General features: G+C 45.4%; 1 protein-coding gene and 1 non-coding gene across 4 annotated transcripts; both read right to left on the reverse strand.

The window, feature by feature from the left end:
* Positions 1–41,763: 41,763 nt before the first annotated feature.
* On the reverse strand, positions 41,764–100,802 carry Fam81a (family with sequence similarity 81, member A). 3 transcript variants are annotated; one of them, XM_006243379.5, is made up of 9 exons: positions 100,340–100,796; positions 82,782–82,878; positions 81,538–81,811; positions 65,965–66,083; positions 57,909–58,038; positions 54,221–54,327; positions 50,936–51,071; positions 48,538–48,730; positions 41,764–44,080 (listed from the first exon to the last, which is right to left on the reverse strand). In XM_006243379.5, exons 2-9 carry the CDS (start codon positions 82,790–82,792, stop codon positions 43,956–43,958), a joined length of 1,095 nt encoding a protein of 364 aa, XP_006243441.1. In that variant the 5' UTR covers positions 82,793–82,878; positions 100,340–100,796; the 3' UTR covers positions 41,764–43,955.
* A 7,993-nt stretch (positions 100,803–108,795) lies between these two features.
* On the reverse strand, positions 108,796–108,927 carry LOC120094501 (small nucleolar RNA SNORA17). Its single transcript, XR_005488806.1, has one exon. It is a non-coding gene; the product is annotated as a small nucleolar RNA SNORA17 (small nucleolar RNA).
* Between the last annotated feature and the right edge of the window lie 35,252 nt (positions 108,928–144,179).

A 144,179-nucleotide genomic window follows, 5' to 3' on the forward strand; every position in this document is an offset into this window, starting at 1 on the left:
GGCCTTTGATGGACTAGGCCTTTGTTTTAGATTTGGCAGGTGGTGCTGTCCACGTGCTGAGTCTTACAGCCTGAATGGCACTTTCGTCATGGAGTCAGTTGTGCTAAGGTCTTGAGGGTCTACTAAAGTCTGTTATGATCTTGGATACTGATCTCAAATGATTTTCCCTAAATCCTCTCAAATTTTGAGATTATAAGTCCATCCTACCATGCTTGACGCACTAAATTATTATTTTTTTAATCATTAAGACGCATTTGCCAGATGTGGCGGCCCATACCTTTAATCCTAGCACTCTGGAGACAGAGGCAGATGGGCTCTAAGCTCCAGACCAGCCAAGGCTATACATATTGAGAACTTGTCTCAAATTAACAACCAAAAAGATACTTTAGAACTGTTTTTAAATGTGTGTGTGTGTGTGTGTGTGTGTGTGTGTGTGTGTGTGTGTGTGTGTGTGTGTTTTGTCATAAATATGTGTTTGCAGGTGCCTTCATAGTCCAGAAAAGGACATCAGATCCTGTGGACCCAAAATTACAGTTGTGAGCTGTCCTTGTGAATGCTGGGAACCGAACCTGGGTAGGCCCTCTTCAAGACCAGCAGCATGTATTGTCAACTGCTGAGTCCCCAGTCCTAGACAGTTTTTTTGTTCTTTTCATTTTAGTGTGCAGGGGAGGGAGGGAGAGAGAGGAGGAAGGGAGAGGGAGAGAGAAGAGGAAGAGAGAAAGACTTTTTGTTTGTTTGCAAACCTGCAGCCTTGCTAAACTAGCACTGTAGTCCTGAGCTACACCCTAGGCTAGATTTTTTTTTTTTTTTTGGTTTGAATTCAATCTGTTTACACTTAAAGAAATTACTGATAGAAAACAGTTCCGTCTTCCCTTGCTGTTTGCTTTTGATAGGCCTTAAACTTTGTCTTTTGTTCTTTATTTCCAGCACCACTAACTCTCTTTTTATTTAGTTAATTTTTCTTGTAGTGAAACACTTCCTTTCTCACTTGCTTTTACGTTTCTTATGAATATTTTCTTGGTGCTGACATTAGGAATTACGTTAAGTCCGCTTAACTTATAGCCCTGAACTTGAATTTCTATCAAGTTATCTTTAGAGCATGCAGCTGCTCTACTCCCCTAACAGCTATTCACAGCCTCTCCATACTCGTTAGCCTAAAATTAGATTTTGTACTCAAAACATAAGCTACTGATTATCAGAAATGCATCGTCACCCTGCGTTATATAGAAAATAAGATGTAGAATGATACAACAAAGATAGAACAATAGCAATACTTTTATTTATTCATGAGTATGTGGGGGGGTTCCCTCTGGGTTTGTCATGTGACCAAAGGATTCAACTGAGGTCACTGTGCTTAGTGGCAAATGCCTTTACCCTCTTGGGCCATCTTGGTAGGCCATGTTATCAAGGATTTTGATTTTGGTGGTGGTGCTGCTGCTGGTGGTAATGGTTGTGTGTGTGTGTGTGTGTGTGTGTGTGTGTGTGTGTGTGTGTGTGTCCTTGTTTGGGGAGTTGTTGGTTTGTTCTGGTTGGCCTAGAACCCATAGAGATCTGCCTACCTCTGCCTCTGAGTGTTGAGGATGGTGATGTGCCCTACCACCATGTTATCAACTTTAAAGGCAAGAGTAGAGAGACGCCTTTGGAGTTCTAGCTGCTTAGGAGGCTGAAAGGGGAGAAACTCTTGAGCCTAATGGGGTTGGGGGAGAAGCTAGGTATAGTGGAGCACACCATTGACCCCACCTTCTGGAAAGCAGCCCTAGGTGGATCTCTGTGAGTTCAAGGTCATCCTAGTCTACATAGTAAGTTCCAGGTAATCAAGAGACCTTGTCTCAAACAAGGTAGGGGGAAAACTTTTCAACCACTTTTAAAAATCCGCCATCAATGGGCTCCTCATAAGAAAAGCTATGTAACTGCGGGTGGTTATTCAATAAATTAGGAGGGGAAGGGAAATGGTATTTGTTTTAGCCATTTAGGGAGAGTGCAGTCCACATCAGCATGGTTCAAGGTCATGTTTCCCAAATATTTGAATAATAAAACAATCAAATTTGGGATTTGAAGGAGCTCTATTAAATAATCAGGCAGACAGTGTTTCAGTGGTACACAATTTATGAGCAGCATTTGAACGTGGTGAGGAAGCCAAAGTACATTTTTTTATTTTTTTATTTATTAAGCATTCCATTTGTTTACATCTCAAGTGATACCACCCTTCCCAGTTACCACCACCCCCATCTTAAGTTCGCTGAAATCACTTTCTTAACAAATTTTGTTGGTTTTTGAAATAGATCCACAGATAATGTAAACATTATTTCAGGCCCATTGATGATGAATGAGCGCTTCATGATTAAAATGCTCACTTTCCCATGTTAGGTTATGGTAGATGGGTACACATATACAAAACAGAAGCTGGGCCAAGGGTTGACTTGTGTGGTTTTAGTCTTGCCTTTCTTCACAACTCTCTATTTTTATTTTATTTTGATTTATTTTTATCTCAATGGTTCTAAAAAACATTTGATTGAATGATTTAAACTTCTTTTTTTAAATTTTTTATTAGATATATTTCTTTGCTTACATTTCAAACATTATTCCCCTTCCTGGTTTCCTGTTCATAAGCCTCCATTCTCTCCCCTCCCCCTCCCCCATACAGGTATTCCCCCCATACATCCCCCTTATTGCCCCCCGCCCATATTCCCCTGCACTGGTGGTCCAACCTTGGCCAGACCAAGGGCTTCCCCTTCCCCTGGTGCCCCAACAAGGCTATTCTCTGCTACATATGCAGTTGGAGCCCTCGGTCAGTCCATGTATAGTCTTTCGGTAGTGGTTTAGTCCCTGGAAGCTCTGGTTGGTTGGCATTGTTGTTTTTATGGGGTTGCGCTCAACTCTTTCAATCCTTCCTCTAATTCCCCCCAAGGGGGTCCTTTCTCAGTTCAGTGCTTTGTTGCTAGCATTGACCTCTGTATTGGACATGCTCTGTGATGTGTCTCTCAGGAGAGATCTATATCCGGTCCCTTTCCGCATGCATTTTTTAGCTTCATCAATCTTATCTAGTTTTGGTGGCTGTATATATATGGGCCACATGTGGGACAGGCTCTAAATGGCCATTCCTTGAGTTGCTGCTCTAAACTTTGCTTCCATATCCCCTCCTATGGATATTTTTTCCCCTTTTAAGAAGGAGTGGGAGCATCCGCATTTTGGTTATCCTTCTTCTTGAGCTTCCTGTGGTCTGTGGATTGCATCTTGGGTAATTCGAGCTTTTTGGCTAATATCCACTTATCCATGAGTACATACCAAGTGTGTTTTTCTGTGACTGAGTAACCTCACTCAAGATGATATTTTCTAGTTCATTCCATTTGCCTATGAATTTCATGAAGTCATTGTTTTCGATAGCTGAGTAGTACTCCATTGTGTAAATGTACCACATTTTTTAACCCATTCCTCTATTGAAGGCATCTGGGTTCTTTCCAGCTTCTGGCTATTATAAATAAGGCTTCTATGAGATAGTGGAGCATGTGTCTTTGTTGTATGTAGGAGTATCTTTTGGGTATATGCCCAGGAGAGGTATAGCTGGGTCTTCATGTAGTGGAATGTCCAATTTTTTGAGGAACCTCCAGACTGATTTCCAGAATGGTTGTACCAGTCTGCAGTCCCACCAACAATGAAGGAGTGTTTCTCTTTCTCCACATCCTCGTCAGCATCTGCTGTCACCTGAGTTTTTGATCTTAGCCATTCTGACTGGTGTGAGGTGGAATCTCAGGGTTGTTTTGATTTGCATTTCCTTTATGACTAAAGATGTTGATCATTTCTTTAGGTGCTTTTTAGCCGTTCGATAATCCTCAACTGAGAATGTTTTGTTTAGCTTTGTACCCCATTTTTAATAGGGTTATTTGGCTCTCTGGAGTCTTACTTCTTGAGTGCTTTGTATATTTTGGATATTAGCCCTCTATCAGATGTAGGATTGGTAAAGATCTTTTCCCAATCTGTTGGTTGCCGTTTTGTCCTAATGACAGTGTCCTTTCTTGACATGGCCACACTGTTCACATATCTTTACTTTCTGCACATCTTCTTTCAACTGACGCTGTCTCATCACCATGATTATCATGGGGCGTTCACTGGGAACAGCTGGCACCATGTCTTTCTCAGATACAACATCAGCTGTCCATCCCCCCTTTCACTGGGCCATGCTGTCCCCTTTCTCTTTCTACTTATCATTCTTATTGGAAACTGAATACGTAAATGTAATTCTGGATATCAGATTCCCCCCTTCCCAGGGTGTACGATTTATTCTGTTGTTGATTTTAGTTTACAGCTTTTAGGCTTTTATTGTTATAAGTGTTTCTGTGCCAAGAGCCAGTATATGCACTTAGTATTTTTCTTTTCTGGTCTTGTTGTTGTTGTTGTTAGCAACATGCATGTGTGTGAATGTGTGTGGGTGTCTGCACATGAGTACAGTGCTCATGGAGACCGCAAGAAGGTAGCAGGTCCCCAGAAGCTGTATGTAGGGGAAGTTCTAAGCTGCCTAACATGGGAACAGAACTTGGTTAAGTACCTGCTCTTAACTGCTGAGTCATCTATTCAGCCCCTTCTCTGGTCTTATCTTAAGCGCAAGTTGTTCGTGTCGTCGTATGGTGTTACTGGCTGATTTTCCTCCTATGTGTAGGTGTTTTTAAGGCCCTACACTTTAGCTCATGGCTCTCAAATGGAAAGAAAAAAAGGTGAGAGGGTAAAGAGTTTCAGCTTTTTTAAGTCACCTGTAAGCCTCCGCGGCTGGAGGGAAAGGCTCTGTAACCATGGCGACCGTAACCCTACAGAGTGCAACAATTGCTACTATTATCTTTGTGCATCTACTGTTAAAAGTGATACGGAGCAAGTGAGCACACATTCTCAACAGTTGAGGAGCAAGGTCCTTTTTGCTTACCCTGGCTCCTACTGGCTGAAGGCTAACTGCCATGGGAACTTGTTTTTAACTGCTTGCCAGTAGCTAGGTTGGTGCTACGGTTTCAAGCGTTGAATTTAACCAAGCTTAAACTCGGACTGCCTTCCCAAGCCTTCTCTTAGAACATGCAAGCACTCAATAGACTCTAGAATTGCAGAATAGTTACAGCAAGTAGATTCCACTAACTCCATAGTCTCTGGGGAGACAGCAGGCACTTTCTGATCCGCCATCTTTCCAGAATCCTCCCTGGTTCAGTGACTTTGGTTCTAGTCTATATTTTTCCATTCTGCTACTTACTGTGGGATCTTGTTGTAAAGTTTCTTAGAAGGAAAGTATGCTGGCTAGATTTGTCAATTTGACACAAACTATGGCTTGAGAAAATGCCTCCAATAGATCAGGCTGTAGGCAAGTGTGCGAGACGTTTTCATAATTAGTGATTGATGGGGAGGGCTCAGCCTATGGTGGGTGGTGCCATACTTGGGCAGGTGATTCTAAATTCTGTAAGAAAGCAAGCTGAACAAACCATGGAGAGCAAGGCAGTAAGCAGTACACCTCCAAGGTCCCTGCATCAGCTCCTGCCTCCAAGTTCCTGTCCTGTTTGGGTTCCTGTCCTGACTTCGCTCAGTGATTATGGGTGATATGGAAGTGTAAGCCAAACAAAACTTTTCCTCCCCAACTTGCTTTTTGACCATGGTGTTTCATCACAGCAAGAGAAACTCCAAAACAAACGGTGACATAATTTAGAGAGCTTTCTCCTTTCTGAGCTAGATGTGTGATGTTATAAATGTTCCTCTAAATGCTAAAGTTATAGTCACCAGTACTGATGTGTTGGGTTTTCATTTTTCTTCACCTTCTAACTTCTATTTTTCACTCTTGATTTCTTCATTAATTTTTTCACACTTTTTATTTCTTGGGGGTGGTGGAGACATGGTTATGATGGAGTACGGGTGGATGGGGTTAGTGGACAACTTGCAGGAGTTGGTTTACCTCTTCCACTATGTGGCTTCCTCAGTCACCTGACTTGAAAGCAAGTGCTTTGCCCACTGAGACATCTCAGTTGCCCTTGATTTTTTTTTTGTTGTCGTTAAAGTCATTTTGAACAATGTTTGTCTCTAAGTCCTTGGGAGATTTCCCTATCTTCTTTCTGGTTGTTGGTTGTATGTGTTGTTTGGTTTTGCCTCGTTTGGTTTGTGGCTCAGTCTCTCCAGCTCAGATGGGTCTTGAGATCACTCTAGCTCATGACAGCCACTAACCATCAGGCAGATGGACTTTGAGCTAATTGAAGTTACCGTCAATGAAAGGAGAATGCACACTTTTTTTTTTTTTTTTTTGGAGCTGGGGACCGAACCCAGGGCCTTGCACTTGCTAGGCAAGCGCTCTACCACTGAGCTAAATCCCCAACCCCCTAATAATGAATTTTTTTTTTGGTTCTTTTTTTTCGGATCTGGGGACCTAACCCAGGGCCTTGCGCTTGCTAGGCAAGCACTCTACCACTGAGCTAAATCCCCAACCCTGAATGCACACATTATTACTACTTGCTGAATTACATTAGATATGAGGGTGTGCTGTTTTAGATAAGTGTTTATGACTCTTTCTGGTAAGTCCTTCACATTGCATCTATTGAAGGGACTTTAAACTAATCAAAAGCACCATCAGCAAAGGGTGAGCACACATTATTACTACTTGTTGAATTACATTAGATATGAGGGTGTGCTGTTTTAGGTGTTTATGACTCTTTCTGGTAAGTCCTTCAACACATTGCATCTATTGAAGGGACTTTGAACTAATCGAAACCACCGTCAGCAAAGGGTGAGCACATTATTACTACTTTCTGATATATATTAGATATGAGAATGTGCTGTTTTAGATAAGTGTTTATGATCCTTTCTGGTATTGAAGTTGGTCAGAAGCCAGCTACCTTCTGCTAGGACACAGATCAGCATCCTTTCCTCGGTGGCTTACAATTTCAGTGTCCCTGTTGATCAAGACAAAAAGCAGGCAGCTAGGGAGGGAATGGGTTCCATGTCAGCACCACCCTATTTGGGCTCTTTAAATCACCTGGGAGTCACTGCAGCTGGAAGGAAGGGATTATAACCCCAGAGGCTGTATCCCTTAGAGGCAATCCAGGTTCACATCCTCAACAGTCAGGAAGCAATGTCCTCTGTGGTCAGCCTGGCTCCTGCTGACTACAGGCAAATTGCCATGACTACACCTGTTACCTGAAGCGCTAAGGAAGCAGAGGAGGGAGGATTGCAAGTACAAGGTTCCTTCAGAGCTGCCTAGGAAGTCTAGGGCTAGCTTGGGCTGTAAGAGACTGTACCTCCAAAACAGATAAAAAATAAATAAAACAGAAAAGCAGAGGAGATGCCAATTCTCTACTGGACAGTAAGCTCCATTCTCTGATTGGTTGCCTTCAACACTTCTGAAAGGTATTCTTACCCTCCCCCACAGAGCCCAGGATGGCGGTGAGGACCCGACTGGCCCACGGGACTTCCATCTCTAGAACGCAATCCCTGAAACTCACCTAACATGAAGATATTCCTATTCAGCAGGCATGACGATTGTTCTTTGTTTCCTGACAAACTCATGTTCTTGGGTTGGGTAAGAGATGGCATTTTATTTTTATGTGTGTGGGGGTCTGTGGTGATTAGGGTTAGCATTGCTGTGGTGAAACACCGTGACCAAAATCAAGTTAGGGAAGAAAGAGTTTTGTTTAGCTTCCACTTCCACATGACAGCCCATTAGTGACGAAAGCAAGGGTTGGCTCGAACCGGATGAACCTGGAGGCAGGACCTGATGCAGAGGCTGTAGGAGGAGTACTCCTGACTGGTTTACTAATCCTGGTTCACTCATCTTGCTTTCTTAAAGAACCCAGGACCACTAGCCCATGAGTAGCACCATGAGTAGAGGCTAGGCTCTCCCCATCAATCACTAATTAGGAAAATGCCCTACAGTTGGATCTTAGGAAGGTTAAGGTTCCCTCCTTTCAGATGACTCCAGTTTGTATCAAGCTGAAATAAAACTAGCTGGAGGTGGCTGACCCCTTGTTAACCTGACACACAAATATGTCACTGTTAAGTCATAACCTTTCCTTTCTTATTCATCTGCAAGAAACCAATGCATATGGACTTTGCATTACCTCGACACCAATATTATAAAATAAAATATTTTACAAATTTAAAAAGTCCCACAGTCTTTACAAGTTCAGACACTTCAAAATCCAGGCTTTGTGCAAGCTTTGTCTGCTCTCCATGACTCCTTCAAGCCTTCAAAACCAGCACCACCCGGGTGACTCTTACATTACCAAGTTTAGCTGCCAGCATGAGGTACAACGTAAGCTGACTCTAGAACACAGCTTCTGTGTGCTCTCAGGAAACACTTCCAGAAACACTTTACCTCAGTGACACTGAGTGATTGTTTTTCTTTTAATTTGTTTACATAGTGGATTACATTGGTGGATTTTCATATATTGAACCATCCCTGCACCCCTGGGATGAAGCCTTACTTCATCATGGTGAATGATGGTTTTGATGTGTTCTTGGATTCAGTTTGCAAGAATTTTATTAAGTATTTTTGCACTGATAAGCAAAACTGGTCTGAAGTTCTCTTTCTTTGTTGGGCCTTTGTGTAGTTTAGGTATCAGAGTAACTGTGGCTTCATAGAATGAATTGGGTAGTGTTCCTTCTGTTTCTATTTTGTACAATAGTTTGAAGAGTGTTGGTATTAATTCCTCTTTGAAAATTTGGTAGAATTCTGTACTAAAACCAATGGCACTGGGCTTTTTTTCGTTGAGAGGTTTTTAATGATGGCTTCTACTTCCTTAGAGGTTAAACTGTTAGATAGTTTACCTGATCTTGATTTAACTTTGGTACATAGCATCTGTCTGGAAATTCATCCATTTCGTCTAGCATCCTCGGTTTTGATGGAATTTTTGAATTTCCTCAGCTTCTACTGTTATGTCTCCCTTTTCATTTCTGATTGTGTTAATTTGGATGTTGTCTCTGTGCCCTTTAGTTAGTTTGGCTAAGAGTTTATCTATCTTACTGATTTTTCTCAAAGAACCAGCTTTTGGGTTTATTAATTCTGTGTATCATTCTCTTTGTTTCTATTTGGTTGGTTTCAGCCCTGAGTTTGACTGTTTCCTGCAGTCTACTCCTCTTGAGTGTGTTTGCTTCTTTTTGTTCTAAAGCCTTCAGGCGTGCTGTTAAGTTGCTAGTGTAGGATCTCTCCAGTTTCTTTATGAAGGCACTCAGTGTTCTTAGCATTGCTTTCCTTGTGTCCCATAAGTTTGGCTATGCTGTGCCTTCATTTTCATTGAATTCTAGAAAGTCTTTAATTTATTTCTTTATAAATCAATCTGGCGGTTCCTCAGGAAATTGGAAATCGTTTTATCTGAAGACCCAGCTATACTGTTCCTGGACATATACTCAAAAGATGCTCTACTGGACCACAAAGACCTGTGCTCCACTACACTCATAGCAGCCTTATTTGTAACAGCCAGAAGCTGGAAACAACCCAGAAGTCCCTTAACGGAAGAGTGGATACAGAAAATGCAGTTCATTTACACAATGGAGTGCTATTTATTCAGCTATTAAAAACAAGGACATCATGAATCTTGCAGGCAAATGGATGGAGCTAGAAAATATCATCCTGAGTGAGGTAACCCAGACCCAAAAGGACATGCATGGGATATACTCATTGATAAATGGATATTAGCCAAAAAGTACAAAACACCCATGATACAACTCACAGGCCAAATGAAGTTTAACACAAATAAAGGCCCAAGTGTGGATGCTTCAATCCCACTTAGAAGTGAGAACAAAATAATCATGGGAAGCAGATGGTGGGGGGAACCTGAGTGGGAGTGGGGAGGGGAGAGGGAAAGGGGTGCAGGATTAGGTATGGGAAGAGACAGGAGAGAAGTCCAGAGGGCCAGGAGAATGGATGGAAATATGCAGTTGTGGGGAGGGGGCACTTCTAGGAAATCCCAGAGTCCTGAAATGTGAGAGGCTCCTAAGACTCAATGGGGATGACCTTAGCCAAAAAGTCCAACAGTGAGGAGAGGGAACCTGAAAAGACCACCTCCAGTAGATAGACAGGGCCCCTAGTCAAGAGATGGAGCCACCCGCCCGTCTTCAAACATTTTGACTCAGAATTGTCCTTATCTAAAGGAAATGCAGGGACAAAATGGAGCAGAGACTGAAGGAAAAGCCATCCAGTGACTGGCCCAACTTGAGATCTATCCCATGCACAGGCACCAAACCCTGACACTATTACTGATGCTATGCTGTGCATACAGACAGGAGCCTAGCATGGCTGTCCTCTGAGAGGCTCTGCCAGCAGCTGAGACAGATGCAGATACTCACAGCCAACAATGGACTGAAGTCCCAGACCCCTATGGAAGAGTTAGGGGAAGGACTGAAGTAGCTGAAGGGGATTGAAACCCCATAGGAAGACCAATAGCATCAACTAACTCGGACCCCTCAGAGCTCCCAGAGACTGAGCCACCAACCAAAGATCATACATAGGCTGGTCTGAGGCCCCAGGCACACATATAGCAGAGGCCTGCCTTGTCTGGTCTCACTGGGAGAGGATGTACCTAGCCCTATAGATACGTGCTACCCCAGGGAAAGGGGATCCTGGGGGAATGAGGTGGAGGTGGAAGGGTGTGTGAGGGAGGTGGGGGGTGGGCATGTAGGGGAGCACCCTCTCAGAAGCAAAGGGGAGGAGGTGAAGAACTCTGGGAGGGGAACTGGGAAGGGAGACATTTGAAATGTAAATAAATAAAATAATTTAATTTTAAAAAATGAAACTATGAGTCTTCTCCTAGTGGCCTTCAGACGAAGATGTAGAGCTCTTAGCTCCTCCTATACCATGCCTGCCTGGATGCTGCCATGCCTTGATGATAACAGACTAAACCTCAGAACCTGTAAGCCTGCCCCAATTAGATATTCTTATAAGAGTTCTTATAAGATCGTAGTATCTTTTCACAATAGTGAAACCTTAACCAAGACAGAAGTTGGTACCAGGGACAGGGGTATTGCTGTGATAGGTCTGACCATGCTTTTGTTAGAAGAATGTGGATTGGGGGACTTTGGATTTGGAGAGTAATGGAATGCTTTACGTGGAGCTTAATGCGCTATCCAAATAGGATATGGAAGACACTGGAGCTGGGGGTAATGTGAACTGTGTAGACCAGGCCAAGGTGTTCCTGTGTGCGGCCTAGAGACTGTTTTGTTGTATTTTGGTGAAGAATGTGTCTGCTTTTTTTCCTTGTCTAAAAGTCTAACTGAGGATATATATATATATATATATATATATATATATATATATATATATATATATATATATATATATATATATATATTGCATTGACAAAGGAAGTCTCAAAAAAGCCCAACAGAGACTTCATCCTCTGGTTTAGTCTCATGAAGAGCCTTTTGAACAAGCATAGTAAGCTGAGAAAGGAAAAAATATAAAAATGTATGGTTCAGGCAATAAAAGGGCACCAGGAAGTGAAATGGAGATGAATCTTGTGTTCAGGGAGATAAAGATTAAGGGAGTGGTGACTTTGTGACAAGATCCCACCCAGCTGAGCGTATTGTTTATGCATTTGCCATTGAACAAGGAATTATCATATTAGGCGTAATTGTTATTGTTTTCACTTGTACTCTTAATCTGGCATGAGATACAGTCCAAAAACGGAGGGCACAGGCTTTTGATCTTGAGGCAAAGTGACAATGAAATGGTTAGGCCCAGGCGAGGTGGTACATGCCTTCAATTCCAGGAGACAGAGGCAAGCAGATCACTGAGTTCAGGTCAGCCTGGTACAGAGCAAGTTCAGAAATGCGCATCAGACCCCCTGAAACAGGAATTATTGAACTACCAGATAAGTCCTAGGAACTCAACCTGAGTCCCCTGCAAAATCAGCAAGTGCTTTTAACTGCCAAGCCATCTCTCCAGCCCCTCGGAGTGCTTTTTACTCACTGAGTAAACCAAGTCATTCCCAAGCATGTCCAACCTTTGGCCTATGGCCACGTAAGGCCAGGGATAGCTATGAATGAAGCCTATCACAAAATTATAAACTTGCTTAAGTGGTGAAGTTTTCGCCATTTCTTTTTAATTTTTACTATATTTATTTGTTTTTATTTATTTATGGGGCATGTGTGTCAGGGAACACATGTGAAGGTCAGAAGACAACAGGCAGGAGTAGATTATCTCCTTCCATCATGTGTGTGGGTCCTGGGTATCAAATTTGTCATCAGACTTCATCAGCTGAGCCATCTCATTGGCTGCTGCTGCTGCTTCCTCCTCCACTTCCTCCTCCTCCTCCTCTTTATCTTGCTCTTCCTTTTCTTCACTTTCTAACTCTGTTTCACAGTTTTTGAGTGTGTAAACCTTGAATATGACAGTATCCTATCGCAGTGTCGAAGGCTGGGCCCTGGATACCTTACCTGTAACAGGTAACCCTATTTCCACTGTATTCACAACCAGTTAAGGATTAAATTAGTTACAAGGCACAAAGTTTTCAAAATTACCAGTTAGGGTGGAATAAACCCATGGCTCTAGTCCAGCATATTCATTTTACTAGACAGAAAATGCCAGTCTGGGCAGCTCTGGGGTGTTAGCCAGGTGGAGTTAGATTAGAACCCTGACTTCTCCATGCCAAGCTCAGGGCTTTCACCATGCTGTCCTGGCACTGGCTGTGTCGGGGTTGATAGTTCAGCTAGAACAATTTTTCATGCAATCACCAGTGTGGTGGGGGCCAGGCTACAGATGGGTTCAGTCCTGGTCCCCAGTCATTGGTGGTCTGTCCTGATCTCCTTATTGATCCAAGATTGATCCCGATGGGTTCCATCTAAGCTTTGCTTCTTTTACCATCCCAAGAGAGTTGTTCTAAATGAAGCCCACCCAATTCTGTACTAAGACGTTATCTGTTTATTTGAGTGTGTGTTGGGGGGTGGGTGTTGGGTGTACATTGCAGTGCACACAAGTTGAAGTCAGAAGGTAACCATGTGGAGGCAATTTTCACACAAGTCCAGGGATTGAACTCAGGTAGCTCAACTTACAAGTGTTTAGCTGCTAACTCATCTCTCCAATCCCTAACATGTGATCTGAAGGCAGATTCTTAAACACAGACCTCTTACTAAAGGCCACAGAACAGGCAGATTATATAAACGCCCAATCCCATTCTCATTTTCCATAATTTCTCAATGGCTTTCGATTGAATCCAAGTTTGTTTTTTATTCTTTTTTTTTCCTGCTTCTAGCTTGTTTATTAATTTTTTTCTTTCTTTTTATTAACTTAAGTATTTCTTATATACATTTCAAGTGTTATTCCCTTTCCCGGTTTCCGGGCAAACATCCCCCTCCCCCCTCCCCTTCCTTATGGGTGTCCCCCTCCCAACCCTCCCCCCATTGCCGCCCTCCCCCCATAGTCTAGTTCACTGGGGGTTCAGTCTTAGCAGGACCCAGGGCTTCCCCTTCCACTGGTGCTCTTACTAGGATATTCATTGCTACCTATGAGGTCAGAGTCCAGGGTCAGTCCATGTATAGTATTTAGGTAGTGGCTTAGTCCCTGGAAGCTCTGGTTGCTTGACATTGTTGTACTTTTGGGGTCTCGAGCCCCTTCAAGCTCTTCCAGTTCTTTCTCTGATTCCTTCAACGGGGGACCTATTCTCAGTTCAGTGGTTTGCTGCTGGCATTCGTCTCTGTATTTGCTGTATTCTGGCTGTGTCTCTCAGGAGCGATCTACATCCGGCTCCTGTCGGTCTGCACTTCTTTGCTTCATCCATCTTGTCCAATTGGGTGGCTGTATATGTATGGGCCACCTGTGGGGCAGGCTTTGAATGGGTGTTCCTTCAGTCTCTGTTTTAATCTTTGCCTCTCCCTTCCCTGCCAAGGGTATTCTTTTTCCTCATTTAAAGAAGGAGTGAAGCATTCACATTTTGATCATCCGTCTTGAGTTTCGTTTGTTCTAGGGATCTAGGGTAATTCAAGCATTTGGGCTAATAGCCACTTATCAATGAGTGCATACCATGTATGTCTTTCTGTGATTGGGTTAGCTCACTCAGGATGATATTTTCCAGTTCCAACCATTTGCCTACGAATTTCATAAACTCGTTGTTTTTGATAGCTGAGTAATATTCCATTGTGTAGATGTACCACATTTTCTGTATCCATTCCTCTGTTGAAGGGCATCTGGGTTCTTTCCATTTTCTGGCTATTATAAATAAGGCTGCGATGAACATAGTGGAGCACGTGTCTCTTTTATATGTTGAGGCATCTTTTGGGTATATGCCCAAGAGAGGTATAGCTGGATCCTCAGGCAGTTCAATGTCCAATTTTCTGAGGAACCTCCAGACTGATTTCCAGAATGGTTTTACCAGTCTGCAATCCCACCAACAATGGAGGAGTGTTCCTCTTTCTCCACATCCTCGCCAGCATCTGCTGTCACCTGAGTTTTTGATCTTAGCCATTCTCACTGGTGTGAGGTGAAATCTCAGGGTTGTTTTGATTTGCATTTCCCTTATGACTAAAGATGTTGAACATTTCTTTAGGTGTTTCTCAGCCATTCGGCATTCCTCAGCTGTGAATTCTTTGTTTAGCTCTGAACCCCATTTTTTAATAGGGTTATTTGTTTCCCTGCGGTCTAACTTCTTGAGTTCTTTGTATATTTTGGATATAAGGCCTCTATCTGTTGTAGGATTGGTAAAGATCTTTTCCCAATCTGTTGGTTGCCGTTTTGTCCTAACCACAGTGTCCTTTGCCTTACAGAAGCTTTGCAGTTTTATGAGATCCCATTTGTCGATTCTTGATCTTAGAGCATAAGCCATTGGTGTTTTGTTCAGGAAATTTTTTCCAGTGCCCATGTGTTCCAGATGCTTCCCTAGTTTTTCTTCTAGTGTGTCTGGTTTGATGTGGAGGTCCTTGATCCACTTGGACTTAAGCTTTGTACAGGGTGATAAGCATGGATCGATCTGCATTCTTCTACATGTTGCCCTCCAGTTGAACCAGCACCATTTGCTGAAAATGCTATCTTTTTTCCATTGGATGGTTTTGGCTCCTTTGTCAAAAATCAAGTGACCATAGGTGTGTGGGTTCATTTCTGGGTCTTCAATTCTATTCCATTGGTCTATCTGTCTGTCTCTGTACCAATACCATGCAGTTTTTATCACTATTGCTCTGTAATACTGCTTGAGTTCAGGGATAGTGATTCCCCCTGAAGTCCTCTTATTGTTGAGGATAGCTTTAGCTATCCTGGGTTTTTTGTTATTCCAGATGAATTTGCAAATTGTTCTGTCTAACTCTTTGAAGAATTGGATTGGTATTTTGATGGGGATTGCATTGAATCTGTAGATCGCTTTTGGTAAAATGGCCATTTTTACTATATTAATCCTGCCAATCCATGAGCATGGGAGATCTTTCCATCTTCTGAGGTCTTCTTCAATTTCTTTCCTCAGTGTCTTGAAGTTCTTATTGTACAGATCTTTTACTTGCTTGGTTAAAGTCACACCGAGGTACTTTATATTATTTGGGTCTATTATGAAGGGTGTCGTTTCCCTAATTTCTTTCTCGGCTTGTTTCTCTTTTGTATAGAGGAAGGCAACTGATTTATTTGAGTTAATTTTATACCCAGCCACTTTGCTGAAGTTGTTTATCAGCTTTAGTAGTTCTCTGGTGGATTTTTTGGGATCACTTAAATATACTATCATGTCATCTGCAAATAGTGATATTTTGACCTCTTCTTTTCCGATCTGTATCCCCTTGACCTCCTTTTGTTGTCTGATTGCTCTGGCTAGAACTTCAAGAACTATATTGAATAAGTAGGGAGAGAGTGGGCAGCCTTGTCTAGTCCCTGATTTTAGTGGGATTGCTTCAAGTTTCTCTCCATTTAGTTTAATGTTAGCAACTGGTTTGCTGTATATGGCTTTTACTATGTTTAGGTATGGGCCTTGAATTCCTATTCTTTCCAGGACTTTTATCATGAAGGGGTGTTGAATTTTGTCAAATGCTTTCTCAGCATCTAATGAAATGATCATGTGGTTCTGTTCTTTCAGTTTGTTTATATAATGGATCACGTTGATGGTTTTCCGTATATTAAACCATCCCTGCATGCCTGGGATGAAGCCTACTTGATCATGGTGGATGATTGTTTTGATGTGCTCTTGAATTCGGTTTGCCAGAATTTTATTGAGTATTTTTGCATCGATATTCATAAGGGAAATTGGTCTGAAGTTCTCTTTCTTTGTTGTGTCTTTGTGTGGTTTAGGTATAAGAGTAATTGTGGCTTCGTAGAAGGAATTCGGTAGTGCTCCATCTGTTTCAATTTTGTGGAATAGTTTGGATAATATTGGTATGAGGTCTTCTATGAAGGTTTGATAGAATTCTGCACTAAACCCGTCTGGACCTGGGCTCTTTTTGGTTGGGAGACCTTTAATGACTGCTTCTATTTCCTTAGGAGTTATGGGGTTGTTTAACTGGTTTATCTGTTCCTGATTTAACTTCGATACCTGGTATCTGTCTAGGAAATTGTCCATTTCCTGAAGATTTTCAAGTTTTGTTGAATATAGGTTTTTATAGTAAGATCTGATGATTTTTTGAATTTCCTCTGAATCTGTAGTTATGTCTCCCTTTTCATTTCTGATTTTGTTAATTTGGACGCACTCTCTGTGTCCTCTCGTTAGTCTGGCTAAGGGTTTATCTATCTTGTTGATTTTCTCAAAGAACCAACTTTTGGTTCTGTTGATTCTTTCTATGGTCCTTTTTGTTTCTACTTGGTTGATTTCAGCTCTGAGTTTGATTATTTCCTGCCTTCTACTCCTCCTGGGTGTATTTGCTTCTTTTTGTTCTAGAGCTTTTAGGTGTGCTGTCAAGCTGCTGACATATGCTCTTTCCTGTTTCTTTCTGCAGGCACTCAGCGCTATGAGTTTTCCTCTTAGCACAGCTTTCATTGTGTCCCATAAGTTTGGGTATGTTGTATCTTCATTTTCATTAAATTCTAAAAAGTTTTTAATTTCTTTCTTTATTTCTTCCTTGACCAGGTTATCATTGAGTAGAGCATTGTTCAATTTCCACGTATATGTGGGCATTCTTCCCTTATTGTTATTGAAGACCAGTTTTAGGCCGTGGTGGTCCGATAGCACGCATGGGATTATTTCTATCTTTCTGTACCTGTTGAGGCCCGTTTTTTGACCAATTATATGGTCAATTTTGGAGAAAGTACCATGAGGAGCTGAGAAGAAGGTATATCCTTTTGCTTTAGGATAGAATGTTCTATAAATATCCGTTAAGTCCATTTGGCTCATGACTTCTCTTAGTCTGTCGACATCACTGTTTAATTTCTGTTTCCATGATCTGTCCATTGATGAGAGTGGTGTGTTGAAATCTCCCACTATTATTATTGTGTGAGGTGCAATGTGTGCTTTGAGCTTTAGTAAGGTTTCTTTTACATATGTAGGTGCCCTTGTATTTGGGGCATAGATATTTAGGATTGAGAGTTCATCTTGGTGGATTTTTCCTTTGATGAATATGAAGTGTCCTTCCTTATCTTTTTTGATGACTTTTAGTTGGAAATTGATTTTATTTGATATTAGAATGGCTACTCCAGCTTGCTTCTTCTGACCATTTGCTTGGAAAGTTGTTTTCCAGCCTTTCACTCTGAGGTAGTGTCTGTCTTTGTCTCTGAGGTGTGTTTCCTGTAGGCAGCAGAATGCAGGGTCCTCGTTGTGTATCCAGTTTGTTAATCTATGTCTTTTTATTGGGGAGTTGAGGCCATTGATATTGAGAGATATTAAGGAATAGTGATTATTGCTTCCCGTTATATTCATATTTGGATGTGAGGTTATGTTTGTGTGCTTTCATTCTCTTTGTTTTGTTGCCAAGACGATTAGTTTCTTGCTTCTTCTAGGGTATAGCTTGCCTCCTTATGTTGGGCTTTACCATTTATTATCCTTTGTAGTGCTGGATTTGTGGAAAGATATTGTGTAAATTTGGTTTTGTCATGGAATATCTTGGTTTCTCCATCAATGTTAATTGAGAGTTTTGCTGGATACAATAACCTGGGCTGGCATTTGTGTTCTCTTAGGGTCTGTATAACATCAGTCCAGGATCTTCTGGCCTTCATAGTTTCTGGCGAGAAGTCTGGTGTGATTCTGATAGGTCTCCCTTTATATGTTACTTGACCTTTTTCCCTTACTGCTTTTAATATTCTTTCTTTATTTTGTGCGTTTGGTGTTTTGACAATTATGTGACGGGAGGTGTTTCTTTTCTGGTCCAATCTATTTGGAGTTCTGTAGGCTTCTTGTATGTCTATGGGTATCTCTTTTTTTAGGTTAGGGAAGTTTTCTTCTATGATTTTGTTGAAGATATTTACTGGTCCTTTGAGCTGGGAGTCTTCACTCTCTTCTATACCTATTATCCTTAGGTTTGATCTTCTCATTGAGTCCTGGATTTCCTGTATGTTTTGGACCAGTAGCTTTTTCCGCTTTACATTATCTTTGACAGTTGAGTCAGTGATTTCTATGGAATCTTCTGCTCCCGAGATTCTCTCTTCCATCTCTTGTATTCTGTTGGTGAAGCTTGTATCTACAGCTCCTTGTCTCTTCTTTTGGTTTTCTATATCCAGGGTTGTTTCCATGTGTTCTTTCTTGATTGCTTCTATTTCCATTTTTAATTCCTTCAACTGTTTGATTGTGTTTTCCTGGAATTCTTTCAGGGATTTTTGTGTCTCCTCTCTATGGGCTTCTACTTGTTTATTTATGTTTTCCTGGAATTCTTTCAGGGATTTTTGTGTCTCCTCTCTATGGGCTTCTACTTGTTTATTTATGTTTTCCTGGAATTCTTTCAGGGATTTTTTCGATTCTTTCAGGCATTTTTGCGATTCCTCTCTGTAGGCTTCTACTTGTTCTGTAAGGGAGTTCTTCACGTCTTTCTTGAAGTCCTCCAGCATCATGATCAAAAATGATTTTGGAACTAGATCTTGCTTTTCTGGTGTGTTTGGATATTCCATGTTTGTTTTGATGGGAGAATTGGGCTCCGATGGTGCCATGTAGTCTTGGTTTCTGTTGCTTGGGTTCCTGCGCTTGCCTCTCGCCATCAGATTATCTCTAGTGTTACTTTGTTCTGCTATTTCTGACAGTGGCTAGACTGTCCTATAAGCCTGTGTGTCAGGAGTGCTGTAGACCTGTTTTCCTCTCTTTCAGTCAGTTATGGGGACAGAGTGTTCTGCTTTCCGGCGTGTGGTTTTTCCTCTCTACAGGTCTTCAGCTGTTCCTGTGGGCCTGTGTCTTGAGTTCACCAGGCAGCTTTCTTGCAGCAGAAAAGTTGGTCTTACCTGTGGTCCCGGGGCTCAAGTTCGCTCATGGGGTGCTACCCACGGGCTCTCTGCAGCGGCAGCAACCAGGAAGACCTGTGCCGCCGTTTCCGGGAGCTTCAGTGCACCAGGGTTCCAGATGGTCTTTGGCTTTTTCCTCTGGCGTCCGAGATGTGTGTGCAGAGAGCAGTCTCTTCTGGTTTCCCAGGCTTGTCTGCCTCTCTGAAGGTTCAGCTCTCCCTCCCACGGGATTTGGGTGCAGAGAACTGTTTATCCGGTCTGTTTCCTTCTGGTTCTGGTGGTGTCTCAGGCACAGGGGTCCTGCCGCTCCTGGGCCCTCCCCCACGGGAGCCCAGAGGCCTTATACAGTTTCCTCTTGGGCCAGGGATGTGGGCAGGGGTGAGCAGTGTTGGTGGTCTCTTCCGCTCTGCAGCCTCAGGAGTGCCCACCTGACCAGGCGGTTGGGTCTCTCTCTCACAGGGTCTGGGGGCAGAGAGCTGCTGCGGGCCGGGATCCGCGGGCTGTTTTTTATTCTTGACACTTAAGATTCTGTAATGACCAACCACTGGCAACACTCTGAGGACATGCCACATTATTGGGTTTCCTGCCCTCAGCCTAGGCCTTGGTCATCTTCCACAAAGCATCTAGAGAGAACAATCTCTAGAAGAGATCACATCTCTCCTCTGCTGACAAGCATCCATTGGTTCTTGGCCTAGGCAAAGCCTGGTGTTTTTCAAGGCATTGCTCTGTCTGCCCTCTGCCATATCGATGACCACTACTTCTTTTCCTGCTTCTCTCCCTTCAGCTCTGGCCATCAGCATCTCCTTCCTCAAAGTCTTTGTACTCGCTTGTGTTCTATTCCCAGGATCTGTGCTGTGTGTGTGTGTGTGTGTGTGTGTGTGTGTGTGGTGTGTGTGTGTGTGTGTCTGTCTGTCTCTCTGTGTCTGACTCTTTGTGTGTGTGTGTGTCTGTGTCTGTGTCTGACTCTGTGTGTGTGTGTCTGTGTCTGACTGTGTGTGTGTGTGTCTCTCTCTCTGTCTCTGTGTGTCTGTGTGTGTCTCTCTGTGTCTGATTCTGTGTGTGTGTGTGTGTGTGTGTGTGTGTGTGTGTGTGTCAGTTTGCAGGACCCAGAGACTAAACTCAGGTTATCAAACTCTGCAGCAAGAACCCACTGAGACACCTTGCTGTCCCCTAAATGTTCTTTTCCTGTGATGGAACCTGTCAGCTTGTTTATTCCCTGCCTCCTCCCAGTACACACAAACAGGTCTGTTTTGTTTTTATTTGTTTTTGCCTTTCGCTGATGAATCCCCAGTGCCTGGACCCGAATGTATCACAGACTAGGTGTTTTATAAGCATTTCTTTACTGGATTCTGGCCATGGGACCTTATGGTTAGCAAGGGATGGAATTTGTTGAAGTAGTTTACCTAGCTTCCTGCCCAAAGGAAGGACAAAATGTAAGTGGACAATCACACTCTGGAGGGATGTTTTCAAAGCTGGAGGAACCTGGGAGACTGGGGGGGGGGGTTCATGCAATTTTATTTAATGAAATTCGGAAGAAAGTCAGCAGGTAATGTAATTAGAAACCATCCACTAAAGCAGCTAAGTGTTTCTGGGCAGGCCTGCGTTACAATGAAGCTACTCATTGTTGGGAAGGGCTCCCAGCTGTCAGGGCTCAACCCCAAATGTCAGCACCCAGGAGGAAGACAAAAGACTCCCGGAAACAGCACACACAGAATCAATAGAGTCATTAGAATAAATACAGATATACAGATGACAAGACAGGCGAGAGTAAATATTTACCCAGTGCTTGAGATAAACGTGTTGGCAGAACACCGAGGCCAGGGAGACACTGGAGAATTTGCTGTGTCAATGGGGCCAGATGGAAAGCAATGGCTGCCTCTCTGACACCATCACTGCCTCCTCATCCTTGGCATCAGAATAACTTCCTAGCTTACAGCATTGTCTGCCCAGCTCGTGGCTGAACATGTGATTGTATGTGTTCTGACTAAATATGGATCTTCTGGGAACACACTATCAGGGCCTACAGGAGTCATGGACAGGTCATTTCATTACCAGAATGACACAGTCCATGAGTCATGTTGGGTAGGGAATTATAAGAAAAAGGACCACAGACACTCCCCATCAATCAAATAAGAGAAGCTATATGGCTTCCTGCATGCTGTGTACACACCTGTGGTCTACTGGCTGACCTAGGGAAGGGTTTTTGTAGCTTGTAGTCTGGGCTTCTCTGCAAGGAATAAAGCTTTGAGGACCTGTCCCATTCTCCTCTGTCATCATGTGACCCCCACCTTCCTTTGTTTGTTTGTTTGTTTGTTTTTATTGGATTTTTTATTTACATTTCAAATGTTTCGTTTTCCAGTTTCCTGTCCATAAACCCCCTAGCCCACCCCCCTCCCCTTCTTCTATGAGGGTGTTACCCCACACATCCACCCACCCCTTCCTGCCGCCCCACACTGACATTCCCCTACACCGGGGAGGGGGGGTCCAGCCTTGGCAGGATCAAGGACTTCTCCTTCCATTGGTGCCCAACAAGGCCATCCTCTGCTACATATGCAGTTGGAACCATGGGTCTGACCATGTGTATTCTTTGGTTGGTGGTTTAGTCCCTGCGAGCTCTGGTTGGTTGGTATTGTTGTTTTTATGGGGTTGCAAACCCTTTCAGCTCCTTCAATCCTTTCTCTAATTCCTCCAATGGGGACCCTGTTCTCAGTTCAGTGGTTGGCTGCCAGCATTCACCTCTGTATTTGACATGCTCTGGCTGAGCCTCTTAGGAGACAGCTATATCAGGCTCCTGTCAGCATGCACTTCTTGGCATTCACAATAGTGTCCGGGTTTGGTGGCTGTATGTGTATGGTCTGGGTCCCAGATGGGGCAGGCTCTGAATGGCCATTCCTTCAGTCTCTGCTCCAAACTTTGTCTCCGTATCTCTTCCTATGAATATGTTTGTTCCCCTTCTAAGGATCGAAGTATCCACTCTCTGATTATTCTTCTTCTTGAGCTTCATGTGGTCTGTGGATTGTGTCTTGGGTAATCCAAGCTTTTGGGCTAATGTCCACTTATCAGTGAGTGTATAACATGTGTGGTTTTTTTTTGGCATTGGGTTACCTCACTCAGAAAGATATTTTCTAGTTCCATACATTTGCCTATGAATTTCATGAAGTCATTGTTTTTAATAGCTGAGTAGTACTCCATTGTGTAGATGTACCACATTTTCTGTATCCATTCCTCTGTTGAAAAATATCTGGGTTCTTTCCAGCTTCTGGCTATTATAAATAAGGCTGCTATGAACATAGTGGAGCATGTGTCCTTGTTATATGTTGGAGCATCTTTTGGGTATAGGCCCAGGAGTGTTATAGCTGGGTACTCAGGTAGTAGTCCTATGTCCAGTTTTCTGATTGATTGATTTCCAGAATGGTTGTACCAGCTTGCAATCCCATTAACAATGGAGGGGTGTTCCTCTTTCTCCACATCCTTGCCAGCATCTGTTATCACCTGAGATTTTGATCTTAGCTATTTTGACTGGTGTGAGGTGGAATCTCAGGGTTGTTTTGATTTGCATTTCCCTGATTACTAAGGATGTTAAACATTTCTTTAGGTACGACTCAGCCATTCGATATTCCTCAGTTGAGAATTTTTTGTTTAGATATGTACACCATTTTTAATAGGGTTATTTGATTCTCTGGAGTCTAACTTCTTGAGTTCTTTGTTTATATTAGATATCAACCCTCTATCGGATGTAGGATTGTTAAAGATCTCTTCCCAATCCGTTGGTTGCTGCTGTATCCTAATGACAGTGTCCGTTGCCTTATAGAAGCTTTGCAGTTTTATGAGGTCCCATTTGTCGATTCTTGATCGTAGAGCATAAATTATTGGTGTTCTGTTCAGGAAATTTTCCCCAGTGTCCATGTGTTCAAGGCTCTTCCCAATTTTTCTTCTATTAGAGTGTACCTTTTTTTCTTCTTTTTTATTGGATTTTTTTACTTACATTTCAATGTTATTTCCTTTTCCAGTTTCCTGTTCATAAACCCCCTATCCCAGCATCCCTCCCCCTTCTTCTATGAGGGTGTTCCCCCACACATCCACCCACCCCTTCCCACCTCCCACCCTGACATTCCCCTACACTGGGAGATCTAGCCTTAGCAGGACCAAGGGCTTCTCCTCCCACTGGTGCCCAAGAAGACCATCCTCTGCTACATATGCAGCTGGAGCCATGGGTCTGTCTATGTGTACTCTTTGGATAGTGGTTTAGTCCCTGGGAGCTCTGGTTGGTGGGTATTGTTGTTTTTATGGGGTTGCAAGCTCCTTCAATCCTTTTTCTAACTCCTCCAATGGGGACCTCGTTCTCAGTTCAGTGGTTGGCTGCTAGCATTCACCTCTGTATTTGTCATGCTCTGGCTGAGCCTCTTAGGAGACAGCTATATCAGGCTCCTGTCAGCATGCACTTCTTGGCTTCAGTGGAGTATATCTGGTTTTATGTGGAGTTCCTTGATCCACTTGGACTTGAGCTTTGTACAGGATGATAAGAATGGATCAATTTGCATTCTTCTACATGCTGACCACCAGTTGAACCAGAACCATTTGTTGAAAATGCTATCTTTTTTCCACTGGATGGTTTTAACTCCTTTCTCAAAGATCAAGTGACCATAGGTGTGTGAGTTCATTTCTGGGTCAAACTATTCCACAAAATAGAAACAGAAGGAACACTACCAAATTCCTTCTATGAAGCCACAATTATGCTTATACCTAAACCAAACAAAGACCCAACAAAGAAAGAGAACTTCATTCCTTTATGAATATCGATGCAAAAATACTCAATAAAATTCTTGCAAACTAAATCCAGGAACACATCAATCCATGAGCATGGGCATCTTTCCATCTCCTGAGATCTTCTTCAATCTGATCAAGTAGGCTTCATCCCAGGGATACAGGGATGGTTCAATATACAGAAATCTATCAATGTAATCTACTATATAAACAAAATCAAAGAAAAAAAAACCACATGATCATCTTATAGGTTGCTGAGAAAGCATTCAACAAAATTAAACACCCCTTCATGTTAAAAGTCTTGGAAATATCAGAAATTCAAGGCCCATACCTAAACATAGTAAAAGCAATATACAGCAAACCAGTAGCCAACATCAAACTAAATGGAGAAGAAACTTGAAGCAATTCCACTAAAATCAGGGACTAGACAAGGCTGCCCACTCTCTCCCTACTTATTCAATATAGTACTTGAAGTCCTAGCCAGAGCAATCAGACAACAAAAAGAGGTCAAAGGGATACAAATTGGAAAGGAGGAAGTCAAAATATCACAATTTGCAGATGATATGATAGTATACTTAAGTGACCCCAAAAGTTTCACCAGAGAACTACTAAGCCTGATAAACGACTTCAGCAAAATTGGCTGGGTATAAAATTAACCCAAACAAATCAGTACCCTTCCTCTACTCAAAGGATAAACAGGCTGAGAAAGAAATTAGGGAAACGATACCCTTCACAATAATCACAGATAACATAAAATACCTCGGTGTGACTCTAACCAAGCAAGTGAAAGATCTGTATGACAAGAACTTCAAATCTTCAAATCTCTGAAGAAAGAAATTGAAGAAGATCTCAGGAGATGGAAAGATGCCCATGCTCATTGATTGGCAGGATTAATATAGTAAAACAGGCCATTTTACCAAAAGCGGTCTATAGATTCAATGCAATTCCCATCAAAATTCCAACTCAATTCTTCATAGAGTTAGAACAATTTGAAAATTCATTTGGAATAACAAAAAACCCAGGATAGCAAAAATTATCCTCAACAACAAAAGGACTTCTGGAGGAATCACCATCCCTGACCTCAACAGAATTACAGAGCAACAGTGATAAAACCTGTATGGTGCTGGTACAGAGATAGGCAGGAAGATCAATGGAATAGAATTGAAGACCCCCACCTTCCTTACTGACTTTCACAGCCTCTCCCCACCTCCCTTTCTTAGATCTCAATGGTGTCTTAATCCATTCCTATTTCTGTCTATTCTGTTTCCAGAGGCAGTCACAAGGAACACCTTTGAATTGAAGGGTATTTATTTGAAAAACTTTTTTCTTTCTTCTGGAGCCTCAGCAACTCAGTCTTCATCCAGTTCATTACTTACCCTTATAGTTGTTAAGGCTGAGGTAAAATATTAAGGCCCAAATGGAATGTTAAGGCCTAGGTAATTGTTACCTGGGTATTGTCTATTACTAATATTGTAAAGAAACTTTCTCATGTGTGTTGCTGCTGTTACTAGGAAACTTTCACATGCCCAAGTTAATTACATATTCTGTTATATTCTGTACCGTTGGAAAACAATCATGATAAAAGTCAATTGAACCATTTTGTATAGTTACCCACAATAAACTTGGACCTGAACCAATCACCTAGCAGCACTTCCTGCACCTCAGTATAAGCTTTTATGATTTTTGCCTTCCTGGGCTGCCACTGGGGTGGACCCTGACACCAGAGACACAAACAGCTACTTATAATAAGACTTCCATTTTAACTAGGGATCGAGTAAAGTTTAAATTCTCAAGACCTCCCTAGGAGTTAACATCCTACTTGGCAGAAAGACACATGTCAAGTTATAATAAAAACATTAGACAAGGCAAATCCCCTGCCGCAGTTAAATACCCCAACCAATGGGAACAGGGTAAATTTACAACAAAACCGTTACTGAGGAAGTCCCCGATCCCTAAATCCTGATTGGTGAAATAACTTGGCATAAATGTTTGTGGATTTTAGGCTTTAAAATCCTGTAGGATCTTAACTCAGTGTTATGGTTCAGTTCCAGAATCTGGACCATAGGCTTGATCGATCAGTCCTGGGGTGTATGATCAATAAACTATTCCTGTCTGACTGAGATCACTGTTCATGTGGTTTGTGAGGTGACTCCTGGACCCTGTTCAAGCCTATTTTCTGAGATCAGACAAGATCAGGTCTACAGGTGGTATGGCCATAGACCAAGCCTATTTTCAAATGGGGATTCTATTAAAATACCCTTCAAACACACCATAACAACAAAAATCAGGAAGAAGAAAGATGACAGGGCTGTAGAGATGACTCCGAGTATAAAACGCTTGCTACACAAGCATAAAGACCTGAGTTTGAATCCCCAGGGACCATCCAAAATCCAACCACATACCCATTGAGGGGAGAGGAAAAGGGAGAGGGAGAGGGAGAGGGAGAGATAGAAAGAGACACATGAAGAGAATGTGGCCATCAATCTCTTTTTGGAATAAAGAGAACAATGAATTACTATTAAAGAGTTTTCCCAGGGCTGGAGAGATGGCTCAGTGGTTAAGAGCACTAACTGCTCTTCCAGAGGTCCTGAGTTCAATTCCCAGCAACTGCATGGTGGCTCACAACCATCTGTAATGGGGTTCAATGCCCTCTTCTGGTGTGTCTGACAGTGTACTCACATACATAAAATAATTTTTTTTAAAAAGGGAAAAACCCTAAAGAATGTTAAAGAAAAAGTTTTCCCACAACAGTGCTTTCCTGCAGTCTTGATAGTAGTGCCTTAGCAAACCCCTGGCATGACATTTCCAGCAAAGCTACGGGATTTAGCTGGTGTACCCGAGATCCCAAGGACCTAAGCCAAGGAGCAACCAAGGCTTCCTGTCTATCTCAGCCAAATGCGCAGAGGCACAAGCCTTTGAGGCCAAGGGTGGAGAACATTCTCTGCGCTGGCTGCAAGTACCTGTCGCCAAAAGGCAGGCATCCAAGGAGCCAGTGTAACAAAGGTTTATCTCGGCTCTCTGTGGGGACAGGACTCTGAATGATTACTTCCTCCTGAGCCCTCCAAGACAAACCATCAGCAAAACCAACTGGAAAGTAACTGAAATCAATAACCAGCTTCCTGGGATTACAATAATCAGCTACTGGGAAAACATACTCAATGCCAAGGAGCCTTGACTATGCTAAAGGTTAGGAGAACAATGCCCTCCTTTTTGGTCCAAAGGTAAGCATCTCCCTGTATCCTGGTAGCTAGAAAATGCTCACCAGGATGGTCCAAATCTATGGAAAAGTACTGATGTGTAGGAAAGAGGCTGTTGGTCCCTGTGCTGTGCTCCCTCCCACCTGTGTGGGTCCCTGTGCTGTGCTCCCTCCCACCTGTGTGGGTCCCTGTGCTGTGCTCCCTCCCACCTGTGTGGGTCCCTGTGTCACGTTCCCTCCCACCAGACCCCTAGTCACTCACTGGATGGCAAACAGGGAAGTTACTCTTCTATGAACCATACTCAATTGTAGTGTGGGGTCTTATAAAGATCCCATGAGATTATAAAGGTAAGACACGTAGCTAAGGTCACTCAGTTCCTATCTGTTAGAGGCTGACCAAGAAACCCAGGGGAACCCTGTCCCTCTCTTGAGCACAACTTGCTGCTTTTGTGTGTGTGAGTGAGTGTGTGTGTGTGTGTGTGTGTGACTCACTTCTTCCAGGGACAGAAGCCAGAGGCCCCCTGCCTGTGAGCAAGGCCTAGGAAATCTACTCTGATGTAAGGATGCCTGGCCCATTTCTCTGCACACACTGCTCTCTTCCCTGTTGTCTCCGGGTATGAGCCCTAGATCACCACAGAAAACACTCCTCAGACTTCAATTCAGCTAAGTTCTCCTGAAACCCAGAGATACAGGGAAAGTTGAGAAAATGATTCCTTACATTTTCTATCGTGTGTGTGTGTGTGTGTGTGTGTGTGTGTGTGTGTGTGTGTGTGTGTGCGCGCGTGCGCACAAACGCACATGCATGCATGTTTATGTAAATACATGTATATTTATGTGTGGAGACCAGAGGTTGGCTTTGGATGTCTTCCTTGTTCATTCTCCATTTTTTTGTTTTGTTTTGTTTGTTTTTTGTTGTTGTTGTTGGTAGTGGGTTTTGTTGTTATTGTTGTTGTTTTATTGTTGTTGTTGTTGTTTTGAGACTGGGTCTCACTATGTAGCCCTGGCTGGCCTGGAACTCTCTATATAAACAAAGCTGACCTTGAACACGGAGAGCCAACTGCCTCTGCCTCCTGAGTGCTGGGATTAAAGACATGGCCTGCCTGTACCTCCTTATTTTTTCTAGACACTCTCCCACTGGCCAGGGATCTTGACTATTTAGCTAGGCTGGTGGGTTATGTTGCTGTAAAATTATAAAAAATGCTGTCTTTTATCCTGCACTAGGTTCAGCACCGCCGCAGTGCCCCAAGATATCTGGTAGATATCTTCATCTCAGTCAGAAAAGCCTCTCAGCCTCTTTGCTCTATCCCATATCACACTGCTGATGGCTTCTCTCTGAACCCAGCAACAAGCTCTCTACCCATCTAGTTCCCAAAGCAGGTTGCCACCACGCCAGTCATATACATCCCAATTCCGTGGTGGCCTAGTGTCTCCAGCTGCCACATACTCTCTTAACCTTAAATCTGCACATGAAAGAACACACAACACAATAACCTCTGATCCAATTGATAAGATATAATTGCCCACCTAGACATACAAAACCCTGTACACATCCATCCCTTAAGAATATTCATAACAACCTGTAAAGGTGCAGAGAAGAATCTTAACATCAACTTCCATGTTCTCTCTGCTGCTTCCTCTCTCACCTCGCTCCAGTCTCCTCTCTAAAACTTTTCTCCCGCCCATTCCTTCTCGTCCAATGACAGGCCTCATTCTATCTTGTACCCGCCTACACCTGCATGATGACATCATCCTACAGAGTCAATGAGACTTATGCATCCTCCTGCCTCCTCATCTCCAGTGTTATGATTACAAGCATACACCAGCACTTCAGGATTTTTTAAATGCAGACGATGGGTAGGGATTGAACTCAGGTCCTCAAGTTTTCACGGCAAGCATTTTACGCACTGAGCCATCTTCTGACTTTTTCTCTACAGTAAATAAAGCAAGCGTAGGTTGCATTGTCTGAAAAGGACTTAACGATTCAAAATCACAAGTACAGCAGACATTTCCTCATGGATGAGAGCATTTTCCTGGGTGTTTAGTATGCGAATGAAGCATCTCTCGGTAGAGAGAACATGAGTGCCCAAGGTCGTATCTAACCTGAGGAGGAATTTGGTACTAAGTTTCCTGCAGCCAGTTGGTGGAAATAGAGACGCACAGAGAGGAATGGAGTCACAAGAAAAATGAAACTGAGAAGAAAGATCTGTAACAGTGGTTCTCCACCTCCCTAATGCTACTACCCTTTAATACAGTTCTTCATGTTGTGGTGGCCCCCACCACAAAATTATGCACTGCTATGTCATAATTTTATGTCATTTTGCTACCGTTATGAATGGTAATGTAAATATCTGATATGCAGAATATCTAAAGTGTGACACACACACACACACACACACACACACACACACACACACACCCAAGGGGTCTTGATCCATAGGTTGAAAACTACTGATCTAGAAAGTCATGCTCCTGAAGTCTGTGGAAGCATCTCCCCTCAGGCTTCCCTCACAGTGATTCTGTGTTCCTTGAAATCACTTGCTGGCATCCCTCCACCTCAAGCACAGTCTCTCCTTTCCTGTTTAACTTACCAGAGCCAGAACCTCTCTGGCTACTGCAGACAAATTCAGCCCCGAGGCTCATAGCCTCCTGACTCCTCTCTGCCATGACAGCCCACAGGTCAGCTCACACACCACTGTTACCTCAGATGTCAGCCAACCGCAGAGTGTTTGTGTGTGAGGAAGTTAGCTCTCCTCCATGTAGAAACATCCCATCACTGAACTTGATTTTCTTCAGTATCAGACTTCTTCCTAATCCCAGATCTCTGTCCAGATACAACTCACCTCAGTTCTACCGAAGCCCTGATCACGTCAGGGTTCATCTTCCACAGCCTGGTGGGACCAAGGAAACATATCTCTAGGCAAGTTACTGAGGTAGTTTCTAGATTGGATTAATGAAGGTAGATAGGTAGCACCACTCCCTAGGGTAGGGGCTAAGACTGGGCAAAATAGGGGACATGACCAACATTAACACCAGCCAGCATTCACAGCTCCATGCTTTCTGAATGGACATGCAATGTGGCCAGCTCCCTCATGCTCCTGCTACCAAAATAAACCCCTCTTCCCTTAAACTCCCCTTTTCAATATTTCGTCTCAGCCATGAGAAAAGTGACACTGCACCAGAGATAAGGAACTCCAGCCTCCTGAACTTCAGCTGCATAGTCTCAGGGCTTCAGAACATGGAGGTTGGAGGGTCCTTGCCACACTTGACCTTTTCTGAGTTGGGGAGTGAGTTGCTGGATATGGCTCCCCAGAGCCCTGGTATGCTGGTTAGTTTTTTTGTCAACTTGATTCAAACTAGAGTCAATTGAGCAACTGTCTCAATTGAGAAAAACTCCCATCAGGTTGGCTGGTAGGCAAAATGGTGGGGCATTCTCTTCATTAATACTCAATGGGGGAGGCCCAGCTCACTATGGGCGGTGTCATCTCTGAGCAGGTGGTCCTGGATTGTATAATAAAGTAGGCTGAGCAAGCCAGTACACAGCATTTCTCTGTGGCATTTGCTTCAGTTCCTGCCTCTGGAGTTCTGTTTGAGTTTCTGCCCTGACTTCACTCAGTGATGGACTTCGATGACCACCTGCACCACACACACACACACACACAAACCTCCCCAAGTTGCTTTTGGTCATGGAGTTCATCACAGCAATAAGAAGCCAAACTAAAACGGCCAGGGAGACTCAGCACCACAGGTGATGGCATTGAGAGGGTCCTCTTGAGTTTCCAGCCCTTCCCTTGTGTTAGGGATTGGTTCTTAAATGGCTTCCAAGGGCTCATGTGTTGAAGGCTTGGTACCAAGCTGACAGTACGGTGTGGAGGTGGTGGAGCCTTTTAGGAGTGGGCCTAGTGAAAAGGACAAAGTCACTCGGGCTCTGATGAGAGCAGCTTTCCTCTGCCACACTTTCCCCCAAGATGTTCAGCCTCACCAGCAAAGAGCCAGGCAACCATGGACTGGAGTCATGCACCGAAAGGATCCTCTCTCTCCCGATTTCTCTCCAGTCACAGCTATGGAAACCTGACTCATTTTGGGAGCACACACTAGTTCCCTCCCTCTCTCTTAGCACACATCCCAGGACTGGCGTGCTTACTCACCCATCTTCTCTCCTTTCTCCCTTTCCCTGGGCTGATCCATGTTCCGGTCCTTCCACCCACGTTCAGGTACTTCCCTTCTGACCCCTCACTCTCCTGTCCTCCGTTCTTCTCCCACTGATCTCGGACCAATGCTCGCCCTACCGTGCACAGAAATCACCTGGCACATTCATCTAGGGACCCTGAAGGTCTGGGCTGCAACTGGGAGTCTGAGTTCCTGAGCTTTAGGCTCTGTGAAGAGGGCCAAGTCTCCTAAAGCTACTTACAATGGACGGTAGGGGACACATGACAAGGGGGACAGTGAAGGAGGATGCGGGAAGGGACACGCAGCAGACAAGGACTTAGACGGAAGGCACCTGAGGATGGCTGCTACAGCAGGTTGATAACTAGGCATAAGGTCAGATGTGCTTTTGTGGCTGATTGTCCTCGAAGCCACATTTAGGTTATTCCTGCTGTCTCAGAAACTAAGGACCTGGTGTGTGTGTGTGTGTGTGTGTGTGTGTGTGTGTGTGTGTGTGTGTGTGTGTGTGTGTGTCTGCTCCTACAGTGGACATACCAGAGGATATTAAAATCAAAGGACAACTTGAAACAGCCTGTTCCCTCCTTCCACTGTGTGGTAGATCCAGGGAACCAAACTCAGGTGGGCAGGCTTGGCAGCAGCACATTTAGTCACACCTGAAAGACTTGCTTCCCATCTTCCTGAAGGAGAGAACGGAGTCAAAAGATATTTTCAGCTAGTGGTGGTGCACACACCTTTAATCCCAGCAGAAGCAGGTGGATCTCAGAGTTCAAGGCCTGGCTGGTCTACAGAACAAGTTCCAGAACAGCCAGGGCTACACAGAGAAAACATGTCTTGAAAAAAAGGATGTATTCAATTTAAGCAGAAATTTATTTAGCAAAGCTAAGCAAAGCAGATACTCCAAAGTAAGATTGCAGTGGGCTGTCCCCAGGCAGGAAGTTGTCCAGAGAGTTCTAGATTGTAGATGGTAAAAGAGTTTTGTGAATATTTATGAGGGTGGCTGGTCTGATCATGGTGTAAAGTGATCTCTTTTTCTTCCCAAATTGTGGTAGACCAGATCTCCCTTTTCAGGTATCTCTTCCCAAGAGCCTTTTGAAAAGACCACAAAAGGAGGGTACATCAAACCCACAATTCAAGTGATATTATACTACAGGCTTTGTGCGGATTCAGTCCCTCCCTCTGTTTAGGGAACAGAGGTGGGAGAATGTCAGGAAACACAGTTAGCAACATGCCACTTTCTGTGGCTTTCTTCTGCTACTTCATGTGTAACTCCCTGCTCAGAAGGCGTGAGTTTCACACACAAATGTTCCGCATTCTCCTGCTTGCTTTCTGAGGTTTTCAGAGTCTAAAAAATGCAGACCTGCAGGCCCTGCAACCCAGTGCAAGGTTCCAATGCAGGGCTTTCTTCCTGGAAACTTATAGAATGTCCTAAGTTGTGGAAGGAAACCACATTGCCTGATGCCCAAGGGCTGGGTGCTCAGCACCCCTTCAGCGACTGAATGCCCTGAACCAAGCTAGAAATTTCTTTTTCCTGTTGTAAAACGGAGATGGTAATTTCTTACTCACTGGTCTGTGAAATGAGGTAAGTACTTTAGAGTGTCTGACACACAGATGGCAATCAATTAAAATGAGTAAGTTTGGAGTCACCCAGATGGCTCAGACCATAAAGTCACTTGCTGTCAAATCTAAGGACTAAGTCCAATCCCATGGACCCATGTGGTGGAAGGAGGGAACAGACTCCCAAAAGTAGTCCTCTGACACCCCCCCCCACACAAAGCACTGCCTACCCCCAAACACACACAAAATTAAATGTAATAAAACTTTTTAAAAAGAAATAATCTTAGTTTCTCCATCTGAATATGAGAATAAGGATATATAATGAGTGGTGTTAGAAAGACTAACTCTCAGGCCAAAAAGGTTTGTGGAGGCGCTGGGGTACAGGACTCAGGAGGCAGAAGCAGGCAGAGCTCTGTACGTTTGAGGCCAGCCTGGTCTACAGTTGAATTCAAGGCTGGCCAGGGCTACATGGAGAAACCCTACCTTGAAAAATTAACCAACCAAACGAACAAACAAACAAAAAGACCAAAAGCAAAAACAAAAAACAAAAAAACAAAAAACAAAAAAAAACCCCATGGTTTGTGAATCACAAAGTCTTGCACCTGGATTGCCCCTCGGACATTTGGAGAAGAGCAGCACTTGGTTCTTGGGATTTTAACGTATTCTGCCATCTGGTGGTAAACAGTGCTCTGGAAACATTTTTAAGATCACCAAAGCAAGGTTCTGGGGCTTTAGGAAATCAGATCAATCTATGCTCTCAAGATTTTGAAACAGATAGAAGAAGAACCTACAAACACGTACCTTCACATTCCACAAATAATATCTGAGGCAGACAGAATACTCCCAGAGTACTTTGGAAGGGTTCAGAGTGCTTCATTCAATCGTCCCAATATTTTACCTTCCTCTAAGACTGTTACCCACAAACACAGACTCTTCAGAAAGATTATTTAACAAAATTACATTAGTGTGTTTTGTTTTTTCTATTATTTTTAAAATCACATTTTTAAGAATTTATTATTAAAACGGATTCGGGTTTTTTTTTTTTGCTTTTTGTTTGTTTTGTTTTGGTTTTTTTTTTTTTTTTTTTTTTTTTTTGGATGAGGGTCTTGTCTGCTTATGTGTCTGGGCACCATATGCATGTCTAGTGCCTTTGGGAGCATAAAGAGGCCATTGGGTCCCCTAGAACTTGAGTCACAGGAGATTGTGAGCCACCATATGAGTGCTGGGAACTGAGGCCCAGTTCTCTGCAAGAGCAGCCAGTCCACCTAACCACGGGGCCATCTCTGCAACCCTGGTTTATTTTACTTTGACTTGTGTGTACGTATCTGAGTGTATGCCATGTACAATGGCCAGGAGAAGGTAGGATCTCCTGGATCCTGCTGGATCTCCTGGAGCTGGAGACACATGAGTTACAACATGTGTGAGATGCTTAGTGTGGTTTCTGGGAACTGAACTTGGGTCCTCTGCAAGAGCAGTATGTACTCCCAACCACTAAGCCATCTCTCCAGCCTCCTGAATTACATTTAATTATATTTATCTATTTACTCTGTGTATGTGTGTGGGTTTGCACGTGTCATGATGGTTTATCTGTGGAGGGCAGAGGATGGTTTGCTGGAGCTGGCTCTCTCTTTCTAACATGTAGGTCCTGGGGATCGAACTCAGGTAAGTCAGGCTTGGCAGCAGGCACACTTACCTGCCAAGCCATCTCGCCAGATCCAGTTTGTTGTTGTTGTTGTTTGTTTATTTGTTGTTTTTTTTAAGCTTGCAAAACTCGTGGTGCTTGGAGAGATGGCTCAGCAGTTAAGAGCACTGACTGCTCCTCCAGAGGTCCTGAGTTCAATTCCCAGCAACCACATGGTGGCTCACAGCCATCTGTAATGGGTCTAGTGCCCTCTTCTGGTGGTTCTGAAAATAGCTACAGTTCTGCACATACATAAAATAAATAAATAATTCTTTTTTAAAAAATTGTGTGTGTGAGCGTGTGCCTATTTGTTTCTATGAGCACTATGTGCATGTAGGTGGCTGTGGAGGCCAGAGAGGGTATTGGATCCCCCTGGAAATTAGAGTTACAAGCAATTGTGAGTTGCTGGGAACCAAATTTGGGCCCTCTGCAGGAGAAGCAAGCACTCAAACACTGAGACGTGGGGCCTGAACGCTGTGGAACCCAGAGGAACCAGTCTGGAGCAAGAGCAGAGTTGAGATGTGTCCGAACCCCAACATCTCATCCTGAGACTGGCAGGAGTGGGACTGCTTCCTCCCTGCTCCCTCTCTGCATGTCCCTATGCATGCAGCCTTACACGCGACCTCCACCTCCACCACCCTTGAGATAGTCATGTAGCCTGGCGGCCAGATTAGAGGTTAAACTTCCTCTCTCCTCATACGAACATGTCCATTGAGCATCTGGAATTCCTTTTCATGTAAACCAACCGTTCCCAGCACCTCGGCACCAGCCAGTAATGTACACTCTCCCAGAAATTCCCTACTCACCACCCAAGGTTTATATAGTCCTGTTGCCCCCAATAAAGGCGAGACTGAAAACTGTCTCCAGAGAAAGCTGTTTCTCCGGCACTCACACCGACCTAGATCCTGCCTAACCCACCAGCGGCTAAACTTCTTTCTTCCAGGCCAGCCTGGTGTGCAGCAGTGCCTGGATATCAAGAGGGAAAAGTAGAGCCGGCTGGCACCAACACATCTCCCTCTTCATCTTCTTCCCAGGGTTTGTATGTGACTTCTCCTTTCCCTTCCTCTTTCCTTCTCTCCTTCTCCCCTTCCCTCCCTCCTTCCCTCTCCCTCTCCCTCCCTCTCTCCCCTCCTGCTTGTGATGGTTAATATTGGCAGTAAATTAGGTAAGTTTACAATCTGCTAGGCTATAAGCCTCCGGTGCTGTTTGTGAGGTGGGGAGAGACACCCTAAAGGCGGCTGGCACAGCTCCACGGGCTAGGGGCAGGGACAGAATAAAAAGGAGAAAACAAGCCAAGCACCAACGTTCATCCCTGCTTCCTCCTGACTTCAGACACAGTGTGACCAGCAACCTCGGGCATCGGCTGCCTTATACCATGAACCTGTGCTTGAACTGCGAACCCAAGTAGACCTCACTATGTTAAGTTGCTTCTGTTGGGCATTTTGTCAGAGCCACGAAGAAAGTAACTAATGCAGTTTAACTAGTGTTTTTAGTTGTCAAGCAAAGAAATGGGTTTCATTGTGACATTTTCATACATCTGTGTCAATACAATCCACTATAATCAAATTCGCTTGCCACCCCCACCAGGCTCCCTGGCTCCTCAGCTCCCTCTAGCTGGTTCTCTTGTGCAGGAAGGGCTCCCTTAGCCCAGCCTGGTTGTGCTTTCCTGCTTCTAGTTTTAACACACACACACACACATGCACAGACACACACACACCACCTCCTGCCTGGCCTGGTATTCACTTGTTTTTTTTTTTCTGTTATCACCCACCTCCTGCTCCGTGAAGAGAACTGTTAGTCTGTGTACTGTACATAACATAGCGACATCCAGTTTCCTGTACTGCATACTCCCCAACCTGCTTCTGACTTCTCCACCATTAGTTTGTTGTTCCAGAGAGAGTTGAGCCCAGTGATTCTCCCAGGCCCCTTCCTGAGGCAGGACTCAATGGATGCTTTGCTTCTGGGCTCTTTGAATGCAGACTGCTTAGCAGTTCCCATTTTTGCCATGTGGGGGCAGCAAACACCTTTACTTCTCTCTGTTCTCTAAATCCTACTGGTGTCACAGTTCATTCCCATCTTGTGGTCCAACCTAGTCTCGAGAATAACCCAACCAAAGTTATCGACTAAACAAAGAGTAGCAGTTAGGAATAAAAACAGACCAGCGACTTTACAAACCTGTCAGGTACACCCAAGACAGCCTAGCCATAATTACCGATAGCCGCATTTAGTCCCAGATTACCACAGAGCTGGGCAGGTCGGGGTTTGAATAAGGTGAGAGAGGCCCTAAACTCGATGCAAAATGCAAAGAGGGGAGAGGCAGAGGCCTCAGTCATCATGCTAAATAATACTTGGCTAAAATGTGTCTAACATTAAAACTAATCAATAAAATATCCAATATGTATAAATTGCTGCATCAGAGTGTGAAGAATGGCCTCAGGTGACATACTTTACACAGATACATATACATATGTGTCTGTATATGTGTGTGTGTAATACATACACACATACATACACACATACATACATATATAATGTGTAAGAGTGTTTTGTCTGCAGGCATATCTGTGTACTAAAAGTGTACTCAGCTGGCCATCAGAGCCATGGGAAACAGAGTTACAGTCAATTGTGAGCCACCACTGGAAGAGTTGGAATGGGTCCCTCTGGAAGAGCAGCAAGTGCTCTTAATGCCGAACCATCTCTCCAGCCCCTGGTCTTTACTTAAGGTGTGTGTGTGTGTGTGTGTGTGTGTGTGTGTGTGTGTGTGTGTGTCTGTCTGTCTGTCTGTCTGTCTGTCTGTCTGTCTGTGTCTCTCTCAGTCTCTCTCAGTCTCTCTGTGTGTGTCTGTGTTATATGTATGTGTGTGCACATACGAAGGCCAGATGTTGATCTCAGTGTAGTCTCCTCTCCTCTGTCAGTCCCCACCTTATTTTTTGTGGCAGGGTCACTGCTGAACAAGGTCTCTCAGTTTCCACCAGACTGGTTGGCCTGTGAGCCCCTGTGATCTGCCTGTCTCCCCTCTCAGAGATGGGGTTACAAGCACATGCCACCAACCCTGGCTTTGCACATGGTGACTGGTAATCCAAATTCAGGTTTTCCTGACTGTAAAGTTAGCCCTTTAACCAATGAACCACCTCTCTGGACTCTGTTTGATGAACTGAATTACTGCACACTAATTGTACAAACCAAACTGTATCACGAAGCTTTCATTGGGTATATAGAATGTTCTTGATTATATCCGTCCCTCTCTCTCCTCTCTGTCTTTCCCACCCAGCCTTCCTCTCCTCAAATTGTCCTCCTTCCACCTCCATGCTTTGACAAAACTCTACATTTATTTTATAGACGAGAGGACATAAGTGATACTGCCTTTCTTGGGAGCCTGGCTGACGGTGATTATCACGATCTCCCTGTGATGGTGTAACTCCACCCTCCATTATGGTGGAAGTCTATACCTCCTTTCCTTAACTCATTTATCCATTGATGGGCACCGAGGAGATTCTGTGACTCAAAACTGCTGTGCCCAGTGTGGCCGCAAATGTGCATGGGTGTGCAGACGTCTCTGTTTATGTGAAGTAGAATGGCCAAATCACGTGGAAGTTATTCTATGAATTTTTATGTTGATTTCCAGGTTAGGTGAGCTAGTTTACAGTCTTCCTGTATCAGTGTAAGTGTTCCTTTAAAATGCTTTTAAACATTTACTTATTTATTATTTTGATGTGTGTAGGTGTTTTGCTTGCATATATGTCTGTGCATTGCCTGTGTGCTGTGCCCACAGAGGCCAGAAGAGGGTGTTGGATCCCCTGGGACTGGAGTTACTGCCGTGTGGGCGCTGGGAACCGAACCTGGTTCCTTTGCAAGAACAGCCAGCGCTCTTAGCCATGAGCATCTCTTCAGCCACAACCGTTCCTTTCAGCCATGCTCTCAGCCATGTTCTTGTCTGCAGTGGTGGTGCTGGTTTGGCTTTTGAGACTCTTTCACCTTGTAGCATAAGCTAGACTTGAAATTTCCACTCTCCTGCCTGTGCTGCCATGCCTGGCCTGTGGTGTGTTTCCTGCTTTGAGAACTTGTTTTTATTCTTTTTAATTGTGGATGTGTACATATGAACATGTATGCACACTTGAATTCAGGGGCCCAGAGGCCAGAGGTGTTGAATCCCCTGGTTATAGGTAATAGTGAAGTGTTTTATGAGGGGGCTGGGAATTGAACTTGGGTCCTCTGGGTGAGCAGTTAAATACTCTTTACTACTGAGCCGTTATTTTCTGCCCCTTGGCTGTTTTCTTAACAATGGTTCTGACTGGAGTGATGTGGAATCTCAATGTACTTTTGATTTGTGTTTCTCTGGTGGCTAACTGGCTGTGAACGTTTTTTCATGACTTTATCGACCGCTGATTTGTACTTCTTCTGAAAATTCTACTGGGTTTGTTTGATTGGGTGGATTATTTGTTCTTTAGGCATTTAAAAACTTTAGTTCTTAATGTTCTAAATATTAACTCTGTCAAATGAATAGTTGACAGAAGAAAACTGTCTTATTCTTCAGGCTCCTGACTCTAGTAATTAATTCCTTTATGTGCGTCTAACCTGACACAGTATCATCTTTCAATTATTTGTCTCTTATTTATCTATTTACTTACTTGTTTGTTGTTTTTAGACAAGGTCTCACCATGTGCCTGGAACTTCCTTCTTAGAACAGACTCTCCTGAAACCACCTCCGCCTCCTAAGTTCTGGGATTAAAAGCACGCTGCACTGCTGCACCGGGGCTGGGGATTTAGCTCAGCGGTAGAGCGCTTACCTAGGAAGCGCAAGGCCCTGGGTTCGGTCCCCAGCTCCGAAAAAAAGAACCAAAAAAAAAAAAAAAAAAAAAGCACGCTGCACCTGGCCTTTTAAAAAATGTTCCCTCTGGTTGGGGGCCACTCCTGCAGTTGCACAAGTGCCGACATGCAAAGGACTTCCTACAGGACTCAGTTTCACTCTCTCCAGTGTGTGGGTCCCAGGCAACCAGACTTTGTAGCAAAGCACACACAGCTCTTGGCAACTTGATACAAACCAGACTCGCAGGGGAAGAAAGTCATCTGCAACACCGCCTCCCTCCCATTATCTTGTGAGCAAGTCTGTGCAGCATCTTGATGGATGATGGATGTGGGAGGGCCCAGCTTACTGTGGGTAGAGCCGTCCCTCATCCCTCCGCAGTGCTCCTAGGTTGTACAAAAGAGCAAGCTGAGCCAACTACGGGAAGCAAACCAGTAAGCAGCACCTCTCCCTTGGGGGCTCTCTGCTTCAGTTCCTGTCTTGATTTCCCTGGGCAGTGGAGCAAGAACTGAGAGTTGTAGAGCTGAAACAAACCCTTTCCTGGCCACATCGTTTATGGTCATGGTGTTTTATCTCAGCGACGCTCTTGTTGTTCAAGATTGCTTCTGCCTTTCAGGGTCATTTGTGTTTCCATGTGGATTTTGTATTTTTCTACTTCTGTGAAGAATGACAGGAATTTTGATGGAAATTACATTGAATCAATAAGCTGTTTTGTATTGCGACTTTTTCCCACAATCTTAATTCTGCCAATTCATGAACACAGGGGATCTTTACACCTTCTAGTATTTTCTTTGGTTTTTTTTGATGTTCTACCAAAAGGAGTTATATCCCTTATCTTTGGCATAAAAGATACATAGCTACTGAACTGGAGGGATGGCTCAGCGGTGCGACTGCTCTTCCAGAGGAACTAGTTTCAATTCCCAGTGCCTACATGGCAGGTCACAACTGTCTATATCTCCAAGATCTGCCACCCTAGGCAAAATACCAATGCAGATAAAAATAGATAAACCATAATAAATAAATAAGTAATAAATAAGAGATAGGGTTACCTGTGGTACCTATTAGCATAGCAAAGCTCATGCTGGTTTCCAATGTCTTTAGTATCACAAGCCCCTGTTATACATTTCAAAGTTCTCACCTCCTCCCCTCCCCTAACTCCCTCCAGCTCACAGGCTTCCCTCCCCCAGACACTCGATTCTCCCTAGAACTCTGCTACTCTTGCTGTCTTTTCTCTGCGTGTTCTGCTCCTGCCTCGCACACTGTGTTCTCTCTGTCCTCTGCTGGTCTCCCCTCTCTCACAGACAGTCCTGGCTATGTCCAGTCTACTCCTTTCTCTTTAGTCTGGATTTTTCCAGATGCCTGTGGCTGGTCTCCCTCTCATAGCTACAACAAAAAGCTTCCCCTTAACCATGCCATGGAATGGTCAAGTCATCGGTTTATATTAAACTGATAGTGGAAGGAGGGAACTGACTCCCACAGGTTTTTCTCTGACCTCTCTATGTGCACTGTGGCACAGCCCCACACACACATGCATACATACATATACTTGTGTATCTGCACACAATTCAATAAATAAAAATGTAATTTAAAACAATAACAAGGTAAATCTGAGCATGGTGGTTCGCCCCTCTAATCCCAGCCCTAGAGAAGGGCAGGAGGATCAGGAGTGTAAGGTTGTTCTCGTCTACATAGTGAGTTCAAGGTCAACGTGGGCCATGTGAAGCATGGTCAGACAGAGGCTATGGTATGGGATGGCTTGTCTGATGGAAAAGCCAGGATGTATAATTGAGTACCTACGGGAATCAGGGTTCCTACTTATGAACAGTGGGATTTGAGGTGAGTTTCTTCATCTTTATGTGGTTCTGTAAAATGGGGGACAATGGTACAGGACTAGATACTGGTAAACAAAAGAGTGAGCCCACACAAGAATCTCAGCAGGATCACGGGTCGATCTTCCAGAGAGCATGAGTTTAGATCCTAACGCACGTCAGGTGGTTCACAACCGTCTGCAACTCCAGCTCCAAAGGATCCCATGCCCTCTTCTGACCTCCGTGAGCCAATGCTCATGCGTGTATCACACTCTCTTTCGAGTGCACACTCATGCACACACACACGCACGCACGCACCCAATTGGATTAAAAAATAAATTTTTAAAACGAGTCTCAGCAGAGACTTAAAAAGGTCCTTGGCACGCAGGCAGCCAGGAACTGCTCACTGGCCTGACTCCAGGGGCAGCACTGAGAAGGCAAAGCAGTACCTTTCCTCAGGCGGTTGGCCTGCCAAGGTTTTCTTCCCACACTAAAAGATTCTTCCCATTTAAAAGTCCCAGGCCACACTTTTTGGACATTTTATTCTTTTTATTGCAAATCTCTGGTAAAGGAAAAGACAGGGCAGCTGATTCTCCTTTAAACTTTGGCGAGAAGAGTACTCCATTGTCTCCTTGGATGGCTGGGCCTCCCAGCGGCATACAGAATCACTGTGGGGGATCAGGGGGTGTGACACATACTGGTTGGTGCTGGTGACTGCCTCCCAGATGCTCCGACTTAATTGGTCAGGAGGTTGTTTGGCTTCGGTTGCTCTTGAAACTCCCCAAGTGACCCCAAGCAGCCAGGGTGAAGGGCCCCTGCCAGTCACCTGGGGAGGCAACATCTTGATTACCTGGCGATTTCACCAGCAGCTGTGTCATCTGCTTGCATCACCTGCTAGGGCGGGGTCAGCAGGCGTTCCCCATCCCCTCTTCCCAAGTGTCCTGTGTGCTTACCCTCCCCTTCCACCCTTGAGTCCCCAGGGGAGAGAGATGCTGAGGGGGCGTGGCCCTGTCCTGAGGCTTGTGCTTAATCACGTGATAAAACATGGCTAGCCTAGCACAAGGGAAAAGAGAAATCGCACAGACTGTCGTTGACTTCTCCTTGGTGGGAAGATCTTCCTATCTGGAGATGAAAAGATGTGGGGGGAAATGAAGAACTGTAGGATGGATACAAGTTCGTCACATAACCTCTCATGCGTCCAAACTAAAACCAAAGTTCCCAAGCTCCCAAGAGTAGAACATCAGTGAATTTAGCAGCATATCTTACATGGGTCAACAGTAAGAGCCAGTTAGAATCTCAGTGTAGTTTATTCTAGAAATAGAAAATGCTTTTGATTTTCCTGAGTCCCTGCATAGAGAGAGGAAAGGAAGAAGGGGGATGCTGTTCTTGGAACTTTTAAGTGCGCCGGCGCTCTCTCCCGAGGTACCCTCACTTTAACACGGAGTGTCTTCTGCGGGCATGACACACGCACACAGGTGTGCAAACGGCCCGGGCTCAAGTCTTCAATGACTCAAACATGGCGACTGAAAATAAAATGTCTGCAAAGGTGCGGGGACACCGTTCTCCTCGCGGTGTAGTCCCGCTTGGACTCTCGCCATACAAAGGTGCATTTATCTAATCGATGAATGGTGCTGAATGTGGCATCGTGATGACGACATCATTAGGAGGTTTGAAAAATACATAGGATCCCAGTTTTACATCACGACCCTGATGTGTTTACCACACTGTCTGTTTCGTTGGTAATTTCTTTTTACACAGAGGACAGTACAGCGATGATAGAAACCAAGGCACAGATATACAGTTACAACAAATGTCTATAAAGTCTAGCACTTGGTGCCTATTTAGGGAACATTTAGGTAAATCATAAAGTCTGGAAAATCCTCACATTCATTATAGGTGATGAACAGCTAACTGTGTGATAAACAGACTACTTAGCCACCATCCCGTTATTAAATATATGGCTATCACTACACAGGGTGAGTGGTTTCAAAAGTAGGTTTAAATAGTAAAAGCCGGTACCTCTAGGTGGATATAAACATTGTGCCTCGTGGGAGCTAGATAAATGTTGTAAGTTTCCACTTAATTTGTAATTAAGTATGGCAATTATCAATTTTAAAAAACTATTTTCATTATATAAATGGCAGGGTTTTTTTTTTCTCCCAGTGTTAAACCTCTTCTCTACAAAAGACAGGTGATTTACAAAAAAAAAAAATAACCCAACATTAAAAAACAAAACAAAACCGCATAGACAACAATAATACAATTCAATGTGGACTTAAAGCTGAACTCTAATCTACCAGGGAATTCTCTTAATGTAGGCTGAGGGACAATACGTACCCGTAGCAACTCATTCACTTCTTAATCAAAAAACAAAGATCACCATGGCAGTTTTTTTTTTTTTTCTCTCCCAAAATAGTAGTCTTGGCTAGAGGAGCATCAAGCATTGAAAATAAATTCTTTTCATTCATAAAAGCCTTTCAAAATCTGAGGGGATAGGGCTCGACTGCACTTAGGGAAAGAACATTGTAAAAACTGTATTTAAGATTTCAAATAGCGGGTGTTTTCAAGACTGAAGGTAGACGCTTAGACCCATGAGAGCGCATTTCTTGGCACATGCACACCCTGGACGGGATCCAGAACACAGCCACAATCTGGCTGCAGAGGTGACTGGCTCTTAGCCCCACAGTCAGTCTCCTGTCAGGTCCTCGTCCCAGCCCTCTTCACATGGAAGATTCTGGCTTCTGCATCTGCTGAATCTGCTTCTGTAGTTGGTCCCTGTCCAGCTTCATCTTGGCCTCCAGCACTTGTCTGAGGGATCCTATGCTTTCGTAGATGGCTGTAAACCCTTGAGGAAGAGGCAAATGTCACAGGAGTTAACAGCTAAGAAGCAGCGTCTTACCAAGATGACAACAACGATGGATGGTTGATTCTGACCAATGCCGAGCCCTCCGGGGGTCAACGCGGGATGGGGACCTCCGTGAAAACTGCTTTTTAATTACAAAGGGCCTACTGCAGTCAAGAGGAACAGTAGATGCAGCTTTAACCAAGTGACCAAAGCTCACACCGCTAGCACCGGGAGAAATCACCCCATGTACCTGCTGATCAGAGGCCGGAGCAGGGCATCCATCTATCCCATAGCAACTCTGTCCCAGGTTATATCTTAAGGAAACCATCAAACCTGACTGAGGAGCTTTCTGCAAGACACTGCCCTGTAGTCTAAAAATACCAGGTTTTTGCGGGTCAAGAGAGCACCAGGCGCTTAGGCCTCTGGTTTCTATCGCTGGTTCTGTCTTCCTAATGCTGTGACCCTTTAAACAGTTCCTCCTGTTGTGACCCCCAACCATCGAATTATTCTGCTGCTACTTCATGGCTGTAAGTTTGCTACTGTTTTGAACTGTAATTAAATGTCTGATAGCCAATCCCCAAAGGGGTTGTGACCCCACAGGTTGAGAACCACTGTTTTATGGGACCAATCAGAACTCTGCAGCAGAACTTCCAGTCCATCAGCTTCAAATGCAGGGCCTGAGTTTTGGCTCCAGTATTCTCAGGGTCACCTCTCAGACTAGAGTTTTGTTTCCAACCATCTCTGGGGTTCTCGTGAGTGTGGGGTTCTGATTTCTGAGGCTCCAATCCCCACTGTGAGAGCTGGAGTCTACACTGCTGTGCTTCAAAAGGTCACTTTGGGCCTGATGCTCTGAACATTCTAGACAGGAAACATACTTCACTGGGAAAATTGCTAGGCTCTGGCAGGCATAGTGTCATATGCCTGCCTTCCAGGACTTGGAAGACTAAGCCCAGAGGACTGTGAGTTCAAGGCTAGCCTGTTCTACTCCGCTAGACACCTATCTAGGAAGCAAAACAGCATCACAGAGGAATTGATCCAGATGTACAAGACTAAGTAAATTAAGGGCTATGTGAGATCCTGGATTAGAATTTGAAGAGTGTGAAGGACGGGGATATGGCTCAGTGGGTAGAGTACCCGTCCAGCACGAAGTCCCAGGTTCCATCCCAACCAGCAATATGTGAACTAGGCTTGGTAGCATACCAAGTGACACTAGCACTCAGAAGTTGGAGACAGAAGAATCAGAAGCTTAAGTTATCCTCAGCTACCTAGAGAGTTTGAAGCCAGCCTGGACTAAAGACCTTATCAAAGAAAGAGGGAGAGGGGTGGGGGCAGAGATGTATCAAGAAAAGGTAATCAACATCAATTATCAGAGAACACAGATACAAGTCACACTGAGGTGCAGGCTAACACTTGTTGGGAAGGCTATGAGAAAGACTGTGTTGAGGATGAGGAGAGGAAACTCCTACAGGCTGTTGGTGGGAGTTAAACATGGAATGGCCAAGGCCCACAGTGGTGTCTTAGGACTTTAATCCCAGAAGCTGGGAAGCAGAATTCTGGGCCAGCCTGGTCTATAAATGAGTTCTAGGCCAGCCAAGGATACATACCTCAAAACAAAATCATATCAGGGTGGAAAAGGGTAGAGAGACTCCTAAAGACATTAAAGGCAGAACCATCCTATGACCCTGCATACAGAGATCCTCACTCTGGTGTTTCTTCCCCACAATCCCCACACCACCCCCCAAGACAGAGTCTCTCCATATACAAGCCCTGACTGTTCTGGAACTCATAGAGATCCACCTGCCTCTACTTCCTGAATGCTGAGATTAAAGGTGTGTGCCGCCATGTTCGGCCTGACAGTTTTCCTTATGAGACAGTCTCATTATCTAGCTCTTACTGTCCAGGGATTAAGGTGTATACACCATGTCTGTGTCTGTCTGTCTGTCCATGTGCAGCCCATGCATGCAGTGTCCATGGAGGCCAGAAAAGTGCATCAGGTCCCCTGGAACTGGATTTACAGGTGATTGTGAGTAACCAGGTAGATGCTGAAAACTGAACCCAAGTTCTCTGGCAGAGCAGCAGTGCTTTTAACCGGATCTCTCTGGCCCTGGCCCTCTGGTGTTTACTGCAACACTACTCCCTATAGACGAGACACAGAGACAGCCTAAGTGTCTGTCAGGAGATGTGATAGACAAGGACAGTGTGGTATGTGTATGCCATTAAAATCATTCAGCCTTACAAAAGCAGATCCTGCCATTTGTCACAACACGGGTAAGACTAGAGGGCACTGCGCTAAATGAAAGACACACACAGAGGGAAAAATGTTGCCAGCTTTCATATGATGACTCAATATGGAAAGAGGTTAAATATATAAAGCCAGAATAAGAGAGCAAACACCAGGGGCATGTTGTGTATAGTTGGGAGGAAGGGTGGTAAGGGGACTCAGGTCAAAGGATAAGAAGAACAAAATAGCCCAGTGGAGTGGTGCAGGCCTCTAATCCCAGCTCTCTGGAGGTAGAGGCCGGCAGCCAGGACTGTTTCACAGATAAACCCTGTCTTGAAAAACAAAAACAATCAAAACAAAGACAAACAAACAAAAAAAAACAGCACAAAATACATAAAATAAGATCTAATACACACGGTGTGGGAAATTCTAATATATTGTCTTTGGGTCTTTGATGAAAGAATTGACTTAAGATACACATGCATACACATACACAATACATAGGCACACACACAAGCACACACATATATAATGCACACAGCACACACAAACATTCATGCACACACACACACACCCGTGTGAGATGATGGGTAGGTTAATTTGCATGAACATAGTAACCATTTTGTTACACATATCAAAATATAAACCTTAAATATACAAATAACTTTTTAATTTAAAAGAACAGTTGAGGACTGGTGAGCTGTGTCGGTGGCTGTGCTGGCTAGTTTTCTGTCAACTTGACATAAGCTAGAGCCAGCAGAGAGGAGGGAACCTCAATGGAGAAAATGCCTGCATAAATTCAGGCTGTAGGCAAGCCTGTAGGTGTTTTTCTTAACTAGTGATTGATGGGGAGGGCCCAGCCCATTCTGGGTGGTGCTATCCCTAGGCTGGTGGTCCTGGATTCTATAAGAAAGCAGGCCAAGCAAGTCAGCAAGCTACTAAGCAGCACCCCTCCATGGCCTCTGTATCAGTTCCTGTCTCTAGGTTCCTTCTTTGCTTGAGTTCCTGCTCTGACTTCCTTCTGCAATGAACAATGATATGGAAACAGAAGCCAAATAAACCCTCTCTGCCCCAGGTTGTTTTGGATAAAGGTGCTTCACCGCAGTGGTGGTGACCCTCACTAGGACTGTGGCTAAGAACACTTGACTGCAGTTCAGAGCCCCACATCGGGTGGCTCACAAATGCCTGCATGAGCGCACACACACACACACACACACACACACACACTCACACTCACACACTCACATACTCACACACACTCACACATACACACACACTCACACATACACACACTCACACACTCACACACACTCACACTCACACACACTCACACATACACACACACTCACACTCACACACACAAACACAAACACACACACTCACACACACACAAACACAAACACACACACACCTCACATGGAAAGAGGTGGTAATAAATCTTTTAAATGAAATTTTGCTTATGAAAAAAGGTAGAAGAAGAAGAGGAAGAGGGAGAGGGAGAAGGAGAAGGAGGAGGAAGAAGAGGAGGAAGAAGAGGAGGGGGAGGAGGAGAAGCCATCTCTACCAAAGAAGAATTTCAAATTATTCTTTTGTTTTTACTGATTTTTTAAATTAAGGGTTCTTATAATCTTATTTTTTATATAACAATTTATGAAAAAGTATGAAGATTATTCATTAAAAAAGTTTTGATTAGGGCTGGTGAGATGGCTCAGTGAGTAAAGGCACTTGCTGCCAAGCCCAGAACTGACTCCACACGCATGTGTCATGTGCATGTAACCAGCAGTGCGGAAGAAGCTCTCAAAAGTGCCTCACATGTACATAGATCTTGGCCAGGAACAGAAAATAATCAGCAGGCAGAACTAAGGGGAATGTCGATCGTGTGCCGGTCAGGCACTGTTTGCTGTGTGTCATGGAGGCACTTAATAGGCTTGCAACTGGACTAGTACTTTAGGGCTGGAGTATAGTTCACTGGAAGTGTGTTGGCCTAGCAACCGTGAGGTCCTGAGTTCAGTTCCCACCACTGCAATGAGTAGACATGAATGAATTTGTTAAATTCTGCACAGCTACTTAGAAAAGCAACTAAGAACATTTTGCTGGGGTTTTTTTTTTTGTTTTGTTTTGTTTGTTTGTTTTGTTTTGTTTTGTTTTTAGCCAGCTCAGACTCTGTTTCAGCGGTGCTCGCAGTGAATAGCTTTTCAGATGAACGAACCACACGAGCTGTGTGGGTGTGGCCTACCAGCGTTAACCTCCGCTTTCATCTCCTTCATGTCCTCCGTCATCTGCAGCTCCAGTTTGCTGATCCGCCCGTGCACCTTCTCCTCTTCCGGCTTCCTCTGCCCCTCCGCGTTCCTCCTCTGGCTCTCCTCGATTTTGTCCAGCCTGGCCGACATCTGGGTGAGCTTTTTCTCCATGTCCCTTTCACTGGCTCCCTGGGGTCCGGGATGAGAATTACACTCGGTTATTGCAGAAGAGTGTGCACAGACACAGTACTTAACCATCCACAGGGACCAGAACCACAATGGTTTCTCGCTGTCCACCCCATATCTATTCTCAAAGGTCACCCAGAGCAAAGGAATCTACATTTTATTCTGTCTCCTGAGTTTGATGTGGCCGTATAATCTAACCAGTGATGAAGTAAGAACAAGTGTATGTAACTGCTTTCAGAAAAAGCTAAAGTACACTTGCTATGTAGCCTTAATTCTTCCCCCTTCCCTTCTGTTTCTACCATTCAGTCAGCGGCTGGAGCTCTATCAACCATCCAGAAGTGCTACTCTCTGAGGACGGCAGAAATCTAACCTAAAGGAATTCCAAGTTACTGAAGACTGACGAGTTCTCAACTCATCTGGGTCCTGGGGAATGTCCACCTGGATGTGTTTTGGTGAGAGAGGAGGAAGTTTCCACCTTAGAGAAGCTCCTAATGCCATTACTAATGGAGTTTAGTAAGCCAATAGGAAAATCAAGTGGTCAGTCCCAGACTCAGTTCCACACACGAGTGAGTCAGGGTGTGTCAAGGCACAGCAAAGAGTACAAATGGGAGTGGGGGAGGGCAGACATTCAGAGTAGTGAATATTTTCTTCTCTGTGCAGTCCACGATGCTTACGCTCTGTGAAACTCTGCATCCTCAGGCTTCAGTGGTCAAAACCCTGAGTGTCAAGCCTTTCATCAGGTGCGAAGTTGCAGCATGACAACAATCCTGTGATGGCGTTGATGCAGAGCCCGCATCAACAAACAGCTCAGCATCAGGACCAAGCGGTCAGACAGGCAAACCACACCAGCAACTTCTCAGTCAAAACCCCACGGGAGAAAGCCGAAGCCAGACAAGAAAAGAGAACCCAACACAATTTGCCTACCTAGCTCTGGCTTCCGAGCCTGCGGGTTTAACATGTGTGATAAATGCAAGCCTTTTGGAAGATAATTTTTGGTGGTTCTGCAAAAATTAGCTCTTTGAGAGAGAGTGGGAGGAAGCAGAAGTAGACAGAAAAGGAAATGGCAGATTCTGATCTGATGCCCTGGCACAAAGGCACACTCTTGTTACAGTGCATTGGAGGGACAGGCCACTCAACAGTGGTGAAAGCAAAAACTAGATCACGACATTAAAAACAAACAGAAAGGGGGCCAGATGGCTCAGCGGTTAACTGCACTGGCTGCTCTTCCACAAGACCTGGATTCATTTCCCAACACCCACACTGCAGCTCACCACTGTCTGCAACTCCAGTTCCGCAGGAACACCACACCTAACACCCTCACACAGAAGACATACATGCAGAAAAAAAAGCAATGCACATGAAACAAAAACAAATAAATCATTTAAAAAAGGAAAGATAGGACCAAGTAAGTAATTGTAGCTTTATTTAGAAATGTGTGATAGACAGTCGGGATCATTAAGGTTGTGACTTAAAGCGTTAACTGAAACTTTTAGTTTGTCCTTTGTTAACCAATATAAAACAAAGCACTTCCTGTCTTTATGAAAATTATGAGGAACAGGAAATGGAGGGGGCGCATGGCTGGGTGGCAAAGTTGAAAATTAGCAGATATGATGGTGAGTGTTAATTGCAACAGAATTTAGAATCAACTAGAAGCCAGGCCTCTGGGCATGCATGAATTATTTTTATTTGCTTGAAGTGGACAGATCCAACCACTGTGGGTGGCACCATTCCCTGGCTGGGATCCTGAACTGTGTAAGTGGGGAAGACAGCTGAGCACTGTGGCCTATGTTCATGCCTCTGCTCATGGATACTGCATGACCAGCTGTGTTAGTTACACTCCTGCTGCCTTAACTCCCCTACTGTGATGATGCGTGCCCTTCAACAGTAAGCTACGATCAACTGTTTCTTCCTTAAGTTGCTGTTGTGAGAGTATTTTCTCACAGCAACAGAAAAGACACTAAGATAACAGGTAGGAGAACCTGGGTTTGATGCCCAGAACAAAGGAAAGAAGAGAAAGAGAAGGGGGATGCAGGAAAGGAAGAAGAAGGAAAAGAGAAGAGGGTAAAGGCGAGGAATATGGAAAGTACTCCAAGTCAGGAATACCCAGCTTCGAGAGGTACCAAATAAGGGCGTGCTAAGTCCCTAGGTTTTGGTCAGACATTGCAGGCCACCACTGAATATCTATTACTGAAAAACATCAACACCTACACTGTTTTCCTTAACAATCAAGGAAAGATGGTCGATTTTCTGTAAAAGTTCTTTCTCTATCCGTTCCTGTTCTTGTTGCAGCCAACTCCGTGCAGATAAAATCTGGTTGCTGAGCTCCTCGACAGTACCTTTAAATCTAAATCAGAGAAAGAAAAGAAGAAGTGTGCCAACAAGTCGGATGTAAAGCAGTCTTAAGTAACATTAGAAAATATCGAGTCAATGACAATGGCATGCTTACCTTCTCCTAGGATCTCGTTCAACACGAAGTTGGTACAGGATGGAAGTGTGCAACAGAAAAGCACCTAATGGTGCTCCTACCCATAGGAGCTGGCAATGCAGGGACTGCGGTGACACAGCAGATGCCAGGGGATAACCTTTGCAGTTCTAAGGGTCCATAGTACTCCCAGATCCAAGGACGTGTCATCCTTCATCTCCCTTTTAGAATTCCCTCCTCTTGTGTGCTCTTCCTCCTTGCCTCTTGTATTTCCCAAGACTAGAGCTGGCTGGCTTGCTTTTCTATTGTTCTTTCTCCATATGGACAGAGCCTAATCTAAACCAGTAGGAAATAAACCAGGCATAGTGGAGCAGACAGACCTGCAATTCCAGCACTTGGAAGGCAGAGCCAGGAGGATTCGAAGTTAAAGGCCACAGTGAATTCATAGTAGCTTGATCTACTTGAGACTTTGTCTCCAAAGAAAGTAACCTTGCAATACTCCATTCCTCTAGTCCCCTCCCCTCCAGCATCCTTAAAATAACCATCAATGAATGCTGCTTCCCCTTAATCACCTTCTTATTTGAATTAGCATGTAATGAAGCTATAGAATATATATAGCTAAGTATAGAGGTGTAATAGACATAGAACTATGATTTAAGTAATAAAAAGAACACCCATTAGAGTCACTGAAATGTCTACTTTTGTTACATAAGGAGCCTTCAAATGTCACTGGAGTACATGGCTGCCTATCTAGATACCACATACTAGCCTCCCTTGCAGCTAAGTATATACTGTGTCATCTTGACTTCATTTGGAATCACCTAGGAGACATCCCTTGGAGCATGATATGAGGGTGTTTCCAGAGGGATTGAATGAAGAGGGAAGACCCACTCTAAATGTGTAAAGCACTATCTCATTGACTGAGGTTCCATGAATTAAAAGGGGGGGGGAGAGGAAGAAGCAGACTGAGTACCAGCATCCATCTTTTCAACCTCTGACTATAGATGCAATGTGACTACCCATCCTGTGCTCCTGCTACCACGTGTTCCTCACCACGGTGGATGATATCTCCTCAAACTGCGAGCCACACTGTCATCTTCATTACTTGAGTTGCCTTTGTCAGGTCACAGCAATGAGAAACGTAACAGTTACAGTGCAGTGCACCAATAAGTCAGGTGATTGGCAAAGGAGAGAAGTACATGGTTCTGGTTACATCCTTCAAAACACAGCTGTTGCCCTGGATTTTCCCTCTGTTGCAGCTGGGAAAAAGCAAGGACTGGAGCTATGAAGGCTCCACATTGAGTCATCAGAGGTGTCCTGTCTGAGCTGGAACACTGACCACACAACATAGAACCATACTATAGCTGAACTAATGCAGCAATCCATACAGCTCGAGATACTGGCTGCCACCAGGACTTAAAAGACCCAAGTACAGCCCAGCCACACACACACATCACAAGGTAAGCATTGCCAGAATGCTATCCTGTGCCTTCCTTTCACAGGACTCTAGTGATTATATCAGGCTTACTTGAATGACCTGCCCATTTTAAAACCTTCTTTAGGGAGCTGGGGGAAAGGGCTCAGTGGGTAAAACCTCGGCTGTGCAAGCAGGAGGACCTGAGTTCAGATTCCCAGAACCCATGAAAAGCCAGAGGCGCTCTATAATTCCAGCACTCCTGTGGTAAAATGGGAAGCAAAGACAGGAAACCTTGGAAGCTCTTAGGCCATCCAGCCTGGAGTACACAGCAGTGGGCAATCAAAGATCCTCTCGCAAACAAAGTTGGAGGTGGGAACTAACACCCAAGGTTACAGACTAACCTTAATATGTCTACCATGGTGTGCACATCTGTGTGTGTGCACGCACATTTTCATGTAGAAAGAAAGATCTTTTAAAAGACTTCTGTTTTCTTGTACTAAAGATTGAACCTATGATCTTGGTCATGCTAGCTCCTGAACTACATTCCCAGTGAACTACATTCCCAGTTGAAGACCTGCCGAGGTCCTTTTATCCCTAAAAGTTAACAGACATATTCACATGGGGAATTTGGAAGAACCATTATTTAACCTAGAATAACTACAGGTATAGGTATATCCCTGAATAATCAATAATTGATAATCAATGACACAGAGCACTGAGCCTAAGCCCTTATCTAACACCTGGCTATCAGCTCCCTAAACTGTAGACTTTTCATGACTAAGAACAGGTTTGTTTTGTTTTGTTTTGTTTTGTTTTGTTTTGTTTTGTTTTGTTTCTTCATTACTAGATCTAGAGTCTCTAGGCAAGGGCTCCACAAATACATCTGAGGGGCGAGGAAGATGACTCAGTGAACAAAGTGCTTGCTGCCCAAACACAAGGACCTGAGTTTGGAAGCCTAAAGCCCATGCAAGACGAATTGCATTTACAGTCCCAGAATTGGGGAGATGGAAAGATAGATTTATTAGCCAGTTAATCTAACAGAGTCAGTGAGAGACTCTGCCTCAAAAAAAAAAAAAATAAGGTGAGGAAAGGTAGAGGAAGCTGCCCAACGCTGACCCTCGTCCATACACTCATGCATTCGTGGGCACATAAACCCACCCCTGCACATTTACACGCATGCACATACACATATACACACCAAAATAAAACAAATGAACCAAAGACATTGTATGAAAAGATGGGCCATCATCCAACCCCTAGAAGCCACCATTCTGAAGGAAAGGTGACTGTGCTACATGGGAACCGTTTCTTTTAGCTTTCATTATTATTTTCACTCTGTGTGATAAATAAAAACCGAGAGGTGGGCAGGGGAGATGGCTCAGCAGTTAAGAGCACTTGCTGCTCTTCCAGAGACATGAGCTCAGTTCCCAGCACCCAGCTGTTCACAAACACAACTCCAGCTCCAGGGGATCCAGTGCCCTCTTCTGGCCTCTGCAGGCACTGCAGTCATGGGCACATATTAACACAAACATAAATACAAATAATATTTGAAACAAAGCTTAGACATATTTTTAAATAAAAGCAAGAGGGAAAAATGTGAATTTTGTGAACCCAGAAAGAACACGACAAAACCCTTTACAAACTGGTGGCTTACTTAGTGTCCAGGAGCTGGAGCTGGTGGTTGCTGTCCCTGTGGGACATCTTCAGTTTAGTGCTCTGCTCTGAGATGGACAAGTCTACTCTGTTCAAAAGCTGAGAGATCTGGAAAAGAAGATTGAATTATAAAGGTCTCACATCATGTCTTCTTGGGCCATGCACTCAATGCTGGTCAGTAACGTTAAGAATCACTTTACTAAGTCCATTTGGGAGTTTCCTTCCTCTTTCCATGTGTGTGTGTGTGTGTGTGTGTCTATGTGTGAGTGTGTCTATGTGTGAGTGTGTCTATGTGTGAGTGTGTGTCTGCATTTATGTTTGTGCCTCTGTATGTGAGTATATGTGTATTTGTGTGTGTGTGAGTGTCTGTGTCTCTCTATGTGTGAGTGTGTCTCTGTGTTTGAATGTCTGTGTGTGTATTTGTGTGAGTGTTTGTGCCTTTGTGTGTGAGCGTGTCTGTTTGTCTTTGTGTGTGAGTATCTGTGTGTGTGTGTGTGTGTGTGTGTGTGTGTGTGTATGTATGTGTCTCTCTGTGTGAGTATCTGTACTCCTCTGTGTGTATGCAGGTACATGTGCACAGGAGTACATATGAAGGCCAGTGGTTGACAGTCAGTGTCTTCCTCACTGCTGTCCACTTTATTTTTTGAGACAGGGTCCTCTCGTTGGACGTGGAGCTCACCTATTGGCTAGAATAACTGGTTTCTCTACCACCCAGTACAGGGTGTATCACAATGTCCAACTTTAAAAAGAATTTAGATTATTTTATTTTATGTGCATGAGTGTTTACCTGAATGTCTGTATGTGCATCATGTGTGTATCTTGTACCTGCAGAGGTCAGAAGAGGGCATCAGATTTCCTAGGACTGGAGTTATGGTTGTGAGCTACTGAGTGAGTACTGGGAACTGAACTCAGGTCCTCTGAAAAAACAAGTGCTCTTAACTGCTGAGCCATCTCTCCAGCCCCCACAGTGTCTAGCTTTAATTGGGTGCTGCAGATCCAAACCCAAGCCCTTCTGCTGGTGCCCATGGGTGCTTTAACTCTTACACCATCTTTATTTTCTTTCATTTACACCCAGCAAAAATCAAGACAAGGGACAATATCCATCAGGAAGTGAGCCTAAACTTCAGAGCTCTCCAATGAGCAACCCAGTTCCTGCCCAGGGCTGGTGCCTCTGCCAGCTGTCACAGCGCACTGCCATCATTACCCTGGACTTCCACCAGCACCATGGCTGCCAGTCCTGAGGGTTGGGGGGCAGAGTTTCTATGGCTTACAGACAAATCAAGGTTCCAGATGTTTCTCCTCATCAAGCAAAGCGCCACAGAAGACCTTCTGTGGGCTACGTCCTTCCAGTCCTCCACTCCTGGCCTTTGTTTTTATTTGAATTTTGTTTTCACTGAAGTTTAATGTTAAACTAGTCCTGTATGAAATGATCACATTTTCTGAAAAGTTAAGTGTTGTTCAACATTCCTGACTTAAGATTCAAGATATTGTAAGATGTGGATCAACATCATCAGTCTGCTCCTCCCCGTCCTCCTCCTCCCTCTCCTCCCCCTCCCCCCCTCCTCCTCCTCCTCCCTCTCCTCCCCCTCCCCCCCTCCTCCCCCTCCTCCCCCTCCTCCCCCTCCTCCCCCTCCTCCCCCTCCTCCCCCTCCTCCCCTTCCTCCCCCTCCTCCCCCTCCTCTTCCTCCCCCTCCTCCCCCTCCTCCCCCTCCTCTTCCTCCCCCTCCTCCCCATCATCATCATGTCTCTCTTGGTAGATTTCTGTATTGTCCTCACCTTAGCTACCAGGAAACATTTATTTTCCTTTTGTAATGATCTCATTCTCACCCCCACAGACCCTGCTCCATTACTAGGGACTATAGTGACAATTTTGGAGTTTTGGTTTATGTTTTAGTTTTAACCGCAGGTGTGGGATACGGGGCTGCTTCATGTTTTCCACTGCAGCTGACTATGATTTGCCCCATGCTCTAGCAGGGGTGCGATTCTGCCAGCTGCAGATAGTTTCCATGACTGTGTGGCATTAGGAATTCTGGGGACTTTTCAAACGGTATGTACGTGCTAGCAGGGCCCGGAGGGCTGGGCTGTTGCTTGTTTGTTGTGATTTGTTGTGGTCACACACAGAGAAGAAACGAGATGTCCATTTTCCCCTCGTATCTAGTGTTATGGTGTTGAAAACCCGGAAGAAGGGTAGAGAGGAACCCACAAATCAGCAAAAGACACCGGGCAAGCACCCTGGTGCTAAGCTATGTCCTTAGCCTTGTCTGTAACTTTCAACATTTATTTTCTTCCTTTATGTGCATGAGTACAGATGTGTAAATGTCACAGGTCATGTGTGGGGATCAGAGGACAACTTGTGGGAGCCAGTTCTAACCTTCCATTGTGTGGGTTCCAGAGACTGAACTCAGGTGATCAGGCTTGGCCTCCACTCAACTGAGCCACCTGCCTTTACTTTTTATTTTAAGATGTGCAAATTGCTCAGGTTGGCCTAGGTCACTCTTTAGCCCGTGCAAGACTTGAGTGTGGGATGCTCCTGCCTCAGCCTCCAGACTGTCTGGGATTGTAGACCTATGCTATGAAGCCAGGCCCTTCTCATTTTGAAAGAAAAGCAACATGAAGGCCCGCTTTTCCTTTTTAAGTTTTACAATACCCATGTTTTTACGAGTAGCTTTGGATCCCTGCTGAAGAGGGTTGAGGTTAAGGGGTTTTGTTGTTTTTATCCTGAAAATTACCCAGATGCTCCTGTTTTTGTAGAACAGTCTCTAGATAGGTAGAATAGTAAATTAGGCAGATACTGTGGGAAAGACTGAGGAGGCTAGACCTGTTGTGACAAGGGGAGCTTGTAAGTAACAAAATCCAAACTATAAAAATCGGATGAAGAAGGGGCCAGAGATTATGACTTTGCAGTTAAGAACACATACTCCTCAGAGTTCAAACCCACCCACTCCATGCCCCTCCATCACCCCCCACCCCCCACCCCTGCTTCCCACCCACAGGTCAGGTTGCTTTCAATGCTTGTAATCCAGCTCCGGTGGGAATCCAAGTCTTCCGGCCTCTGAGAGCACCTACACTTACGTACGTGTACACACACACACACATACACACACACACACACACACACACACACACACACACACACACACACACAACGGTAATAAAGATCATAAAAGAAACCATTCCAAACTAAAATGCTGAGTTTCACTTTGCGAAGTAAACTATAAATTTCAAGGTAAAATACCCTAGGGTTCATTTGATGGCTGACTCTGTAGCCTCATCAGGCCCCACATTCAGACCACTCGATGACTCGGTACATGCAGGGAGTCCCGGTCAGTAAAGATCATACTTCCTGCATCACACACTGGGTAAGCAGCATACAGAGCGACAATGGGTCACTCCCCTGAGCAGGAGGTGGTCTGGGAGGTGTAATGTAGAAGTTCTGGTGTATAGCACTTGTTTTATGAATAAGGGGGAAGGATCTTTCAATTGGCACTGAACCAGAAACTCTTTGTGATCTGGCTTCATGAAGGGCCACGGAGGGAAGGAAGACAGAAAGCTGAGGATTTGCATAAACCCCGCACTGGGGACCCACACTGGGGGCCCCAACTGGCTACGCTGCAAAACCCAAGCAGCACCTTGCTATTCTGAGCTGAGAACAAACTCTGGCTTCCAAGAGGCGCCTGACCCAGCCATACCTGTCCTTCTGCGTCCTTGATTTTTGTTTCCAGGATCAGCTTGGCTGCCTGCTGTTCCTTGTTCAAGTGCTGGAGTCCCTCGTAGGTCGTCTTATGCTCTGCGGAGAGTCTGGCTATGCTGGCGTCACACCTTTCCAGGGAAAGGACACACACTCGTTAAAGTTTAAAAGCATTCGAAAGAGCTGCCTCCCATACATAAAATGCACTGGGAAATGCAAGGGCTCCTCAGAAACTGCACTCCTGGGCTGCAGAGGAGGCCCGACAGTCAAACATGTAGAACTGTGTCTGATGCTCAGAATGCCTGTAAAAAAGCCAGCTGCGGCGCTGGAGAGATGGCTCTGGAGTTAGAGCATTTACTGCTCTTGCAGAAGACTAGAATCCAGTCTCCAGAATCCATGTCAGGTGGCTCACCACAGTCTATATATAACTCAGCGGCAGAGATCCAATACTTCCGGCCTTAGCAGGCACCTATACTCACATGCACACCTACACATAATTAAAAATTATATATATAGGGGCTGGGGATTTAGCTCAGTGGTAGAACGCTTGCCTAGGAAGCGCAAGGCCCTGGGTTCGGTCCCCAGCTCCGAAAAAAAGAACCAAAAAAAATTATATATATATATATATATATATATATATATATATATATATTAAAGTCAGGTAAGAAGGTAAGCACTTGGGAGCACTGAGGAGGCAGAGACAGACAGATCTCTCGGATCACTGGCTGCCAATCTAGCCTAGTTGGTTAGCTCAAGGCCAGCAAGTGAGCCTGTTTTGTTTAAAATGGCTGGTGAGATGGCTCAGAGGACAGAGGTGCAGGCACCCAGGCCCAACGACCTGAGTTCAATCCCTGGATCCCACAAGGTGGTGGTGGGAGAGAACCAACCCTCAATAGCTGTTCTCTGACTTCCACACTGGCGTGGCGCCATGGTACGTGCAGGCTTGTGTACCTGAAAATGCATGTTTTACACACACATAAGTTTGGGGCCAGCAGATGGTTTGTTTGGTGGGGAAAGTACTTACTGTGCAAAATTGAGGATCTAAGTTCAGTCTTCAGAACCCACATAGTGGAAGAGAGAACTGATTCCACAATGTCATAACCATGTACACACACACACACACACACACACACACACACACACACACATAGTTGTTTTTTATTTTTTTGTTTTGTTTTTTTTAAAGTAGATGTTTTTTAAGCTGGAGAGATGGCTCAGAGGTTAAGAGCACCAGCTGCTCTTCCAGAGGTCCTGAGTTTAATTCCCAGCAACCACATGGTGGCTCACAACCATCTGTAATGGGATCTGATGCCCTCTTCTGATGGGTCAGCGACAGTGTGCGCATATATATTAAATAAGTAAATAAAAACCTTTTTTTAAAGTGAATGGCTCCAGAGGGTAACACCCGAGCCTAACCTCTGGTGCATACACAATAAAAGAGAGCAAGAGATAGAAAAGGAAGGGAAGGGAAGTGAGTAGAGGGAGTGAGTAGGGGAGAGGCATGGGGTGGAGGAGGGGAGTAGGCTGAGGAAGGGGAAAAGAAAAGGAGAAAGAAGAAACTTAACTGTCCCTACCCCCAAATGTTTTTCCAGTATGGTGCCAAGACAATTCAGTGAGGAATATACTAGGTATTTGACTAATGGTATTGGGAAAGAACTGAGCGTGCAAAAGAACGAACTCGGAAGCCTACCTCACACCATGTATAAAAGCTACTTCCTGGCTGGATATGAATCAGTGACCAAGAACACTCACAGAGAGATGGAGTTTGGTTCACAGCACTCAAATCAGGCTGTGCACACCTATCTATAACAGCAACTCCAGGGGGCCTGACGCCCTTCTCTGGTCTCTATGGTCATTGCATAGGCATGGTACACACACACACACACACACACACACACACACACACACACACACGTGGTACACATACATGTATGCAAGGAAAACAGTTGTACATGGAAAATAAAAATAAATATTTTTAAAAACGTAAATATTCAAGCCCTCATAAACAAGTATCCCCAGCTGTATTTATAGTTTATAATTGTATTTTATATATTCTCTATAATTATTTATAATTGTATTTTATACATTCTCTATAATTATAATATTATAATTTATAGTAGATAAAAATAGAAACAGCATATCTGCTCACAACGTGGTGTCTCTTGGCCACAGAAAGCCATAATGTGCGGACAGGCCACATGCAGATCAACCCTGAAAAGACGACACTGAGGGTAAGAAGCTCCTCTTAAAGCCGGTCCGGGATGATTCCATTTACAGGAAACATCAAGAGAGGCAAATCCATAGAGAAAGAAAGAATTTTTGTGGTTGCCATATACAGGGGTTGAGGGAAGATGGGATTTCTTTCTGAACTGTTCGAATATCCTGTGATAAACTGTGCACAGTAAACACACTAAAATGCATGGAATTGTATACTTCAAAGTTCTGTTTTTAAATAGCCTCCCCCTTCCCTCCCTCTGTGTGTGTGTATGTGTGTGTGTGTGTGTGTGTATATGTGTGTGTATGTGTGTGTGTATATGTGTGTGTATGTGTATGTGTGTGTATATGTGTGTGTATGTGTATGTGTGTGTATGTGTGTGTATATGTGTGTGTATGTGTGTGTATTTGTGTGTGTGTGTGTGTCTGTGTGTGTGTGTGTGTGTGTGTGTGCGCGTGCGCGCGCCTGCTGCAGAGTTCAGAAGAGGCTGTCAGGTCCCTAGAGCTGGAGTAACAGGCAGGCATGAACCATGAGAGTTGACACTGATCCTGGGAAGCAAACTTGGATCCTTTGGAAGAGCAACAAACACTCTTTAGTGCTAAGCTACCTCTCCAGGCCCCTCCTCCACTGCTTGCTTATGTGTGAATTACATATCACAAAATCTCTTCATAATGAACAGGAGAGAGAGAGAGTGGAAGAGAGGGAGGGAGGGGGAGAGGTAGTACTCTCCGGTGCCCTCTGTGAAGGTTCCAATATTATCATTCTCTAATTACAAATTCCCAGGTGTTGGGAGCTTATGCCTTAACATTTGGATATTTTCCCTCTAACCCTCTGCCACCAGGCACACCCACACCCTATCGGAGAAGAAAGAGGAAGGGGCCACTGAATTTTGGAAAAACGCAGACCACATGCAAAGCATGGGAGCAAACATTCCAGTAGGAACTTGGAAGCTAACGTGAGCTTTGCTTCTAGAAGAAATGAAAAAAAAAAAAAATCTCTGGCCAGGTCCTGTGTGAGGTGCACTGTGCTTAGTGGGAAGAACGTCCCTCCAAGAAGAACCTGGCTGACCTAGGTCTGCAGGCGAGGAGCGAGGGCCCACGTGCTGCTAACTGTATTACTAATAGATCCATCCAAACCACACATCCAAATGGGAGTCAGAGGCCAGCCTAGAAATTCAGTGGTATCACTTTAAAGGCTATACTTCTTCATGACGACTATGCAATCAGTGCACGAAAGTCGAACTCTTGCCAAGGAGAACTTTATCTCAGCCGAATGCATTTCAACAAAGTCTCATTAGCTTTCCAAGAGAATGACAGATATAGCCACAAAACAGACCCAAATTATCCAGCACTTAAAACAAACACTTAAAGAGGTTTTAGAATCTGGGTGTTTGTTAACAGGGGAGGAGTAAGCTGGAGAAGCTGACGGGCCATGCTGAAGCAGAATGGAAGATTCCAGAAGGCATTTCAAGAGAATTCTGCTGGGTCTAGATACGAAGTCATAAAGATGACATCAGTTTTCACTGCCGGGCTGAGGTGCCGATAGCAGCCGTTTGAGGCATACTCCCTCCCTGCCTGTTGAACACGTGTCACACCCACAGTGGTGTGACAGTCAATTTGGGTTATCATCTTGACTGGAGCTAGCCACTCGGCACACCTGTGAGGGATTTTTCTGATCGGGCAAGTAGAAGCGAGAAGCCCCACACTAAACATGGGCAGCGCCTCCCTGTGGCAGCCCAGATAAAAGAGGGTCTGAGAGGAACCTGCGCTGTGTGACTCCTCACCTTTGAGCCTCACTGACAGGGTCATCTACCCTCTTGCTGATACTGCTACTCTCCCCATTGATATCAGACTCAGGTTTCTTCAGGCTTCCAAATTGGACTAAAGATTCCTGGCTCTCACTACCTAAAGACTATACATGGACTGACCCTGGACTCTGACCCCATAGGTAGCAATGAATATCCTAGTAAGAGCACCAGTGGAAGGGGAAGCCCTGGGTCCTGCTAAGACTGAACCCCCAGTGAACTAGTCTATGGGGGGAGGGCGGCAATGGGGGGAGGGTTGGGAGGGGAACACCCATAAGGAAGGGGAGGGGGGTGGGGGATGTTTGCCCGGAAACCGGGAAAGGGAATAACACTCGAAATGTATATAAGAAATACTCAAGTTAATTAAAAAAAAAAAAAAGATTCCTGGCTCTCTGGAAATCCTCCAGGCCCTCAGCACCAGGGTTGGGCTACTGAGGCATCAGAATAAGCAGCTCCCAGTCCTCAGCCTCTTCAGCATGGAGATAAGCAATATATAACTGGCAGACTATACTGCATAGACCAATATACTCATTACACACATAGACATGCACGCACCACTGTTGATTCTGTTTTTCCAGAACAGTGATTCTCAGCCCATGTGTCAGGACCCCTTTGGGGCCAAATGACTCCTTTACAGGGGTCATCAAAGATGATCAGAAAACACAGATATTTATATTACGATTCATAACAGTAGCAAAACTACAGTTATGAAGTTGCAATGAAAATACTTTTATGATTGGGGGGTCAGCACAACATGAGGAACGGAATTAAAGGGCCACAGCTTTAGGAAGGTTGAGAACCACTGCTCTAGAGAAAGACTCCTAACAAATATAGTGGCCATGAAAATCATCAGCTGTCTCCCAAGTCCCTGCTCTACCTTGGGCCTCAAGTCCTTCCAAGCCCCCGTTGTTTTCTGAGCTTAGGGGTCTTTCAAAAGCCAAACAAGGACTCAAGGTTTTTCAGTCCTGCCCCATTGACCTTTCTAGATCGGTCATTCATCCAAAGGAGCATTTGTGAGTATCTACTGTGTCCAACAGGCTCCAGGCACTTGACCACAGAAGTAAATGAAACAGAACCCCATGCTAAGACAATACAGAAGACCACAGAGTGACTGGATGGAGCTTAAGTCAGGGGAGGGGGCACTCTGCAGAGTGGGGCCAGGAACTACTCACAGAGAAGACATTTGCACTACCCTTTAAAGGTGGACAGAGTTAGAAGAGGGAGTGGAAAGGTCCTCTGTGGGAGCTCAGCATGTGCCAAGGCCCTGTGGTAAAAGAATGGGCTTCTGTGCAGATTAACAGGGATGGGAAAAGACCAAAGGGTCAAGACAACAGTAGGGAGAGGTGAGGAGATCAGGTGATGTCCACCGCACAGGGTCAGACTACGGAGACGGGAGGGGGTTCGTTCTGCTGAGAACAGCGAATGACAGACAGGCCAGGCATGGTGGAGCACACCTGCAATCCCAGCACTCAGGAGACTGAGACGGAACTAGATGGTGCAAGGCCTGCTAGAGCTACGGAGCAAGACTCCATTCCAATTCCAAACAAATAATAAGAAAAAGAAGGGGCTGGAGAGGCGGCCCAGAGGTTACGAGTGCTCCCCTCTTGCATAGAGCTGGGTTCAGTCCCCGGCACTCAGGGCAGCTTCTAACCTCCTGTAACTCCAGTTCCAGAAGATCTGATGTCTCTCGTCCACAGACTCCTGCTTATCCATGGTGCATATACACACTCCAGCACACATGTGCACATTAAATAAATAAAAACAAAGCAAGACAAAAAAGAACAACACACCAGCAAGAACCAGAGAGGAGTGGTCACCCCAGCCAATTCAATCCCTAGAGCCCTCCTCCAGCTGTCAAGTGTTCTTTACCCTTCCGCTGCCAACACGCATGCCCAGCATCAAGGCACGAGGTGTATGTAGTGTGATATATGTTTAGTGAAGCTGTTATGTCTGGCTTTAAGGGAAATGTAGAGTAAGTCTTATGTCTGGCTTTGAGTGCAATGTTTCAGCAAAGCCTTTGCTATATTTGGGTCAATCAGTGGAAGCTGAGAAATTGTTTTGAGACTGTTTGGACCTTGAAGAAATGCTGTCTCCCTAGAGAATCTGCAGCATTTGGTGCTCCGGGAGAACTTGCAGCTGCACCGACCTTGGTCCTAGACACTCCTCACTAACCAGAAGTTCTCACTTTTGATTATGGCCATGGTCAAAAGGGACTGAGATTTGGGAAGGTTGTCTACTCTCACAGGTGGCAAGGGCAAGATAACTTTGGTAGCTGGAACCTTCCCTAGCCCCAATTAACCTTGCATAATTTTTGAATAAAGTAGCTGGAGTGAGCTAGCTGGGTGTCCGTCTTTCCCAAAAAGGCTAAACCCCTCTGGGAAGTGAAGTCTTAGCATCTTGGTGAGGCTCTTTCTCTACTGCAGCACCTACTGACATCAGTCAATAACTAGGTGTGGTCTCCTCGAAAATACACCAGAACATGGCTCCCTCTGCTGCCTTAATGGTGCCCGGTCTCTGTTGGTCTCTGTTCTTAAATCTCATCCCATGCTCACCTGAGCGCATTGTCACCCCAAGCTGACTGAACGTGTGTCTTGGCTCCAAATCCCATTATTAGCTGCAGAGTTGTACTAAGTACTTGATAGCAGCAGAGGGTAGAAGAGATCCAGACATAGTCTGGACTACTTCATTCCAGCCAGCTAAAGTAATCCAGAAGGAAGGCCTCTTGCAGCAGCTCTTAAAACACCAGTGTGCAGAACCCAGGGATCTCGTTGGAAACAGATTCTAGTTCAGTAGCTGTGGGATGTGGGGATGGTGGACATTGCTCACAACGTCCTGGGCAAGAGCCAGGAAGAAGGTTCAACCTGTAAAAAGCACTTGCCAAGCCTGATAACTTGAGTTTCCTGAGACAGATGGGGCAGAAGGGGAGAATTGACTTCTGTAATTATCCTCTGATCTACACACACACACACACACACACGCGCGCGCGCGCGCGCACACACATAAATGCATAAATGTAACTGTAAACAAAAATACATCTGAAAAAATATCCCCAGGTAATCCCGAGGCTCTGGGTTCATGGAACATACCCAAACAATACCCACACTGATAGGAAAACATATATTAAAATTTCCAGCCTATGAGAAGTCAATAATTTCAGGAAATAAAGCAAAACTTAATTATAACAAAGACGAACATTTTTACAAACAGTAAAAAACCCCCTGTGTTCTGTGATTCAATGATCATACTATTATGTGACCAAATAGCTTCTACCAGCAGAGGGCGCTCTCTGATCATTTCCTCCCAAGAACACCAGGCCAGTTTCAGAAACCAAAGAAATCATGGCAGGTTGACACCCAGGGTTGAAGTCTGCCACTAGCTTCTATGGTCAAATGGAAAGGGAGTAGTAAAAGAATTTACTGGGGCTTCTTCACTAAATTGGAGTTCATAAAAAATTTGGGTATTTATGATGATGGTGGTAGTGGTGTGTGTGTGTGTGTGTGTGTGTGTGTGTGTGTGTGTGTGTGTGTGAAGATGACAATGTTGTGGAGTTGGTGCCCTCCTTCCACCTCAAATCAGCAAACTTCCACAGTGAGCACTTTACCCCGAGCATCTCAAGCCAAGTAAAAACTGCTCTCGAAGGAGTAAAGTCTCAAACATTTGAACATCTGCTGTGCTGGATAATCTGACCAGCTTGACTGAATTCAGAATCACCTGGTGAGACCTCTGGGCTTGGCAGTGCGGGCATTCCCAGGGACTCGAAACTGAAGAGGGAAAGCCTACCCTGAATGTGGGCAGAGCCACCTCAGGGGCTGGCATCCTGGTATCCCAGACTGAATAAAAAGGAGAAAGAAATCAAGCTTAGCATAGTCCATCTGCCTCTGCTTCTTGACTGTGAGCCCATGACAACAGTCCCCTCACTCCTGACGACACATCTGCCCTACCTGATGGACTGTAGCCTCCAACTGTGAGCCGAAATAGCCTCTCCTTCCTCAAGACGCTTCCACGGGGCACTTTAAGGGCAGTCACTGGTACACCTACCTTGCAACTCTTCCTCGCAGATCTCCCAAGCCAGAGAGCTGGCGCATCTCCAGTGTCTTTAAGGCAGAATTAGTTCCATAGCTGATGTTGTCCCTGGCACGGATCTGCTCCTGGAGAACCTGGGCAACACAAAGGACACTTGGGGTCACTGGCAAGTTCACAAGTGTCCATTTCAGAATTCGGGAAAGTACATGCGTGCTCCATTCATTTTTTCCATAAGAAGTTTTTGTTTGTTTGTTTGTTTAAAACTAAAGGTCTTACTATTAGCCCTGGCTGGTCCAGAACTTGCTGTGTAGATCAGGCTGGCCTTGCACTCCTGGTTATATGCCTGCATTAGGAGCTATTTTTAGCAGTGCACTGATGAACCCAGAAGCAGAGACCCAGGACACACAGAAAGAGGTACCACTCCCAACTGAAGGTCCCCTAACCAGCAATAAAACTCTGCTCTTAGGGTTGGGGATTTAGCTCAGTGGTAGAGCACTTGCCTAGCAAGCGCAAGGCCCTGAGTTCGGTCCCCAGCTCAAAAAAAAAAAAAAAAAAAAAAAAAAAAAGAAGAAGAAGACTCTGTTCTTTTTTGCTGTCTTTCCTTAATATGAAAGTGATTTTGTTTCAGGACAATAGCTGCTATGCCCTAAGCTGAGTGTAGACTTTTTTGCTTGTCTTTTGAGACAGTAGCTCACAGTGTAATCACGGCTGACCTCCAGTTTCCCCTCCTCCTGCCTGAGCAACCTCAAGCATTGAGGATCTCAGGGATAATCCACCATGCCCAGCTCCTGGTATTTTATTTTACACAGTTTTAATTTCAGTTTGAGCTTCTCTTTGATTTAAGAATGTCTGAATATCTAGGATGTCGGAATTAATTAGAGTTGATTTAAGGATGTGTGAATATCTAAGGATGTCGGAATTTATTACAGTTGGCCGGCACAGTGACACAAATATGTAATCCCAACACTCAGGAGGATTTTGAATCTGAAGCTAGCCAAGGTTACATCACAAGACGTCTCAAAAAATAAAAACAGAATTTAAATTGTGTTTCTTTATTTCAAGCTGTTAAGATTTGTTTTTTTTAAAATATTTTTTTATTAAATTTTATTTAGTTCGGAGCAGGATGTGAGAGAACAGCTTTCAGAAGTCGATTCTCTCGATCTGGGGAAACAGATTGAAGTTTTTAGGTGTGGCAGCAGATGCCTGTTTCTGCTGGTCCGTCTCACTGGCTCTGTCTTTGTTAGTTAATCCTCACTGTACTGGCTTAGGACAAAGTCAGTAAGATACTTCATGTTTTTAACATGCTAAGTTTTGCTTCGAGGCACCAAGTTTTTGAATTTTTACTTATGTGGATTTGTGTGTGAGCCTATGCCGTGTGTGTGTGTGTGTGTGTGTGTGTGTGTGTGTGTGTGTGTGTGTGAGAGAGAGAGAGAGAGAGAGAGAGAGAGAGAGAGAGAGAGAGAGAACTGGAGTTACAGGTAATTGGGATCACACTGAAGTGGGTGTTAGGAACCGAATCAAGTTGGACCACGGAACCATCTTTCCAGCATCGACAACCCTACTCTGCTTTTAAAAACGCATTTCAACCTGGAGCTTGGTGAACTTTTCTAACTCTTTTCTTCAACTCCCCTGTGTAACTACTATTGCCTCCCCCCCCCCCCCCCCCCCGCTCCCGCTGGAGCCCCTGCCAGTCCTGCGCTGGTCTGACTTGCCCTTCCTGACAGCCCTACTCTGTCATCTCTCTGGGGTTTCTTGCACTTTTTCCTGGGCCCCACAAAACTCTAAAGTCATGGCAGCAGCTTTACCGTGTGCTCACAGGTCCTAAATATGTAAATTGCTCTTTTATTCCCGGCCCACTGGTTCCCTCTGCTGGGAGGCGTGGCTTTGCCTCCTCCTATGGCTGCTGGGTCCTCTGACTCGAGGCAGCTTTTCTTTGTCGGCTCAGTGGGTGTTTCTGACAAGGGTGGAAGTGTCAGTAGGCCGGTGAGGGAGCTGTGCCAGTCGTAGCCAAAGACTAAGAGGAAGAGTGGGCCTCCACAGCGGCCTCCACAATGTCTCCTTCAGTCACAGAGGGAGGTAGTGAGCCTGGCTCCTCCTCCTCAGATTCCTAAGGCCTCACTCTGTCTTTCCTGGCTGGAGGCAATGCTGGCACCGCCAGACCCTCACGTCTGTGCAATCCAGGTGCGCAAGGACTGGGGCTAGTGAGGAGGCAGGCACTAGTGACCAGTGTCCCTTACCTCCAGTACGGATATAGGGACCTGTTTCCCTGGTTTTGTTCAGCTTGGTGACACTTACATCTTATCACCACTGAAAATGGAGTCTGCAATTGCCAGACCTATTATTTCCTGTGGCTCCCAATTCTTCAATGAATGAACCTGCTCTCCGAAGAAGAGTGCAGACTAGCTACAATCACCTATGAATGGCAAAAATGTTACTCATCTGAGCACATTCCTGCAAGGAGACCTCAAATCTGACTAATTCATCTCTGGCACTCTCCCACTGATGAGAGGCGCTGGCAGCGCTCGCTCTCTCTCCCCCTCTCCCTCTCTCCTTCCCCCCTCTTTCTCTCTTTCTCTCTCTAGGCTCACACAATGGGAAACTACACCTAATTAATAGCAGCAGCAAATAGGAAGAACACTCAGGCTTCTTCCAATGTTGTTGATAACCGCAAGGGCACAAGGCCATGGTGCTCAAATGCCTTCGGGAAAACACACGTGTCATCCAGAAGACCTGTTCCATGTGCAGAGTCTCAGGTCCAGTTCCCAGAAACCCAAAGCTAGAGAGCCTGAACCATCCATTGCACTGGATGCCAGGAAAACCAGGCTTTGCTTTGGTTTTCAATCCCTGAGTGAAGGAACCGGAAAGGAGCTCACGAAAGAGGTGCTTGAAATAATTACCACAGTCAACCTTTTCTAGTAGCCAGAGAAACAGGAGCGGCACGGGGCGGGGTGGGGATGTGGTTCAGTTACCAGTGTGCTTGTGGAGTACCGCATAGCTTTGTGTTCTGTCTAAGTAGAGTAAGCCTGATGCGGCAGACATATCTGTAATCCCGGCATCTGGCGGCCGGGGAAGGAAGATCAAAAGTTCTGGGTCTTTTTTGGCTACAAAGTAGTTTGAAAGATCCAGAACCATTCTGAGGTAGAGTGCCAGCAGGGGATGTGGCTGAGGGCATGTGGCTTCGGGGGAGCTGTGGGATGGGGATGCTAGACATATATGAAGGCACAGGCTGAATGGGTGCTTTCTGTCCTGTTGTGCTGTGGGCCTAACATAGCTACATAAATAAATACAGTCTGTTTTATTGTTTGTTTTGCTATACTAGAGACTGAACACAGAGCCTTATATATAGTACTTATGTATACACCCAGCCCAAGGTCTACTAAAAAAATTGTATTTATTTTTATGGCTCAGTTGGTCGAGTGCTTCCCATGCAAAGAAAATATTTCAAGCTTGATCCCCAGTCCCCACGTAAAAGCCAGGACTGTCCCCGCAAGCTGGGATCCCAGCACTGGAAAGGCAGAGGGAGGAGGCTCTGAGCCTGTCTGCAAAGTGTGATAGGAATGGATTCGGAAAGACACTCCATGTCAACCTCTGACCTCTACATACACACTACATACACATGTGTGAACATATACACACATACATACATTTAAAAAACAAACTAAAATTACAGTATTTCAATTGTAATCCCCAAAGTACAACAACCACCAATCCAAGAAGCACAGTTGATGAAGTAGCCAAAACATATCCATGTTGTTCACATTTTTGGCCAAGTAATCCTACTTCTTAGAATTAATCTTAAAAGAAAAAAAAATAAGAAAAATGGTAGAAGTGTCAGCACAAAACTGTTTCCATAGGTGATACCCACGCCAACCATTTCAGTTTGTACAACTCTCACATCCTTATGAAAGCATGAGGAGGTTTGTGATGGGGTGTTCACTTAACTGCTTACTTGTCCGTTTATTGAGGGGCAACTCTCAGTATGTAGCCCTGGCTATCTTAGAACTTGCTATGTAGACCAGGCTGGCCTCAATTCACACCAGTCCACACCTGCCTTTGCCTCCCCAGTGCTGACACTAAAGATGTGCACCACCATGCCTGGCTGCCTCGGAGGACGTTAAAAACACGGCACAGTGCGTAGAGTTCAATACTGAGCAAGAGGAAAGACTATAATATAGACACACAGGTTGGTTCCTGCTGTGCGCCAAGAACCTTGAAAAAGTAAGGGAACGTCAACATCTTCCTTAGGATATCTAGCTTGAGAGGAGAGCGAATTCCCCTTTCTTGTATTTCCCACATTACATTTGTAATGAGGGGGAAAATACGGCTATTTCTCTTACAGCTTAGAAATAAGAAATGCACATTTAATGTGTAGGGTTCTTATACAGAGGAATGAGGTATTGCATTAACAATGCTTTGAAGAATACGGGGGGAAAGGGGGGTCTGAGCTTAACGCGGTATTCACATTACTAAAAAGTTACGTGAAGAAAAGGAAATCATTAGAGGGCTTATTGTTTAAAGGAATTCTAGAGCGAAACTGCGGAAACCCAGTAACGTCGGAAATGCGCCCTGACCTGCCATGTTGGAGCTTTTATTAGAACGGTGCTGGCCCTCGGCAAGGCTTGAGTTGTTTTTTGCCAGTTTGAGAAACTGTCCTTTGGTTAGCCAGTATGTGTGGAGTACTAGACATGCCCTCCAGAGACAGGGTTATAGCCAGAAAGACTACAACTGCTCAGGTATATGGTTACCTCCTTTGGTTAAAGGGGTCTCCCTCTCTCAGAGAGAGGCCAGTCATCGGAAAGAGACACGTCTATTTCTCCCTGAGACACGGTTTATTATTGAAGAAGCCCCTCCCCAAAGCCTGCATACATTATCAACTGTGTGGGAGCCATCCTGTAATGGTATTTATGCATGCAAGGTGACCATCCAGGTCCTCAGAGGTGAGAGAGAGAGAGAGAGAGAGAGAGAGAGAGAGAGAGAGAGAGAGAGAGAGAGAGAGTTCTCCATGAGTCTTTCTCCACCTCTTCTTAGATGGAAAGGGGTTCACAAAGGAACACGCAATGGAGAGAGGCCCCTCTACAAGGGGCGGTGTTTCACTGAGTGGGACCTCCCTGCCTAGCTCTACATCCAAGCTGAGGCTTAGAGCTTTCCGGGTTTTGCTCCGTGTGTGGAATTGATTTTCTGGTATTTAGTTCCACCTGGTATTTAGTTTTGTCATGGGCCCCTCAAACCTGCCAAGCCCCAAACAGAAGTCTCTCCATCCAATATGCAGAAGGCTCTGTCATCCCTACCTTCAAAAGAACCCCAAATCTACTGACTTATCCCCATGTCCGCAGCGGCTCCTCAGAGATGAACTGCTGTTACAGCTCTATGTGCTGTGGTGGGCGCCAGCCTGTCTCTCTGCTTCCATTCTTATTTCTTTATGCAGTTTGGGGAGGTCCGACCGAGGATTCTGGGCAAGGCAAGGCAAGAACTCTACCTCCGAGCTACATCCCCAGGCCTCTGCTTCTACTCTTGCCCCTGAATAACCTCTTCACGGTAGCCAAAGTCTGTCAATCTGTAAGCCATGGAAAGATTCTCTAGGTTTTATTAGTCACTAGTGCATCCTCAGCACTACAAGTATGACTGGATTATTTTAACTTAAAACCAAGTAACGAAGTCACGTATGGTGGCGCATAGCTATAGTCCTAGCTACTTGGGAGTTGGGGTAGAATTACAAGTTCGAGACCAGCCTGGACTACATGACAAGATACTCAACTCAAAAAACCAAAATGACCCAAAATAAAACAAAAGGTACCCTGCGGGGCAGTGGTGGCACATACCTTTAATCCCAGCACTCAGATAGCGAAGGCTGGCAGATCTCTGATTTTGAGGCCAGCCTGGTCTACAAAGCTAGCTCCAGGACAACCTGGGCTACACAGGGAAACGCTGTCTCAAAAAACACAAAACCCAAAAAACAAAACAAATAAATAAAAACATCTACATGATAGTTTTTAAAATTTATATATATAAATATATAATATATTATTATATAATATAAATATGTATAAATATATAATATATTATTATATAATATATTATATAAATATATTATTATATGTAATATAAATATATATAATATGTGTGTATGTGGGTGTGTGTCTATGTCATGATGACCTTGTAGAAGTCAGAGGACAATGTTCAAGAGTGGGCTCTCTCCTTCCACCCTGTGGGTTCAGGGGACCAAACTCAGGCCATCAGCCTGGACAAGTACCCTTACCCTCTCGTCAGCCCTAGATAATGGCTTCTACAGCCAAACCCCGAGCATCATGTCCTGGTGTTCGAGGGTTCTGAGTGGTCCCTCCCTTCAGCTCACGACCCTGCAGGCTGCTTGCTGGTTCTCATCTGCTCCTTTCTGCCTCTGACATAGCCTTAGCTAGACTGTCCCCTGCTGGCTTCAGTTGCCCTTCCCATGGAACCATCTTTTCTAAACAGACCTATAGTCTCTCTCCATCCCATTGTCTTATTTCACTGATAGAAACTAGTGTCACCATGGTTACTTAGTCTTCACCGCCCACATGCCCATTGGAGAGTGGTGTGGGGTTAAGCGCTGAAACTCATATCCCTGGGTAAATATGTCAGCTCCTGTCACTCCAACAGTTCCCTGCCTCACCCTAAATGTATTACTCATTAATGTAGCTCCTAGCTCTACGGTTCAGGCCTGGTCTTCCAGAAGAAGGTTCTTAATTTATCATTATCCCGTTGGTGATCAGAACCTCAAAGATAAACCAGACAAGATGAAGTGTTTAGGGGGCAGGGGCAGGGATGTTACTTAGTTGGTAGAGTACTTTCCTGGTGCAGCAAAAAGTCCTGGGTTCAATTTCAACCATAATAAAAACAAAATTTGGGACTCCTACTTGTAATACCAATAATCTGAAGTCAATAGGAAGATTAAAAGTTCAAAGTTATCGTTGGTTGTAGAGGGGGATCGAGACTAGCCTAGGCTACACAAGACACTACACACACACACACACACACACACACACACACACACACATGTATACATTTGAACATATATTTATATGTTGGGGGGAGGGAGATAGCTCGGGAGTTAAGGTGCTTGCCATCAAGCCTGACGATCTATATTAAATTCCCCAAACCCACATAGTAGGAAGAAAGAACAGACTCGTGAAAGTTGTCCTCTGACCTCCAAACTGTACACACACACACACACACACACACACACACACACACACACACACAAAGATAAACAAAATAAATGTAATAAAAATGCCAAAGTAGGCACCATATACTATTTAAAAATTAATTTGTGCGATACCTAATGGACTCAGCCAATTTTGTGCCTGTCTGTGCACACACACACACACACACACACACACACACATACACACACACACACACGTATATGTAACAGTAATAATAATTAAAGAAAAGTCATGAAGTTGAGAGGGAGTGGGATGTGACATCAGAGGAGTTGGAGAAGGGATGAGGTGGGGTAGAAATGATATTTAAATACATGAATTATGTCTAAAATTCTCAAAAACTTATAAAGTGTTAAAAAAATTATTTGCACTCAAAATGCTGTCAACAGGATGAACGGCCGCTTAGCACTCGCCTCTATCTGTCTCCTCTTAGTGAGTCAGGCCCAGGGAGTAGAGCAAGAGCAGCATGGATTTGGGGAGATGGCTCAGAGCACTGGCTACTCGTCCAGAATCCACACAGACGCTCACAACCACCTGTAACTCCAGTTACTGGGGATCTGATGCCCTCTTCTGGCCTCTGTGGGCACCAGGCACGTGATTCACAGACATGCAAGCACCTGTACACATAAAGGAAACCCCTACCCCCTAAACAACAGCATACGGTGGGAGGGCTGAGGACATAGCGCAGGGGCTGAGCAGTTGCCTAGCATGTGCAAGGTCCTAGGTTCAAACCTCAGGATCCTCCACTTCTGATGGTTTTTGTGGGGGTGTGGTAACAAACCCCCAAATCTCCCTTACAGGGATTAGACTGGAGCCAGCCCTCTCAGCTGCAGGCTGGAATTCCCTTGACAGGAAGTCTAGGAGCCAAATCTCTCACCTCACTGGAGTGCAGTTCAGATGTCAACACCAGCCTTAGCTACAGTCATGATTATAACAGAACAATATCCAGTAAAACTTTAGAGTGAACTGAAAAGTATAAAACATTAATAAAAAATAACAAAGAGCCACGCAATTTACATAGAAACTCAGTAAGAATCCAGCTCTCTGGCACAAATACGCCTACCACATCTTTGCATACAACCTGAATACATCAATGTCTCATCATCTTAAATATGCACTTATCATCTTTTCTTACTACTATTATCTTGTGTAATAATAACTTGATTCTTTCAAAAAGATTTTTTAAATTTTGATTATGTGTGTGGGGGGGGCCAGGCGTGGGCACAGGTGTGTATGTGAGCAGATGTGTGCAGGTGTGTAGGTGTGTGCAGATGTGTGTGCAGGTGTGTGCGGATGTGTGCAGATGTGTGTGCAGGTGTGTATGTGCAGGTGTGTATGTGCAGGTGTGTGCGGATGTGTGCAAGTGTGTGTGGGCAGATGTGTGCAGGTGAGTAGGTGTGTACAGGTGTGTGGGGGCAGGTGTGTGTGCAGGTGTGTATGTGCAGGTGTGGGCAGATGTGTGCAGGTGTGTGGGGGCAGGTGTGTGGGGGCAGGTGTATGTGTGCAGGTGTGTGTGTGTACAGGTATGTGTATGTGTGTGGGTGCATGCAGGTGTCCAGGAGCTGAAATTACAAGCAGTTGTAAGCCACCTCATGTGGATGTTGGGATCTGCACTCTGATCCTCATGATTGAGTAGCAAGTGCTCTTAAGTACCGATCCATCTTTCCAACCACCCTACTATCCCATTTTATGTTGCTGGGAAACAAAGAGCTCCTTTTAGGATTCCAGCATTGTGTCCTCCTATAATTCCTATATTAAAATCCTAACCTTTTTGGAATATAAGTAGGCTATAGGGATAAGAATCCTAACACATAGGATTCCTGAAAAGATCTGGGTTCCATATGGAGCACTGCACCAATGTGACAGCAGGTGGGCTGGGGACGCAGCAGCCTGGCACAAACCATACCATTTCATACATGAGTGCATCACACTGCACACACCTGACATGGCGGTGCTCACCTGTTACTCCAGCACTCAGAGGAGAAAGAAGAAGGCTTAGGAGCTCAAGTTGTTGTGTCAAGTTTGAGACCAGCGTGGATCATATGACTCCATGACCAAAAAAAAAAAAAAAAAAGTAAATAGTAAATAGAAAAGAGCTTGCTTCTGCTATCTCCTGTGATGGCGAGAAGCGGGGCCTGTGGATGTATAGGGATGTGTGTGTTCAGGTGTGTGTGTGTGTGTGTTCAGGTGTGTGTGTGTGTGCAGATGCATGAAGGTGCCCAGGAGTTTGAACCTCCAACTCTCTAGAACAGCACGTAATACATCTCTGCCAGTTGAGCCTGTGGTAATTTGTCATAGCAGCTTGAGCTGACTAATACAGTCCTGATTTTCATTTGAGGAAGTTTGGCTGTAGCACGGCATTTTGAATGTCTCATCAAGCTTCTTCATTTTAGATGTGTCTGGGCAGACGTGCTCGGGTTAAAAATATATCTGAATCCATATAACTGAATTCCACAGTGGGATCTGAAGTGTCTAAATTTCCTTGCTGTTCCTTCGATGTGATGCATAATTATTACAAGTGACAAGAAAGTAAACATTCAGAGACGCAAAGTAAATATTCTGCCCAAATTAGATTTTATTCAGTTTTCCACCTCTACAAAAGAAATCGTCTTTTCATTTGCAAAATGTGTACACTCCAAAAATTCATGGGAATGGAAAAGGAGAGTGCTGTCTGGCTGAAGCCAGAGACATAATTTCATGAAATGTGTTTTTGACCTTATAGAAAACAAACTGATTTCAAATTCACTACACTGCTGAACTGAAACTTTGGTTTTGTTTTTTGGGCTTTTTTTTTTTTTTTTGAGACAGGGTCTTATGTAACCAAGGCCTACTTTAAACTTGTTATACAGTCAAGGATGACCTTGAACTGATTTTTCTTGTCTCTATTTCTCAAGTGCTGGGATTATAGGTGTGCACCACCACATCCGGTTTCTGTTGTATTTGAGATCCAACCCTGAGCCACACACTAAGCTGGCTCTCAACTGAGCTACATCCCCAGCCCTTAGCACTCTGAATTTACAAAGCTAAGTCTGAAAAGTTACCCTCTGAGTTATGCAGCTAGTACCTGGGAGATGGAGGCCGGAGGACCACAAGTTCAAGGTCATCCTCTGCTATATACCTACTTCAAGGCCAACCTGTGTTACAAGAGATAGTGTCTTAAATACAAACAGACAAAGAAATAGAAGTTGGGGTTCAAGATGAGCTCCCAAGAGGCAAAATGGAGAAGGGAAAGGAGCACACTGGGGAGTGGGGATGTTTTTAGCCTCAGCACTCCTTCTGATGAGCTTCTGAGTGTGGGTCACGTTTATGGCTCACCGGAAAGGGAGGCACCATTGCATTTGCAGTGGCCAGACACCTGCCTTCACTCTACTCATTCCATAAGCTTTGCTCTGGGTTCAGTAATGGTGTCCCTGCCCAACCTTCACTCTACTCATTCCATAAGCCTTGCTCTGGGTTCAGTAATGGTGTCCCCTCCCAGCTCCAAGCTCAGTCTTGATCACAGCAGTGGGAAGCTGTCTGAGTTACAGCACCTTCTACAATGGATTCTGGGGGGCTAGAGAGATGGCTCAGTGGGTAAGAGGTCCTGAGTTCAATTCCCAGTAACCACATTGGAATGGGATCTGATGACCTCCTCTGGTGTGTCTGAAGACAGCAACAGTGTACACACATACATAAAATAAATAAACAATTCTTTAGAAAGAATGGATCCTGGGCCTGTTTTTAAAGGACCTGGGGAAATTGGGGGATAGCAGAGTCACTGAAGTATTTGTTTGAAACATGAAGACGTAAGGTTGGTCCCCACAATCCATTAAAAAAATCTGGTCATGGTAGTCGAGTAGTTGAAATCCCAACCCTGAGGAGATAGGGACAAAAGGAATCCTGGGGCTCACTGGCCATCCAACCTACCCTCCTTGGGGAGCTCTAGGTCAGTAAGAGACCCTCAGAAAAAAAATGAGAAGCCCAGAGCTTGAAGGATGACAAGAATGACCACCCAAGGTTGCCTTTCGGCCACACAGGCTCTCCCACCCACCTACACACAAATGCATTACCACAAGTGCACACACATATTAAATAAATTCCTGTTCTTTATAAGTCAACCACTCTCCGGTACTTTTCTACAGCAGCACGAATGACCCAGACAGCCTTCCCAATTGCCTTCCAGCACTGTGCTTCGACAATGGGAAGATGAATAGAAGCAAGCTTTTACCTGAGAAGCTCACAGTCTGTTCCACTTAGAAAATACCTCACCTCACCTCTCCCATTTACCAATGCTAACTCAGAGCGAGTCACAAAATCTAAGCGTTGGCAGAAAGCACGGCAGAAAGCCTCTGCAACCTTGAGTTAGTAATCAAACAGGTTTTAGGCCACACCACTAAAAGCTTGAACCATAGACAAGAAAAACAAGGTGAGGTGGACTTCACTAGCATTACATGCCGGCTGGGGAAGCAGCTCAAAGGGGAGAGCATTGCCTAGCATGTGCAAAGCGCTATACATGGTCTCTCTGCTACATAATGAGTTTTGGGCCAGCCTGGGACATGTGAGATGTTGTCAGAAAGAAAGAAAGAGAGAGAGAGAGAGAGAGAGAGAGAGAGAGAGAGAGAGAGAGAGAGAGAGAGAGAGAGAGAGAAAGGAAGAAAGGAAAGGAGGGAGGGAGGGAGGGGAGGGAAGGAGGGAGGGAGGGAGGGAGGGGAGGGAAGGAGGGAGGGAGGGAGGGAGGGAGGGAGGGAGGGAGGGAGGGAGGGAGGAGTGAGTACATATACAGGAAAGATTGCTTGGTGCTGGGGGGAGGACTACAGTTTCCTATGAATTCAGGGAAGGGATAGCGGCAATGTTCTAAAATTGGTGTTAATTGTACAATCTTACAAATTTACTAAAACTCATTTAATTTGTATACTGGTAGGTAGTTTTTGCAGTAAATAAATTATACTTCAATAAAGCTATTTTTAAAAAAAATCCAAATTCAGGGTCTGGAAGATGTAATTCAATTAGCTCATGCTGATCTAGCGCGCATGAAGCCCGGGCTCATTTGCTGCTATAGAAACAGAGTGTGGTGGTACACACTTGCAATGCCAGCACACAGGAGGTAGAGGCAGAAGGTCAATCCTAGGCTACTAGGAACTTCAAGGCCAGCCTAGGCCCCATGAGAGTTTGCCTCCAAACAAATAAACGAAAACACAAATCTGTCTAGAGAAGCATGGTTAAAACTCAACACCCAACAGGGAACGAAGGTTTCCCTGTCTGGCTATCCACCTTTTATTCACATTGCTGAAAGTTGCATGTCAAAGACACTGACCTTGTGTGGAGACGGAAGCCCAGGCCGTGCCTAATGTGTCACACTTAAGCTTTCGGAACTGACTTGCATTTGCCCTGTGGTTATTCAAACTTAGAAATAAATGTGCAGGTTCTAAGGATAGACAATCTTGGCCTCGTCTTAACCCCATGTCGGTCGCCTGAATAATACAACATGAGCTGTATAATCACTTCGGCCCAGAAGTATTTCCTCCGGAGCAGCAGGGGCTGAAGTGGCAACAGAGGTACTAACTGTCTTCAGAGGCTTGAAAGGGTTTACAGGAAAACTTTTTGTCTAGTTCTCCCCTGAGAGCCAAACAAAGTGATTTAATAACCAGCAAGGTAAATTTAGACTAAACACAAACAGCGTGGACAGTAATTGCCATCGAATGCTGCAGTAAGTTTAATATAACTCTGCTATTCCTGCCAACAGTCTCCTTGGCGATTATTAAGAATAGACAAGGCAGGGCTGGCGAGATGGCTCAGCAGGTAAAGGTGCTTGCTGCTATGGTCGATGACTTGAGTTCAAGCCCCAGGTCTCACATGGTGGAGAGACAGAACTGACTGTTGCAAGCGCTCTCTGACCTCCATACATGTACCATGGTACATGCACTCACACATGTGAACAGACACACACACAAGTAAAATCTGTAACTTAAAAAAAAGGTAAAAATAAGACGCAAGGCAAAGTATTCTTTTTTAGAGGTTTATTTATCTTTAGCTTGTAAGTATTTTGCCTGAATGTACACTTGCATGGTGTATGAGGAGGCCAGAAGAGGGCACCGAACCCCCTGAAATTGGAGGTACTAGAAGTTGTCAGCCACCATGTGGGTGCTATAAACCAAACTTAGGTATTCTGAGGAGCAGCAAGTGCGTTTAACTGCTGGGCCATCTCTCCAGCCCTGTGGTGCACAGTCTTAATCCCAGAACTTGGAAACAGGGAGATCAGGAGTTCAAGGATAGCCTTGGCTACATAGTGAGCTGGAACACATGAGACCCTGTCCTAAAGTAAATCTGGGGTTGGAGAGTTGATGGAGTGCTTTCCCAGCATGCACCAAAACCTAGTGTAGGTCCCCCGAACACCACAAAACTGTGCAGAGTTGCACACACCTATAATCTAGCACTTAAGAGGTAGAAACAGAAGTATGAGGAGTTTAAGGTTGTCTTTGGTTACATAGAGGTCAAGGCCAGCCTGGGCTATATAAGATCCTGTTCTAAAAATATCTAGTAGTAATAGACAAGACAGGAGCTGGAGAGATGGCTCAGTGGTTAAGAGCACTGACTACTCTTCCAGAGGTCCTGAGTTCAATACCTAGCACCCACATAGTGACTCACAACCATTTGTAATGGGATCCAATGCCATCTTCTGGTGTGTCTAAAGACAGCTACAATATATATTTTTTTAGACAGAGGCAGGAGGATTGATGCAAGTTGCAAATTCAAAGCCAGCCTATGCTATGGTGAGCTTACATCACAAAAAGGAGGATGGGCTGGAGAGATGATTCAGTTCCTTAAGTAACTGCTGTGCAAACTGCTGAGCTGAGTTTGGATCCACAGTATCCAAGTAAGAGCCAAGTATGGTTGTGAGTACCTGTAGTCCCAAAGCCGGGAGACGGAGACAGGCCGATTTCTGAGACTTGCTGGCCAGAGCCAATCTAGGCAAAAAGGTCAGTTTCAGAGTCAGGAAGAGACCCTGTCTCACAAAGTAGGGTGGTGTGAAGTGGGAATTTCCGGTTTTGTTGAAGACTCAGTTGTGCCATATGATGTTTTTCTGGAAACTGTCTTAGGAGAGGATGTTTCCCTGAAGCAGACACATGAGAGGATGTTTTGCTGAGAACAGACATGTGGTGTTTTTCTGGAATTTGCCTGGTGAAAGAGCATGTCATGTTTTTGCTGGAGCGGATGCTTGAGAGGACACGTGGTATTTGGAAAGAGCATAGGTATGACCCAGCAGACAGCAGAAGATGTTCTTGGTTCACTTTGCAACTCTTTGCTGGTTTTCGTTGGGCTTTGCTGATGATGCTCTGGCAATGGTTCGCCTTGTTCTCTTCACTGATCTTAGTTTGTTGTTACTTCGTAGAGAGAAAAGCACCAAAGAACTTGTGGTGGTATTCCGGCTGCTTCTATTCCGCCTGCTTCTTGCCTCTTCCACCTCTTGTTTCTTATGGATCAAGCTGCTGCCACTGATTCAAGTTTGGTGTTTGCTAGTGGACTGGACTGCTGACAATGAAGATTGGAATTGCACCCCCCCAAACTATTTCTAAATAAGTCTACAACCCCCATTTCTTATTAACATTTCTTTCCCCCTATCTCTGGTGGGTGGTGGGCTAGAAGGGAGGTTGAAGCCTTTAAGAACCCTGATTAAAGTAGGTTTTGAAAAACCTAAGCCTAATTGCCATAGATAGTTTAATTGTGTACTTGGCACGGCCTAGAATCACAGGAGAAGAGCCTCAGTGAGGGACTGTCTTCACTGGTTTAGCTGTGAGCATCTCTCTCTCTCTCTCTCTCTCTCTCCCTCCCTCCCTCCCCCCCCTCTCTCTCTGTGTGTGTGTGTGTGTGTGTGTGTGTGTGTGTGTGTGTGTGTGTGTGTGTGTAGGGGTGGTGTTTTAAGTTAATTGATGTGAGAAGAGCCAATCCACTGTGGGTGGTTGGTTGTGAATTAATGGAGAAATCAGGCTGACTGGACAGCAGAGCAGCATACATGAATTCATTTCTCTTTGTTCTTGACTGTGGATGTGTCAATGTGGCTAACTGCTTGAAGTTTCCGCCTTACCTTCCCCACAATGATGCACAGTAGCCTGGGATTGTAAGCTAAAATAAAACCATTTGTTTCCGAAGATCCTTTTTGTTGGGGTATTTCATCACATCGATAGAAATGAAGTTAGGACAGGTAGAGAGCCATAGCTTTGAGAAGCCCAAAGTCAACTTCTATTCATGCATGAGTGGGTGACTACACACACAAGTACACATCTGCATACACATATGAGCATGCACACACAAAAGCATGATACAAGACTGTGTGACAGCTGAGACTAAGACCTGGGCAACCTGACATGGACTGGGTCTTGGGAGACGATCCACTGGCTTGCACATCCCTTACCTCAATATCCCGATTCAGTTGCTTCACAATGGCGGTTATGTTTCTGATATGCTCTTCCAAGAACAGCCTGGCTAAGCGGTCACCTCCTCCTTTATTCTGCATCTTCTGCAAACTGCTGACGATGTCATCTTTGATGCGGAAAGCATGCTCCACCAGTGCTGCTGTGGTTTTCTCATGACAGAGGATCCTGTCTTCCAGCTGCTCCACCAGACTCACAGAAGAGTAGGGTGCCATGGTCAGGGACTGGCTGTGTCGGGGCATGGTCCTCACTCGCCTGCAGGAGGGAGTCACATTGTTCAAAGATGCTGGGGAAAAGATAATCTTCCAAGCCAGATTTAAGACCCCCCCAAAGAAGGAAATACAAATGTTCTGCTAGCACAAGCTAAATGGGACACAAAGAAAAGTTTCTCACAAAAGAGTTTTCTTTGGGAGCTAGACAGGATTTTAAGGTGATTATGCCCATGGAATTACATGAGCTACTGGCAGGCTCTGTGATCCCCAAGAAGCAGGAGGCTGGCAGAATGGACACACCATGGCTCCCCCATATTAGCTGTGATAGCCAGATTAAGTTGACCCCTGCTTCCTTTTCCCTTCCCCTAAAGCACTGATTATGAGCTCCAATGCCTACAGGGACCAGGCAGAATCAGAAACGAAGGCCAAACACCACACAGGCTATAATCAGGAGGGCTGGGAACTCTGGAGAGCTACTATGTCCCCTGGGGTACCATGATATTGTTCACACATAAAAAGACCATCTGGAAATGATGTCTGGTTTTGTTGTTGTTTGGGTTTTTTGTTGTTTGCTGTCAAAATGATATTTCAAGATGAGCCAGGAAAATCAGATGTGGCTGTGAGGTCACCTCGCTCTTTAAATGATGGCTCATTTAGAAAGAACCTATAATGTGTGGACTATGTGATGTATTTTTGAGAGCAGTATTTCCCCACTGGCATCCAATAGCAACTTCTGATTTCAAAGAACTAATGGGAGCATTTGCCTCAAGATCCACAGTGATTTTACCAATGGCAGGAAGGTTCAAGTCTATTCCAGGGCCACTGTGAAATCTCTCCCTTTGAGGTCATGACGTGGTTGGTCTACAGGAGCCATGAAGGGGACCAATAGTGCTCTTCTTGCACTTAAATAAAATGACCCTTTACAATGCAATGGCCACAAGGCATCATCTATCATGCATGGCCTTCACACCCTCTAGCAACCTTCGTGAAATTGGTGGAAAGAAAAATTATACCTTAGATGCATATTTTCCAGATAGTATACCCTTCCTGGTTGACAAGAGAAGGAAGTACGGTGTCCTGTTGGGCCATTTTCTTTTTAATAATTCACATCTGTTGGAAAAAATACAATAAGTGCTAAATTATTGGACAGTTTATACTTAGAACTCAAAGGACCTCAAACTCTGCTTGTTTAAGCTACCAGGAGGCTGGTAAGTTGTGTGGAAACACTGATCAGCTGTAGCTGTGAGTGCTTTTTGACTTTACACATGAAATAAACAGCAAATGCTTCCCAAGAAGGGGAAATGAGCCTGGGAAACTGAAATGCTTCTGAAATGAGCTGATCCTTACCAGGCAGAGCAACGAGGGCCATCAAATGGAGGTTCCAGAAGTTTCCTCATTCTCCATCTGCATCTTGTGCTTGAAAACTATCCTGAGGTTAGAAACCACTCTTCACACATACTGTGCCCTACCAGTCACACCCCCAGTTCCAAAAGCAATTTCCTTAATAGATTTCAATTTTGTACATATCTCTGTAGAAATTTTCAATAAACCACCTTAGCCGATCTGATCTGGGTGAGCAATTAGCACATGCCTCTAAATGAATCTGAAATAGAAACAATGCTTGTTTCATGGAAGCTGATGTGGGGGAACCCATCTACCCACCAAGAGAATGGCATGGATATGCTTGATTAAAAACACTCCACTGTAAGACATAACCATTCATACCAAATCCTACATATGTAAGACATGACCATTCATACCAAATCCTACATATGCACGATACTTGGCTGTCGTAACTCATCAGAAAAGTGGAGTTTTAAAAAGATTTTTAGAACATGGGTCTCTCAAGCCTGTGGTTAATTGGCTTAAAACAATGAGTCCTGGTACCCACGAGCTGATTCTGTAATTAGTCCTATTCCCAACATGGATGGAGGAAGCATTTCTGACTGACACCATTGTTTTGGCATCAATTCTCCGGTGTTTTATTTTTAGACTTTCAAACTGTGAACATTTCACTTTCCCAGACAAAGAACTTTAAAATTTAAACAAATTACATTTAAAGAAAAAAGAAAAGTAACTCATGTCAAACAAGCTATGATGTTCAACCAGTCCTTAGGTGCCAAAGGTAAGAACTTCTACCATTTAAACAAAGTGGAATTAAGCCCATGTGGAGGTTTGGAATCAGAGAGCATTTACACCTTTAAGGTTATGTGACACTTTTGTGAGGTTTTCATTAATGGGACAGCCCATCTTAAAACTCATTGGGCCTCTGTTAGGAGCCATCTATGTATGTCTGGCATCCCCATCAGAACTTCGGGCAGTGATGAGATAATCGGTACAAACCAATGACTGAACGTAGACTTTCATCATCCCCTTCACCACTGATGCCACCCACATGCCTGAACTACAGAAATCTCAACCAGATGAACTTTGGTAAGGAAGAGAGGACACTCCCGACTATCAAACAGCCTCAATCCTTCCTATTATCTGTCACTGACTCCATGATATGACATGAGTTCATAACACACATCAACACATGCTTGGGGCCGGTGACCTTCCATGGATGCTTCAAAAATCTGTTCTGGGTGGTTTGCACCAGGATTCTTTGCTACAATCGTGCAAGGGATCTCTACAGTAGCTAAATAAGAGGCTGATAATCAATCACTAGATAAGTCCCGGAATTCCCAGGTGGTAGTTCCAGATCTTCCCATTGTCAGCTCCAGGGCACCTCCCTGACTCAGGCATCTCTCATTCATTAATTGATCAGATCTCTGACACAGTGGCTCTACAGCGTAATCAGACAGGTCAGGGTCATTCGTGTTATTCTGATTGTGTAATAATTCCCCGAGGTTTGCCTTTATTTTGGGAAGGTTCTTGGTTTTGTTTCTGTTTGTTTGTTTGTTTGTTTGCTGAGTTGAGGTTTCACTGGACTTGGAAGCAAATATCCTTAGCCATTGGGCTATCTGGTCAACCTTCTTAACGTCAGAGATTTTTTTGTTTTTGTTTTTAACTTCGGAGTTTTAAGGATCCTGAACATTTTCCATCCTTTCTATCACGACCCCAATGCTATGCCTGCATGTCTCCTGCTCACTCTGGGGAAAGTCATCCTAACTTGGCCTAGCACAGATGCCCAAGGTAGGAGACCTAAGAGCAAACTAAATCACCATCCTGCCCTGTGCCCAGGCCGGCAATTTCCTGTTCCCCCTTCCTATCTGACCCCACAGTCACTTTTCTCCACACATAGACTTGAACAGACTCGAGACTACTTTGGATTTTGTTTTATTGCCTTCTGTTTGTTTGTTTTTAGTTTTTGAAATTTTATTCTAATAGAGACCGTGGGCCATTTAATTATTTTTTATTGGATATTTTTTATTTACATTTCAAATGTTATTCCCTTTCCCAGTTTCCTTTCTATAAGCCCCCTATCCCATCCCCCTCCCCTTCTTTTATGAGGGAGTTCCCCCTCCCCACCCTGACATTCCCCTACACTGGGGGGGTCCAGCCTTGGCAGGACCAAGGGCTTCTCCTCCCATTGGTGCCCAACAAGGCCATCCTCTGGTACATATGCAGCTGGAGCCATGGGTTTGTCCATGTATAGTCTTTGGATGGTGGTTTAGTCCCTGGGAGCTCTGGTTGTTTGGCATTGTTGTTCTTATGGGGTTGCAAGCCCCTTTAGCTCTTTCAATCCTTTCTCTAACTCCTCCAACGGGGACCCCATTCTCAGTTCAATGGTTTGCTGCTAGCATTCACCTCTGTACTTGTCACGCTCTGGCTGAGCCTCTCAGGAGACAGCTATATCAGGCTCCTGTCAGCATGCACTTCTTGGCTTCATCAATATTGCCTAGGTTTGGTGGCTGTATATATAATATTGGCTGGATCCCCAGGAGGGACAGGCTCTGAAGCCATTTTATTTTTTAAAGACAGCTTCAGGGTCAGCTTCATGTAGCACAAAGCAGCCTCAACTTCACTGTGTTTCATGCCCTTGAACTTCTGATCTCTTGCTTCTACCTCAGGGTGCTGACATTACAAATATTCACCACTACACCTGGTTTACACAGAGCACAGGAATCCAACTTGCAGTTTTGTTATTCTAGGCAATCATTTTGCCAACCGAGCTATACCACCAGTCCCAGTGTGAGACTACTTTTAAATGCTATGTCTGTCTTCTCTTATCTCTCACACCCCACTCTGCTTCCCCTGGACCAGATTGCTGGATTTGCCTCTGTGGTGTGAGTGAGCAGTATCTGGATAGGACCACTTTGGATGAGGTCTATGTAACTCAAGCAAGTCAAGATGCCTAACGGCCAAAGTCAACACGCCCAGCTTGACCAGACTGAGGAAAGACCACCACAAACAGCCATAGTTGCCCATGTTCCCAATGGGCCTCAGACAACAGGCTAGAACAAGGAATCAGGCCTGGCTCCTTCTTTGGTTAGTTTACCTGCCCCATCCCAAGATCAGAAGTTTGGAAACCAGGTGAGCCATTCTGGGAGAGAAATTAAAACTCCCAGCCCAGAATATTCAAGAACAGAGGTGGCATTGAGGCTTAGGTGGGGCGGGTTGTGGGGAGGGGAGGGGACTATACATGATCTGTGAGGCATGTGTGTCCTCACAACCAAGACACACAGCTTTACCTATACCTGGACAATGGCAGGTGCCATTAATCATACCTTGACACTGTCTAGACCCTACATCAACCCCAGAAGCTCAGAAATCGCCTTCCACCACCCTGGAAAGAGCAGAATAAAGGTTTGTTATGACAGTAACTTTGTTTGCTTCCTCGTTTGACATGGGCTCTCTCAATTTAGTCCAAGGTGGCAAATAATTTGCTATGGAGCCCAGGGTGGCCTCAAACCCTCAATCTCCCTGCGTGGCTGGGTGCTAGAATGACAGGTGTGCACCCCCTCGCCCTGTTCTACAGCACATTTTAGAAATAGTAGAAAAATAGCTGTCAAAATGTAACCAATAGCGATAAGCATATTTTTATTCTGTTCTCATTTTCGAAATACTTTAATAAGCATGTTATTTTCACAATTACAAAAATCTGAACTAGCACCTCTCAAATAAAACAATGAACCCACGAGCAGCAGCAAGTGTAGAAACTGCTCACCTTAGGCTGTAAAAAAAAAAAAAAAAAAAAAAAAAAAACAACGGAGAAGCAAACCTCGTTCTGCGTTTAGAAGACAATGCGACTCAATTAGAACAGCATGCTGTCAGCTTTACCTTCTTGTTCTCCTCTGGGCACATTATGAGACTCGAGTCTGGTGTCACTATCACAGTCGCAGCTGTGACTGTGGCCTGGATTGCCTGCCCATGGGGACCTGGGCATATGGCACAGACACAGCAGCTTGGAGGTGCCACCCACACCATTTTAAAAGCTCCCCCATCCCACTGGGGGTGATGGGCTTATAAGGTCGCAGGCAGGCATCTCCAGTGTCTCCTATTAATTGACTTTGAATCCACTGGGCAAAACTTGTTTTCTTTCCCTTGGTTCTCTTGCACTCACAGCGGGAATGCCAATGTGCCAGACAGGTGAGGGAGGATCTCTTTTTGATTCACAAAATTGAGTTTCAGAGGGCTAGGGAGATAGTTCAGTTGGTAGAACGTTTGCCAAGCATGCAGAAGCTCTGGATCCCACCCCAAGCACAACAAAACCCAGTGTGGTAGGCCACTCTTACAAGCCTAGCACCGGGGTGAAGGAAAGGAAATCAGGAATTTTAGGTCATCCCTGACTACACAGTGAGTTCAAAGCCAACCTAAGGGACAAAGACCCAATCTCAAATAAAGGGGCAGGGATCTTGAGAGAAGGCACAGCAGTGAAAAACATTCGTTGCCCTTGTAGAAGGCCTGGTTTCAGTTCCCAGCATCTACATAGTACTTAAAACCATCCATAACTCCAGTTCCTGAGAATCCGATCCCCTTTGATTAACCAGGTCATGAATGTAGTGGGCAAACATACACACAGGCAGGTCGGACATCATAGACATAGAGTGAAAACTTTAAATCTACAATAAATATTTAGGATGCTTAAAAACGTTTCCTGGCCTCGCAAGCAACAGTGAGTTGCCTCTGTCAGGTCAGGTGGATTCACAAACAAACCCCCAGAGTGCAAGAAACAGTTGGTGGTTGCTTCGTTAGCCCACTCATCAGTGTTTTGAGGAGAATCCCGGCAAAAAAAAATATATAAATAGGTCGGCTTTGTTTTCATCTATTAATAACAGCTATTTTGAAATGCAATTTGAGTCTCTATTATTTATTTGAACTGTTTGTAGATAGTGTCTTCCCAACTGAGGGGCTTTAGGGCAGCAGGGCCTGCATCCTATAGGAGTCGGTAACTCTTAGGAGGCCGGCTTTGTGCCTCTTCACAGACGCTCATAAATACAGGTTCATCTGCTGTTTTATTTCTTTAAGGAGGAAAAGCCAGTCCTTTTAACCACTGAAGTGTTTGTGGTGATCTGAATAGGAATACCCCCATAGGCTCATTTGCTTGCCTGCTTAGTCACCAAAGAGTGGCCCTGTTTGAGAAGGATTAGGAGGTGTGGCCTTATCCGAAGACATTTCACGGGGGTGGGGCCTTTGAAGTTTTATTATTTGTTTTTATGATTTACTTCTTTCTATTTTACGTGCATTGATGTTTTGCCTATGTGGATGAGAGTGTTAGATCCCCCTGGAACTGGAGCTATAGACAGGTTTGAAGGTCATATAAGTGTTGGGAATTGAACCTGAGTGCTCTGGAAGAACAGCCAGTGCTCTTAACCCCTGAGCTACATCTCAAGCCCCAGCCCTCGCTCGAAGTTTTAAAAGGCAAGCCAAACCTAGTTTCTCTCTCTCTCTCTCTCTCTCTCTCTCTCTCTCTCTCTCTCTCTCTCTCTCTCTGGCTACAGAGCAGAATGTAGCTCTCAGCTGCTTCCCCAGCACCACATCGTGCTTCCTGCCTCTATGATAATGGAGTAAGGCGATGAAACTGCAAACCAGCCCTCGGATAAACGTTATCCTTTATAAGAGTTGTCTTGGTCATGGTGTCTCTTCTCGGCCATGGAGCCGTGACTAAGACAGTGCTCTACCCAAGTGGCCCATCAGTGGCTGACTCAAGATGCTCCTCCAGCTTGAGTGTGGCAGCAGCCTTCAGGTCACCTTGCAGGGAACCCATGTGCTTTTTTTTTTTTAATTCTTTTTTCTTTTTTTCGGAGCTGGGGACTTAACCCAGGGCCTTGTGCTTGCTAGGCAAGCGCTCTACCACTAAGCTAAACCCCCAACCCCGAACCCATGCGCTCTTGCGAATGTGCGGCCACACCCGAGAAATGTCTTGCTATTACTTCTTCAACAGCTATATTTGGTGGCTTTTCTTTCGAGCATTAGCGAAGACACATTACCAAATGTTAAGGAGGGAGTCTGCCAAGCGCAACAGCTAGAGCTGAAGAAATATTATTAAAGTTGGGTATAAACTCTACCTACACCCGCTCTGCGGCAGGGTTCACCCACGGGCGGGGAAGGCACGATTTCTGGTTCTCGTGCAGGCTGAAAGCTGGGTGTGCATTCGGGCTTCTACCCTGCCTGACTTTCTAACTGAAAAGCTAAGGGTATGGGTTTGAAAGAAACCCCCAACCTCCAGCCTCATCCCCTTGTCTGGGCACTCAGAGGACACCACTGCCCTTGTCCGGCTGCCCAGGGAATCTCCTTCCCAGAGATCCCCCTATCTGAAGTGACCACAGCTCAGCACAGCACATTAATACTCTTAACTATTTAGAGAGTGCAGGGGAGGACTCTTGAGCCCTTCCAGGGATTAATTAAAAAAACAGGGGGAAAAGCAATATGAAATAAACAGGAAAACAAGCTCAAGGCACCAGGGGTTTCTGAAAAACATCTTCCCAGTTAAACAATTTTAAGAATTCCATCATTTGAAACGCAGCCCCCACACATTCTCTCCCACACAAACACACTCTTTATTAAGCCGCATTCAAGCCGCAGGATCTCTGCTTTCCTTGCCCTCCTACAGCAGCTTCATCCACAGAGGGTGTCATCACCACAAGCCAGCGAGGGCTGGGAGCTGGTCACCACTCAGCAGGGAAGACCTCCCCACACCCAGAGGGAGGATCCTTAGAGACCCAGCCACCTCCTATGCACACCACCCTAGAAGCGAGGTGTTGTTGCTTCAGGAGACACCCAAGCCTTCATTCAAGCGATCTGATGCTTCTTTTTTTTTTTTTTTTTTTTTTTGGTTCTTTTTTTTCGGAGCTGGGGACCGAACCCAGGGCCTTGTGCTTCCTAGGCAAGTGCTCTACCACTGAGCTAAATCCCCAACCCCGATCTGATGCTTCTTAAGCAACGCATTCTCAGTCACTTTCCTGGTGTAACAGAAAGAGATAACTATATATTGCTAGATTTTTCTTTTTTTGAAAATCACGTCACTAGTAACTACATCTCTAACAGGCCAAGGGGGCTGTGAGAGGAGGGACCAGTAGCTCAGTGGTAGGCTGCTTCCCAAGCATGCATGAAGCTCTGGGTTCACATTTCGGAAAACAAAGTAAAGTAAGATAAGATCTCTTGGTCAACCACTGAGCTATGGAAAAGAAACAACAAAAATTGCCCAACAGTAAAAAGCAAACAGGTCTCCCCTTTCTCCAAACCTCATCTGGGGTTATATTAGAGAGTCGTGAAGAGCTTGGGAACGCAGGAAGGGAGATGGGGGAGTGCCTACACAAAGCCAAGTCGGCTTAGTCAGAGACGCTTCCTTCGGTAGTCAGTGGTGAACGCAGACACTCCTAACTGGTCAAAGCACTGAGAATAAATGACTGGCAAATACACAGTTGTAAAAGGGACATCTTGGTATCATACCCCCAAGACCCAGGCGCCATCACCCAGAAGTGGTGAGAATGCATGCTGGATAAAGTGGGCAGGGGTGTGGAGTGCCCACTTCTGGGCATGATAGGTCCGTTGCCTCCACAGCAACTGTGGATGCCCTCACAAGGTCAGAACCTTCAACATCCTCTCCTAGGAGGGATGCACTCAGGAGGTCCTGATCCTGTCTGAGGATCATTGCTGGGGGAAGAAGATTCCTAGTAAGGTACCCATGCCACACACATACATGCTTACATGGACACACATACATGTACATACACACATGTATAAACACACACACACACATACACACATGCACACACACACACAAGAAAAGAGTGAGAGTCATGAAAGCAGAGGCGGGCTTCACTAGAAGAGGGAAAAATCAGCGGGGGTTGGGGAGATAGCATGATGGCAGAGAGGAATATGATCGAAATATATTATGTACATATCTAAAAATGTCATAATAAACATAATAAAAATGTCATAAAATTTTAGTGTATAATTATTATGCTATCAAAACATTTAAAAAGGAAGTCATGGAAAAGGGGCCCCACTTCTTTGCCTCCTGTCCACCATTGTATGACTCACTCTGACTTGATGGACAGAACCCTCAAGATTTCTCTTGAGCCTCAGGAAGCCCCGATGGAGGCTTGATGGTCCCAAGCCTCGTGGTCCTGGACCCGGCTAGAGTCTAAATCTGGGATCTGGCAGAGATAGATATCATGGGCATCAGCACCCTTCTTGGTCAGTGTGGAAGATTTGCTCTGGCTGCTCAGAGCCCTAGCTCTCTATAGGACAAGCCTGTGGCAGCATTCTCTCAGTGGCTGAACCACCTCTGGTGCTGTCTGAACACAGACTTTCCCACTTTTCTACACCAGCCATGCCAGTGAGTTTAACATTTCATTAAATTTCACTGACTTCCCCAAAGAAAAGGGAGACCCCACCCAAGAAATCAAAAGCTAAAACCATTCGTGTAGAGAACGGAAGAAGTCCAAGTTATTCACAGAAGGAACCAGCTAGCAGTCAGAGAGAGGGAAGGAAGGAGAAGAGATGGATGATGACTGAGAGGAAGATGGTGGGAGACAAAGCTGAGATGGGGTGGGAGAGCAGGCGACGGAGGAACAGGTGTCTCGGGCTCCATGGAGGAAACGGGGGAAGAATTCCTTCTCACCTCCAGCTGCTCATTTGGGGTGTGAAGAACCACACGGGCCATTTTTAATATGCTGTTAAGTTTCTCTACTCATCTTTACCCAACCATACGTGCTCGTTTTCATCAGGGGAAAACATCTATTTCACCCACAGCGTGGAGATACCTTGCCAGGCCCGAGGAAGGTGTCAGTTGGTGGAAGGCTTGCCTCCATGAACAAAGGCCTGGACTCCACCCCCCCGAATCAGAAAAGTAGATGTGGTGATATACAACTGTGACTAGCAGGCTGGCGGTGGAGGATGGAGGATGGGAAGGTGAAGGGCATCCTTAGCTACATATGAATTTGGAGCCAGCCTGGGCTACAAAAGAGAGACAGGAGATCCACAGGGAAAGCTCATTAGCTGGACCAGCTGATCAGTAAACTCTGAGTTCAGTTCACAGGCTGCCTCAGCATGTAAGAGCCAACAGGAAAGACACCAGTATCAAGTTTTGGCCTCCACAGGCATGAGCCCACACACCTACACACATGCATTTACATCACACATGGAAAAGGAGGGAAGGGAGTGGTGGGGGGAAGGGGGTGAAATTGGTTCCAGGCAATCCACAGTCTATCACTTGGCCAAAAGATCCTACCTAAGGCAAACCCCACCCGACCCTTGGGATAAAACAAAGGTCCCACATCCACCAGCCATTCCAAAGACCTCCTCAGTAATTCTGAGAACTTGCTTGCTTAATGGCTGAAGCAATCCTGCAGTGTGGGGCGGGGAAGGGGCTCAGTGGTTAAAGCCCTGCTCTCCCAAGAGTGAAGACCTAAGTTCAGATCCCCAGAACCTATATAAATGCCAGACCACCTATCATGCCTGCCTCAGAAGTAGAGATGGTATACCGACAGCAACCTGCTAGCCTTATCAGCAAGCTCTGAGTTCAATTGAGAGAGCCTTCTCCAATGAGTAAGGTGGAAGAAGAACAATTAAAAATGAGTCCACATACAGACATGGACATAAACACAAACACACACACACACACACACACACACACACACACACAGAGAGAGAGAGAGAGAGAGAGAGAGAGAGAGAGAGAGAGAGGTATATATACATGTACACACATACACTCATGCAAATATGCATATATGCACACCACACACACATACACACATGAGAAAAAGGAAGACATATCTTAGTCTAATTAGCAAATATTCACTGAGCTTCCACAGTGCTGAACAGGATGGAGTGCCCCCATCCCCACCCCGACCCTACAGGATGTTCTATTCAACAAGAAGTAATGCTTGCAAGCCTCCAACAAGAATGAAGGAGCTGGGAAATACCACAGGAGTAGCAGGAGCCAGGCTAAGCCACCAGGCAGATGGGAGGGCAGTTGTGAACCAGGCTATGAGGAACAGGCATTTGAGCTGGGTATTCCAGGGTAGTTGATCTGAGGCAATCTGAGGGAAGTCAGGAGAGGGCAGTGTGGAGGAAATGGTCACTAGCAGCCAAGAGCAAGCACAAGGGGACATACACACTTGCTGGAAAGCAGTTGGTGTGAGGAGAGGAGAATCACTGAAGTCACATCCTACACAGACCTCTGCAGGAGGAAAGACATGGGATCAGAAGGATGGGACTAAGTAAGGGAGGTTTTGACAGAAACACCTCCACACAGGACAGAAAGTCACCCATGGGATTGTGACAAGGAACAGAGTCAACACAGCCTTGGCGTTCAAGAGCTGACTCCAGATGGGGATGAGAGCAGGAACCAGCAGGAAACTGTGTCCCCACTCAGCACAGCAACAAGCCCAAAGGACAGCCTGCAGCACACCCAGACTGGACCCTTCCCAAGTGTCAAGGTCATAAAAGACAAAACAACTGGGGGAAGTGGCCCAGTATTAAAGAAGCCAAGAGACGCATCACTGAGCCTGAGGCAGGACAACCAAAAGTTCCACATCAATCTTAATGGACCCGGTCAGAAGGGAGGAAGGGAGGAATGGGATGGGCAGGGATTAGCTAAAGTCACCAGTCCTAAACAGAGGAGCCTGGCATGGTGGCTCACTCCGGGGATCCCAGGATGGAGGAAGCCAAGGCAGGAGGGATGCCCTGTGTTTTGAGAGCAGCCTGGAATGAGCTCTTTTCTAAACAGGGGAGGGGCAGGTAAAGGCGCTTGCTGCCAAGCCTTGACTTGCCAAGACTTGAGTTTGATCCTTGGACCCTACATGGCGGAAACAGAAGTGACCTGCATTCAACCAGAGGGAAATCGTGCCCGGTACAGGATATCTAACTAACTATCCAGGGCCAGTGAAGTCAAGGATCTTAGAAGAGAACCTACAACTTCCACTTTACAAAGCCAGCATAATTCCCAGCTACATTCTAAAGATGTCTCCTGATTCTCCCAGACACATGTGGTCCTCGTCCCTCATCGAGAAAAGGAAACTTTGAAAAAGATGAAGATCATCCCAAAAAACCAATCAAGACACAGACTTGTGGAGCCCAGTCCCAACAGACACATTTACAACGTAACCTCAGGGAATGTTGTGGAAGAGGGGCCGGGAAGAGGGGCCGGGAAGATTAGAAAAGTCAGAACTTCAGGGAGGGTCGGTTGCCATGGGATTGTGTCCCCCAGGAATGTCAGAAGCTGCACCCAGAACATCTCAGCAACATGACTGCACAAATGTTAAAGTGGATGGGGGAAGCCCATGAGGTCTCAGATCTACAGAAAAGAACTACAGGTAACCAAGGAACACTGAGAGTGGGAGAGATGGTTTGCCCCAGGGAAGAGCACATCAGCTGGCCATCCAATACCAAGTGGTCAGCTCTGAAAACAAACATTCATACAAGTAACTCTATATCGACTGAGGGGGTTGTATTCAGGACACACACACACACACACACACACACACACACACACACACACACACACCTAAATGGATTGTTTTAAACCCTAGATTGGATCCTGACCCCTAAATCAGAGCCTTTTAAAAACAGCTTCCTCTTCTTCTGTATGACGTACTATTAGGACATCTGGATAAATCTGTAGAGTACACCACGGATTCAAACTTAATTTCCTGATTTTGACAACTGCTGTAATTTTTTTAATGTCCGTTTAAAAGAAGGAAATACATACTTGCTTATTTGGGGCAGTACAGGTACATTGCCTCCCTGTTGCTCTGACATGGTACAGGAGAAATTGCGAGCGAAGCGTGTGTGTGCACACCCATCCACAAATAGGTGCAAAGAGTGGGAGAAAGTGCCAGAAAGATAAAACAAGTGTGGATGGAAGCTAATATTTACAGAATGTGGCTGAAAGAGAGATCAGAACTGTTCAGCTTATTGTCGGAGCATTTCCATAAATCTGAATCAGTTTAAGATTTAAAAAAAAAATTTAAAGGGGAAGAAAATAGTTAGGAAAGGCAGAGTGATAAAATAACCATGTCAGGGCCCTGAGCAAGGCAGAGGAGGGAAAGCACAGGGCTAGCCAGAGCTCTTGTCTCAGCTCTGCCTCCAGTTATCCTGCGCCCGCCAATCTCTCCATCCACAAAGCAAGAACAAGAAGTGTTGGCCTCACAGAGATGGAGAGAACATGGGCTCCGTGGGAGGCGTGTGACCGTGACTCTGAGTTGACCCTGAAGCTAGGAAGGAGAAAAGAAAAGGCCAGGAGGGGAAGAGAGAGGGGAAAAACCAACTTCAGAATCCCCACAGCAAGAAAGGCACCAAGCCGGGCATGAAGGCAGGAATAAAGAGAGGCACAGGAGGGCAACAGGGCATCGATTAAGGAGAAGGGCAGTGGAAAGCCTCAGTTCTGCAGCCAAGACCCTCCAGGGGCCCTGTGAGGAGGCAGTTTCCACAGAGAGATAAAGGAGGAGTTCAGTCAAAGGAGAAAACTCACTCAGCTCAACAGAACAGCTGCTCCTGCTTTAACACAGCCTCTGCCCTCCCCACACAACAGTCAATGGCTCCCCGTGGCTATTTCAATTGAGTTTAAGTTCATTTAAAATCCACATAAAATGGAAACTCATTTCAAGCCAGGTGTGGGAGCACATTCCTATAATCTCAGCCCTTAAGAGGCTGAGGCAGGATTGTGAGTTCAAGTACAGCCCAGACTGAACAGCAAGACTCTGTCTCAAAAATAATAAAAATTCAGCTCCTTGGTCACACTAGTTATATTCTGTGAGCTCCTTAACCACACATTCGTTAAGTACCATGACTCCCTTCACTCAAGAAAGTTCTAGTGAACAGAATGGAAACTCCAGCACCATTTCTTACAGGAAAGATGACTTCACTGTATGGCAGAATGAGGGCGGGGGGCAGAGGAAAGAGGAAGCAAAGAAAGGCAAAAGGACAAACTGACAAACGAATGTGTCCCCAATCCAGGGCATGCAGGACCAGAGTGAGGGGATGAGATCGTAGAATGGGTTTAGGCTGGACTTTGGACAGACACAGAGACATTCCTGAATTCCAGACCAAAACAATAAGGTCACGGGGAGATAGAGAGGGAAATACTTGGAGACTCACAGGAGGGCACAGCTGGATTTACAGAGGTGGAGGGCAATATGGAGAATGTGGGTGCCTGGCATCTTACCCATCAAAGGCCACTTTCTGAAAGGGAACCTGGAACTTAAGGGACAGAAAGCCATGGAACAGAGCAAAGTGGATGCAGGCAGTTAGTGAAGAATACAATTCTCTTGTTTCAGAGAAAGCAATCCTTCACAAAATTAGAGCCAGCATCGATTTAGAACAGAGCCAGTCCGAAGGTCCTTGTGACTTTCTCGTGGATAACTTGGCAGGCGAGGAGAAAAAAATTAACAGTGAGGGTGGTTTTGGGATTAGAGACTGGAATCTAAGAAGTCCAAGTCTGCACACAGTGGCACACACCTTTAAGCTAAACACTCTAGAGGCAGAAGCAGCCAGATCTCTGGATATGGGGATAGCCTGGTCTACATAGTAAGACCCTGACTCAAAAAAAAATAAATGTCAAAACCTGTCAAGATCAAAGATTGTGTTTTACGTGTGCTGATGGGAGATGTGGAGCTCTGAAGACGGGCTGAAGAATTACCATGACTCGGATGAAGAAGTTGGAGTGATGGTTAAAGCTGGGCACAGTCAGTGGAAAGATTCAGTGAAGTGGGAAGCCTCTTAAAGGTCAATTTTAGGGGTTGAAAGAAAATGCAGGTGGAGCCACAGGAGTCAAGGCAGACCCACAAGGATCAAGGCGGAGCCATGGGGGTCAAAGGCGGAGCCAGAGGGGTCAACTCAGAGTCTCAGCATAAACCCAACATCACCAGCAAAGCTAGCAGAGCAGAGAGGGGAGCCAGCTGCTTCGGGTTTATGACTTTTTCCAAGCCTCAGGTGAAGTGGTGATTTCCCATCTGAGTGAGCAACGTTCACCAGACAGGCTGTTTTCTCTCCCCCACCCCCACCTTTTATAGGCAAACAAAAATGAAAAAAAAAAAAGACTTTTCTGTTTAAGTGTGTGTGTGTGTGTGTGTGTGTGTGTGTGTGTGTGTGTGTGTGTGTGTGTTGTTCTGGCACATACCTGTAAGTCAGAGGGCCACTTAGAAGGGCCGGTTCTGTCCGTGTGCTGCGCTTAGGTTCTGAACCTGGGGCTCAGGCTGTCCGTCTTAGTGACAGGTGCCTTTACCTGCGGAGCCATTTTGCTAACTAAGCCTCGTTTTTTTATAGAAAGGGTTTTGTTTGTTGTTTGATTTTGGTTTTTTAAGGTCCTTTACCACCCTAATGATTCTATTTTGATATTTGAGAGAATTTAAAAAGGCCCGGACTTTTTCAAAATGTGCAGAGCAGTTCTGAAGGGCCACCAGGTTTGGCAAATACCAAACCAAGGCTGCCAGAAAGACGGCATTGAGAAGGCAGTACCACGCTCTCAGGGCTGATACCTTGGAGGTGGCACTAAGGAACAAGGCCAAGGTCATCCTGGCTCTGGTGAAAGCATCCCCCTCACAAAGGGGTGCTCAGTGCTCACACTCTGACAGAGGGGAGAAGGGGAGATGGGCTTAGAGACAGGAAAATGAAAATACAGGAGTGGGCTGCAGGATACACAAAAGGAGACACTGAGGGGTTAGCCAGCCAGCACAGGCGGGAGAATGAGTCCTTTACCAACAAAAGCTCTAAGGAGGACTTGTGGCCCGTTAAAGGGTTGTGGGCTCATTGGCAGAATTCTTGGGCAACGAGGACTTTTGTATCTGGATGCTAATCAGATTTCTAATATGTAAACCATTAAAGATTGCTAAGCCCTCAGGTACACAAGCTTACTGACAGCTTACTAACTGAACACTTGGCTTCCTCGATCCTGTAGGATCACTCTGCCTTTCCTAAGGAGCTGAATTTTTACACAGAGAAAGTCAGATTCCCAGGAATAGTGTCCTTGAAACACAAAGTCAGAGTCACTTCAGCTGTCCTGTGGTAGGGACCATAGGTACCTGTTGTGCCCCCTTGGTGGAAAGGGAAGATTATGGATGGAAAATGGCCTCTGTGTCATTTTTAGTACCAGCCAGTGCTAAAATTAGAAAAACTACCATAGCCTGTAAGTCACCTCTACACACCTACACACACACACACACACACACACACACACACACACACACACACACGCCAAGGCAGATAGGATGTGCATTTCTTAAAAAGGAACGTATTTACTCTCAGAAGCCTAATTTGTTAATTTTTTATTACATTTATTCGTTCTGCTTCTGTGCCTTGTGTGGGTGTGGAGGTCAGAGAACCACTTGTGGGGGTTGGATGGTTCTCTCCTTTCACGGTGTGGATTCCATAGATCAGACTTGGGTCCTCAAGTTTGGTGGCAAGAACCTTTACCCACACTGAGCCATCTTGCCAGCCCCCAGTCCCAAATCTTCAAAGAACAAATGCAAATCTCTAGTTCTAAGAGAACCTTTGTAGATCCAAACCAGTCCAGCATTATTTCTGTGAAATAACCTCTAACAACAGCATACAGACTTTAAGCTGAGTGCACGCATGCGCGACACACACACACACACACACACACACACACACACACACACAGCTTCTGCACATTGAAGAAATGACTCACTTAATTTGCCACTGCCTGCCACTACTGGGTTTTGATTTTACCTGTTCAGACACAAAGTTTCCTATCAGATCAACTACAGGAAAGAAGTATTCAGTAGCTTGAGCCCTGACTGGGTTCAGGACTTAAGGGCACCGAAGGGATTTTTAATCCAACCATTTTAATGAGCCTTTCTGGCCAGACTGTTCCGTCCATAAAATGGTAACATTTCTTGCCACTTTCGGAGCCAGCTCGTTGGAAACCCCTTGCGGAATAAACATGGTTACGTATGGCATACCCAAAGGAGCCCTTCCTCAGCTTGTAGTACCAGCAAAACAGCCTTGTGCTGCAACTGGAAAGAACCAGAGTCCTTCCTTTCAAAGGATGAAGACCAGTGAACCCGCGGGAGCAATGTGGCTAACCCACCCAAGGTCACTCAGCTCCAACTGGGGATGATAGACTTGCCCCTAGTCCTGGCAAACTCTGCATACCCTTGGCTCTCCTCAAACAGTCCCTTGGGGGCCTCTCCTGTCTGCTAGCTTGCAGCCCCCGCGAAGATGCAATACCACTTGCGCTCTGCGCCTAACTTCAGCCCTGCGCATCAGCATGCAGTTAACCCTTTCGCGTCCAGAGTGTCACACGGGGCACGCACGGCTTCACCCCTCACCCCCTCTTCCCAGCACTATCCCATGCTTATCCATGGAGTGGTTGCTCCAAGGTCACATCGACAGTCCCTGCGGGAGCACCCGCTGCTTGTGTCCAGAGGATGCCCAGAGGCGCGGGGAAGGGAGACACCTCTGAAGACTCACCCGCGCGCGGATCTGGCGCGCCGCGGCTGCCCATGTCGTCGCCGGCGCTCTGGGTGCGGTGGCCGCGAGCGCGGGGCTATGCGGGGCGAACCCGGCTGCGGGCCCGCGCTCCAAACAGCGCGCGCGCGGCCCGGCCCGGGGTTCGCGGCTCCCCCACCCGGGAAGGGCGCGAGCCGCCGCGCGCCTCCCAGAGCCGCTTCCGGGCGCGTTGCCTGGACGCGGTTGCCGTGGCAGCCCGAGCTGGAGGCTTTCCCCGCGCGCCGGCGCCCAGCCCGCCGGCGCCCCTCCTCCCGCCGCGTTCCCACACTCAAAATAGCCTTTCTGCGACGCCGCGGGTCCCCACCCAGTTCGCTGCAGGGAGTCGGCGGGCGGGGACTTGCTTACAAGAACCTCAGTCCCGTCTTTGGGCAGAGGTAGGTGTAGGGAAGGGTGCTTGAATGAGAGCCCAGCCTTCCAGGTCGCAATGTCATCAGTCATTTTCCCCGGGAATCCTAGCATCCCTTCTGTACCAAGCCTGATTCCCATAAAAATAGTTAAATGTTTTTCCCACCTCAAACTGGGGAGAAGTTATGGGTTGAGACCACAGTCCTGGGAAACAGCTCCTTCCAGCGCCCCACCTGCACAGGTGATGGACCCCTCCAGGCGACAAGTGTATATGAGGGAATCACCGAGCCTCGTGCACATCTGCCCAAGAGACAGCACCCCTGGGAAAATGCTACACCGATTTTCCTCTCAGCCCTTCTCCTACCTTCTGTCTCCCAGAGAGTTCCAGCTTTGCCCTCCTTCCCATCGGTGCTGGGTTCTCTCAGCAGGAATCACTCACAATTTTGCTTCCTCTCGGTAGGTGGGGTTTAAGCAGAGTGGAGGATCCCACCTTTGCTTGCCTCACTGTGTCTGGTTCATAGCTCTTACGTAGAGGCATGGGCTTACCCGGGGCAGGTGCTCCTGTCTAGCGGCACTCCTCTGCCCCCCCCCCCCGCCCAATTCGAGGGAAGCTGGGAAGAAAGCAGGCTGTGCAGCCACTTGGAAAGGTCTGGTCTTGGAATCCTCGATCCTGTAGTTATTTATGTGTCGTCATGGGCGTTCTGCAATTTACTCGCCTGCAAAGTAATAACTCCCCAACACACACACACACACACACACACACACACACACACACACACACACACACACACACAGAGAGAGAGAGAGAGAGAGAGAGAGAGAGAGAGCGCTAATGAATATAGCACTCACTCAGCTAACAGTATTTATTGAATGTCTGCCAAGTGCTAGAAACTGTCTTAGCGCTAAGGTGAAATGGAGAAGATGAAGGTGGAGAAGGCACGGACTCTGCCCCTCTCCCGGCCATTGCAGCCTAACACACATTAATCAGAGAGTTAGATGCACATAAAAAATGGTGGTGACCAAGAGGTCATGGCCTTAAGTCCTGTCTCATGGAGATCCAACCTTTAGTGTTCCTTTAGTGTGACAGCTTCTCTTTCTGTATCACCTGGTGCACAGTCTGTAAACACAGATAGGATTCAATCCTGTGGCTCTCTGGGAATTTCCACCATTTAAGATACATTTGAGGGGGTGAGGAGATGGCTCAGCGATAGACAGAGCGTTTGCCTTGCAAGTGTGAGGACCTGAGTTCCATCCTCAGAGATTATGTGGAGATATATATATATATATATATATATATATATATATATATATATATATATATACAGGGAATCAAGGACCTATATATATTTATACATACATACATACACATATACATATATATATATATATATATATATATAGAGAGAGAGAGAGAGAGAGAGAGAGAAGAGAGAGAACTCTAAACAAACATATTTTTCTAAGCCAGACATGGGGATTTGGTGTTCACTTGTAACTGCAGAGCTGAGAAAAGCAGAAACAGGCAGACAGATCAGGACTCACTGGTCATGCAGCCTAGCCTTCTTGATGAGTTCTAAGTCTGTGTTAAAAAGGTGGACCATGCCTAAAGAATGATATTTGAGGTTGTCCTCTGACCTCACACACACACACACACACACACACAAACACAGACACAGAGAGAGAGAGAGAGAGAGAGAGAGAGAGAGAGAGGAATGAAGCATATTTCTTGCCACAGTGTCTGGAAAAACACAGCTGTCACCATAAAGTGCCAGCACTCATCACCGTGAGGCCAGAGACAGGCCTAGGCTTCCTACCCGTTCCCACAGGCTGCCTTCCAGTGTAGGGTGTGCCTGTCACAGCGCCAGGCAGCCTGCTCCTGTCCATTTTGTTTCCTTTTCCCTCCTTCCCCTTTCGCTCCCTCCCTATCCTGCTTTATTCTGCCACACGCCTAGTAGTCAGGGACTTAAGGTCCTAAGAAGGGGACAGAGGAGAGTTGTCACTACTGATGGCCTTCAAAGCATAACTTTATTTACCATAAACCCTCCTCACACTCTGGAGTGAGGAAGACTACCTGGGAGTCGAGGGGTTTTGCTATAAGCATGCACACACCCTATTTAATTTCTTTTTTAAACAATCATGCTGATTGACAGAAGATACCACATTTTTTTATTGGATATTTTTATTTACATTTCAAATGTTGTTCCCTTTCCTGGTTTCCCATCCATAAGCTCCCTATCCTATCCCTCTCCCCTTCTTCTATGAGGGTGTTGCCCCTCCCCAACCACCCTCCCTTCCCACCTCCCAACCCTGACATTCCCCTACACTGGGGGATCTAGCCTTGGCAGGACCAAGGGCTTCTCCTCCCATTGGTGCCCAACAAGGCCATCCTCTGCTACATATGCAGCTGGAGCCATAGGTCTGTCCATGTGTACTCTGTGGGTAGTGGTTTAGTCCCTGGGAGCTCTGGTTGGTTGGCATGGTTGTTCTTGTGAAGTTGCAAGCCCCTTCAGCTCCTTCAATCCTTTCTCTAACTCCTCCAACAGGGACCCTGTTCTCAGTTCAATGGTTTGCTGCTAGCACTCACCTCTGTATTTGTCATGCTCTGGCTGAGCCTCTCAGGAGACAGCTATATCAGGCTCCTGTCAGCATGCACTTCTTGGCTTCATCAATATTGTCTAGTTTTGGTGGCTATATATATATATGGGCTGGATTCTCAGGTGGGGCAGGCTCTGAATGGCCATTCCTTCAGTCTCTGCTCCAAACTTTGTCTCCATATCTCCTCCTATGAATATTTCTGTTTCCCCCTTTAAGAAGGACTGAAGCATTTGCACTTTGGTCATCCTTCTTGAGCTTCATGTGGTCTGTGGATTGTGTCTTGGGTATTCCAAGCTTTTGGGCTAATATCCACTTATCAGTGAGTGCATACCATGTGTGTTTTTCTGTGTTTGGGTTACCTCATTCAGGATGATATTTTCTAGTTCCATCAATTTGCCTATGAATTTCATGAAGTCATTGTTTTTGATAGCTGATTAGTACTCCATTGTGTAGATGTACTGCATTTCTGTATCCATTCCTCTGTTGAGGGGCATCTGGGATCTTTCCAGCTTCTGGCTATTATAAATAAGGCTGCTATGAACTATAGTGGAGCATGAAGACAACAAGTTTTTAAAGGTTCCTTTGCAAGGCCTGGTGGCTCACACCTGTAAATCTAGCAGTCAGGAGGCTGAGGTAGGAGGCCTGGACTCCACTGTGGTTCCCAGATGAGCCTGGGTTACAGAGGGGACTTTGTCTTAAAGAAAACAAAAAGTAAAAACAATTCACTTAATTTTTTTAAAAAACCGTGATATTAGTTCTAAAATTTCCAAACAGTAACAAATCAGGCCCATGACTTCCTGCTTCTACCCCCTCCCCCTTTTTTTAAAATCTGTTTTTAATCCTAACTTAAGCTCACTCTACCCTCTGCCTACCCCTTTACACATCTGTAAGTTAAATTGTAATCATGTACTCAATGTTGCAGAATTGTTGTAACTCATTATAAGAAATGGATTTTTTTCTTGCATTACTTTAATTACCAAACCATGGAGTTACCACAAATTATTATATGCTAGCAGAGTTTATTACTAAAAACATTTTTTTTCAAGGAAAGAAAACCCGACTTGACTTGCCTTGACTACAACTATAAAACTAAAACTGGTTTTCATCAATGAAAGCTCAGCAGTTAAAGGCATTGGCAGCCAAGCCTGAGACAGGAGCTGGATCCCTGAGACCCACACGCGGAGGTCAAAACTGACTCCTGCAAGCTGCTCTCTGAACTTGACACTTGCACCATGGTGCATGCACCCTCCCCAACCCACAAATAGATAAATGCAATTTATAAAAAGTAATAAAAAGGCAAGCGGTCTTATAAACTTGGTATTATAATATTAGTTACCAGCCAGTCAATGAATAGAAATAATTCGTGCTGTCTTCGAGCCCAGACACGAGGAAGTTCGCTTTTAAAGTGACATTGCACTGCTGAGCTGACGGCCTGTCTTGGCACTGATGTAGACGACACAGTGAATAGGGTATCACACTGACCCGCAAGCAGACTCACACAGTAAAGATGAGGAACAGGCAGACCCTCAGTATAGAAAGTGCTTGTCATGAAAGCATGAGGCCTAGAATTTAGACCCCTAGAATCTATAAAACTAAGGGGCCATAGTGGTTGCCTGTAAGTTCAGCATTGGGTCAAAGAGAAAGGGGATCCCAGAAACAATCCTGCTAGCTAGACTAGCCAGAATGGCGAGTTCTGGGATCAGCGAGAGACCCTGCCCCAAAAAATAGAGTGGTCAAGGAAGACACATAGTGTCAGTCTTTAACATCCTCATACCCACACGTATGGGAATACACATATATGTTGTATACATACATACAGACACACACACACACACAGAGTAAAAAAAAAGGTGAAGGCCTAGGTTGGTCAAAAGTGGTGTTTGCTGGGCCTGGAGAGATGGCTCAGTGGTTAAGAACACTGGCTGCTCTTCCAGAGGACCCAGGTTCCACTGCCAGCACTCAAATGACCATCTGTAATTCCAGTCCCAGGGCATCTGATGCCCTCCCCTAGCCTTTGTGAGCATGCATGCATGTGGTATATAGACATACATGCAGGTAAAACACGTATCCCCATAAAATAATAAATAAAATGTTCAAAATATTTTTAAAAAATGGCATTTATAAGAATGTAAAGCAAATGAACCAAAACCAAGAGGACAAGTTCGAGATGAATATATGGCGTTGTTACGAGTCTTCTCCCAGCCTATCTAGACAGTGCAACCTCACAAAGATCCAGATCTGTTGGTTGTGTCACAGCCACGTATTCCTAATAACAAGGAGCCCAACAGTCCTCCTCTTAGGAGGGGTCACACGTGGGAACAAAGAACAAAAGCTTTCCCACAGGGGAACAATGAGAAAAAGCCAGTGATGCGGGGGTTGGGACCATGTCAGAGAGGGCAAAGACAAAAAGGTGACCTCCATGAGTAGTTGACAGATGAGTTAAGAAAGACTGGGTGCCAGAGAAATGCAAGGAAGACAGGTCACTCTTTTCCTGTGGGGTTTTTGGGGTTTTTTTTTATTTGTTTGGTTTTTTTTTTTTTTGTTTTTTGTTTGTTTTTTTTTTTTTTTTTGAGACAGTGTCTCATTATGTAAACCAGGTGTGCTGTTTGGATTTTTGCCAACTTGACAAACGCTAGAACCAACTTGGAAGAAGGAATGTCAGTTCAGGGTTCGTCTCCACTAGACAACACTGCGGGGCATTTTCCTGACTGATGATTGATATGGGAGGATCCAGCCCACTGTGGGCGGCGTCATCCCTAAGCAAGTATTCTTGAGTTGTACAAGATAGAGAGTGAGAAAGTCCTGGGGAGCAAGCCAGGAAGCAACATCCCTCCAGGTTCTCTGCATTCGTTCCCACCTCGAGTCCCTGCCTTGACTTCCCTTCACAATGGGCTACAACTATAAGCTGAAATAAATCCTTTCTTCCTCAAGTTGCTGTTGGTCGTGGTGTTTATCACAGTGGCAGAAAACTAAGACACCAGGCTTGCCTGGAATTCCTGATCTTCCTCCCTAACTTTGGATTTTTGAGCTTCCATGTGTGTGCCACCATGCCTAGCCAAAGTTGATTATTACTATTTTTCTTCTGTGTCTTTTATTTATTCTTTTTTTTTTTTGGTTCTTTTTTTCGGAGCTGGGGACCGAACCCAGGGCCTTGCGCTTCCTAGGTAAGCGCTCTACCACTGAGCTAAATCCCCAGCCCCTATTTATTCTTTAATAATTTCACAAATGTATACAATGTCTCTTATCCTGCCCACCCACAATGCTCCCACTTCCAGACTCCCCTTCAATCCCAACATGTGTCCTTCCAACCTTCATGTCCTCGCCTGGTTTTGTTTTGTTTTGTTTTGTTTTGTTTTGTTTTGTTTTGTTTTAATTTAAGAAATGATTTTATGTATATGGCCTGCGTCTATGTATGTGCACCACGTGCATGCCTGGTGCCTGAAGAGGCCAGAAAAAATGAGCCTTGTCACCTTGAACTGGATTTAGAGGTGGTTGTGAACCATCATGTGGGTGCTGGGACTCAAACCTGGATCTCTAGAAGAGTGGCCACTGGTCTTAACTGGTGGACCAGCTCTCCAGCCCCATGTTTTGCTTTTAAACCCACTGCATTCAGTTAGTGCTGTCTGTCGCACTAATTGGACCCACAAATGCTGACTTCATCTGTGCAGATGACCTTAGCTACTGTGGATTTGTGAGTGCCCATGTCATGTACAGAAGACTGCATTTCTCAGCACTGCCTGCCCCTTCCCATGCCCCCCTTCTGCAGCTCTTAAATTTCTTCTTCAATGTTCCCCAAACCTGCAGGTCACTGTTTAGAGAGTCACCACAGTGTAAGGAACGGGAAAGACCTCTGGGGCTGCTCTCCACAGCCCAGTAAACATTCCTGGTTGCTTCACTACTGTGAATACATGATCACAGCAAAGGAACAGAAAGCACAGTACACCATTCATGCTGACTGACCATCAAAACTCCACCCTTAATTTCATCGTGGTCCAGGAGGTGGCTCAGTAGGTGAAGGCAGATTCTTGGGACCAACACAGTGGAAGGAAAGGTCTGATTTACTCTGGTTGTCCGAGACCTCCACACACTCTTGGGTGCACACACCAAATAAACAAGCAGAATGTACAAAATTAAATCAAAGGTGAAATACTCCAGCAGCTATAAGACACCTGAGTACCCCACCCCCACCGCCAGCAAAGTGGGGGGGTTCAAACTGTGGGACATTATTTTCTTAAAAACTTGGCACAACTAATTAACACAGCATATGTATTGTTTATGTTATGATTTTTCTTTTTCTGATAATAATAACAACTCAAAGGACAGCCATTTTTTTCCTCTTTCACATGTAAACATAGTGGATATTTATGTATCTGAATACACTATAATTGACCAGTTGTTTCGCTAGTAATTACTCTTCATGTCTAAGATAATTCACAATTATGTTTTATATATACATACTATATTGTTAATTGCTGTCTAGTCACCTCACGAGTATTTTTTTTTAAACATTTTATTGGTTCTTTGTGAATTTCACGTCAGTAGCCCAATCTCACTCATCTCTCCCCTCCCTCATATCCACCCTCCAACCCTTGAAACCTCAGCCCCCAAAAGAGAAAAAAACATCTTGTGGAAGCTGCAGTGTGTCCCACAGTAGACCCTTTTGTCCACTCTTCTTTGCTTCTGAGTGTGCACTGCAAAGAGTCATTGGTCTGGTTCAGACCTCTGACTTCTGCTACTCTATCAGTACTGGATCCTCACTGGGACGCCTCTTATCCTGTTGTCACCCTGTGTCATGGAGATCCTGGAGTTTTGGATCTGTAGAAGCAGCCCCTTCATGTATTCCAGCAGTTCATCAGTGGGGTAGAGGTTGGGGGAGCCAATTCAAAGCCCTGGAGCTGGGTCTTCGAGGTATCTGAGCTGGTCAGCCCACCAGCTCTCCCGCTCTTCATGACCTGAGGGCTGGTTCACCAGCAACCCTCCCCGCACAACCAGAGCCACCTCTACCCTGCTGCCCAGGAGAGGTGCAGGGCCCGCTCTCCCAAATGCTGCAGCAGGTAAGGGGCAGAGCTGCTTTCCTGATATCATGACCCCAGCGTCAGTTCTCCTGCCTGCCAAAGGTGCTGAGGTGTAAGGGGCCGGAGAGCATCCCTCCCTCATCTGTACCACGACAGGGGAGACAAGTGGCAAGGCCAACTAACTCTCCCACACTCACATCCTCAGGCTGGCTCACCCACAATTCCCAAATGTGTGTGCGTGCGCGCGTGTGTGTGTGTGCGTGTGTGTGCATGTGTGTGTCCGTGCGTGTGTGTGTGTGCGTGTGCGCCTGTGTGTGTGCGTGTGCGCCTGTGTGTGCGTGTGTGTGCGTGTGTGTGTGCGTGTGTGTGCGTGTGTGTGCGTGCGTGTGTGTGTGCGCCTTGTGCGCCTGTGTGTGTGCATGTGCGTGTGTGTGTATGTGTGTGTGTGCGTGTGCGTGTGTGTGTGCGTGCGCGTGTGTGTGCGTGTGCGTGCGCCTGTGTGTGTGCGTGCGCCTGTGTGTGTGCGTGTGCGTTGTGTGCGCGCGCGCGTGCGTGCGTGTGTGTGTGCGTGTGTGTGCGCGCGCATGCGCGCGCGCGCGCGCGTGTGTGTGTGTGTGTGTGTGTGTGTGTAGGGGGGGATGCTCTCTCAAGTACTACAGCTGGCTACACATGGCACCAGCTCTCCTGCTCTCACACCCCCAGAGCAGAGCTCTCCCAAGATGCCCAGGCCAGGCGTGGGGCCAGTTCTGCACAGCCCTCATACATCAATATGTCCCCTAGCGGCACCCCAGACCACGGACTTCTGCCTGGCCTTCGGTGGTTAGAGATCGCTACTGCTGCAAAGTCACAGACCCAGATGCGGCCCCCAGTAGCAGCACAGACCAGGACCCCACCGTGGTCCCGGGTGGCATTACCAGCTACTCACATCAGGCTGTTCCTCACTACCCTTGAATCTACATTTCTGCCTCTCTTTGTTGTGCCTACAGCCTTCTGTTTCTCTTTTTCTTCCATTTCTCCACCACTTACTTGCTCCTGTTAGTGGCACCCAGTGTGTGGTGCCATCTCTGGAGTGATCTCGGGCATGGTCTGCTGCCACACACACCCCTGCCCTCCAGGCCTGCATGGCACCAGACTGGTGGTCATTTTAGGCTAGCTTCCTGTCTGCTCCTCCTGGCATTGGAGGGGTGGTCATCCGAGGTCACTTTTTTCAAGGACTGTTGGGCTACTAATCGTTCAAATGTTCACAGGTCAGGACACCGAGTGTAGACGTGGCCTCTCCCCTCTCTATAACCTCCGGACGCACATGTGACACAGTAGCCACACCTGTAGTGCCTCTCAGGGCAGGGGAGTGTTTGTTTGTTTGTTTGTTTGTTTGCAACAATTAAGCACAGCCAGAAAAAAACAACAACGAAGTATTGAGAAAGTCCTTCTTTGGGGCATTTATGTCCTAACTTACGTAATTGCTGCTGTAAAGAGGGCAAATTCAGGCTCGAGTGTGTTTAAATAACTCACAACTGAGACTTAAGATAGCATAATATGACTTGCTACAGAGATAAAGATATTTTTCCCCAAAGAGTTTGTGGCCAGAAATTCTAAAATAAGTTCCTAAGGGAAATGTGTTCAACCTAAACTCAGAGAGCACGTGCCAGAGAGCACGGTAGAAAATTCCACTGCATATCCACTGTGGAAACACTTTAATTCTTTTTTTCCAACAGAAAATAAGCATCTTGAGCCTGGCCAGTGGCTCGCACCCTGAAGCCCAGCACTCGGAGGCAGAAGCAGGTGGGTCTCTGAGCTTAAGGCCAACCTGGTCTACACAGTGAGCTCCAGGACAGCCAGGGCTACACAGAGAAACTCTGTCTCGAAGAAGAAAAAAGACAGGAAGGACAGAAGGAAGGAAGGAAGGAAGCAAGGAAGGAAGGAAGGAAGGAAGGAAGGAAGGAAGGAAGGATAAGGACAAAAACCACCACCATTAAAAAGTATCTGATGGACAGCCCCCACTTCTAACAGTCTGACCAGCCCCGTGTTGAGGTATTCTCAGACAGATCGTGACACACAGTAAACAATGAGGTCCCACAGCATCTGTCAATCATCTTTTTTTTGGGGGGAGGAGCTACGTGGCCAAGATATGTGTCATTTGGGCATCGATCTTCATGGGTAGGAGAACTGGAAGGTAATTTTTACTTCTGATCAAGAACAAAATGGAGTGGTGAGCTCAGGATGTGGCTTAGTTACTAGAGGGCATCCTCACATGCCAGAAGCTGGAGGATCCATCTCTAGTACGGCATAAGTGGAGCTTAATGTCTCACGCCTGTCATCCCAGCACCTAGGAAACAGAGGCACCAGGATCAGAAATCTTAACAGGACGAGCTTGGTAGAGAACTCAATAGCAGAACATTTGCCTAATATATGAAAAGCCATGGATACAATCTCCAGCAGTAAATACACTGATAGATAGATAGATAGATAGATAGATAGATAGATAGATAGATAGATAGATAGATAGATAGGCAGACAGACAGACAAATGACCAATAGATGATAGAAGATACACAGTGTCCTGACTAGTTTATGTCAATTTGACATGGCTGACATCATCTGAAAGGAAGGAAGCTCAATTGAGAAAATGCCTCCATAAGATTGGACTGTAGGCAAGGGCATTTTCTTAATCAGTGACCGATGTGGGAGGGCCTAGTCTGTTGTGGGCGGACCACACCCGAGTTGGTTGTCCAAAGTGCTAATAAAAACACAAGGCGAGCAAGCCAGTAAGCAGCACTCCTCCCTGGCCTACACCATAGCTGCTGCCTCCAGGCTCTTGCCTTGCTTGAGCTTCCCTGACTTCCTTCAGTAAAGAACAGCCTGTGGAAGTATAAGACAAAGCATTTCCTCCCCTAGCTGCTCCCGGTTACGGTGTTTCATTACTGCAATAGAAATCCTAAGACACACGGATACATAGATTACATTAGATTAGATTATCCTAAAAGACAATACAAGTTGGTCCTGGTGACACAAGCCTGTTATCCTGGCACTTAGGAAATGGGAGGCAGTTCAAGGTCAGCTCAACATTCGTGATGAGTTCAAGACCTGCCTGGTTCTCAAGAGAGTCTTTCAAAAGGAAAAAAGATTTTGCACTTAAAATAAAATGAATAGTATCGAGTTGCTCTTAAAGATGTAACATCTGTTAGAATTGCCTTGGTTTCCTCTTCAACATTTGACTATACTGAGCCTGTCTTCAGGAGCCCATCTAGGTGCCCCGGGTGATGTAAGCTTCCACATGAGGCATCGGACCCCGAACGGTCATACAGAAAACCATGGTTACTGTGAACTCAGGAAATAGCTTTTTATTCTTCTTCTGGAACATAAACACTCAGATGACATCTTCTTCTTTGCCCCGAGGGAACTCAGGCTGTGAAGGTGTCACAAGCTACCTGTCCGTCTGTCTGTGCTTCAGAGAGTTGGTTTATATCTCTTTGACTCTGACTCCTCAAACACAGGATAATGTGGTACCTGCCTCCTAGGGCTCTACTGGACGTCAGAGGCAGTGATTCACAAAGGGAACCCCAAACACTCCCAGTATTACTTATTGTATTACTTATTGTCCAATGTAGGAATTTTATTATGATGTTTTCTCCCAAGCCCTTGTCAGCTCAGCGACTATGCATCAAATACTCAGCAGTTATGTCCATTGTGTGCAGACAGGATTTGGCTGTGAGTCTTCTCATTATTACTTGCCTACCTACTGTCAGCCATCACCTCTTTTTCTTGTGCGTGGATGACTGTCAATGTCCTTGTCAGACGTACCCCGCTCTTCGTGCCCTGGATCTTCCAAAGCTGCTCTTCTCAAGAACAAGTCCTGACCAAAAAAAAAAAGGCAGTCCTTCTTGCCCACCCACATGATTCGGGTGAATTAAACACCTAACAAGGCCTTAAAGGGGGGAGGGGGAGCTGGATGTGCTGGCACATGCCTGTAATCCCAGCAGAGAGGTTAGGAGGAAATAATGCTTCTAATGTTTCTTTGTTGCCAGTTTAAGGCTAGCCTGGGCTACATAGCAAGAGCATATCACCCAAAGGGGTGTATGGGATATTGGGGTTATAGCTCAGTTGGTTGCTTACCTAGTGTGCATGAAGCCTTGGGTTCATCCTCCACACTGCATAAATCGCATTCCTACAGTCCCAGCACTTAGACGGTGGAGACAGAAGTCTCCAAAGCTCACAGACACTTCCAGGTCACCTAGGATATATGAGATTATGAGACTCTGACTCCAACCGTGTAGGGGGCGGGTGGGAATATGTCTAGCATACATAAGGCCTTGAGTTCAACCCCCCCAACACTGTTATCTATGCATTGTGGTGCTGATGAGAAGGTAAATGAGTTAGCATCACTGTCCCATCATCCCTGTGGCCACTGCCAGCTAGCATCATCCTTCCCAGTGGCCACTGCCAGCTAGCACCATTCTTCTCTGAGGAAGAGTGAGGCCAGAGGGGTTATGAAGTCCATGGCTCCCGACAATTATTATCACTCACCCTTCTCTGCTTTGGGGTGCTTGGCTTGCTCTCATGATCACTGGAGCAAACTATGCAGCTCCCAGTGTCCCCACCTGGCACAGGCTTTGGCCTTTGAGGACCTGCCTACCTTTTCCTCAGCAAGTGGGCCTCCTCCTGATCGAACCTCTGCCCAGATCTCCTCCTGGCTTTCCCTGGCTTGTTCTTCCTCTCAAATCCAACCAGAAGGTAAAAGCCTAATTAAACCTGAGTCAACTGCTTTACTTTATTCAGAAGACAGAATTCGATGATTCTCATCCTTAAAAGTCAAGCCATTCTCGGAGGCAGGTCTCAGTGACACGTACAAAATTACTGCCAATTCACTGTAAGTCTGCCATCCCAACCTCTGCTCAAACTAGCTTGCAGCTTCTTATCTCAAACAAAATCAAAATCCTTTTTCTTAAACAAAAAAATTTTCAGGACAGTGTCTTGCTCTGAAACCCAGGCCGCCCTCCACTCTGCAGTAGCCTCGTGCCACCTGAGTGCTGGGATTACAGGTGTTTGCTACCATGCCCAGCTTTCAAAACTTAACGTGCCCTGCTCTCTAAACCCACCTAGAAAGTCATGCATGGTGGGACACTCCTGTAATCTCAGCACCTGGCAATTAGAGGCAGGAGAATCAGGAATTTGAGGTCATCCTTGGTTACATTGTGAATTTGAAGTCAGCTTGAGTTACATCAAACAAGGGCTGGAGAGTGGTTAAGAGCACTGACTGCAGGCTGGAGAGATGGCGCAGAGGTTAAGAGCACTGACTACTCTTCCAGAGGTCCTGAGTTCAATTCCCAGCAACCACATGGTGGTTCACAACCATCTGTAATGGGATCTGATTCCCTCTTCTGATGTGTCTGGGGACAACATACTCACATTAAAAAAAAAAAAAGCCTTCCCTTCACGTACCCCACCTAAGGGGATCTCCACAGAAAAGGCTGCAGACTGACTACTGTGTCCCTCCTACCTAAGGAGGAAACTGAGTCTCAAACGAACTAGAGGAACTGCCTGAGATCGTTGTATCGGCGAGAGTTTTAAGGTTTGAACCTCAACCTTCAACTGGGAATTCTAAAATCCATTGCATAACAAGCCATGCAGTGCACTTTAGTGGGTAATTACTTTAATTATCTAAAATTATGGAAAAAGAAGCTGTCTTTAGTACTTCAACGGTTGTAAATAGCTAACTAGAATGAAATTATTTGTCTTTCTCTCCACATTAAAATGATTGTTCCACAGACAAAGAGAAAAAAAAATAAGAGTTTAAGTGAATGCTCTTTGTATCTGAGAAATTATTTGTGTGTTAGTAAAATAGGTTTTTACCTTAACTCTTCCATTTTTAATGAGCTAAAGCTGACATTAAAGCCATGTCCTCGTTCTTTGACAGGAAGTTGTTAAAACATATTTGGAACACTTTGTAGTCGATGAGCTTATGTACTTTTGAACCAAATTAGCTTTTAAGTTAGTGTCTTAAGTCCTCTTTAACAAATGTTTCCTACTGTCACCATCAAGGGGAAGTGTGGTCAGCGACCCGCGCGTTCAGAGTAAGCAGTAGACAGAGGCGCAGAAAGCGAGTCCTAAGAAAAAAGGCAGTGACAGCTCCTAAATTAATAACAGGAATTTCAAATCCTAAGGCATGTTCTTCTAAAAGGCTCTGTGATTTCCCCTGCCCCTCATTACTCTAGACTCCATTTCTTCTCACTCTTCTTGCATCAAAGAAATACATGTACTAAATTATAAGGCCAGGCCCGCTGGTACAGATGCTTCTTGGCCTCTCATGATTACACATCCCTTTGAGCCTACTACTAGAAAAGAGGAGCTGCAAGGTTCACTGTCTGTAAGGCTCGACCTGCCTTCTGCGGCATACACTTCTCCTCCCTTAGCTTGCTCAGGATAGTGACAGATGATTTTTAATTAGACCAATCATTGGCAATGGTTTTATATCATGACCATTGTTCACAGCCGAGTCTCAAAGATGATTGCCTATCTTTTTCTTCTTCTTCAAACTCTTGGCATCAAAAATTGCTCTGGGGTTAGACAGATGGCTCAGTCAGTAAATCATTTGTTTCCAAAGCATAAAGACCTAAGTTTGTATCTCTAGAGCCCACGCAGAAAGCTGGGCATCATGGCACGCATGTGGAATCCAATGATGGCAAGTCTGGAGGTGGAGGTTAGGGTGGGATCCCAAAAGCTCACTGGCCAGCTAAACTAACCCACCTGGTAAAACTCCAGGCCTATAAGGGAGCCTGTCTCAAGCAAAAGATGGAGGGTTCCTGAGGAGAAATGTGTGAGGTTGTCCCATGACTTCCACATCCATGCATGTACCCACACCCACACATGTACCTGTACTCATATAACTCTCTCTCTCTCTCTCTCTCTCTCTCTCTCTCTCTCTCTCTCTCTTCCTCGATCCCTCTCTTGCTCTATCTCTCCCTCTCTTACTTTCTCCCTCTCCCTCTCCTCTCCCTCCCCTCCCCCTCTTGACTTAGTCCTCTATGCATCTATCACTAATTCATCTGTGAACTTTCTAACAGAACTGAATCTCCTCCCTATGGTCAAATATACCTGGTACTCTGCCTCTTTTTCTCATTGTCTAGGGTATAGCTGGTTGACTCCAGTGGTGTTTTGAAAAAGAAACTGGAGACAATGTAGAAGAAGAGATAACCGAACTTGTGATGTGTTAGGAAGAGAAGCAGCATCTTATTTTAATGTGAGCAAATAGGCAAATCATAGTGTCATTTTTGGAGTGGTGGACTCTGTGGGAAGAGAAACTTTGGGGCAGAAATCGGAGGTTGGCTTTGGTCACATAGAACATATGATTGTCTTAGCTTCTTATCCTGATGCTATAAAAAAAGAAAAAAACCCTGACAAAGCTAACTTCAGGAAGAAAGGATTTACTTGGGCTCACAGTTCAAAAGCACAACTCATCTTGCCAGGGAAGCCAAGGCAGGAGGAGCCCTGACACAGTCAGGGGCAGAGAGTGAGAGAGCCATGGTTTTGCTCAGCCTCTTCATTCTTATTCTACCCAACCCCAAGTCCAAGGAATGGAGCTGCCCACTCTTAGGGTGGATCCTCCCACTTCAATTAATGTAATCAACATAACCCCTCCCAGGCTTGCCCAGAGCGTAAGTAGTTCCTCACAGAAGTGCCTGCCTGGAGACTTGTCTCCTGTTCTAGAGCCCCTCAGGTTAACTATCACAGTAATACTTTATGTATAAGGTTTTAATTTGCTATTGCTATGACAAAACACCCCATATAAGCTACCTAAGGGAGAAAAGGACTTCTTTGGCTTATAACTTCCAATTTACAGTCATCACTGAAGACAGTCAGGACAGCAACTCAAGCAGGAGCTTGAAGCAGAACCCACAGAGGATGGCTGCTTGCTGGCTCACTAACAGGGTCCTGCTTAGCTACCTTTCCTCTACAGTGGAGGACCACTTGTCGAGGGATGGTACCAACCACAGTGGGATAGACCTTCCTGCATCAATTCAGTTACCCAGAGACATGCTCACAGGCCAACTGATGAAGGAAATTCCTCAACTGAGGAATGACAATAGGCTGTATCAAGCTGACAGTGAAAGGTACCCAGGACAGAAAAAAACGGTCTATTTTGGCTCACAATTTGAGGATGCTCCATTTCAGTCAGAAAGGCATGGGATGAGGCAACTGGTCACAGGGCATCCACAGGCAGGATGCTGAGAAAGATACATGAATGTTGTCATGCCACTCCCTTCATTCGTCAGGGACACCAGTCCATGGATGAAGCCCACATCCAGGGTGAGCCCTCTCTCCAGTATATATGAGAGTTTTAAATCCCATCAAGTCGACAAGACTAATCACAGCCCTCCCTAAGCAAACAAGAAGAAACCTGGAGAAGGCAACGGCAATGTCGACTTTTGGGCTTGGAAAAGAGGTGAGCAGAAGACAGCCTTTGAGTGGCTTTAGCAGGCAATAATCTTAAAACCAGAGATCAGATGTGGTCTTGTAGGTAACACATGCCCAAGAAGAAATGCATGGGGTCCAGGACCAGCTCCTGGGTCAAGGAAAGGGAACCTAGATGGGTCAAGAACCATGAACTAAGGATTGGGGTGTAGCTCATGGTAGAATGCATAATTCACATGGTTGTAGACCTGGGTTCAATCTTGAGCACTAATTAGGAAAAGCAAAGAAAGGAAAAGAAGAAAAGATTTCATTGGAAACCAGAAAAAGATTGAAAGGAAGAAGCAAACCTGGTTATATAGTTGTATATATCTGTATCGTATGCTGAAGAAGCCAGGCTAGGTCGTACTTACCTATGAATCCCAGCATTCCAGAGGCTGAGACAAGAGGGTCATAAGATGAAGGACACAGTAAGCCCCATTAGGCCTGAACTCTGCAGAAAGTCTAAGTTCTCTGTCTTTCTCTGTCCCCTCTGTGTCTCTCTCTCTCTCTCTCTCTCTTTTTTTTTGTTTGTTTGTTTGTTTTTGTTTTTTTTTTTTTGGAGCTGGGGACCGAACCCAGGGCCTTGTGCTTCCTAGGCAAGAGCTCTACCACTGAGCTAAATCCCCAACCCCTGTCTCTCTCTCTCTCTCTCTCTCTCTCTCTCTCTCTCTCTCTCTCTCTGTGTGTGTGTGTGTGTGTGTGTGTGTGTGTGTGTGTGTCTTTTTCTCTCTAGATATAAATAAGATGTAATAATTAAAAAATATGTCTTGTTTTGGAATCACATAGAAATGTAAACATATTAAATGTCACAAAACTGATGCTATGTGAATTTCATTTAATAAAAACCATAATAATAGAAATGCATTGAATAGGACTGGAGAGGTGCCTCAGAGGTTAAGAGCAGTGACTGCCCTTCTGGAGGTCCTAAGTTCAAATCTCAGCAACCTCATGGTGGCTCACAACCGTCTATAATGAGATCCGATGCCCTCTTCTGGTGAGTCTGAAGACAGCTACAATGTACTCACATACATAAAATAAGTAAATAAATCTTCAAAAAAAGTTAGATGGTAAATAGATGGGATAGATTTGATGGTTTTAAAAATATGTTTTCAAAGATTATAGTTTAATCACCTTAAGTTGACTCAGGAATGATGATACATGTCTGTAACCAACCAAGGATAGGAGAAATTAGAGTTCTAGGCCAGCCTGGGCTACACAAAGTCCAGAACAAAACATCTTTAGCAGGATCAAAGACTCTAGGTTTAGGTCAAATGTGATACAGACAAGCAGGCATGGGGTCAAAATCACAGTTACAATCAAGGATTTAGACTTCCAATTCAGAAAAAAAAGCAACTCAGGAGGGGCTCTAGAGAGGAAGCAAGCAGGGGTGGGGTGGTAGGAGGTTGGGGGGGAGCAACATGAAGCAGCATGGGGAGGTAGAGTTCCCAGCCAGCCTTCCCTAGCTTGCCCTGCCTTGAAATCTTGGCAGTCTAAGGCTTCTGCACCTTCCTGACCCCAGGTCTACAGGATTGTAACGCGTAATGCCCATTCAGATGCCCACTAAGGTCTGATGAGCACAGTCTGGAGAATGAATGGTACTGGACCAAAGCAGAGCTCAGGCTTCCAAAGCCTTGGTTTTGAGGGTGTGATGCTGCCCTCCTGTAACCTCAGCAGCTTGAGAGCCTAACACAGGAGGAGTTGGCTGCAGAGCAGGCTAGGCGACATACAAGAGCCTATCCCCAACTAGATCAGCAAGAACTTTTCCATGGAGAACAATGGTTCTAATTTAGAAGTCCTGGTCCTTAGGCCCATGGGAAAGTAGAAATGTGTGTCATAGAAGAAAGTCAATTTAACATGCTATTTAAAATTTATAAGAAATTAGCAGTTTTACTGTATAATAAGCCAAATAAAGCACTAGGAGGAAATGGGATTAAAATGTAGAAACAAGGGAAGAGTCAGGGCTGGAGAGATGGCTCTGTGGTTGAGAGAGCCTATTGCTCTGGCTGAGGTCCTGGGTTTGGTTCCCAGCATCCATGTTTGATGGCTCAAAGCCGTCTGTAACTGCAGGTCTGGGTGGAGCTGACACTGTCTTCTGGCCTCTGCCTCCGTGGGCCACCACTTCTTATACATACACATACATGAAAAATGTAAAAAAATCTAGAAAGACACACAGACACACACACACACAGAGACACACACACAGAGACACACACACACAGACACACACACAGACACACACAGACACAGACACACACACGCACAGACACACACACACAGGCACACACACACACCGACACATACACACAGACACAGACACACACACAAACATACACACAGACATACACACACAGACACACACACAGACACACACACAGACACACACACACAGACCCACACACACACACACACACACACACTTCTTCCTAGGTTCTTATTCTGTACGCAGTATGTTGTAATTGCTATTGGGCATAAAATGTGTTTGTTTGCTTTTTGCATTAAACTCATCATCTGTCCTCACTTAAGAGAGCCTCTAGAATAATCACTTGCTATTTAGCTTGCTTTGGCTAAGAGAGTTAAGAGTTGTTTAATTTCATAGACAATGAAGTTAATTCGCACATCGGCAGGAGGGAGGACAGAGCGCAGTAAACCCACGGAGAGCTGTCTCCCACCTACATGGGGTCACCATGGCCGCTTCAGCTAAAAGTTGGTCCTTGTTACAGACGCCTAGGAAGGCATCCTAGGAATCACCAATCAGCATAAAAACTGCAGGTAAGGAATGCTCTCGGCTTGCACTGCCTCTTGCTCTCAATTTCCCAGCAGGAACATGTCTGCCCTGCTTCTTAGTGGGCAGTCCCTAAGGGATGAGTCTCCGTTTTTATCCTGCAACGGATTCTTTAGACCAGCAATTTCAGGGAAGCTACAAATCAATCAAGAAAACACAAAGAGCTTCCTCTCAGCCTGGCTCAGAGGGAGGAGGGATAAAACAGTGAAACTGAGAATGTGTTTAAGTGGCGTGGTCCCTACCTTTGAGCAGGCTATTTCCCTTGGCAGAGACCTATTTCTTTGATTTGTGTTATTTGCTGTTTTTAAGGCTTAGTTCTATGTTTGAATTAAGTGCAGATGTGTGCACATGTGCTTTCAGGTGCCCAAGGAACCTAGGAGAGGGCATCAGATCCCCAGGAGCTAGAGTTACAGGTGGGTGCTGGGAACTGACCTTTCATCCTCTAAAAGCAGCCAGTGCCAGTGAGAACTGAGCCAGCTCTCAGCCCTCATTGTTTCTAAAAGACACAAAAACAAGAAACCACTGGGTACCAAAGAGAGAACAATGAGGTAGTAGATTACTCGGTCCACTCTCTGAGACCTGAGAAAGATCAGAAAGTACTAGAAAGAGGAGGGGAGAGAGTTGGGGTCTAGATCAGTTAGGGAAGTGCCTGCCACTTCACAGCAAGACTCTGATTCAGCCTCTATGACCCACGTAAAAAGCTGAGTGTGGTGATAAGTGCTTATAATGTCAGCACGGAGGACATGGGAAGAGGACGGCAGAAGCTTCCTGCCTAGCTGGCCTAGTCTAATCTATAAACCCTGGGTCACAGGGAGAGACCCTGCCTCGAAAAAATACAGTGGATAATAATGACATCTGAGATTGGTCTCTGACCTCCACACACAGATGCACATACACCCCCCTCCCATAGGCATGCACACACATGCCTGAAAAGCACGGCGCCCAGCTCACACAATGCTAGGGTTCTAACTCAGGGTTTCGTGCATACTACGTAAATGCTCTACCAACTAAGATACATCCCAGGCCCCTCGAGGCTGATTTTTCAACTGTCATTGTTTATGGTTGGCACATCCCTCAGCACAGGATTAGAGGGACCACATGGCTGACCGTGAGTCCCCAACATATTTACACAGTGACGTTCACACAGTGGTGATGTTTATTGCATTCTGTACAAGAAAAGACACAGTCAACCTGGCAACAACGTCTGAGGAAAAGCAGAGTGAATCTTTTGGGTGGGTGAGCTAATACTGACCATAGAGAAATTTGACCCTTAGGAATTTAAAGAGACAACATTAAGAAACTCAAGCCAATTCGCTAGGGGACGCGGGGCGGGATGTCTCCAACTGACTCAGCATCCGGACTTGAGCGGGTCTGAATCAGAAGACCGGTGCTGGCGGGCTCCGCCGAGGTAGTCAGTGCACATCCATCTGGATATTCAGAAGCTGAATTCACTTTCTATCTATAGCATCCCTTGGTTTGATTTTCCTTTTTAACATTTATTTCCCAAGATCCTTGCAGGGAAACCACAGACGTGCTATAACTCTCTCACCATGCCCCTGCCCAGCTCCTAGCAACCCCATCATCCATCCTGGGCATATCCTCCCTCGGTCAAGAGGAGCAGAAGTCTAGGACGGTGGCTTATAAAATCCTTGGCTGCCTTACTTGAAGGATGAGTTTTGCAAAGCTGTGTTCCCCTTCGCTTATTTTTAAGTTGGCATCTAAAAATGTTCACCGTAGGTTCAAATAGTTGCAAAACATGTAATTTCTGGCATAATGGTATTTTAAGACAGCCCAGTTTCAGCATTCTTTTTTTTTTTTTTTTTTTTTTTTGGGATGGCATCTTATCTAGCCAGGCTAACCTCATATTTACCAAGATAATCTATGTTTTACCCAGTCCTGGGGATAAAATTCAGGGCTTTATGTATGATAGGCAAGCAGGGTACCAACTTAGCGATGTTTCCAGACCCAATTGCAGCGCTCTTTAAAATGATCCCAAATCCTCTAGATACAGCTAATAGATACCGACTTTGTAACGCAGGTTCAAACGCTTACTGGGTCCCCAGAGCCTGGTGCATAGAAAGTGCTATTTATCAGCTTAGAGAGGAAGAGAGGTGTCTAGAAAGAGTTGGGAAGAGGCAAAATGCTATCTATCAGTGACTCTTAGGAGGGATTGTAGCTAGTGATGCTGTCTCACCCTGCGTGCCCTTAGTCCACGGCTATGCCCCCTCTCTGTCATGGTCTGTTTCTGCCATGTTGGGGCTATACTTGGTGAATACCACTGCTTCTCTGCCAGAGAGCTTGTGCCAATACACAGGAGACTGTGCGCTTAGCCGCAGCATCAAAACTGTGGGAATTGAGCTGGAGAGATGGCTCAGCGGTTAAGAGCACTGACTGCTCTTCCAGAGGTCCTGAGTTCAGTATCTAGTAACCACATGGTGGCTCACAACCATCTGTAATGGGATCTGAGGCCCCCTTCTGGTGTGTCTGAAGACAGCTACAGTGTACTCACACATACATGGAATAAATAAATCTTAAAAAACAAAACAAAACCCTGTGGGAATTGACTCCTACAGGTAATTCCTCAGTCAAGCCATACAAGAGGACATTGCTTAAAGGCCCTGGTCAAGACAGTGGCAAAGCTTGTGGTGCAAAGGCTTCTTGGTAGCTCTCCCCATCCCCGCACCCGAAGGACTGAGTCCTGGTAGCTCACAGTGATGTATGACACAGATCTTGTCCTATGTCTGTCCCGTGTTCTGCTGCATCCCCTCACTTATACTTTCCCCCTTTATACCTCTTCCTTCTACGCTTAATACGGATGCCAACTTGGCAGTGCCTAGGAGATGTGCCTCTCTGCATGTGTGTGTGGGGGGAAGACAGCCTCTCTGCATGTCTGAGGGGGGAAGACATGCTTCTCTGCATGTCTGAGGGGTGTTCCAGATTGGATTAACTGAGGTGAGGGGGCTAATCTAGCTGTGGGTGATACTATTCCAAGGGCTGAGGCTCAAAACTTATAATGGCTCTGGGGTTAAGAACATCTCATCACTCCTTCAGAGGATGCAGATTCAGTTCTGAATACGCATGTGGAGGCTAACATCTGGAACTCTGGGTCCTGGAGATCCAGTGCCTCTTCTTACTTCCTTGGGCATGCTCACATATGTTGCATAAACACACTCAGGAACAAACATATACACATTAAATAAATTATTATTTATTAAATAAGTATTTTTTTTGCAGTAGGGAAAAGAGCAAGCAAGAGGACTGGGGAGCTGGTTCGGTGTGTAGGAGGGCTTGCTCTGCAAGCATGAAGGCTGGAGTTCAAATTCCTAGCAACTCAAAAAAAAAAAAAAAGCTGGGCATGACCTCATGTGTCTGCAACCCCAGGATTGACAGGTGGAGACAGGCAGATCCTTAAAACTTGCAGACTAGTCAGCCTTACTGAAACGGTGAGCTTCCAGTTCAGTGAGACTCTGTCTGGGAAAAAAGATAGAAAGACACAGAGGAAGACACCATGCATGTGAGCATACATGCACATGCTCTTATATACACATCACACACACACACACACACACACACACACACACACACACGGTAAAGCTGATCTTGAGTATTCTGCATGTTTCTAGAAGATCTGTTCTAAGTGAACAAGCCCTCTGTCATTCTCAAGAATGTCTGAACTACCAAAACTTTTTGCAAATAGCTTCCAGTGGCAATGGGGACAGACAGCTCTCACGGGCTCACAATGAGCTTTTCATGTTTAAGGAGCCACAAGGGATGACTTTGGGATCTGTGACTTCAGGCTAAAGTAGGGACACATCTGTATTTTCGCCAGTTTAGATCACCTAAAAGAAAGAAATGTGCTATTAATTTCTGTTCATGGAATATTGTATTCTGTTTGAAATAGGGTCCTTGCCCAAAGTGACCTTGAACTCACCTCCATTCTCCAGCCTCAGCCCCCTGAGTGCTGGGATCACAGGTGTGTGTCACAATGTTTGACAGAAACAAAGCAAAACAAGACAAAACAACAACAGAAACCTTAAATTTATTTTATTTTTATTTAAATAAAATGACACCATTCCCTTCCCCATCTCCTCCCTTCAACCCCTCCCAATTCCTCCCCTTAAATTCATGGCCTCTTTTTCTTTAATTATTATTGTTATAAATAAATATTTAAACACAGCCTGCTGAGTCAGCTTGATGTGGTTTGCAGTATGTTTTTTTTTCTTTCTTTTTTTATTTTTTTATTAACTTGAGTATTTCTTATATACATTTCGAGTGTTATTCCCTTTCCCGGTTTCCGGGCAAACATCCCCCTAATCCCTCCCCCTCCCCTTCTTTATGGCTGTTCCCCTCCCCATCCTCCCCCCATTGCCGCCCTCCCCCCAACAATCTAGCTCACTGGGGGTTCAGTCTTAGCAGGACCAAGGGCTTCCCCTTCCACTGGTGCTCTTACTAGAATATTCATTGCTACCTATGAGGTCAGAGTCCAGGGTCAGTCCATGTATAGTCTTTAGGTAGTGGCTTAGTCCCTGGAAGCTCTGGTTGCTTGACATTGTTGTACTTTTGGGGTCTCGAGCCCCTTCAAGCTCTTCCAGTTCTTTCTCTGATTCCTTCAACGGGGGACCTATTCTCAGTTCAGTGGTTTGCTGCTGGCATTCGCCTCTGTATTTGCTGTATTCTGGCTGTGTCTCTCAGGAGCGATCTACATCCGGCTCCTGTCGGCCTGCACTTCTTTGCTTCATCTATCTTATCTAATTGGTTGGCTGTATATGTGTGGGCCACATGTGGGGCAGGCTCTGAATGGGTGTTCCTTCTGTGTCTGTTTTAATCTTTGCCTCTCTATTCCCTGCCACGGGTATTCTTATTCCCCTTTTAAAGAAGGAGTGAAGCATTCACATTTGATCATCCGTCTTGAGTTTCATTTGTTCTAGGCATCTAGGGTAATTCAAGCGTTTGGGCTAATAGCCACTTACCAATGAGTGCATACCATGTGTGTTTTTCTGTGATTGGGTTACCTCACTTAGGATGATATTTTCCAGTTCCAACCATTTGCCTACGAATTTCATAAAGTCATTGTTTTTGATAGCTGAGTAATATTCCATTGTGTAGATGTACCACATTTTCTGTATCCATTCCTCTGTTGAAGGGCATCTGGGTTCTTTCCAGCTTCTGGCTATTATAAATAAGGCTGCAATGAACATAGTGGAGCATGTGTCTTTTTTATATGTTGGGGCATCTTGTGGGTATATGCCCAAGAGAGTTATAGCTGGGTCCTCAGGTAGTTCAATGTCCAATTTTCTGAGGAACCTCCAGACTGATTTCCAGAATGGTTGTACCAGTCTGCAACCCCACCAACAATGGAGGAGTGTTCCTCTTTCTCCACATCCTCGCCAGCATCTGCTGTCACCTGAGTTTTTGATCTTAGCCATTCTCACTGGTGTGAGGTGAAATCTCAGGGTTGTTTTGATTTGCATTTCCCTTATGACTAAAGATATTGAACATTTCTTTAGGTGTTTCTCAGCCATTCGGCATTCCTCAGCTGTGAGTTCTTTGTTTAGCTCTTGCAGTATGTTTTAGGGCTGACTGATTAGTATTAGATTACCAATCAGGGAGCTCACACCTAGGGAGGACTAATTCTCCTTCCTCTGCATAATTAATTGCCTATTGCTGGTTTTCTAGGGGTAGAACCCCATGAGATTTCCTCCCTCTACATGGCTTGTTAACTGGTGGTGTCACTGTCCTGGCCTTGGTGAGGCAGCCATATTGTTGAGATTTCATGGGTGTGGCTTTCCTATCATACAGAAGTTAAAGCTCTCACAGCGATCTTTCTGGACCTGTGGCTCCTCTAATTTTTCTATCTCCCTTCAGCCTAGGAGTTGTGCTGTAGACATGATTTAAAAACAAACAAAACAATTTTGCGATTTAGTTTTGAGGCTCTGGCAAGAGGTGGTCATGAGCAACCAGTTAAGTCTATATCCCACGCGTTCCCTTTAGTGAACTCTCACGTGCCCATTGAGTGGCTACGCGTGCTGGCCAGTTTCTATGCTAACTCCACATGCGCTGGGGTCATTTGGGGAGAGGGAAGCTCAACTGAGAAGCTGCTTCCATGGCATTGGTGTGTAGACATTTCTGTAGATCACTTTTTCTTGATTAAAGGTCGATATGAGAGAGCCCAGCCCACTGTGGGCGGTACTATACCCCTGAGCAGGTGGTGCTGGGTGTAATAAAAGCAGGCAAAGCAAACCAGGAGGCCCAGGCCAGTAAGCGACTCTCCTCCATGGCCTCCACTTCAGTTCTTTCTTCCAGGTTCCTGCCCTGTCCGACTTCCCTCAGTGATGGAGGGTGGTCCGAGAAGTCTAAGATGAAATAAATCCTTTCCTTCCCAAGTTGCCTTTGCCTATAAGGATTTATCACAGCAATAGAAACATTAAGACACTATGAATCCTTCTTAATTGCCCCAGTCAACTACTGGACAATCTGGGGCAGCTCCCAGAGCCCAGTAGCTATTCAGTAAGCAACTGATAAGCTTCCTCCTCTTGCCTCAGCCACTGCCTCCCAGCAGACCGTTGGGCCTGTACCTAACCAGGGTGTGTTGTGTGAGTAACCTCGAGTGGGCTGTGGCTCCCAGACACTGTGAATGAACGCAACTTCTTCCTATTCTCTTATTCTGCATCTGACGTATCCACTAAGTGGCCACATAGTGCCTCACTGGGGCACTATGGGGGTTTTGTTTGTTTTGTTGAATTTTTTAAAAAAGATTTATTTATTTATCATATAAGTACATAAGTACACTGTAGTTGTCTTCAGACACACCAGAAGAGGTCATCCAATCTCATTACAGATGCTTGTGAGCCACCATGTGGTTGCTAGGATTTGAACTCAGGACCTGTGGAAGAGCAGTCAGTGCTCTTAACCAGTGAGCCATCTCTCCAGTCCAGAACACTGTTTTTTTGGTTTTTTTTTTTTAATTATGGGGTAAGCATGCTACCCTGGCTTTTCTTTTCTAAATGTTTGGTTGGTTTTTCTCTGCAAAGTGGTTTAGGAAGGGTTACTTTTAAGGATATGTGGGTGGGTCCACTATTTAAGGCCAATAAAAAGGTGCAGAGAATATGGCTCCAGCTGTTAAGAGTGCTTGCTGCTTTTCCAGAGGACTGGAGTTCATTCCCAGCACCCACATTGGGAGGCTCCAAACTCCAGCTCTAAGGGATCTGACACCCTCTTCTGGCCTCCATGGGTATACATATATATATATATATATATATATATATATATATATATATATATAGAGAGAGAGAGAGAGAGAGAGAGAGAGAGAGTACAGAACATGTGGGCTGAGTGCCATGGTACACATGAAGACAGATCCTGGGAGTCAGTTTTATTTTTTAAGACCATATTAATTCTGGAAATCAAACTCAGGTTTTCAGGCTTGACAAGAACCTTTCCCTGATGAGCCTTTTCTACAGTCCCCAATATTTTTATTCTGCACAAAGTTTTGTACTATAATAGCATTGATGTCATTGGTGGGCTGATAATTCATGCACTATAATAATGGCATACGTGTCAATTTTGTTTGTTTTTGAGACAGGATTTCTCTGTGCAGCCCTGGCTGTCCTAGAACTTGCTCTGTAGACCCTGCTGGCCTCGAACTCAGAGATCCATCTGTTTCTTTCTCCCAAGTGCTGGGATTAAAGGCATGCACCATGGCCACCCATCTACAAGTTCTGTACTAATATGTACTAATATGTCTGCACTGTACACAGTTCTGATAATGTGTTCTCTCCTCCCTCCCCACTAGTGTTGGATTATACTAGCTAAGGATTTCACCACTAAACTATACCCCAGCCCATATACTGCTGCGTGTACCTTAACAATGCTTTCTTTTTTTTAAAGATTTATTTATTTATTATATATAAGTGCACTGTAGCTGTCTTCAGACACACCAGAAGAGGGCATCAGACCCCATTACAGATGGTTGTGAGCCCCCATGTGGTTGCTGGGAGTTGAGCTCAGGACCTCTGGAAGAGCAGTCAGTGCTCTTAACCACTGAGCCATTTCTCCAGCCCTTAACAATGCTTTCTATATTATTTCTGTATGCTTAGAAGACAATGTGAGGGGCTGGGGATTTAGCTCAGTGGTAGAGCGCTTACCTAGGAAGCGCAAGGCCCTGGATTCGGTCCCCAGCTCCGGAAAAAAAGAACCAAAAAAAAAAAAAAAAAAAAAGAAGACAATGTGAGTCACAACCCGGAAATGACACTCCGTGTAACTTTGCTCCTCAGTTCCTCTTTTATAATACCATAATGCTTTATAGCAAATGAAGCTAGTAATACTGTTACCCTTAGAAAACTGTTCTGACCATTAAGGGGCAGGGGGAGTGGTAAAACAGAGAAACTGTGGCATAGTTCCTAAAAAGTGTGGTCGTTATTATTGATCGTTGACCGCATTGCTAGTCTTGCCTCAGCCTTATCTGTGCCTGGAAATCCTTGGGAGGAAACTTTAAACCCAATTTACCCTCAAGTGCTCTGTGGGCAAAGACACCGTCATTTCCAGCTGGGACTTCTTTAAGACTCTTGTGTGCTTCCTCCCTCCCTCCCCCATCTTTAAAAAGAACTTCTTCTGGCACGTGGGGGCGTGGCTGTAAGGACCGGACTGGACCACGTGGTCGCGGAGCAGGGCTTGGGTCTTCTTAGAGGACTTTGTCAGTCTGCAACAGGTGGGATGGCCAGAATGGAAAGGGGAAAAAGTCACCTATTTATTTGTCTCTCCAGACTGGGGACATCTCTTGTAACATTCCTCCAGAGAGAGGAGATTTTGGGTGTAACAGGAATCCAGAGAGTTGGAGGTGGGGTTGCGGGGATGCTTCACAAGAGTGTTGTTGCTCTGGACCCGGGACCAGAGTAGAGCCTTTCAAGTGTTATGAAGCTACACATGAGCGTATTGGGGCAGGAATGGAGTGGGTTTGACCCCGTACTGTCTTGACTTCACTTCCCCCTTCAGGCGGTGCCTTCTTACTGGCCTGGAACAGGCTGGCCCTTTTCGCTTTGGCCCTTTGGATTATGTTTTTAAAATAGTTTTTGGGGGCTTTGCTTTGCAGCTCAAATTTTATTTACTGTGTGTATGAGTGGAGGTGTGGTCTCGCTATGCAGCCCAGGCTGACTTCAAATGCCGCATTCTCCTGCTTCCCACCTCTGAGTGCTGGGATTACAGGCATGCTACAGGACAGCAGGAAAGGCGCCACGCCTGGAGCCATTTGGACAAAAAGCCCATGGATTAAGACAGATGTTCCATATAGTTTGTGAAATAAATGAACAAGAAAATAAGTGTGATGACTCCCTCTACTGTCGCGCGCCCTGATTCTCCATTACTACACAGCGCCCAAGATGTCGTCCTCAGAAGCCCCCGGGGCTTCTGCAGAAGGAAGGTGGACCCCGTTCCTTGCTTCCAGTGCCTGACCTGTAAGCGACTTGTTGAGAACTGAATAGCACAGGCTTCGGAAAACAAATGGAATTTCTGTAGTAAAATGTAAGATGATACCACATGGGTTCATTTATGTAAAGTGTCTGGAAAAGCTCATTTACAGGGACAGAAAATAGATCGGTGCTTGCCTGGGGCTGGGGTAGGAGTGCCGGCTAACCAAAAATGGGGATGAGGGAACATTCAGAGTTAGTGGAAATGTTCTAAAACTGGATTCGCCGTGACAGTTCTACATTCTATGTTACTGAAGCCATTCAAGTGTGCTTGTGTAATGGGCGACCTTCACTCTATAAAGGCTGTTGTTGTTGTTGTTGTTGTTGTTGTTGTTGTTGTTGTTGTTTTAAGTTAGTGTGGGTAAGTGAATTAAATCAGTATGATAAATAGAGATTATTATCTACATTATAATTCTGACAGTACCTCTTGCAAATTGAGTTTAAAAGCATTGCTCTACGCACCATCTCCAACCTCAGTTTTCTCACCTGTTCAGTGGATGATGGTAATAGGTCAGCTGAATGAAATATCTTCCAGAAAGCAGCTCCTAACAGACCAGCATGTGACAGACAAAGTTATTATTGACGTTTCTTTATTTTTCCTTTCTTGTTTTCAATTTTATGTGTGAGAGTATTTTGCCAGCTTGCACGGTTGTGCACCACGTGCATGCAGTGCCTGTGGAGGCCAGAAGAGGGCACCAGACCTATTGGGACTGGAGTTAAAGAGCGCTGAGAGTCACAATGTACATACTTGAAATCGAACCCAGGTTCTCTGCAGGGGCCGCAAGCACTCTCAACTGCTGAGCCGTCTCTCCAGCCCTCTAGCATTTCATAAGGAATTGTTATTTTATCCTTGACATAGGAATCTAAGAGATTGTTTCATGACTTAGGAGGGATGCTCGTCCTGGGTCTTTCAATGAGAATGATCTGAAAAGAAGACGCTGAGGTTCCACTTCCAGTGGCTCAGGCTCTCCAATGCCCTCGTGCTCAGTGATTTCACAGTTCCTATCTGTAAGGGTCCCTGATCACTAGAGCCCCTCCTTCTGGGTCAAGCTGTGAGGACAAAAGGCAGCAAGACAACAGTTACCGAGCGGATGGAGCAGTTTGTGGAGTGGCAGGAGCTTGTGGCCCCTAAGAAACTGTTTCAGATTGGCTGCCCCTGGGAGACATCCAGAGATAAATGAGTTAGAGAACGGGAGAGATGGCTCAGCCGCCAAAAGCACTTGGTGCTCTTACAGAGGACCCAGACGTGGTTCCTAGCACCTACACGGTGGCTCCAGTTCCACCGGATCTGATGCCCTCTTCTGATGTCCTCAGATAGCAGGCATGCACGTGGTGCACATACATTTGTGCATGCAAACCGATAAATCTAAAAAGTGTGGGAGTTGTGGATAGATGGAGTCTGCCATTGTTGTGACAATATACTTAGCAAAAGCAACTTAGGGAGGGTTTGTTTCCACTCAGACTTTGAAGGTTCCATCATGGCAGGGAAGGCACTGGCAGGTGTGTGATGCAGTCACATTGTATCCACAGTAGAAAGTAGTGAGAAATGAATGCTGGTGATAAGATTGCTTCTGTCTCCATAGTCAGTCTGGGACCACAGCACAGGGCCACCCACATTTAGATGAGCTTGAGTCAGCCCTCTTCAGTTAAATCGATCTAGGAACTCCTTCAAGGACAGGTTTGTCTCCTGTGATTCTAAATGGTTCCTGATCTAGACAACTGAAAGTACCTTGGTCCACTATGCCCAGAGGACAGTCAAGGCTGTCTCAGGGAAGGAAACTGGGGTGACAAGAGTGTTAGTTAGAATTTGCTAGTAGAACAGAGCTGATAGAATGAGTGTGTGTGTGTGTGTGTGTGTGTGTGTGTGTGTGTGTGTGCATGTGTGCATGTGTGCATGTGTGCATGAGTTTGTGTGACAGAGTTTATTAGCATGGCTTATGGACTGTAGTCCAAGTAGTCCAACAATGGAAAGTCCTGATGGAAAAGACCGAGAATCCCATACTTGTTCAGTCTGTGAGACTGGACACCTCAGCAGTCCCAGTCTGGTGTTGGAGTCCTGGAGGAGTCCTGGAGAGGTTCTGGTTCTCAGCCTATGTGGTTCTAATACGAGCAAAGGACCGCCTAAGCAACAAGATAGATGAACTTGCCATCAAGAGCAAAACAGACAAAAATCGAAAGCTTCCCCATTCCGTGTCCTTCCAGGTAGGGTGCGTCTTCCCATCTCAAATGATCCACTCAAGAAAATCCCTCACAGGTGAGCTTCAGTTTGGTTGATTCCAGATGTAGTCAAGTTCATGACCCAAGCTTATCTACCACAGCTAGGAAGCAGCACCAGAGGAAGGAGCCTGGCCCCAGGGCCTGTGGGAAGACTTGTTTCTCCTATGGGGACATCATTCTGAAGTTCTTAGCAAGTGAGGCTGGTCAAGATGAGCAGCAGGAATTCCAGAGGGAAGAGGACCACAGCTGTCTCGGAGCCTTGTTCCCACTCAGTCTTGACTGGCCATGTTGAATATTTGTTCATCCCATATACCCACCCCTCTCCTGTTGTGCGGCTGTTCTGAAAGCGGTCCTGGCCCTCGCAGACTCCACAGAAGACACAAAGTAGCCTATAATTTAAGTGCTAACAAGGAAGGGGAAGTAGCTCAGGATGACCTGGTTCAAGATGTTAGCAGAGATCTTCCAGAGGAAATGACATCTCAGCAGAGACTCGAGGAGAAGAAAAAAAGAGCAAAGTTGCCCTCGGCCATTTCCCTGTAAACAACCCTAATGAAACTCACTGGGCCACAGACACAAAAGAATCTCAGCCAAAGTACAAGGGGAACTAGGTGGGAAAGGGAGAGGGATCCACAGGGCGAGAGGCTGTAGTGGCTACTTTTCTGTGCTGTGGTAAAATGCCATGACCAGAAGCAGCTCGTGAAAGGAAGAATTAACTGTACTCACAGGTCCGGAGGAAGCTTCCGTAATAATGGGAGAGGCATGAAAGGAAAGGCATGGCAGTAGTCAGCTGTCTCCAGGAAATGAGAGGTCACATCTCTATCCACATCCAGGAAGCAGAGAAAAAGAACCAGAAGTGGCAGACTGCTGTAAACCCCAAAGCTCACCCCCACTGATGTGCTTCCTCTCGCAGGATCCCACCTCTTCAAGGTTGCAGAACCACCTCAGACCGTATCACCAATGCAGGACCAAGTATTCATGCAGGCGAGCCTGTGAGGGGCATTTCTTATTCAGTTCACCACAGAGGGGCACAAGAAAAGTGTTGACAATAACAAAACTATATCATATGCATGGATGAAAATGTCATAATGAAACCCATTAGTATATATGTATACACACATATGACCTATTAGTATGTATTTACATATTATAAGCTTATGAATATGTAGTTATATTTTATATATTACTCATTAGTCTGTGTTTATATGTATTATATATAACACATTACTCTGTTTATATATTATATAACCCATTAGTACATGTTTATATTTATGTATATGTATAAAAGGCCCATCAGTATCTATGTATATACATATGTACATATAACTCATTAGTATATATTTTTATATATTGCATAACCCATTAGCATATATTTAGATATTATATATAAAACACTAATCTGTTTGTATATCATATGACCCATTAATGTGTATTTAATATAATAAAAGCAGGAAAAAGGAAAAGGAGCAAAGATTTGGAGGGAGGATTTCTTGACTGAGAGGAAATGAGTGTACCAAGAACCTTCCAGGTGTCAGCTCTGTGTTCAAAGAGCAAAGGAAGCCAGCATCTCTGGAGCAGAGTGCAAAGGAGGCAGGTGATGGATGCTTTGGTAGTCAGAGCCAGGCTTTGCTGTCGGCCTCGGGAAACATACTGACTTCATCCTGGGTACCACTGGTGGGAGCCGATACTGAAGTGATGAGCAGAGAAGCCAGTGACCTCCCAGCCATTGTGGAGAAGAGGTGTCTGGATGCAGGAACGCTCTTGCTTGACTATTACTGGGAACACAGGCATCTTCTACCTGAAATGCCCTCAGGCCTTGTCTGAGGAAGTCAGGACCAGGTCCTGTCTCAGTACTGCTGGTATGAGGAGCGTTCCCTCCAGACAGAGTTTCTTTTCTGTTTAGGCCCTGTTCTCAGATGCCAGTTAAGGGTCTGTCTGTCTGTCTGTCTACGAAAGCTTGCCTTCAGAAACATTGCAATCCCCATCAGTTCTCGCAGATAAGTTTTGAAAACACAGAAGAAAATGTTAAGAGTCAAAGAGAAAAGGGAAGATTCGGAGGGGCGGGCTAAGGGGTAAGGATGTGATGGGTGGGTAGGGTGCCTACCTAGGATGCATGAACCCCAGCATGGCAAACAGTGGGAGTGTGGCTCAGGCCTGTCATCCCTGCACTCAGGAGGCAGAGACACGAGGAGCAGAAGTCCAAGGTCATCCTAAACTACCTTGCCAGTTTGAGGCCAGCCTGGAATACATGAAACCCTGACTAAACCAACAAATATATCGATAATTTTCCCCCAAGTAGTCTCTTTGAGACCCCTTGGATTCATCCTTTGTAGCCACAGATATATTTTCCAGTGTGAAATACAGTGTGTGCTCTGACAGATAATATTAGCTGTTGGGAAACCCTGCTACTTAAGGTCGAAGTCTACCATGTCAGGATAGCTCCCCTAAGCTCTGTGCAAAACGGAGGGCGCCCTTTCCCAGCAGGACTTCCTCTTCTCTAACTTATCCAGGTAGCCCAACCCCCACACTCTACCTGAGGAATGTCACACGGTCCTTGGCAAAATTACAGATTCAACTCTCAGAATGCCTCTCCATGCAAATGAGGAATCCCCAGAACCTTAAACCCCAGCCAAGGAAACTTCACCCTACGTAGAACCTCTTCCCACTTTCCAAGGTTCATACAGACCTTGTCCACCCTGAGTAAAGAGCTGTTTCATTACGAGAGCTGTTTTCTAAGAGCTGTAACACTAAGGAGCTTTAACACTGAATGTGAGGAGACCTCCTCCTCCTCCTCCTCCTCCTCCCCCTCCTCCTCCCCCTCCTCCTCCTCCTCCTCTTCCTCCTCCTCCTCCTCCTCCTCCTCCTCTTGGCATTTACTGCCTGACCAGCATCCTCCTGACTCACTCCTTCCGACTTCATTCGTCCTTTCCTGCCTGGTGTGCATCAGACTCCAGACGCACCAAGGGAAAATTCGGACACAGAACTCACTCACCTCTGCTGCATCCTTCACTGCTTGGTGTGCTGCAGTGCCTGGATACCCCTAGGGAAGAAACAAAAATGGAAGCACAAGTAGTTATGACAGGAATGGAGGAACACATGTATGTATGTATGTATGTATGTATGTATGTATGTATGTATGTATGATGTATTATGTATTATGTGTATGTATGTATGTATATACACACACAGTAAGTTGGTACTGAAGAAGAGTATTAAAATCATAACAGAAAAAATAGACCCAGTAACTTACCTGACACACCAGACTGAGGGGAGGAAAGGACCTAATTCCCTCACCTGGATCCCATATAGAGGACCCAGAACCCTGGGATCAAACCCCTCACTAATCTGCCCAGACCACCCAGTGTCTGTGCAGAGCACAGACAAGCAGAGGACTCTCCACAAGGTTTTCAGTGTGGCTCCCCCGTGTTGACTCCACTTTGGGTACCAGCTGCACACCACTCTGTGGCCCGGACACCTCACACTTCTGAGGCTCCTCTCAGCTCTGATCCAGCAACTTGACTGCAGCAGCAGCTCAGCCTTGCAATCATTTTTCTGGCCCCCTGCGGGGACTCTGTTGCCTCCCCACCCCCCCTCCCCGCCAGCCTTCTCTGCCTCTCAGTGGGTCTCTTGGAATCTCCCTGAACTCTGCTGTGGCCCCTCTCACCCTTTGTGGCCGTCCTGTAACCCACGGTATAGTTTCTTGTGTGAGGTATCTTGTGTGCTCTGACAGTCAATATTAGGAATTAGGATGGGAACAGAAGAACCTGCCCACCTTGGCCTCTACTTGTGGTATCGGGGCTTCTTGACAAAGCTGCCAAGCAGAAGCAATATACCTGGTGACTTTACCAGCGAGCTTGTTTCTGACACAGCACCCTTTGCCTGTCTAATTTCCTTTTTAATTTCTCCTGGGGACAGCGCCCAGGCATGTATGCAGGTTACGCAAGTGCTCTACCACTGACACCCCATCCTGAGCCCCTCATTTTCTTCTTCAGGGCCCCCATCTCCAAAGACTGACACTGGGGACATTAGGGCTTCAACTGTGTGAATTATGGGAAGGAGTACAACTCATAATAGAAATATGTGGGTAAACAAAGAGAATCATCGGGAAGCCCTGGAACTCTCAGAGCCCTCTTAGGGAGCGGAGACAAAGATAAAGTGGCCACTGTGAAGTGGCTTGAACAGAGAAATTACAGGCTCGTAAGCTAAATAAACTAGAACCAGCACAAATCAGAAGGGGTCCTGTACATGAGCAAAAATTAAAATTCAACTCACGTACAAGCAACAGCCACAATAGCTCAAGTTTTGCCTAACAGGGAGTATATTATGAAAGAATATTTAGAGGCATTGTGCTTAGAAGATTTAATTTTCAGAGAATTGTTAAAGAGAGGTTTGGGGTTTGGAGTTTAAGGGGAACACTGAGGCATATTGCCCTTTTGGTTAGAGATTTATTAGAAGAGTTGCTAATGCCATGGACAGACAAACAGACAGCAACATGGTGGGAGCCCTGAGGAGAGTTTGGGTCTAAGAGGGAGAATTGGGGTCCCTTTTATTATGTTTCAGAGGAACAGGGTGTCTCCTGTAGTCAGATTGTTTCTTATGCCATGGGGGTAGCAGGGGAGGGGGTGTCTTGCATTGCCAGGAAGGAATGCGGGACTCTGACTAAGTGGGGGGATGCGACGAGGGTACACTGAGACTTCCTTGGGAAGTGAGAGCAGCCCTGTCCTTCTCCAGGACTCCCTGCACCTAGGAGTCAGAGATTCAGGATGCTGGTCAGGAGTGTTCCTTTATAGAAGAAAGACTCCACCGGTGGCCATGGCCTGAGCCCAGTCCTCTCTGAATTCTAGCGTTTCGTAAAGATATAATTTCTCCTGAAATTATATGTAAGTAAAATTTTAAATTTGTAGCAAATTTGGGTTTTTTCAAATTTGGGGTTTTTTTTTTTGTTGTTGTTGTTGTTGTTGGTGGTGGTGGTGGTGGTGGTGGTGGTGGTGGTGGTGGTGTGTGTGTGTGTGTGTGTGTGTGTTGGTTTGGGTTTTTTGGTTTCGTTTTGGTTTGCTTTTTGGTCGTTTTAGTTTTTGAAGATGTGGTGTCCATGTAATTCAGGCAGACCTAGAATTCACGATGTGTAGCCAGTGATATTCTTAGAACTCCTGATCCTCCTTCCCCTACCTCTCAAGTGATGGAATTGTGGGTAGGGCACCACAGTGTATGGGCCAGCAAAATGTCTGGGCAGGTTGACTCTACGATTGAACTGGAGAGCTATAAATCTTTGAATAGCTAGGAGAACTTCTAAAAGAGACTAAGAGGAAATTCACTTACAACCTTGTGGAGGGTGTAGATATTCTAAATAGATAATACTTGTGCTCCTCCCTTTTGCTATGAGACTTATTGAATGGTCCCCAGGAAACTAATTCCCTGACCTCAGGGTCTCATGATAGGAGGAGGCAAAGGCTGGATCCTGCTACGAGCCAGGGGAGGAACTCGTACCCCAGGAAGATTCTACACGATGTTCATACGCATTGCCAGACTATGGTACAGGAGAGACCAAAACCAAGACAGTGACGGGTTGATGATGGGAAAGACCACATCTTCCTTGACTAGGATGGCTTAGTTCTGCATCCCTCCTACCCTCTATTCAAATTGAATCCTCATGTAGGACGCTGGGGAGGTAGGTGGTGGAAGACTGTCATTAGACCCCTTCGTTCTTCCTCTGAACAAATAAATCTCCCTTCTCAGCTTCTGACTGTTGCTGTGTTTTTCATTGGCATGGATGAGGATGTGAAGCAGGCTAGCTGGTTAGGGGTGCCGTGACCTAACAGTCTTTGACCCCAACAGCTCTGGTAACAGTTTCAGTGAGCCTCGCCCAAAGAAAAGATAGATCACAGGTGTTAGTGACTCCTGCAAAGTCTACCCTGGGAGGACAGGAAGGATTGCATGGTTCTAGAAACTGATGGAAGGAATCTCTTTACCATGGGGAATTCTCTTATTTTCCACTTCAGCCAGCATCAGTTGCCTTTTACCTCTTCTTGGAGAGGCAGAGAAATAGATATTTAGACTTTGTTTCTTTGACTCTTAGGAAAATCTGACCCAGGAAAGTTTCTTCTGACCCAGGAAAGGACTTGAATTCAGTTCCCAGCCCTATTATACACCTTGCAACAACCTCTAAGTCCAACCCCAGGTATCTGATCGGCTCTTCTGGCCTCCACGTGTATCTGTAGTCACTCACACACACACACACACACACACACACACACACACACACACACACACACACACACACGTACACACTTTAAAAGACCTAAGGCAGCAATTTTCAACCTGAGAGTCTTGACCCCTTTTTGGGCCAAATGATCCTTTCACAGGGGTCACTTGAGACCATCTGAAAAACACAGATATTTACATTACAATTTATAACACTAGCAAAATTTCAGTTATGAAGTAGCAACAAAAATAATCTTATGGTTGGGGTCATCACAGCATGAGGAACTGCACTCAAGGATAGAACCATTAGGGAGGTTGAGAACATTGACCTAGAGGCTCTCCTGGGCTATTCTGTTTCTTTAGACTATTTCAGCAAGTGACAGGGAAGGTTGAAGTATGTTGGTCTTTGATGGCTGTACTGAGACGCTGGGCTTCTGTTCAAACATTTAAGATTGAGAAACAAAAGTACCAAGGAGAGGCAGGAGGATCAGTTATATGTCAAGTTTGAGGAGGGCAGCCTAGGCTATTTGGTTTAAAGAAGAAAAACAAACAAGCAAACAAACAAAAAACAACTGGTCAGGCATGGTAGCACAAGCCTTTGATCCAAGCTCTTCAGAGACAGAGGTAGAGGAGTCTCTGTGAGTTCAAATCCAGCCTGCTCTTTTCTCTGAATGGATAAATGATCAAAAGACTTTACACAAAAGATAAAGTAAAAACTAACAGAAGAAGTAGGATATTTTTGTGACATTAATCGTAGAAGACTTTCCTAAACAAAATCTACATGTGCTTATGTGAACACAACTGCAAGTGCCCAAGGGGGTCAGAAGAAGGTGTTGGATCCCCTGGAAATGGAGTTACAGGTGGCCGTGAGCTTGAGGCGTATTAAACCTTGGGGGAAAATAATCCTGCTTTTGACAATGGAGAATAGCAAAGATTTTTATTGCATACAACATCAAGAAATTAACAGACATATGATAGGCTAGTTGTCTGTAACACCTATAACCAATGATGACTTTATATCCAGAATGTATAAGGAACATTTACTTATTATCAGCATCAAAAACAAACAAAAGGTGGCTAGAGAGATGACTCTTTGGTTAAGAGTAGCTACTGCAGGCTAGAGAGATGGCTCAGTGGTTAAGAGCACTAATTGCTCTTCCAGAGGTTCTGAGTTCAAATCCCAGAAACCACATGGTGGCTCACAACCATCTGTAATGGGATCCAATGCCCTCTTCTGGTGTGTCTGAAGACAGCTACAGTGTACTTATATATAATGAATAAATCTTTAAAAAAAAAAGTAGGTACTGCTCTTGGAGAGGACCCCAGTGTGGCTCCCAGTGCCCACAGAGTACCATCTGAGTTGTAGCTCAGCTGCTGTTTTACTCTTAAGTGTATTCTAGAAGATTCTCTTCTTGGTTAGTAAGGAGAATGTTTACAGCAGCATTATTTGTGGTAGAGAATTCAGGAATCCGTTATTAGGAGGTGTTCTAGTTTGTTTCTGTTGCTGGAATAAAATCCCCTGACAAAGGCAACAGTGGGTAGGACACAGTTTATTTGGCTCACAATTCTAGGTTACAGTTCATCGCTGCAGGAAAGTCACATACGCAGGAACTTGAGACAGCTGGTTTTAACACACCCAGTGTCAAGAGCAGAGAGAAACAAAAGCGGCCACTCTGCCTGCCTGCTTGCTGATAATATCAGCCAGGTTTCTTTACTCATACAGTTCTGAGCCCAGCCTAAGGACTGGTGTTGCCCACAGTGGGCAGGGTCTTTGTATACTAATTAGCAGTGAAGACAATTCTTCAAAGACATGCCAGTAGGCCAACCAACCTAGATAATTTTTCATTAAGACTTTCCAGATGATTCTGTTGTATCAAATTGACTATTAAAACTAACCAGCAGTGCTGGGGAGATGGCTCAGCAATTGAGAGCTCACACTGCTCTTGCAGAGGACTTGAATTCAGTTCCCAGGAGCCCTATTATAGACCTTGCGACAACCTATAAGTCCAGCCCCAGGTATCTGATCGACTCTTCTGGCCTCCACGTGTATCTGTAGTCACATGCACACACACACACACATACACACACACACACACACACACACACACTCACTCACTTTAAAAACATCTTTAAAAAAACATCTTTTTAAAAAAAAGACAGAACTTCTGTGTAGCCCTGGCTCCTGGAACTTGCTCTGTAGACCAAGCTGGCCTTAAACTTACAGAAATTCACATGCCTTACTTCCAAAGTGCTGGGATTAAATGTGTGCAACATTACCATTTGGGGGAAAATCTTTAAAAATAAATAAAACTAGCCAGCACAGAAGATATAAGTAAAGTTTTAGGGGCTGTGGATATGGCTCAGTGGTAGAACATGTAGGTTCAGTCCCAAGCCCCATGAAAATAAATAAACTTCTAGCCAAATAAAACATATCTAAATGACCAATTTGGCCTGCTAAACACAGTTTGCAATTCCTGGTGAGCATCATGGGTAGGAGTCTGTTACGAAATAAAGGGGTATGGAAGAGAGGAACGGAAGTAGACCCTTCCCACCTCATCGTCCTCAGCCTCTCTCCTCTCCATGGGCAGCCTTCCAAAGATCTTTGCTGGAGACGCAGGCACAAAGAGATTGAAGCTGAGAAAACAGAGACGGGATATTAAGATAATACCCTCACCCCTTTACCCTCAAATTAGGATATCATCCTCATAGCCACGAATTTGGATTATTGATACTTCCTATCAATATAGAGCAAAGGTCTCATAAACACACACACACACACACACACACACACACACACACACACACGAGACACACAGTCACACTCTTTGAACCACACTATGGTAGTGACCATGACAGCAACCTCAAGGTATCTCCTGAGGATCTCTGAGAAGGCAAAACGTGGAGAGGATGGAGTGTGGCTTTCACCTGAGTCCTTGATCGAGAACTCAAACATACCCATACCTCCTTTGACTGATGACATCATTGCTTCTACTTAGCACCGAACATTCCATCTCCTCTTGGTAGCAAAGAGGAATGAGGCTCTAACTGGGTGAGGTGACAAGTCAGGGGACCCAAAAGACCCTTTGAAAAAAGCATCTTTATTTCACCTGCATGGATATTTTGCCTGCATGCATCTCTGTACACCATAAATGTTCCTAGTGCCCACAAAGGCTAGCAATTAATACTTACTCATACCCCAGGAACTGGAGTTAGAGACAGTTGTGAGCTTTCATGAGGGTGCTGGGAATTGAACCATGGTCCTCCTTTCATGAACTATAGACAAACAGGCAGCGTCCTAACCACTGAGCATCTCTCCAGCCCCTCAGAGGTCCTTTTGTGGGTTAGCCCTTATTTGACATACCCACAGCAGAGAATGATCCCTTTCATTCTAATCTCAGAATAGCCACGGTTCTGTCTCTTGCCAGGTAAGACAACTGGGAATTTAACACCTTCCAGCACTGAACCCAGAGATTTCTGGGGACTTGGAACACCTGGGAAAATTACATATTTTAGGATCCTAGCTTAAGATACTCCTCTTATCTATCCACATCAGAAAAGGCCACTTACCCTCTAAATATACAAAGAAGTTTCTGCTCTTACATAAAACTTTGTGATCCTTTGGTTGGAAGCAATAGAGGTGTTGTCTTAGTTCCTTTTCTAAGACAGGTCAGAAGCAAAGAACCTATAAAACCATATATCAACACATGTATTAAAAGAAAGGATCGCATGGCAGGTTCAATGTTCAGTATCCTGGGAGTTTAGGGAAAACCTCTGAGCTGGCAGCTGAGATCAGAAGATGCTTCAGAATGGAGGGAGGCCCTGTGGCTTGTGGGAAAGCCTTCAGATAGAAGGAGGAACAGAGTGTGGACCGAAAGCCAGCAGAGGTAGTGGGGTGGAAGGAGAACGGGAAAGAATGCTGCCTGACAGAGCCAAAGAGGGGTGACCCTGAGCCCGAGGGCTGTGCACGTCTCTAGGAGAAAGCAGCCTTGGTTGGGTTTCGAGCAGTGGGGGCTGGAGTTGGTGGGGAGTCTTGATTGGCTCCATATGGTGAAGCAATGACCCTGGCTGCAGAAGGCTCAGGCAAGAGTGGATGCTTCTCACCAGACTTCCACAGGTGATGTATGCCAGGAAAGAGAAGTAGCTCTGACTGGCATTCACACAGTGGTGTGGAGAGAAGGCTTGTGGGAAGACTCTAAGGAGGGAAAATCACTGGACACATTTACTTAACCTTTTCTGATAGGATCTCATGTAGCCCAGGTTAGCCTTGAACTTACCAATGTAGATGAGGATGACCTTGAACGTTTTTTAAATTATCCTTACTTATTTATAAGTATGTGCATGCAAATGCCATGGCATCCATGTGAAGGTTGGGGGACAGCTTGCAGGAGTAGTTCTCTATCTCCACCATGCGGGTTGCAGAGGTCAAACCCAGGTCATTAGGCTTAGAGCTAAGGCCTTCACTCGCTGAGCCATCTTGCATCACAGGATCCTGCCGTGCTACCTGAGTGTGATCCTCCTGTCTCCATCTCCCAAGTGCTGGGACCTCAGGCATGTGCTGTCACCTGTGTTCTGCTCTGCGGTGATGAAGATCAATCCCTCTGAGTGCTGGCCACACATTCTACCAAGAGAGCCACAGCCAAAGCCCTGCTGTGGGTTTATCACCATAAAACACACCCTGAATTGTCACTTACCCACATAGGTGGCCCGAAATCTGCTCTGCCCGGGTGTGAGCTGTTCCCCCAATGCAGATGGCTCTAAGAATGCCCCTGCCACACCAGTGCCTCCCACGAGTGCTCAGAAAGCCAGCCCAGTTAGCTACAAGCCATACTGCGAAGCCACTTCAGATGCCACTCCCCAGCCAGGGTTTAGTGTCTGGCGATGCCATGGCTAGTTGAGTCTGCACCCACTCTCCCTCTGGTGCAATCTGCCTCTGACTGGAGTCAGTTAACACTGCCAACAAGCCTGCAGCAAGCAGCAAGTCAAAGAGGCACGTACGACGAGTCTACCTGTCAACTCCCGGTCTACACGGCCATCCTTATGTTGCTGTATTTGGATGATCAAAAAAAAAATTATTTTTTTGAAATGCTGATGGTTTGGCATTTGTAGTATGGAAAGCAATCTGGAAAGGCCCAAGTTCCCAGCATGTGCGTCTCCACCATTAGCTGCCTGGGACAGATTGTCAGCCCGAGATTCTGTAGGCTCAGAAGAGTGAGCGTATCCGGTGGGTCGCTTCCCTGGAAGCAGCCTTAATGAGTTTCAGTGATGTGCCTTTCCACAGAACCCAGCAGTGAGTCACAGCTAATTAGTTCACTCCTTCCCCTAGAGCCTACCGGGGGTCACGTTCTGTGCGATGGTGTTTCACAGCCTCCAGACACGGCTTCTGCTTTAATTGGTTTTATCTGTGATTAATGACAGCTCAAAAACAATATACGCAAAAGTGACAGTGGCAAAGAGACAGAGGACCTAAACAGTGCCCTAGGTGTCAGAAATAATTGATAATCAAGCACTTGCAAATGTCTGGACAAATCTGATTGTCTTTAAGAGTTGAAACCCCAATAATGCTGGACTTTTGTATTTAAGTCAGCAGATAGCGAAGCTATGACTGTTGACCCTGTTGGTTCGCTGTGCATATGTGTGTCAAATACTCTGTGCCACACCCACAACTCTGAGTACACACTCTTTAACGTCCATGCTCTATCTTCTTGCCTATACCCTCTGGTATGTCCACTGTAGGAGCAGACACGCGCACAGGTGCACACACACACACACACACACACACACACAGACACACACACACACACACACACACACACACAGACACACACACACACACACACACACACACACACACACACACACACAGAAGGTATGTATTCCCAGGACAAAACAGTTTGACATTTTGAAGACAACAAGAAGAGTGAAGTGTGCTACCCCTCGGGTCTGAGATAGTTCTGAAGGCCCAGATACTGAAGGCTGCCTGTGGTGACGTGGGAGGGCCTACTGGAAGAATGTTATGCTACTGGAGGTATGCCGGGATGCCTGCCCCTCCTCTGGGTCTCCGTCTTTCACTTCCTGGCAACCGTGGGGCAATCACTACTTGTGTTATTTTTGTTTTCTGAGACAGTCTCACGTAGCCCAGGCTAGCCTCCAGTTTCCTATGTTGCTGAGAATGACCTTGAAATTCAGATCCTTCTACCTTTGCACCCTGGGTGCTGGGATTACAGGTTTGCACATGATGCCCGTTTCTACAGTGCTGGGGTTCAAACTGAAGACTGCTGGCACACGTTCTCTTAATGGAGCTATGTTCTCAGCCTGTGCCACATGTTCTTAACATAATGAAGCGCTCAGCCATGGCCTGAAGCAAAGAGGGCACACAACCATGGCCTGAAATGTTAGAACCCAGGAGCAAAAGAAGCATTTCCCCCTTTTTGTTTGACTCTGGTTGCTGGGGATCTTAGCAATCCCACCCCCAACCCCCCAACCCCACTTCCTTCTAAGCAGATCCCCGCAGAGCTCCAGCTCCAGTCCTTTTCTGTTTTGTAGAAATGGCTTGGCTCAGGCAATCATTTTTTTTTTTATTTTTCTGATCATGATGATGTGAGGTTGACTAACTCAAGGTGAGAGAAATATTCTTCTGGGAGATGTTAAAAGTCGATGGCAGGTTTTAGAGAGGTGTAGAGTTTCGGTTTATTTCACGGGCTTGGGGTGGGGGGATCATATCGCAGAAGCTGTAAGGAGAAAGTGTGGGGGTGAGGGTTTGCCGTAATTCACCATTTCTCTTTTGAATCTTGAACTTGCATTGTAGCAATGTGGGGACCCCATCTCTAAAGAGATTCTCAGGGGTTTGCATCATGCGGCAGAAGCCAGTTCTGCCATACTGGGATGAGGTCAAGTTTGACCTTTGACTGGACAGGAGTTTCTCAAAGATTGTGCTCAGTGAAAGCCAAGTACTTCCTGGAGAGAGAACTGAGATGGCTTCCTGAGGCTGGTTTCCTGCCTGGGTGTCAGCACTGTAACCCTAAGCAATGTCTTTCCATGTTAGGTATGTGACACTCACTCGAGGCGCTTAAGACCAACCAGGACGATGAGGGGAGGTGCTGTCTCAAAGAGCTATGGAAACATTTTCAATTTAAAAATACGAACTTGTTGGATTTAAAGTAGGGACTCTGGTTGACCTGAAACTGGCCATCTGAGCTATGTGAGGCATTAACTCCAAGAACCAGCAAGGTATTTGTAAAGGTAATGTTTCGGGAGCCCGAGAGTCTGTAAATGGTTCAGTAACCACAGTAGGAGGAAGGGAGTTGGGTGCTGGGACTCAGCAAGGAACCTAAACAAGATATTGACTAACAGGGCTGGGGATTTAGCTCAGTGGTAGAGCGCTTACCTAGGAAGCGCAAGGCCCTGGGTTCGGTCCCCAGCTCCGAAAAAAGAACCACAAAACAAAAAAAAGGGGAGGGGTTGGGGATTTAGCTCAGTGGTAGAGCGCTTGCCT

Source organism: Rattus norvegicus, chromosome 8 (assembly GCF_036323735.1).
Source record: "Rattus norvegicus strain BN/NHsdMcwi chromosome 8, GRCr8, whole genome shotgun sequence".
Lineage (NCBI taxonomy): Eukaryota > Metazoa > Chordata > Mammalia > Rodentia > Muridae > Rattus > Rattus norvegicus.

Coding starts and splice junctions, on each gene's coding strand:
- Fam81a (XM_006243379.5), bottom strand. Junction 58,039..65,964: donor CTGCGAGGAAGAGTTGCAAG/GTAGGTGTACCA, acceptor TTCCCTGGAAAG/GTGTGACGCCAGCATAGCCA. Junction 51,072..54,220: donor CTCCAGCTCCTGGACACTAA/GTAAGCCACCAG, acceptor TCTCTGATTTAG/ATTTAAAGGTACTGTCGAGG.